This window comes from Salvelinus alpinus, chromosome 15 (assembly GCF_045679555.1).
Source record: "Salvelinus alpinus chromosome 15, SLU_Salpinus.1, whole genome shotgun sequence".
NCBI lineage: Eukaryota > Metazoa > Chordata > Actinopteri > Salmoniformes > Salmonidae > Salvelinus > Salvelinus alpinus.
The window spans coordinates 35,340,635-35,484,727 of NC_092100.1; the positions used below are offsets into that span (position 1 = coordinate 35,340,635).

General features: G+C 45.3%; 3 protein-coding genes across 7 annotated transcripts; all 3 read left to right on the forward strand.

Annotated features, from left to right (window-relative positions):
• The first annotated feature begins 2,571 nt into the window (after nt 1-2,571).
• On the forward strand, nt 2,572-121,656 carry LOC139539969 (protein piccolo-like). Of its 5 annotated transcripts, XM_071343422.1 has the most exons (35): nt 2,572-2,767; nt 6,312-7,482; nt 8,051-9,007; nt 18,089-19,735; nt 25,838-26,755; nt 26,902-28,533; nt 29,012-30,124; nt 62,850-63,641; nt 63,886-70,318; nt 70,701-71,296; nt 71,413-72,480; nt 72,661-72,926; nt 73,105-73,906; nt 74,082-75,159; nt 77,124-77,192; nt 77,704-77,730; nt 83,503-83,594; nt 87,864-87,939; nt 88,310-88,435; nt 97,147-97,255; nt 97,371-97,438; nt 97,570-97,823; nt 98,984-99,043; nt 100,350-100,480; nt 102,609-102,635; nt 104,942-105,035; nt 105,978-106,049; nt 106,580-106,831; nt 109,574-109,652; nt 110,013-110,207; nt 113,925-114,063; nt 114,614-114,681; nt 116,487-116,630; nt 117,097-117,242; nt 117,761-121,656. In XM_071343422.1, exons 2-35 carry the CDS (start codon nt 6,520-6,522, stop codon nt 117,902-117,904), a joined length of 20,637 nt encoding a protein of 6,878 aa, XP_071199523.1. In that variant the 5' UTR covers nt 2,572-2,767; nt 6,312-6,519; the 3' UTR covers nt 117,905-121,656. The 5 variants fall into 5 exon arrangements, with proteins under 5 accessions (XP_071199523.1, XP_071199524.1, XP_071199525.1 ...); XM_071343423.1 differs by lacking the exon at nt 102,609-102,635; XM_071343424.1 differs by lacking the exon at nt 77,124-77,192.
• A 3,311-nt stretch (nt 121,657-124,967) lies between these two features.
• On the forward strand, nt 124,968-132,746 carry LOC139539970 (protein piccolo-like). The gene is made up of 5 exons (XM_071343427.1): nt 124,968-125,206; nt 125,757-125,824; nt 127,630-127,773; nt 128,226-128,371; nt 128,890-132,746. The coding sequence occupies exons 1-5, from the start codon at nt 125,028-125,030 to the stop codon at nt 129,031-129,033; spliced, it is 681 nt and encodes a 226-aa protein (XP_071199528.1). The 5' UTR covers nt 124,968-125,027; the 3' UTR covers nt 129,034-132,746.
• Nucleotides 132,747-136,034: 3,288 nt separating this feature from the next.
• LOC139539971 (protein piccolo-like) lies at nt 136,035-141,305 on the forward strand. The gene is made up of 5 exons (XM_071343428.1): nt 136,035-136,296; nt 136,847-136,914; nt 138,720-138,863; nt 139,260-139,405; nt 139,924-141,305. Exons 1-5 carry the CDS (start codon nt 136,118-136,120, stop codon nt 140,065-140,067), a joined length of 681 nt encoding a protein of 226 aa, XP_071199529.1. The 5' UTR covers nt 136,035-136,117; the 3' UTR covers nt 140,068-141,305.
• Nucleotides 141,306-144,093: the final 2,788 nt, after the last annotated feature.

A 144,093-nucleotide genomic window follows, 5' to 3' on the forward strand; every position in this document is an offset into this window, starting at 1 on the left:
TCATGTGTGTGTATGTGTGTGTCTGTGTCTGTATGTGTGTCTCTTCACAGTCCTTGATGAGTGTAATAAAAAAGCTAATAGAAGACGAATGTCCTAGACTCAGCATTACTTGAGTATTTCCTCTGAGTAGCCCCACCTGAGCAGAGAGAGAGAGATAGTGGAGAAGGCAGTCTGTCATCCACAGCCCATCGTAGTGACACTGGGCCAGAGAGGATAGCCCAGCATGTCTCCTCTCATTACATCTGCACTCTGAAAGAAAAACTCATCTGGGACAGGTGCCAGTGTGCCAGCATGCCTCGGTCTGTAGAGGAGAGGAGGAGGAGTCTAGACTGGAGGAGCTCTAGTGTATGTAGTGCTGGGGCCCTGTGGTTGTTGTCTCTTCTTACTACTGAACACTATAATGCATCTTCTCCTCCTATTACAGCACGTATTTCTCTGGACTAACCACATTTACTACGCTGAAGAGCTGTGTCTCTCACCTAAGACCCAGGAGGGATTGTCTATTTTAAAAATGCAATAAATACCAGCAAATTGGTCACAGAAATAGAGGTACTGTAGATTCTAGATGAGCTGTATTGTGGGCCCCGTGGGTGTTCTACTTCACTAGTACTTGATGCCCGTGTGAATGTGATGATGGGCCCAGAGATGTCCATATCATGCTCACTGTGTAAGCAAGCCATATTAGGGGTGCTGAGGGTGTTGCAGCACCCCCTGATAAATTGACATTATTACCAAAAAAATATTAATAATAAAATACAAATATTACTCTTGTGTGAACTAGGGCTCTATTACTCCTGTATAAGCATGAAGAAAAAAAATATCGTGCCCACCACGTTGCTAAAGACAGTCAGACAGTCGCTGTTAAAATGCGTACTTAACGCCCCACACTGAAAACATGTTGTTGCGTGTTCTGCAGCATTTGTTGCCGCTAAAGTCAAGGTCAATTAGGCCTACATGTCGTGATTTTTCAAACGCCATTTGAGAATACTCAGTCAGGGACTCGTGTCCAATCAGGCTTCGATGTGGCAACACAATCCAGGCATTCTGTAACTCATTACAGTGAAGTTGTTGTCGATATTTTTCCTGGCAGGCTGGACGCTTGTCTTACCTATGACTTCAGTGTTCTCTACGGGTTGCCTACTGGGTGTGCTTGCGCCCAGGGCAGCGTGTTAATAGTATAGGAATGAGCCTATCCATTGTCACTACCGCGATGGGTGAGTTTACTTTTTAGAGAATTTGTCATTCTTGTTATTATGTCACGTTTTCTTTTCCTGATACGTAGGCCTACCAGTTGTCATTTGTCAAGCAAACATTCATGTATTGTGTCATTTTGTGCCAACAACATGGTAAATAAAGTAAGAGAAAAGTGGGGATAACATACTCAGTTACCTTATGCCACCATATATGGGGACAGTATATTTCACTAGCACGGGATTCCTGAGACAGAGGGTATTGAAATCAGTTGGAGAACAGACTCCGGCGTGGAAGGTAGATGAATTTAAGTTTAAGCCAAAAATGGTTTTGCTACAAGTGACGTGGGAAGAGACACTAAGCCAAAGTATATTTTTTGTAAAAAACATGATTTATATTTTTTTCTTCTTTGCTCTTGAGCACATGGGTGCAGTAGTCAATGATTATTCTTTGCACATGTATTCAATCAATCCTGCACCTATTGGAAATAACCCACTGGGCACAAACATCAATTCAGAATCATAAACACAACCTACTCGGTCTAGGTTTCAAAGTTCTGATATAAGAGCCCAAGCATGATATAATATTGTAATGACCTGACTAGATCATAAATGAACAATTGTCCAGACATAGGATTGAGTTTGCGAATCGACGGTTTATTAAACCAACTTTACACAGGCTACTGTTTGGCCGTAGCCCACGCCAAATAAATGACAGATAACCCACAAGCCAATCGTGACCTTCTCTTGTGAAGCCCAGACGTAAAAAGAGAGAGAACAAAGGCCAAACCGGGTCTTAACCTCCAATGCTCCATCCCCCTGCCCAACCCCCTCCACGCCACTCCGCCAACCGCCAGGATGCCCGGCATCAGAACATTCCAGGCATTCCCGTGATTGGCAGATAGCAGGTTGATTGACATGTCGGACCCCGCGAACACTGGGCACTGGTCAGTACAACACAACCACCTCCTAGCCTAACACATAACACACAGCTGTCTGTGCGGGTCGCTACAATATAATTATCTGCCTGACCAAAAGGCCAACCAATGAGCGAGATAATAATATGATGCATTTATGATTTTATTTTATTTGATTCATTAGGATCCCCATTAGCCGACGCCTAGTCATAATGGGGTCTGAAAATGTGTAAGTCGCTCTGGATAAGAGCGTCTGCTAAATGACTTAAATGTAAAATGTAAATTACAGACAAAATTGTTTACAATTTACATACATTTAAAACATTAACATTATTGATGATAAATGCAAACATATGGCGCATGCATGCGATAAATGTTTTTTTTTTTCTCGTTTAATGTGTGACTGCCGGGGATAAATCGCCGTGTGCCTTTAATTGAAATGTTCCTGCATGATGTATTGTGATTAACTGGCTGTCAAAGGGTAGCGCATGCGTATGCAGAGAGGCGGAATCAGTGGATGCTGTAGACTTGCGTTGCTCTGTGCCCGCCATCCCTCCGCAGCCAGGCAGACCGCAGAAACTGACTAGAGTAGCCGACTGAAGGAGGGCTGAGCCAAGATGGGACGATACATCTGGTACGACAGAGCCAGCACAACAACAGGTAGCATTTGCGTCTTGTTTTTCAGAGAACCGTGTGATGTACATACATCTGTTTGATAAAGTGCCCGCGGAGGGTGAGGAATGCTGGACTGAATTATCCTCGGGAATGCCTCTGGCAGGGGGTTTCTTTATGGTGTCCACAGGGATGATAGCGGTTCCGTTTTTTTTTACACTAGCTAGACTACGAGATGGGGGCGAATGCAGGTGTAGGCTAATGTCAAGGGCGCACATTTCTTCGTCCCGCAAAGGAGACATTGTTTACACATGGCTCGTTGCGGAAGCTTCCGTATCCTGGCGTCCTTTGGCTCGCTGCGGAACAAGCAAGGGCGCACCGAGCGAAAAACGGCTGAGCGAGGGGGTTCCTCCATCTCACTGCCGGGAGGATCGTGGTTTCAGAGCTGTCATATTTAAGGTCTGGTAGCCTACTGGTAGCTTACTCCAGTATGCGGATTGCATCGTGTATACGCAAGTAGAGTTGCAGCTAATACAGCCTGTCTGTTTGACTTACCGACTGATGCTAAATCACGACCAGGTGCGGAGGAGATAATAGGTTAGACCATCAGTGTATCTATTTAAACTCGCATTGGCGACTGCCATGTCATTACTATAATGTTTTAATCTGATATCTAGGCAAATTATATAAATATGTATTTCCATATCAGAGTTTAGTTCTCATTCATCATTTGTTGTCTCCTGTCCGTATGTGCCTGCGGTTTCTCCAGAGAGCACCTGATTGTGTGTGTATGTGTGTTTTTTCTCGGGTTTCCGCTTTAAACCAGACTTTGGATTTAATTTCCTCTACAGTAATACTGGCTGTTGGGTGAAAGCATTCATTCGCCATTTAATGGGGCTACAGAGGTCACATGTTTTATAGTGGTAACAAGCCTATGGGGAACGTGATATATTCCTGTGTAAATATGAATGTGGTTATAACCTCAGTACTTGAATTTGCTATGCAGTCTCCGCCTCCCATGACTGTGTAGGACTGTGGCCTGTATTGTATTTCTGGTTGAAAGGGATCTCTCTGGCTTGATTATGTATGAAACCGTGATGGCTCTATGCTGCTGTCCATGGTGCCGAAAGCCCAACAACAGCCCTTGAGTAAATCAAACGGAGACGCAATCATTAAAGCCTCAGCTTAATGCACGCTACAATTTAACGTGCACATGATCATCGTTTTCAGCTGAGATATCGGTCGACAGTTACTTGGTTTTAATTTACATCCGTGTGCCACAGAAAGTATATTCATATCCATTATGTAATTATTTAAAATATCAGTTCATAAGACAGCACATTGTAACGGATTTCCTCTTCGTCTGAGGAGGAGTAGCAAGGATCGGACCAATGTGCAGCGTGGTAAGTGTCCATAATAGATTTTTAATAAATCAAAATGAACACAGAACAAAAATAACAAAACACGAGCAAACAACCGAAAATGGTGCAAACACTGAAACAGGAAACAACCACCCACAAAACACACTAGAAAACAGGCTACCTAAATATGGCTCCCAATCAGAGACAACGACTGACACCTGCCTCTGATTGAGAACCATACTAGGCCAAACACATAGAAATATAACAACAGAACAAAACATAGAAAAACAACATAGAATACCCACCCCAACTCACGCCCTGACCAACTAAAATAAAGACATAAAAAAGGAACTAAGGTCAGAACGTGACACACATGCTGTGATAACATGTTTGCAAAGAAACACATAGGTATACTGTCGAGATTCTTGACAAGGGTCATATTACATAATGTTTTTATTTATACCTTTCATTGCCTACATTTGTTTATTGTATTTTAGTTAGTATTTTAGTCCAATTTTAATATCCAAATGTAAGTTGTAGGGTACTCACTATTTAGCATGTTGTTGCCACATGACAAAAGATCTCTCTCTCTCTCTCTCTCTCTCTCTCTCTCTCTCTCTCTCTCTCTCTCTCTCTCTCTCTCTCTCTCTCTCTCTCTCTCTCTCTCTCTCTCTCTCTCTCTCTCTCTCTCTCTCTCTCTCTCTCTCTTTCTTCTGAAAAGGTTAACATGTTGCATCGACAATCTGTTGCCATAGCCATGCAGTAATTTATGAACATGTGTATTTTCGATGCAGGATGTGAGAACATGAGAAGAGAGAGGTGTATCAGGGTGCAGAGCAGTAATAACAAACAGACCTCAGAGACATTAATGGCATTATGTGACCTGTGTTCTCATTACTTTCCAATATATTCTGAGATGTTGTTATTTGTTTACCATCCTCAGCCTGCCTGGGGCAGCATGTTTAATCAGAATATTGTTAATGCTCTCTCTTTCCCTCACCCCACCTCCCTTCCACACTTTCTCTCTCCCTTACCCCTTCTCTCTCTCACTCATTCTCAATTCAATTCAGTATACTTTATTGACATGGAAAGTAAACACTGACATTGTAAATGTATACATATAGCGACGAAAGACAGGAATATGCTAGACTGTTTGTAATTAAGCATTAATAATGATAGTGATTGTCATATTAACAGGAATTACAACAAATAATAATAAAGAATAGGCAAATATAAGTAATCACACTATACTTCTCACTGGCTGTTCCACAGGTTGTGGCACGAGGCCACACATTTGGCTGCTAAAACACAGCATTTTGGTTTGCAGATCTGTCTCTATCACTTCCTGGGGGCAGCATGAGCACAGCCTGGCCTCTCTGGACAGCCAGGTTTGCCTGTGACGACTGGTCTCCATGGCCAGGCTGTGCTCACTGAGTCTGTACATAGTTAGTGTTTTTCCTCAGTTTTCTATCATTCACAGTGGTCAGATAGTCTGACACCTTGCACTGTCTGTTTAGAGCCAAATAGTATTTCTTTGTGGTTACTTTCCAATAGGTGATATATTTTATTTTTGCTCTGTGATAATTTGGTTGGGTCCGATGTTCTGAGTGCTGACCTGAGGCTTTGTTGGCTTGGTAGTGGTTAGTGAATTGATACTCAGGACCATCTCGCTGAAGGGACTTTTCTCTGTGGTCACCTCTTGGCAGTTGAGGACTTTGTAATGGTAGGAGTGGTGTGTCACTTGTTTATAAATTACTACAACATTTAGTGGCTATTTTTTAAATATTAATCAGAAGAGGGAATTGGCCTAATTCTGCTCTGCATGTGTTTGGGGTTTTTCTCTACTCTGAGAATGCTCTTACAGAATTACAGAATGTACGATTTCAATTGGGTGTTTGTCCCATTTGTCAAATTCTTGTTTTGTAAGCAGACCCCACATTTCGTTCCCATACAGTGCAATTGGTTCTATTATTGATTTGAATATTTTGAGTCATATTCTAATTGGTATGCCTAATTGTATAGATATTTTAATGGCCTAGAAAGCCCTCTTTGCTTTGTCTTTCAGTTCATTCATGGCCAGGTTGAAGTTCCCAATGGAGCTGATTTTTTTGTCCCATATATGTCTTTATGTGTGTGTGTGTGTTCTATAGGTGTGAATCTGTGTGTTTCTCTCTCTCACACGCCACTCCCCCCCCCCCCCCCCTCTGTCACCCTCTCTCTTGTCTCTGTAGGAAGTCTGGTGTAGAAGCTGAACCAGAAGAGAGCCTAGGCAGCAGTAGTAGCAGTGACAGCAGTGGTGGGGCGGTAGATGCTCTCCCCTCAGCCTCAGGCCCAGTTCCTCCCCAGGCCCCTGTAGGAGAGAAGAGAGAGGACAGCTCCTGCTTTGACAGCTCTGTAGACTCCAGCGAGGAAGAGGAGGACAAAGAGGAGGACCCCGCCATGTTCTCTAACTTTCTAAGCGGGGCGAACCCCCTCAACTCTGTCTCCTCTGCTGTCAGAGGAGGTCTTTTTGGGGACAATGGGGAGGTTGACAAACAGAAAGCAGGCCCTCAGCATCCTGGGTCAGTTCCTGGCCCTGGGAATGCCCCACAGCAGCATCAGGGAGGACCCCAGCTGCAGGGGAATGGTCAGGCTGGTCAAGCAGCCAAACCTAGCGGGCAGCAAGCCCTCGCTAAGGGTGGTCCACAACAGCAAGGAACTCCTAAGGGTGGTCCACAACAGCAAGGACCTCCTAACGGTGGTCCACAACAGCAAGGACCTACAAAAGGTGGTCCACAACAACAAGCCCCCCAACAGCAAACCCCTGCTAGGGGTGGTCCACAACAGCAAGCACCTGATAAAGGTGGACCGCAACCACAAGGGTCACCTAAGGTTGGCGCTCAGCCACAAGGGTCCCCTAAGGGTGGACCACAACAGCAAGGACCTGCTAAAGATGGACCCCAACAGCAAGGGTCCCCTAAGGTTGGAGCTCAGCCACAAGGGTCCCCTAAGGTTGGAGCTCAGCCACAAGGGTCACCGAAGGTTGGAGCTCAGCCACAAGGGTCCCCTAAGGTTGGAGCTCAGCCACAAGGGTCACCTAAGGTTGGCGCTCAGCCACAAGGGCCATCTAAGGTTGGAGCCCAGCCACAAGGGTCACCTAAGGTTGGCGCTCAGCCACAAGGGCCATCTAAGGTTGGCACTCAGCAGCAGGGTTCCCCCAGGACTACACCACAGCAGCAAGCCGCTGGTAAAGCTGGGCATCAGTCTAAAGCAGGACCTATGGCTGGAGCTAAACCCCTGTGTCCAGTGTGTAACACTACTGGACTCAACCTGAACACCAAGGAGCCACCCAACTATAACACCTGCACACAGTGTAAGACTGTCGTCTGCAGCTTCTGTGGCTTCAGTCCTCCTGACTCTGGTGTAAGTAGAGCCTAATTCCAGAATATACAGTATTTAATACTTTGTTATTCATTTATCATTATTAAACAGTAGGACAAATATGTATATTTTTGACCTAAGATCACCTTGTAGCATTTCTATGAATAACATTCTGTGTCAAATTTGTTTTGTATTTTTTTGTACAGTGGAGAATTGAGCATGCTTGAGCCTGGCAAGTGTGGTTTGATAAGTCAGTGTATTAACTCTAGTTACCACTTAGCAGGCTGCTTAAACAGAGTAGACTGATTTAGTGGCAGTTCATTCAGCATGAGGCATTGCCCACTGCAGTCATTAACAGAATATGAAGGTAGTGTTGTACTGTAAAGGCAGTAGCAGTAGATAAAGACACAGTGTTACTTTAATATTCACATCTTTTTTCACGATAAGTCATAACCTTCATTATTTTGTATATAGTATGTATCTAGTATGGATTAAGGATTAAGAAAAAAAAACATAGATATATTGATTGCATTAACAGTTTTTTTTTTGTTCATCTGTGAGAAAACCAAAAACCTTTATATTATGCGTAAAGCTGTGATTTCTATTGTAGGGTAAGGAGTGGCTGTGTCTGACCTGCCAGATGCAAAGAGCACTCGGAGGCTCTGACCCACCTGGAACCCCAAAGATGAAACCCCAGCCTTCACCCAACAAAGCCTCTATATCTCCTGCACCACAGAAGAAAGACACCTCTACACAAGGCTCCATCCAGAAAAACCCTGTTACATCAGCAACACAGCCACCCAAGGCAGAGACTGCTAGAGCAGCAGACCCTCAGACACCGGCTAGCCCAGTACCTGCTCAGAATGCACCACAGGAGAACCGGAGAACATCAGGGCCTCAGAAACCGCCAGAGCAGCCAGGGCTACCTGGGCATAAGCAGAGTAATGCCACCCCATGCACACAGCAGGAGCCTTTGAAGCCTCAGCAAGAGCTTCCAAAGGATGGAGCCTCTCCTGCCAAAGTTGTGCCACAGCTACAGGCTCAGGCCCCCAAGCAGGGGTCAGGGGGCTTCTTTGGCTTTGGTGGTCCTAAGTCTCAGCCTGCTGCCTCAAAGCCTGAAGAGTCAGTGTCTGGGAAGATGTTTGGCTTTGGATCCTCCATCTTCAGCTCTGCATCCACTTTGATCACCTCAGCTGTTCAGGATGAGCCCCACACCACACCGCCAGCTTCCCCCAAGTTGTCTGCACCGGCCTCTCCCAAGATGCCCCCTGCAAAGGAGACCAAACCACCTGCTGTTCAGAAAGCAGAGGAGAAGAAAGCAGAGCAACCCCAGCAGGCCAAGGTCCCCCCATCAATACAGGCCAACGTGGACAAACCCCCATCAGAACCTCCAATGGGAGCAGCATTTTCCCAACCAGCTCCCAAAGCAGGCCAGTCCACCTGTCCACTCTGCAAGGTGGAACTCAACAAGGGATCCAAGGACCCTCCCAACTACAACACCTGCACCGAATGCAAGAACACTGTCTGCAACCTCTGTGGATTTAACCCCATGACAAATGTTACTGAGGTAAAATGGCTATATCGTTTTAATTCCGCTGTCGCTGTATTTATTGATGAATATTTGAAAAATATTTTCACATCTACAGTCGTTCTATGCTCTGGTAATGCTTTATGTAGACCACTTGGTTGTGTCACTATAGGATTTACAAGATGCTAGAGGTCTTCATGGATCCACCTGTACCCGAATACCCAAGACCTGATCCAGGACCCGAGCGGGTCCGGATCCAGAATTCTAAATAATGTCACGGTTCTGGGTCAGATCTGATAGGATTGTCTCGGGTATGTGTAATTTTAACTGACTTGTCCGGAAAGACCCGTACAGATCCGAACGCAACTGCTACAGTTGAGATAATTGTATAATTTATGTTGCTGCTCTTGCTTTTCACAAGAGTGTCGCTTGTTGTTGGCCAATCAAAAGTAATCAAAGCGGCAATAGGCTACAGTCACAGAGCCTCTGTATGTGGAAAAAGTTAGGAGATATCTAATCAATGGAAGATGAAATTAAAATTATGGAATTAAAAGTTAAAGGAGAAGGATAGGGTACAACGACCAAAAGCCAACAGGTAGGCTGCTATTTAATATTCTGAATGGATTTTTTGTTGTTTGTGACTGTGTAGGACAAGGAAGCTCATGCAGCCTCAATTAGCCTAGCTAGCTAGCTTAACTAGCTTCTCCCAGTTTAATGCAGTCAAGACAGGTACTACGTAATCATATTGGATGATAAATAACCTAGCTATGGCAGCTATTAGTCTACTAAAGCGCGAGTCAGATTGGTTGGTTAGTGTCTCTCCCTCTCTCCCTCCTACCTGCACCCCATGTCACTCGCTCACATTCACAGTAGCCTACACACACAGCACGACCCATGTTAGAGTGTCATCTCTCTCTACCTCTTCTCCCACGTACTTTATCAGCTCCGGTTAATAAAGTAGCTTAAGAATTGACTTTTTTGCTGCTTTCCCCACTTGGATCGAACCGGGTCTGGATCCGACCAGGTCTATATGGAACGGGTCTAATTGTCCTCAGGTCCATTTGGAACGGGTCTCTATATTTAAAAAATATTTATGCATATCGGGTCCGGATGGGAAAGTCCCAGGTCCATTTTGTAACGGGTCCATCTTTTTGTAACGGGTCCACTGTTGAAATTTCTTCAAAATTGACTGCATCAATATAGTGCAATATATTGCTATGTAATATAAATTAACTGCCATCACTTTACTACACGCAATTAAATCTTAACATTTGATGCTGACAACGTATTAAGTTGCATTGCATTCAATGCATTGAGCTGGACACTGGGTGTCAGGAAGGATAATGTATACAGGCCCTACATCACACTAAATTCAGATTTCTACACAGTGGTCACTGCCACTCAGACTCACTCAGGTGTATATGATGGTTATAAAGTAAAGTATTTTTAGGATATTATGATCTCTATGAGAGTTGTAATGTGCTTGCTTAAAGGGGCAATCTGTGATTGCTACATCAATATTTGGAATTATAAATTCATGATATACAGTGCATTTGGAAAGTATTCAGACCCCTTTACATTTTCCAAATGTTGTTACGTTACAGCCTTATTTTAAAATGGTTTATATTGTTTTTTTCCTCATCAATCCACACACATTACCCTATAATGACAAAGCAAAATCAGGTTTTTAGAAATGATTGCAAAAAATATAAAATAAATATGACATTTACATAAGTATTCAGACCCTTTACTCAGTACTTTGTTATAGCAGCTTTGGCAGCGATTACAGCCTTGAGTCTTCTTGTGTATGACGCTAAAAGCTTGGCACACCTGTATTATGGGAGTTTCTCCCTTTCTTCTCTGCAGATCCTCTCAAGCACCGTCGGGTTGGATGGGGAGTGTCGCTGCACAGCTATTTTCAGGGCTCTCCAGAGATGTTTGATCAGGTTCAAGTACGAGCTCTGGCTGGACCACTCAAGGACATTCAAAACTTGTCCCGAAGCCACTTCTGTGTTGTCTTGGCTATATGCTTAGGGTCTGTCCTGTTGGAAGGTGAACCTTCACCCCAGTCTGAGGTCCTGAGTGCTCTGGAGCAGGTTTTCATCAAGAATCTCTCTGTACTTTGCTCCATCTTTCCCTCGATCATCCCCACAGCATGATGCTGCCACCACCATGCTTCACCGTAGGGATGGTGCTAGGTTTCCTCCTGATGTGATTCTTGGCATTCAGGCCAAAGAGTTCAATGTTGGTTTCATCAGACCAGAGAATCTTGTTTCTCATGGTCTGAGAGTCCTTGAGGTGCCTTTTGGCAAACTCCATGCGGGCTGTCATGTGCCTTTTACTGAAGAGTGGCTTCCATCTGGCCACTCTACCATAAAGGACTGATTGGTGGAGTGCTGCAGAGATGGTTGTTGTTCTGGAAGGTTTTCCCATTTCCACAGAAGAACTCTGGAGCTCTGTCAGAGTGACCATTGGGTTCTTGGTCACCTCCCTGACCAAGGCCCTTCTCCCCCGATTGCTCAGTTTGGCTGGGTGGCCAGCTCTCCATTTAAGAATGATGGAGGCCACTGTGTTCTTGTGGACCTTCGATGCTGCAGAAATGTTTTGGTACCCTTCCCCAGATCTGTGCCTCGACACAATCCTGTCTCGGAGCTCTACAGACAATTCTTTCAACCTCATGGCTTGGTTTTTGCTCTGACATGCACTGTCAACTGTGGGACCTTATGTAGACAGGTGTGCGACTTTCCAAATCATGTCTAATCAATTGAATTTACCACAGGTGGACTCCAATCAAGTTGTAGAAACATCTCAAGGATGATCAATGGAAACAGGATGCACCTGAGGTCAATTTCGAGTCTCATAGCAAAGGGGCTGAATACTTTTTTATGTTTTATACATTTGCAAACATTTCAAAAAACCTGTTTTTGCTTTGTCATTATGGGGTAATGTGTTTAGATTGATGTGGAAAAATAACAACATGTGAAGAAAAAAGGGAAGGGGTCTGAATACTTTCCGAATGCACTGTATGCTTAAATCATCAGTTATTTTTATGTGCTCTAGAGAACAATATATGCTTAGTTTTACCTACGTTCAAAATGAATTTCACGTCAATAAAGTTTTTCTATAATACGATGAAGGCAGACTAGTTCAGATAGAGCCTGGTCAACTGTGGGGGCAATAGCATACACAACAGTGTCATTGGCATACAAGTGCAGGTTACATATTGATAATGATAATGATATTGTTAATGTAACCAGTAAAAAGTACTGGACCCAGAATCGACCCCTGCGGGACACCTTTCGGAAAATCCAGGAAATCTGATTTAAGACCATCAGTAGATACACATTGAGTTCTATCTGTCAAGTAATTGTTTAACCAGTTACATGCAGCCTGGTCTAGGCCAATTGAGGAAAGCCTCTGAATTAGCAGTGAGTGATCAACAGTATCGAAAGCCTTTGGCAGGTCAATGAAGAGGGCAGCAAAATGTTGCCTTTTATACGTACAGTTAACCACATCATTTATAACTAGGGATGCATAAGAGATACTGTTATGACCTGGTCTAAAAACAGACTGATGTACATTTAGAATACATTTCAAAGACAAGAAACATATTGGCTGAGAATTAATCAAGGATTCTAATATTTTAGCTAGGCAATAAAGTTTAGAAATAAGGCGATAATTATTTAGGTCATAAGGGTCACCACCTTTGTGAAGGGAGAGTACATGGGCCGGCTTCCAAACCTTGGGGATAGTACCAGAAATAATTGTCAGGATAAAAATATGGGTTAATGATTCAGCAATCAGGGTGGCAGAGAGCTTCTGCAAAAATGGATCAAGCATATTAGCCCCAGTGTATTTCTTTTGTCAATCTTAAGCAAGGCATCTACAGTGGCTTGCGACAGTATTCACCACCCTTGGCATTTTTCTTATTTTGTTGCCTTACAACCTGGAATTAAAATATATTTTTGGGGGGTTTATATCATTTGATTTACACAACATGCCTACCACTTTGAAGATGCAAAATATGTTTTATTGTAAAACAAACAAGAAATAACACAAAAAAACTGAAAACTTGAGCGTGCATAACTGTTCACCCCCCCCCAAAGTCGATACTTTGTAGAGCCACCGTTTGCAGCAATTACAGCTGCAGGTCTCTTGGGGTATGCCCATTCTTCATGGCAAAACTGCTTCAGCTCCTTCAAGTTGGATGGGTTCTGCTGGTGTGCAACAAACTTTAAGTCATACCACAGATTCTCAATTGGATTGAGGTCTGCGCTTTGAGTAGGCCATTCCAAGACATTTAAATGTTTCCCCTTAATCCCTTAAACCACTCGAGTGTTGCTTTAGCAGTATGCTTAGGGTCATTGTCCTGCTGGAAGGTGAACCTCTGTCCCAGTCTCAAATCTCTGTAAGACTGAAACAGGCTCCACTCATGAAATTCCCTGTATTTAGCGCCATCCATCATTCCTTCAATTCGGACCAGTTTCCCAGTCCCTGCCGATGAAAAACATCCCCACTGCATGATTCTGCCACCACCATGCTTCACTGTGGGGATGATGTTCTCGGGGTGATGGAGATGTTGGGTTTGTACCAGACATAGCGTTTTCCTTGATGGCCAAAAAGCTAAATTTTAGTACCTTCTTCCATATGTTTGGGGAATATACCACATGCCTTTTGGCAAACACCAACAATGTTTGCTTATTTCTTTCTTTAAGCAATGGCTTTTTTTCTGGCCACTCTTCCGTAAAGCCCAGCTCTGTGGAGTGTATGGCTTAAAGTGGTCCTATGGACAGATACTCCAATCTCCGCTGTGGAGCTTTGCAGCTCCTTCAGGGTTATCTTTGGTTTCTTTTTTGCCTCTCTGATTAATACCCTCCTTGCCTGGTCTGTGAGTTTTGGTGGGTGGCCCTCTCTTGGCAAGTTTTTTGTGGTGCATTATTCTTTCCATTTTTTATAATGGATTTAATGGTGCTCTGTGGGATGTTCAAAGTTTCGTATATTTTTTATAGCCCAACCCTGATCTGTACTTCCCCACAAATTTGTCCCTGACCTGTTTGGAGAGTTCCTTGGTCTTCATGGTGTTGCTTGCTTGGTGGTGCCCCTTGCTTAGTGGTGTTGCAGACTCTGGGCCTCTTTCAGAACAGGTGTATATATACTGAGACCATGTGACACTTAGATTGCACACAGGTGGACTTTATTTAACTAATTATGTAACTTCTAAAGGTAATTGGTTGCACCAGATCTTATTTAGGGGCTTCATAGCAAAGGGGTGAATACATATGCACGCACCACTTTTCCGTTTTAAATATTTTTTTATTTTTTTAAACAAGTTATTTTTTTAATTCACTTCACCAATTTGGACTATTTTGTGGGGGATGAATACATTTGCAAGGCACTGTAGCACACCACAGATAGTAAATTGTTCAAATGAAAACAAATATTCACTAGAAGTTGACAGGTTAACCGTCGAGTCAGCTGGAGGCTGGCAGGGAAAGAGCAGTCAATTGACTGACCAGGGTCAATTTAACCACAGTTTCTCTCAAATAAAAAGCCTGCCGAGATAAAATGAGGATTAAATGCATCACTTATTCCTTTCTTCTCAGTTATGATGCCAGAGAGAATTTGTACTCTTCAGTTAATTTACTGTTTTGCAAAATTTAGAAGGATCACCAGCAGAGTCAGCTATAGAGCTTAAAAAATAGCTTGGTTTAGCTTTCTATTTTTTGAGATAGTACATTTGTTTCTCAATTCACTGAAAGATTGCCAGTACACTACAGAGTGCTAAGATTTCCTTGCTTTGGCCCAGGCCTGATTTCTCATCTGAATGAGCTCATCTGAAGGGCTGGATCTATCTTTGACTGTGAATTGTTTAAAAGGCGCGCGTTTATCTGCCAGGGGAATAAATATGGAAGAGAAATGTTCGAGAGCCAACTCAGGGTCAGGAATACAGGAGATAGTGGCTAAATCTGAGTAAAACATGTCATGTTAAAACCCTTGAGGAGAAAACATTTAAAAAAATGTATCTTCTTAATTAAACGAGGATTAGTATTTTGCTGTTTCGTATCTCTAATACATACTATGGGACAATGATCACTGAGATGATATGCAAATACTCCACTAGACAAATATTTATGCGGGTTATTAGTAAGAATTAAATCAATCAATGAGGAGTTACCAGGATTTTTCACATTTAGGCCGTGTGGGTTTTGAAATCACTTGAGTCAGATTCAAATCATTGCATACCACCCTGCATACCACTGCTGGCTTGCTTCTGAAGCTAAGCAGGGTTGGTCCTGGTCAGTCCCTGGATGGGAGACCAGGTGCTGCTGGAAGTGGTGTTGGAGGGCCAGTAGGAGGCACTCTTTCCTCTGGTCTAAACAAAGATCCCAATGCCCCAGGGCAGTGATTGGGGACACTGCTCTGTGTAGGGTGCCGTCTTTCGGATGGGACGTTAAACGGGTGTCCTGACTCTCTGAGGTCATTAAAGATCCCATGGCACTTATCGTAAGAGTAGGGGTGTTAACCCCGGTGTCCTGGCTAAATTCCCAATCTGGCCCTCAACCATCACGGTCACCTAATAATCCCCAGTTTACAATTGGCTCATTCATCCCCCTCCTCTCCCCTGTAACTATTCCCCAGGTCGTTGCTGCAAATGAGAACGTGTTCTCAGTCAACTTACCTGGTAAAATAACGGTAAAATAAAAAAATATAAAAAAATATACTCTGAAATTGATTTGAGGCCGTGGATAGCCTATCCAGATTCAAATCCCCTACAATGACCAACTCCGAGGACGAAAAAGGTGCTAAACACTCGGCTATAGCAACAACAGCATCCGCCATGGCAGCAGGGGGGCGGTAAATCCTAGCAACAAATACATGTGTATTTTGGTTTATGGACACATCGACAACCAGGAGCTCAAATTTCTTAGGAACATAAATATTTCAAGATTGGGACGCGATGATATTAGATTTTACATATATGGCCACTCCTCCCCCTTTCTGTAATCTGTCACATCTAAATACATTATAATCATTTACTTCAATGTATTTATCAGATACATAACAATTTAACCATGTTTCAGAAAGAACCAGAATGTCAGGACACGAGTCCTGTACCCAAATATCAATTGTGTCCATTTTTTAAATCATACTTGGCACATTTAGGTGCATTAGCCCAAGCCCTCTATGAGATTTAAAGTCATAGGAGGTATTCAGCTCATTCCCATAAGAGCTAACAGGCATTTTCAGCTATTTGTTGAGTGAGCTGAGACTTTGCCAAGGTCCTTGGCCAACCACGTGAGAGCAGAGCAGACTGAGCATTTGACAGACCTCCCTCAAGTCGCTGGATGAAGGGACTGGGGGGGAACTGGGAAAGCAGTGTTGGCAGAGCTCAGTCCACCCTGATGAAACTCCTGCCAAAGGAGTGGAGCTGCTGCAGGGGATGGGATTGTCTGCCAATGCTCCATTCTGGGTGTGCACAGGAGGCCTTGGTGTGGCTCCTGTTGCAGGGTTGTGGCTGCCATGCCATGAAACATAAACATATATAAAAATCTACCTGTAATAGAGCATGCTGGGAAATCTGATAATGATTAGCGTGGTTTTGGTTCAAAGTGATGTGCACCAGTTTCAGGCCTATGTATTTGAGTTAAACTAGACCCTCAAAATAAGGCCTTATGAAATACATACGGTATGGTGTTAAAGATTATTACATTTTGAATGATAACATATTTGCTTTTGATCTCACTTGGTGAAGTCCAGAGAACCTAAAAATAAATGAATGCAACAACCATGTCTCTGTCACTAACACATATAATTATGGGTGGTAACTCTATAATTTACTCGAAAGGCAAGGCACTCAGGGAAAAATTTGAATAAGACTTTACACTAAGCAGTAAGTGTGTTAATTTAACACTGTTCCAGTGTCTATTTAGGTCCACAAACTCAACACTTAGGTGTTGATTTAACACTCTCCATGTTTATTTTTTTTATTTTTTACACTGGATAATTTGCTGTGCATCATGATGGCCTAAACTAGGAGTCCACAGAATGGAGAGCTTGCTGTGTTCATGAGTAGAGCAGGTTGATTATATAGACCCACTTCTTTTATAGTGATTAAGATAATGTAGGTGTCCATCTGACAGTCTTTGCAGCACATAAGGGGAAGCTGGGAATAGTTTCACCTGTGACTTGGTTAACAGCACATTTCTCAGAGCTGATGAGGTCCATTAGTGTTATCATTGCATTATGCAGACCGGTGACTCCCTTACCATCACAGAGGCCTCGTATCATTGCAAGAGGCAGTGGGAGGTATGGTAAACTGTTCCACAAGCTTTACTAATGGCCTTTTGTCTGATATCCTGCATTATGTGCTTCCCTCAGGAGGACTGTATCGCTATCAGAGAGCAGATAAACAGATTAAAACACAGAGTTCATGTATGTTTGGAGACCTGATGGTCCCCTGCCCATTTACAGTAGAGGACATTTGAATTGTGAGTGCAGGCAGGGAGTTGTAGGAAACATAATTTATTTTAAGACTGGTGTTCAGCGCCCTCCTAAGTGAGAGTCCCTCACTTAGCAGGGAGTGGGAGTGTGAGTGTCTCATAATAGCACAAAGGTATAGCCTTTTACTATTGGCTAATGGCTACTGTATAATAATATCAAGCAATAATTGCTTAATAACCCAAAAAGGTGTAATTAGCGAACATGGAATAATTATGAACCATTTTTTTTACACAATGGGTGAACACTGTCCTCTTGGACAGTTAAATTCATACATACATTTCCTTGAGGACACTGACATTGAAACCGTCTTAGACTTGACACAACACAGTAGAAATATTTAGTTACTGATGTCTAGCGGCAACTTGAATTGTAAATAAGCTTGGGCTTCTCTACAAAGACCTAAAACTATCTCATGATGACAGGCACAGAACATTGTGAATATTGCTTTGTTTACTGATTATGTGGAAGTTGAAGTTCACAAGTACCCATTATCACATTTGCAAGTATCGGTTGACAAAGGCATATTTAGTGTTTCTGATTGAAATCATGGTACTAAATAATATTTAACCATGTTGGATAATGTGATTTGACCATCTTTACGCTGTCAATTTCTTTCAGGTGAAAGAGTGGCTGTGTCTGAACTGCCAGATGCAGAGAATGGAACCCACAGGACCTCCCATGAAGAAACCCCAACCTTCTCCAAACAAAGGTTCTGCACCTCAGAAGGCCACTGTCACACCCATCGCTACCCAAAAGAAAGACATTCCAACACCAGGCTCCCCCCAGAGAAAACCTGCTACATCTGCAACAGAGCCACTCAAGGCAGATGCTGCTAGAGCAGCAGACCTTCAGAAACCAGCCAGCCCAGCACCTGTTCAGAAGGCACCACAGGAGAACCGGAGAACATCAGGGCCTCAGAAACCATCAGAGCAGCCAGACCAACCTGGGCATGAGCGGAGTAATGCCACCCTGTCACAGCAGGTGCCTGGGAAGCCTCAGCAAGAGCCTCCAAAAGGTGGGACATCTCCTGCCAAAGCTGAGCCAACACTACAGGCCAAGCCCCCCAAGCAGGAGTCAGGGGGCTTCTTTGGTGGCTTTGGTGGTCCTAAATCTCAGTTTACCTCAAAGCCTGAAGAGTCAGTGTCTGGGAAGATGTTTGGCTTTGGATCCTCCATCTTCAGCTCTGCATCCACTTTGATCACCTCAGCTGTTCAGGATGAGCCCCACACCACACCGCCAGCTTCCCCCATGTTGTCTGCACCCTTTGCGCTTCAAAAGCAGGAGACTCCCACACCAACTGGTGCCCAAAAAGGTGCACCAACACCAGTGTCACCCAAAAAAGAGGCTCAAACACCAGCCATAGCCCCAAAGAAAGACACCCCAATGCCAGCCTCCCCCCAAAGAAAGCCAAACTCCCCCACAATGACTGCAAAGCAGGACCAGAAACCTGCAAGTCCTATAAAACCAGGAGACCCATCAGGGGCTAAACAGAGGAGTGCTGCACAACCACAGCAGCAGCCCCTACAGCAGAAGACTCCACAAGTCCAGCCTCAGCAGACCCCAGCAAGTGCACCGAAAGCAGAACCTGTGAAGCCTCAGCAACAGCCTCCTAAAGTTGGGACCTCTCCAGGACCTGCTCAGAAGACACCACAGGAAAACCGGAGAACATCAGAAGTTCAGAAACCACCACAGCAGCCCAGCCCTGGGCGTAGGCAGAGTAGTGCCATTCCGTCCACACAGCAACACCCCAAGCAGGAGACAGGAGGCTTCTTTGGCTTTGGTGGTCCCAAATCTCAGTCTACCCCCTCAAAGGCTGAAGAGTCAGTGTCTGGGAAGATGTTTGGCTTTGGATCCTCCATCTTCAGCTCTGCATCCACTTTGATCACCTCAGCTGTTCAGGATGAGCCCCACACCACACCGCCAGCTTCCCCCAAGTTGTCTGCACCGGCCTCTCCCAAGATGCCCCCTGAAAAAGAGACCAAACCACCTGCTGCTCAGAGAGCAGAGGAGAAAAAAGCAGAGCAACCCCAACAGGCCAAGGTCCCCACATTATTACAGGCCAATGTGGACAAACCCCCATCAGAGCCTCCAAAGGGAGCAGCATCTTCCCAACCAGCTCCCAAAGCAGGCCAGTCCACCTGTCCACTATGTAAGGTGGAACTCAACAAGGGATCCAAGGACCCTCCCAACTACAACACCTGCACCGAATGCAAGAACACTGTCTGCAACCTCTGTGGATTTAACCCTATGCCAAGCGTTACTGAGGTAAGAAATTACTGTTCTGGGAATTAATTTAAACATAATACAATTATGGCTACTCTGTCAAATTGCCTTTGCCTGCCAATGTTTTATTCAGTTGAAATTTTCAATAATAGGGACATTTAAGGTACTTGTATTGAGTGCTTTAGTTACACAAATTGTAACATATCTATTCAACTTAACTACTGTATAATATTCAAGCAAGATACTTAGAGCAACGATGGTGTATGCAGACTGAATATTCAGATGGAAATATTCAGCATTATAAACTGGGTGGTTCGAGCCCTGAATGCTGATTGGCTGACAGCCGTGGTATATCATACCGTATACCACTGGTATGACAAAACATTTATTTTTACTGGTCTAATTGCATTGGTAACCAATTTATAATAGCAATAAGGGCCAATATACCACACCCCCTTGTGCCTTATTGCTTAAATATACAGTGCCTTCGGAAAGTATTCAGACCCCTTGACTTTTTCCACATTTTGTTACGTTACAGCCATATTCTAAAATTGATTAAAATGTTTATTTTCCTCATCAATCTACACACAATATCATATGACAAGGCAAAAACAGGTTTTGGCAGCAATTACAGCATCAAGTATTCTTGTGTATGACTCTACAAGCTTGGCACACCTGTATTTGGGGAGTTTCTCCCATTCTTCTCTGCAGATCCTTTCATGCTCTGTCAGGTTGGATGGGGAGCATTGTTGCATAGCTATTTTCAGGTCTCTCAAGATATGTTAGATCAGGTTCAAGTCCGGGCTCTGGCTGGGCAACTCAAGGACATTCAGAGACTTGTCCCGAAGCCACACCTGCATTTTCTTGGCTGTGTGCTTAGGGTCGTTGTCCTGTTGGAAGGTGAACCTTCGCCGCAGTCTGAGGTCCTGAGTGCTCTGGAGCAGGTTTTCATCATGGATCTCTCTCTGTACTTTGCTCCGTTCATCTTTGTCTCGATCCTGACTGGTCTCCCAGTTCCTGCCACTGAAAAACATCTTCACTGTAGGGATGGTGCCAGGTTTCCTCCAGACGTGACGCTTTTCATTCAGGCCAAAGAGTTCAATCTTGGTTTCATCACACCAGAGAATCTTGTTTCTCATAGTCTGAGAGTCTTTAGGTGCCTTTTGGCAAACTCCATGCGGGCTGTCAGAGGTGGTTGTCCTTCTGGAAGGTTCTCCCATCTCCACAGAGGAACTCTAGAGCTCAGTCAGAGTGACCATCAGGTTCTTGGTCACCTCCCTGACCATTGCCCTTGTATCCTGACTGCTCAGTGTGGTCGGGCGGCCAGCTCTAGGAAGAGTCTTGGTGTTTCCAAACATCTTCAATTTAAGAATGATGGAGGTCACTGTGTTCTTGTGTATCTTCAATGCTGCAGAATTGTTTTGGTGCCCTTACCCAGATCTATTCCTCGACACGATCCTGTCTCTGAGCTCTACAGGCAATTCCTTAGACCTGATGGCTTGGTTTTTTGCTCTGACATGCACTGTCAACTGTGGGATCTTATATAGACAGGTTTGTGCCTTTTCAAATCATGTCCAATCAATTGAATTTATCACAGGTGGACTCCAATCAAGTTGCAGAAACAGCTCAAGGATGATCAATGGAAACAGGATGCACCTGGGGTCAATTTCGAGTCATAGCAAAGGGTCTGAATACTTACAATTGAAGTCAGAAGTTTACATACAATTAGTTTGGAGTCATTAAAACTCGTTTTTCAACCACTCCACAAATTTGTTGTTAACAAACTATAGTTTTGGCAAGACGGTTAGGACATCTACTTTGTGCATGACACAAGTCATTTTTCCAACAACTGTTTACAGACAGATTATTTCACTTATAATTCACTGTATCACAATTCCAGTGGGTCAGAAGTTTACATACACTAAGTTGACTGTGCCTTTAAAAAGCTTGGAACATTCCAGAAAATTATGTCATGGCTTTAGAAGCTTCTGATAGGCTAATTGACATAATTTGAGTCAATTGGAGTTTTACCTGTGTATGTATTTCAAGTCCTACCTTCAAACTCAGTCCCTCTTTGCTTGACATCATGGGAAAATCAAAAGAAATCAGCCAAGACCTCAGATTTTTGTTTTTTGACCTCCACAAGTCTGGTTCATTCTTAAGAGCAATTTCCAAATGCCTGAAGGGCCCACGTTCATCTGTACAAACAGTAGTACGCAAGTATAAACACCATGGGACCACGCAGCCGTCATATTACTCAGGAAGGAGACGTGTTCTGTCTCCTAGAGATGAACATACTTTGGTGCGAAAAGTGCAAATCAATCCCAAAACAACAGCAAAAGACCTTGTGAAGTCGCTGGAGGACACAGGTACAAAAGTATCTATATCCACAGTAAAACGAGTCCTATATCGACATAACCTGAAAGGCCGCTCAGCAAGGAAGAAGCCACTGCTCCAAAACCGCCATAAAAAAGCCAGACTACGGTTTGCAACTGCACATGGGGACAAAGATCTTACTTTTTGGATAAATGTCCTCTGGTCTGATGAAACAAAAATAGAACTGTTTGGCCATAATGACAATTGTCATGTTTGGTGGAAAAGGGGGAGGCTTGCAAGCCGAAGAACACCAACCCAACCTTGAAGCATGGGAGTAGCAGCATCATGTTGTGGGGGTGCTTTGCTGCAGGAGGGACTGGTGCACTTCACAAAATAGGTGGAATCATGAGGAGGGAAAATCATGTGGGTATATTGAAGCAACATCTCAAGACATCAGTCAGGAAGTTAAAGCTTGGTTGCAATTTTATTTTTATTTTTTCACCTTTATTTAACCAGGTAGGCTAGTTGAGAACAAGTTCTCATTTGCAACTGTGACCTGGCCAAGATAAAGCAAAGCAGTTTGACACATACAACAACACAGAGTTACACATGGAATAAGTAGAAAAATCTATATACAGCATGTGCAAATGAGATAGGATAAGAGAGGTAAGATAATACATAGGCCATGGTGGCGAAGTAATTACAATATAGCAATTAAACACTGGAGTAGTAGAATGTGCAGAAGATGAATGTGCAAGTAGAGATACTCTGTGCAAAGGTGCAAGATAAATAAATAAATACAGTATGGGGATGAGGTAGATAGGATGGGCTATTTACAGATTAGCTATGTACAGGTGCAGTGATCTGTGAGCTGCTCTGACAGCTGGTGCTTAAAGCTAATGAGGGAGGTAAGAGTCTCCAGAGTCTCTAGTCGCAAATACATACTTCCAAATTGGCAAAATGGCTTAAGGACAACAATGTCAAGGTATTGGAGTGTCCATCACAAAGCCCTGACCTCAATCCTATAGAAAATTTGTGGGCAGCACTGAAAAAGCGTGTGCTAGCAAGGAGGCCTACATACCTGACTCAGTTACACCAGCTCTGTCAGGAGGAATGCGCCAAAATTCACCCAACTTATTGTGGGAAGCTTGTGGAAGGTTACCCGAAATGTTTGACCCAAGTTAACCAATTTAAATGCAATGCTACCAAATACTAATTGAGTGTATGTAAACTTCTGTCCCACTGGGAATGTGATGAAAGAAATAAAAGCTGAAATAAATCATTCTCTCTACTATTATTCTGACATTTCACATTCTTAAAATAAAGTGGTGATCCTAACTGACCTAAGACGGAATTTTTACTAGAATTAAATGTCAGGAATTGTGAAAAACTGAGTATAAATGTATTTGGCTAAGGTATATATAAATTTCCGACTTCAACTGTATCTAAGTAAGGTATTTCTGTTTTTTGTTTTTTATAAATTTGCAAACATTTCTAAAAACCTGTTTTCGCTTTGACATTCTCGGGTATTGTTTGAAGATTAATGAGGATTTTATTTTATCCATTTTAGAATTAGACTGTAACGTAACAAAATGTGGGAAAAGTCAAGGGGTCTGAACACTTTCCGAAGGCAATGTTTATATATTTTTTTACAAATCGATACTTGGAATCAAATATCAATATATTATTGTTAAAAAATAATGTTGTGATATGTAACTGTACATAACGGTTTATTCCCCCATCACTAGTATACAGTGTTAGGTTCTAATTCTCAGAGTAAAAAATTCTACGGACACTATGAAAGCTTAACCAAGTTTATTCTGCCCAGAGGATCAATACAGCTGCAAAGCATGTTTCCACCACCACAAGTATATATAGTGCCTTGCAAAAGTATTCATCCCCCTTGGCGTTTGTCCTATTTTGTTGCATTACAACCTGTAAATTGATTTTTATTTGGATTTCATGTAATGGACATACACAAAATAGTCCAAATTGGTGAAGTAAAATAAAAAAAAACAGAAAAGTGGTGAGTGCTTGTGTATTCACCCCTTTGCTATGAAGCACCTAAATAAGATCTGGTGCAACCAATTACCTTCAGAAGTCACATAATTAGTTAAATAAAGTCCACCTGTGTGCTTTATCTAAGTGTCACATGATCTGTCACATGATCTCAGTTTATATACACCTGTTCTGTAAAGCAACAGAGTCCGCAACACCACTAAGCAACGGGCACCACCAAGCAAGCGGCACCATGAAGACCAAGGACCTCTCCACACAGGTCAGGGGCAAAGTTGTGGAGAAGTACAGATCAGGGTTGGGTTATAATTATTTATTTTTTTACTTTGAACATCCCACAGAGCACCGTTAAATCCATTATTAAAAATGGAAATAATATGGCACCACAACAAACCTGCCAAGAGAGGGCCACCCACCAAAACTCACAGACCAGGCAAGGAGGGCATTAATCAGAGAGGCAACAAAGAAACCAAAGATAACCATGAAGGAGCTGCAAAGCTCCACAGCGGAGATTGGAGTATCTCTCCATAGGACCACTTTAAGCCATACACTCCACAGAGCTGGGCTTTACGGAAGAGTGGCCAGAAAAAAAGCCATTACTTAAAGAACAAAATAAGCAAACATGTTTGGTGTTTGCCAAAAGTCATATGGGAGACTCCCCAAACATATGGAAGAAGGTACTCTGGTCAGATGAGACTAAAATTTAGCTTTTTGGCCATCAAGGAAAACGCTATGTCTGGTGCAAATCCAACATCTCTCATCACCCCGAGAACATCATCCCCACAGTGAAGCATGGTGGTGGCAGCATCATGCTGTGGGGATGTTTTTCATCGGCAGGGACTGGGAAACTGGTCCGAATTGAAGGAATGATGGATGGCGCTAAATACAGGGAAATTCTTCAGGGAAACCTGTTTCAGTCTTCCAGAGATTTGAGACTGGGACGGAGGTTCACCTTCCAGCAGGACAATGACCCTAAGCGTAATGCTAAAGCAACACTTGAGTGGTTTAAGGGGAAACATTTAATGTCTTGGAATGGCCTAGTCAAAGCCCAGACCTCAATCCAATTGAGAATCTGTGGTATGACTTAAAGATTGCTGGACACCAGCGGAACCCATCCAACTTGAAGGAGCTGGAGCAGTTTTGCCTTGAAGAATGGGCAAAAATCCCAGTGGCTAGATGTGCCAAGCTTATAGAGACATACCCCAAGAGACTTACTGCTGTAATTGCTGCAAATGGTGGCTCCAGAAAGTATTGACTTTGGGGGCGATGAATAGTTGTGCACGCTCAAGTTTTCTTTTTTTTTTTGTCTTATTTCTTGTTTTTTTCACAAGATGAAATATTTTGCATCTTCAAAGTGGAAGGCATGTTGTGTAAATCAAATGATACAAACCCCCAAAACATACATTTTAATTCCAGGATGTAAGGCAACAAGGTAGGAAAAATGCCAAGGGGGTGAATACTTTCGCAAGCCACTGTATACTCCAATTTAGGTACTCCTCCTTCTCTCGAATCCTTACATAAATTATGGTTCGACAGGAAGAGGAAGTAATGGGGTAATAAACCATAATTCCTCCCTTAAGGGGATCTGACCTGACCTCAACCCCTCATTTGCCCAATTCACAGATGTCCATCCGTATCCCCAATAGCAATCCTGTGTCTTCCTCCTGTCCACCCAGCACATTCCAAAGCCATCTGGCTCCTACAGATAACCATTAACTTCTGATGTAAAAATCAGTCTCTAGGATAGCAATGTCCCAAGTTTAACCCAGAATCCAACAACAGTATGTATCTAACACAACACTGCTCTTTCAGATGAAGGAGTGGCTGTGTCTGAACTGCCAGATGCAGAGAGCTCTTGGAGGAATTGAACCCCCAGAACCCCTCATGATGAAACTGTATCCCAACAAAGTTTTTGCACCTCAAACAGTCACTGTCACACCTATTGTAGCCCAAAAGGACATTGCAACACCTGCCGCATCTGTGAAGACAGACAGTCCAATCCCAAGCTCCCCTCAAAGGAAACCAGTTCCCCCTGCAGCTGAAGTATCAAAAGCTGAAGCTACTAAAGCAGCAGGCACTCAAAAGCCGGCAAGCCCAGCTCAGATGGCATCACAGGTGAACCGGAGAGCTTCAGAACCTCAGAAACAACCACAGCAGCCCAGCCAGCCTGGGCGTAGGCAGAGTAGTGCCATCCCAGACACACAGCAACACCCCAAGCAGGAGTCAGGGGGCTTCTTTGGTGGCTTTGGTGGTCCTAAATCTCAGTTTACCTCAAAGCCTGAAGAGTCAGTGTCTGGGAAGATGTTTGGCTTTGGATCCTCCATCTTCAGCTCTGCATCCACTTTGATCACCTCAGCTGTTCAGGATGAGCCCCACACCACACCGCCAGCTTCCCCCAAGTTGTCTGCACCGGCCTCTCCCAAGATGCCCCCTGCAAAGGAGACCAAACCACCTGCTACTGAGAGAGCAGAGGAGAAAAAAGCAGAGCAACCCCAACAGGCCAAGGTCCCCCCATCAGTACAGGCTAAAGTGGACCAACCCCCATCAGAGCCTCCAAAAGGAGTAGCATCCTCCCAACCAGCACCCAAAGCAGGCCAGTCCACCTGTCCACTCTGCAAGGTGGACTTTAACATTGACTCCAAGGACCCTCGCAACTACAACACCTGTACCGAATGCAAGAACACTGTCTGCAACCTCTGTGGATTTAACCCAATGCCACATGTTACTGAGGTAAATGAAATTGCAAGCATGTGGTATTTTATGTTCTTGTTTGTTTAAATATTTTTTCGGAAAATCCATTGAACACAGTCTGTTATTTTCAGTTTGATTATCATAGTTTACTCTTAAATTAAATGTGACTGAATATTTCTTTTCAGGTGAAGGAATGGCTGTGTCTGAACTGCCAGATGCACAGAGCTCTTGGGGGAATGGAACCCCCAGAACCCCGCATGATGAAACCCCAAGCCTTACTCAACAAAGTTTCTACACCTGTTGCACCTCAAAAGGAGACTCCGGCATCTCAAAAAGAAAAGGAGACAGCCATACCTGCTGTCGATCAGAAGAAGGCCGCCTCCACACTACAAAAAGAGGAGAGAACCACACTTGCTGCACCACAAAAAGAGACTCCATTACCAGACTCATCCAAAATGGGGGAGACACCAGTTACAGCTTTAAAGCAGGACACTCCAACACCAGATTCACCACAAAATAAAAAATATCCTACACCACCAGGTGTGTCTGTAACAGATGAGGTCCCAACCACAGCTTTGCCTGTCAAGAAGGAAGTTTTTTCCTCAGCCCTTATCAAGGAGGAACCAACTTCTGCCTCCCCTCTCATCAAGGAGGTCACTGGTTCACCTCTCACTAAGGAGGCACCAGCCCCAGCCTCACCTCAAAAGAATAAGGAACCTATACTACCAGGGTCACAAAACAGAAAGGTGTCCCCAACACTAGGTTCAATCCAAGATAACTATGCTGTACAATCAGGTTTACCTCTGAAGAAGGAAGCACCATTTTCGACAGCAGTAGAGACTAAAGAGGTCCAACTTCCAGCTGCAGTTCAAAGCAATGAGGCACCTGTTCCAGATTCACTCAAAACAAAAGAGACTACAACAGTTGGCTCCGCACTGAAAAAAGAGGCTTCATCTACTGAGATCTCAATTGACAACCAGAAACCTGCAAATGTTCAAAAGTCGAAGGAGCGACCAGCCACACCTACAAACAAGCAGAATGAGGTTGTTCAACCCTTACAGCAGCCAGAAAAGCAAATGCCTGCACAGGAACAGCCAGCTGCACAGCCTCTGGCACAAGTACAGTCCCTGGAAGCTCCAAAGCCAGACCCCAAAATCACTCCCCCAAAGCAGGGGCTTGGGAAACCAGCCAGTTCAGCACCTGCTCAGAAGGCACTAGAGATCCGGAGAACATCAGAACCTCAGACACCACCACAGCAGCCCAGCCAGAGTAGTGCCATCCCATCCACACAGCAACCCCCCAAGCAGGAGTCAGGAGGCTTATTTGGCTTTGGTGGTCCCAAATCTCAGTCTATCCCCTCAAAGCCTGAAGAGTCAGTGTCTGGGAAGATGTTTGGCTTTGGCTCCTCCATCTTCAGCTCTGCATCCACTTTGATCACCTCAGCTGTTCAGGATGAGCCCCACACCACACCGCCAGCTTCCCCCAAGTTGTCTGCACCGGCCTCTCCCAAGATGCCCCCTGCAAAGGAGACCAAACCACCTGCTGTTCAGAAAGCAGAGGAGAAGAAAGCAGAGCAACCCCAGCAGGCCAAGGTCCCCCCATCAGTACAGGCCAACGTGGACAAACCCCCATCAGAGCCTCGAAAGGGAGCAGCATCTTCCCAACCATCTCCCAAAGCAGGCCAGTCCACCTGTCCACTATGTAAGGTGGAACTCAACAAGGGCTCCAAGGACCCTCCCAACTACAACACCTGCACCGAATGCAAGAACACTGTCTGCAACCTCTGTGGATTCAACCCCAGGCCACATGAAACAGAGGTAATTAAACAGTCTATGTTTCATCAAAGTCATTTGGCTTCTCTAACATAAATGTTGTGCTTTATTTTACAACAGTTATTTAAGAATACTAACTATGCATTGACAGTGTCTATAGTTGGCAGTCATCTCTTTCATCGGAGTTGTAAGATAGGAATACAAGATGCTATGATGGAGCTCTTGTTATTACTATTGCCTTTTCTCCAAATAGTCTAATATTTGTTCATGATCTTCCTGGAAGCAAATTGTAATCTGGAAGAATTGTATTAATACAGTCTGACATAAATTATTCATTTGATTTAGCATCTTCAGATTTAGAGCATTATGGCAGTAGTTTTACTACATGTTTGTAACATCTAGTATGAAGCATTTAAATAGCAACTAAGATAAGAGCATCTCTAAGTCCTCAGACTGCAATACAATTCTACAAGATTGTTTGTTGAAAAAAATGTTCAACACCGTTATTTTATTTCATGTGAAGGAATGGCTGTGTCTGAACTGCCAGATGCAGAGAGCTCTTGGGGGAATGGAACCCCCAGGACCGCCGATGATTAAATCCCAACCCTTGCCAAGCAAAGTCTCCACACCTGCTGCATCTCAAAAGCTGACCCCAGCACCAGCTAAACCCCAAAAGGAGGAGATTCCAGTACCTGCGGCTGCCCAAAAAGAGATTCCTCCACCCACTGTACCTCAGGAGACATTAATATCGGCAGGAACCCCATCAACAGCTGCAGTCAAAAAGGAGGAGACCCCAGCACCAGGATCCCCACAAAACAAACATGCTCCACCTGCTGTGGCTGCAAAGGACAAACAGGAACCTATAATTGTTCAGAAACCAGTGGGCCAAACAACTCCAGTGACACCCATACCCAGTGGTGCTGCTACACCTGCACAGCAGCCAGAAAAGCAAACTCCTCCACTGCAACAGCCTGATGCAAAGCCCCCACCACAACTACAGCCCCAGCAAGTTCCAAAGATAGACCCCAAAACTGATCCCCTAAAGCAGAAACCTCAACAACAGCTTCCAATAGGTGGGACTTCTCCTGCCAAAGCTGTATCACAACCACAGGCCAAGCCCCCAAAGCAGTCAGGAGGCTTCTTTGGCTTTGGTGGTCCTAAGTCTCAGCCTGCTGCCTCAAAGCCTGAAGAGTCAGTGTCTGGGAAGATGTTTGGCTTTGGATCCTCCATCTTCAGCTCTGCATCCACTTTGATCACCTCAGCTGTTCAGGATGAGCCCCACACCACACCGCCAGCTTCCCCCAAGTTGTCTGCACCGGCCTCTCCCAAGATGCCCCCTGCAAAGGAGACCAAACCACCTGCTACTGAGAGAGCAGAGGAAACAAAAGCAGAGCAACCCCAGCAGGCCAAGGTCCCCTCATCAGTACAGGCCAACGTGGACAAACCCCCATTAGAACCTCCAAAGGGAGCAGCATCTTCCCAACCATCTCCCAAAGCAGGCCAGTCCACCTGTCCACTCTGCAAGGTGGAACTCAACAAGGGCTCCAAGGACCCTCCCAACTACAACACCTGCACCGAATGCAAGAACACTGTCTGCAACCTCTGTGGATTTAACCCCATGCCACATGAAACAGAGGTAAGACTGTGAAAATATGTTAATTCCATTTGATTATGTGTATAACTTAAACATACCTCTCAGAGTTGCTATGGATGTTTCAAGGCCTCTGTAATCCCCAATGCCACGTTGAGCATGTGTAATTTCTCGTGCACTGTTCAGAAAATGCTAACCCCATAGGCACATGGCAGAGGTTGATATACTCACTAAACTGTTTTATTATCCAGCATTAGACTAGTTATGTTGCTTCTAGAGGAGCCAGGTCTTATAGTTTTGCATTGGTTGTAGCTCAAATCCAGGTCCAGACCATGCAGACCAATTTTGGATTTACATTTGCTACAGAGTTCTTCTTATTGTCTTACATTGGATGAAAATGTGTCAGTAGGAAAGCACCAGTGTTTGATATATCTCCCTTTGCTTGTGCTGTGATACGTGGTTTTGGAGGCTGTAGTCTACACAATCAAATGTTTTCTGATACAGTGACTCAGTAACAGTGTAGGTCATTACAGGGTACTGGTGATTTTACCTGCTGATGACTAATAATAACAGGCCTTGGCTTCCTGCTCAGACAGCTCACAGCAGGTCACCCAGCTGCTGGGGACGGTTTGTGGGATGGAGGATGACAGGGCTAGGGCTGGCAACATGGATCCTCTCTGCTATATGCAGTTAACCTCCATTATCACAGCCCGGTTTTCAGTGCTGTTGTGTTTCGCTCAAGACTTTCTAAAGGCTTAGTGGGTAAAGAGCCAATAAAAACATTAGTGGCCAGCAGGGACTAGTGGTGCAGCTTTCAAGAACCTTGAAATTCTAAGTGATTGGCACCCATTCCAGCCAAACAGACTTGTGTTTAAAAAAACACTGGCAATAGAATTAAATGTGCTGACGAGTTCATTCTTCCTTGGGGCAGAGCAGTTTATATTTGACAAAATATAGCATTTTCTCCACCATGTTTTGAGAGTGAGATGGATTTCAAAGTATGAGACCTCTACAGATGAGAGACTGATCCCTGCATTGGAAATGTGTGGAAAAGGATTGCCTGGAGAGCTGCCCAGACAATGCATTAGCACTGAGGTCTAAGTACAGTGGCTCTATGTAATCTTTTGAGGGGCCTCAAACAGTATTAAAACCATAGTCTAATGCACTCTGTGTCGGTGATGGCTGCCTGCCTCTTCCTGGGACATCCCTCTCATGGTTAGGTCTCAGTGGATGTGACATTACATAACGGCTCATGCGAGGCAATGCCTCAGCCTCGGCGGTCCGGCATCACTGAAACTGTATTATTAAAGTGATTAAGAGTTGTGCAACAGCATTAGCGAGAGGGATCTGCCGCTGGCTGGGGACTCCAGCCCCCGTGAGAGATGGCAGGGCCCTGTGATATGCTAATAGGCAGAGGTGAGCTGGATTCATTCCAACACAGCATCAGTACAGCAGCAGTATGTTTCTCCATCTGCTCCCCTCAGATCACTGGCTCCCTGCACTTCAACAGTTTCCTTTCAATTATACTGCACACGTTTGTTTGCTGCTAATAGTGGTGCACGTGTGTGTTGAATTTTTGTCACCAACACATTGACGCGCGCTGGCATGTTGTGTGCTGCTCTCGCCTCTCGGTCACCTCTGGGTTAACTAAAGTAGGCTAGTGTTAATTAAGGAACACCCTATTTCCAGGCTGGCAATGAAGAGTACTTCCCTTACAGCTAGCATTACAGTCTTTCCCATTGGTTGTTCACTCGCAGGTGTGTGAGCATGCGATAGCATATGTGATTGAATGACTGAGTCCAAGCCCGGCACTCATCCATGAGTACGTCCTAAAGGTTAATGAGATGCATTATTATTATTATTATTGTTGTTGGTTCCTCAAATTATAGCCATATCATATCAATATGCAGTATTATTATTGTTCCTCATATTATCATTTCGATAGCGTAAACTCTCCACATGGGACGCAAATGGCACCACTCTGATGTCAGTGTTCATACAGTGGGCTAGCTAGCCAATACACCAGCGTTCCAATGTAATAACATCTCTTAGTCACACAACTGGACACCTTTTCTTAAGGTCATCTTTTGATGCTAATGCCTTTGTAATAAAAGGGTGGGTTATTTTGCACTAGCCTCCACAGGCAGGACCAAAATACCACCAGATTAAACCTGAAAGCAGCTAGCATTGAATGGAAACTCAAAGATTTATGTCACCCGCTTAATAGATTTTTTTGGTTGCATTCTAGGTAATATATGATTATCAGTATTTGTTGCCGGTGACATACTGCATTTGTCACATTCAGCTTTTTTATTTGTGTACTAGTTGAAAAGCCTGTTCCTTCATATGCCCCTGGATGTTGAAGCTCACTAACAGGGCTATGAGAGTAGACCTCTCTGCCGTGTCTCCCAGAGACAGGTTTTCAACAAGGCTCAGCCTAGCTCATACAACATTATGGCAGAATAATGCTCCATTTTATGAGGCTCTTACATAATCGACTCTCGTCCTTGTGTCTTTCATGGAGAGCACACAATGCAGCCTGAGGTGTGGGTTGTGGGATACAGGGGGACACTGGCTACTACTGTATGTACACCACTCAACACATGCCTGTGTAACACTGAAGGACGATGGCTGGGAATGTGTAACTGCAGGGGCAGCTGACCTCCACATTGTCATACTGCATTGTGCTTTTCTTTAACCTTTTTTTCAGATTGCCAGACATGCTGCCAAAGCCGTTTTAGTCTCTACAGAATAATAAAAAGCAGTGGTTTGGTTAGAGGACAGGAGAGAGGGAGGAGCGTTAGAACTAGATGGGCAAACGCCAGTAGCAAGTCTGTTCATTTCCCCTCTCTCTCTTTCTACTCTAGCTGATCTTATCAAAAAGGCTGAGTGTATGTTTTCTGTTATCTAGGACACCCGTGTTCCCTCCCTGGGTCTGTTTACAGCTGTTTGCAATTGGACCACTATACTGGCTGCTTGGTTATAATGTTCCATACAGGGTAATAGTGAGAAAAGCATTATTGCTGGTTGGCAGCCTGATAGTATAGATGTACCACCAATAGCCTTTGTATAAAATGACAGTGCTATAACTTGTTATTTTCTCAAATAAAAAGGACTCCCGAAAGATGTAAACAACAAAAAAAGCTGCAAGTCGTGGTCCACGTCTGCCTCATAATCTTTAGGCCTAGCTGTAGGCAGCAATCATCACACCCACCTCCACATCAAATGAAATGTTATTTGTCACATGCTTCAGAACAGGTGTAGACTCACAGTGAAATGCTCCAAGGTTATTAACCAAGGTCAGTAGCTTAATCTGTGGTACATTTGCTGTACTCTCAGCTAGGAATTTCTAAATGTTGAGATGTTCCACTGTAGGCCCTGCCCTGGCCCAGGCTGTTGCTGCTGTGATAAGGAGAAACCCCTTGGTGCATCCTTTCAACTCTTCTTCACAGACTGTATGTTTCACAAGGTTCTAGCCAAGCTCTTTCATGTAGGGTTTATAACCATAGCACTTTATTTTTCACTGTGTTTGTCTCAAAGCTCAAGTCACATTAATTTTGACTTCTGAGGCTGTATGTTTGAAAGGATTCTGCAGAGCCAATCTGATTTAAATGTGCGACCTTGAGCTGTCTTGGACCTGGTCTTCCTTAAATGATAGTAACCTTGATACAATTAGGGCTATGTAGAATGCCACTGCTGTAGCCTACTTCCCAGCTCAACTGTAGTAATATCTCTGTTATTTTAGGGCAGTTGATCAGTGTGTTGTGCATAGGAGCAGTTCCTAACTGTGATGTGCATCCTTTAAGCTAAAATATCCCTTCAAAATGGGAAAGTAGCGCTGCTTGCTATTTTGACGTCGGTCTTGGCTGTCAGTTGAAGGAGAGAGAATAGAATCTCCCCCTAGAGACCTGTCCCCTCTTTCTTTCTTTCTATTTACTCCTCTCTCTCCATATCCTCTTCCCTTCTCTCCCTCTCTCCCCTCCCTCAATCTTTCCCTTCTCTCTGCCTGTCTTCAAAGGAAAATATGTTGACTTGTCATTCATCAGATTTGAGAGAGAGAGCAGGGCCTGGACTCATCGTCTTTAGAATGAAGCACTCTGCTTATTGCAGATTAGTGGGTCAACACGCTCTATAATCAGAGGGACAGATTGATGAGAAGTGTGAGCACTTCAGGGGCTGCTAAAAGAACACTATATTAGCCAGCTACAGCCGTTGCCAAAGGCAGCTGCCAGGAAATCAATAAGGAACCTACCAGCACGAGCTTCTATAAGAATAGAGTTTCTCTGATGGCCTGAAATATACAGCGACTAACACAACCCACTGAACTTTTATTCAATTCACCTCTCGGATGGGATGATATCAGATGTAAATCTCCAGTATTTCTGTACGCCAGCTGCTAGGGGCCTTGGCTGGCGCACTGGGTGCTTGTGAATAGAGCAATGCAGCCAAGCTATTGGTGTTGTTGTGTTTATGTTGACATGTGGACAAATTGTTCATGCTTGCTTACAGCAGCAGTGTGTTGGACCTAGAGGCTCTCTGGTTTCACATTTGTTTTAAAGAGCATTCTATGCTGAGTTGCACACCTGTGTTATTTGATATCGATGCCTATGTTGTAGCTGAATAAGATGAATGCCTCTTGTCGCTCAAGCCACTGTAAATGCTGTAAAGATTGTCACACAATGTAAAATATGCAGAGGGGGCAAAACGTCATTGTTTCAGCTGGTTGATTGATGGTCCAATGCATTAAAGAGAATGTGTGATTTAGTGTAGAGCTCAGCAGATGCACAGTGGTGGTGTTATAGCTCTAGCTGGTATTGGGTCCCTGTGTGTCAACATAGCAGCTTCCTGAGAGCTGTCACTGTGAAGGCCTTGTTAATCCAGCTCTGAGACTAATCACAATTGACGACTGCACAGCTCCCCTGCTCCCCCTACTCTCAGCACAGAGCTCCTGCTCAAACGTATTTAATTAAAGGAAGGGATGATGGTAGGCCCAGGAGTCAGGAGTCTCTACTGGAGTGGAAACCTAGTAACAGCCATATCATTGCAAGGTTCACCTCTCGAAACATTGTGTCTTCGACTCTGGCAAACACATGTATCTTGATCCTTCTAGACTCCCATTACTTGTATGTGTTGACATGATGTACTGCCGATGTGTTGGTGAAATAGTAGTTGCTAAGCATTACAACTTTACCTCATCTTACGGATACATACAAGTCATCTATAATATATTGGATGCTTCAGCTTGGACTGAGGCCAGTATCCCAGCTGGAGAGGTGTGAGAGACTAGTCCATATTTAGCCAAGGAGAGAGGAGAAGTACTTGGGGACAGGGTAGTGTAGAGAGGAAAGGGACTTGGGGACAGGGTAGTGTAGAGAGGAAAGGGACTGGGGGGACAGGGTAGTGTAGAGAGGAAAGGGACTGGGGGGACAGGGTAGTGTAGAGAGGAAAGGGACTGGGGGGACAGGGTAGTGTAGAGAGAGGAGAGGGACTGGGGGGACAGGGTAGTGTAGAGAGAGGAGAGGGACTGGGGGGACAGGGTACTGTAGAGAGAGGAAAGGGACTGGGGGGACAGGGTAGTGTAGAGAGAGGAGAGGGACTGGGGGGACAGGGTAGTGTAGAGAGAGGAAAGGGACTGGGGGGACAGGGTAGTGTAGAGAGAGGAGAGGGACTGGGGGGACAGGGTAGTGTAGAGAGAGGAGAGGGACTGGGGGGACAGGGTAGTGTAGAGAGGAGATGGACTTGGGGGACAGTGTACTGTAGAGAGGAAAGGGACTGGGGGGACAGGGTAGTGTAGAGAGGAAAGGGACTGGGGGGACAGGGTAGTGTAGAGAGGAAAGGGACTGGGGGGACAGGGTAGTGTAGAGAGGAAAGGGACTGGGGGGACAGGGTAGTGTAGAGAGAGGAAAGGGACTGGGGGGACAGGGTAGTGTAGAGAGAGGAGATGGACTGGGGGGACAGGGTAGTGTAGAGAGGAAAGGGACTGGGGGGACAGGGTAGTGTAGAGAGGAAAGGGACTGGGGGGACAGGGTAGTGTAGAGAGAGGAGAGGGACTGGGGGGACAGGGTAGTGTAGAGAGAGGAGAGGGACTGGGGGGACAGGGTAGTGTAGAGAGGAAAGGGACTGGGGGGACAGGGTAGTGTAGAGAGAGGAGAGGGACTGGGGGGACAGGGTACTGTAGAGAGAGGAGAGGGACTGGGGGACAGGGTACTGTAGAGAGAGGAGAGGGACTGGGGGACAGGGTAGTGTAGAGAGAGGAGAGGGACTGGGGGGACAGGGTAGTGTAGAGAGGAAAGGGACTGGGGGGACAGGGTAGTGTAGAGAGAGGAGAGGGACTGGGGGGACAGGGTACTGTAGAGAGAGGAGAGGGACTGGGGGGACAGGGTAGTGTAGAGAGGAGATGGACTTGGGGGACAGGGTAGTGTAGAGAGGAGATGGACTTGGGGGACAGGGTAGTGTAGAGAGGAGATGGACTTGGGGGACAGGGTAGTGTAGAGAGGAGATGGACTTGGGGGACAGGGTAGTGTAGAGAGGAGAGGGACTGGGGGGACAGGGTAGTGTAGAGCGGAAAGGGACTGGGGGACAGGGTAGTGTAGAGAGAGGAGAGGGACTGGGGGGACAGGGTAGTGTAGAGAGGAGAGGGACTGGGGGGACAGGGTAGTGTAGAGAGAGGAGAGGGACTGGGGGGACAGGGTAGTGTAGAGAGAGGAGAGGGACTGGGGGGACAGGGTAGTGTAGAGAGGAGAGGGACTGGGGGGACAGGGTAGTGTAGATAGGAGAGGGACTGGGGGGACAGGGTAGTGTAGAGAGGAGAGGGACTGGGGGACAGGGTAGTGTAGAGAGAGGAGAGGGACTGGGGGGACAGGGTAGTGTAGAGAGAGGAGAGGGACTGGGGGGACAGGGTAGTGTAGAGAGGAGAGGGACTGGGGGGACAGGGTAGTGTAGAGAGGAAAGGGACTGGGGGGACAGAGTAGTGTAGAGAGGAAAGGGACTGGGGGGACAGGGTAGTGTAGAGAGGAAAGGGACTGGGGGGACAGGGTAGTGTAGAGAGGAAAGGGACTGGGGGGACAGGGTAGTGTAGAGAGAGGAAAGGGACTGGGGGGACAGGGTAGTGTAGAGAGAGGAGAGGGACTGGGGGGACAGGGTAGTGTAGAGAGGAAAGGGACTGGGGGGACAGGGTAGTGTAGAGAGGAAAGGGACTGGGGGGACACGGTAGTGTAGAGAGAGGAGAGGGACTGGGGGGACAGGGTAGTGTAGAGAGAGGAGAGGGACTGGGGGGACAGGGTAGTGTAGAGAGGAAAGGGACTGGGGGGACAGGGTAGTGTAGAGAGAGGAGAGGGACTGGGGGGACAGGGTACTGTAGAGAGAGGAGAGGGACTGGGGGACAGGGTACTGTAGAGAGAGGAGAGGGACTGGGGGACAGGGTAGTGTAGAGAGAGGAGAGGGACTGGGGGGACAGGGTAGTGTAGAGAGGAGAGGGACTGGGGGGACAGGGTAGTGTAGAGAGAGGAGAGGGACTGGGGGGACAGGGTACTGTAGAGAGAGGAGAGGGACTGGGGGGACAGGGTAGTGTAGAGAGGAGATGGACTTGGGGGACAGGGTAGTGTAGAGAGGAGATGGACTTGGGGGACAGGGTAGTGTAGAGAGGAGATGGACTTGGGGGACAGGGTAGTGTAGAGAGGAGAGGGACTGGGGGGACAGGGTAGTGTAGAGAGGAAAGGGACTGGGGGACAGGGTAGTGTAGAGAGAGGAGAGGGACTGGGGGGACAGGGTAGTGTAGAGAGGAGAGGGACTGGGGGGACAGGGTAATGTAGAGAGAGGAGAGGGACTGGGGGGACAGGGTAGTGTAGAGAGAGGAGAGGGACTGGGGGGACAGGGTAGTATAGAGAGGAGAGGGACTGGGGGGACAGGGTAGTGTAGATAGGAGAGGGACTGGGGGGACAGGGTAGTGTAGAGAGGAGAGGGACTGGGGGACAGGGTAGTGTAGAGAGAGGAGAGGGACTGGGGGGACAGGGTAGTGTAGAGAGAGGAGAGGGACTGGGGGGACAGGGTAGTGTAGAGAGGAGAGGGACTGGGGGGACAGGGTAGTGTAGAGAGGAGAGGGACTGGGGGGACAGGGTAGTGTAGAGAGGAGAGGGACTGGGGGGACAGGGTAGTGTAGAGAGGAGAGGGACTGGGGGGACAGGGTAGTGTAGAGAGGAGAGGGACTGGGGGGACAGGGTAGTGTAGAGAGGAGAGGGACTGGGGGAACAGGGTAGTGTAGAGAGGAGAGGGACTGGGGGGACAGGGTAGTGTAGAGAGAGGAGAGGGACTGGGGGGACAGGGTAGTGTAGAAAGAGGAGATGCACTGGGGGACAGGGTAGTGTAGAGAGGAAAGGGACTGGGGGGACAGGGTAGTGTAGAGAGGAGAGGGACTGGGGGGACAGGGTAGTGTAGAGAGGAGAGGGACTGGGGGGACAGGGTAGTGTAGAGAGGAGAGGGACTGGGGGGACAGGGTAGTGTAGAGAGGAGATGGACTGGGGGGACAGGGTAGTGTAGAGAGGAAAGGGACTGGGGGACAGGGTAGTGTAGAGAGAGGAGAGGGACTGGGGGGACAGGGTAGTGTAGAGAGAGGAGAGGGACTGGGGGGACAGGGTAGTGTAGAGAGAGGAGAGGGACTGGGGGACAGGGTAGTGTAGAGAGAGGAGAGGGACTGGGGGGACAGGGTAGTGTAGAAAGAGGAGATGCACTGGGGGACAGGGTAGTGTAGAGAGGAAAGGGACTGGGGGGACAGGGTAGTGTAGAGAGAGGAGAGGGACTGGGGGGACAGGGTAGTGTAGAGAGGAAAGGGACTGGGGGGACAGGGTAGTGTAGAGAGAGGAGAGGGACTGGGGGGACAGGGTAGTGTAGAGAGAGGAGAGGGACTGGGGGGACAGGGTAGTGTAGAGAGGAAAGGGACTGGGGGGACAGGGTAGTGTAGAGAGAGGAGAGGGACTGGGGGGACAGGGTAGTGTAGAGAGGAAAGGGACTGGGGGGACAGGGTAGTGTAGAGAGAGGAGAGGGACTGGGGGGACAGGGTAGTGTAGAGAGAGGAGAGGGACTGGGGGGACAGGGTACTGTAGAGAGAGGAGAGGGACTGGGGGACAGGGTAGTGTAGAGAGAGGAGAGGGACTGGGGGGACAGGGTAGTGTAGAGAGAGGAGAGGGACTGGGGGGACAGGGTAGTGTAGAGAGGAGATGGACTTGGGGGACAGTGTACTGTAGAGAGGAAAGGGACTGGGGGGACAGGGTAGTGTAGAGAGGAAAGGGACTGGGGGGACAGGGTAGTGTAGAGAGGAAAGGGACTGGGGGGACAGGGTAGTGTAGAGAGGAAAGGGACTGGGGGGACAGGGTAGTGTAGAGAGAGGAAAGGGACTGGGGGGACAGGGTAGTGTAGAGAGGAAAGGGACTGGGGGGACAGGGTAGTGTAGAGAGAGGAGAGGGACTGGGGGGACAGGGTAGTGTAGAGAGAGGAGAGGGACTGGGGGGACAGGGTAGTGTAGAGAGGAGATGGACTTGGGGGACAGGGTACTGTAGAGAGGAAAGGGACTGGGGGGACAGGGTACTGTAGAGAGAGGAGAGGGACTGGGGGGACAGGGTAGTGTAGAGAGGAGAGGGACTGGGGGGACAGGGTAGTGTAGAGAGGAGATGGACTTGGGGGACAGGGTAGTGTAGAGAGGGGAGAGGGACTGGGGGGACAGGGTAGTGTAGAGAGGAGATGGACTTGGGGGACAGGGTAGTGTAGAGAGGAGATGGACTGGGGGGACAGGGTAGTGTAGAGAGAGGAGATGGACTGGGGGGACAGGGTAGTGTAGAGAGAGGAGATGGACTGGGGGGACAGGGTAGTGTAGAGAGGGGAGAGGGACTGGGGGGACAGGGTAGTGTAGAGAGGAGATGGACTTGGGGGACAGGGTAGTGTAGAGAGAGGAGAGGGACTGGGGGGACAGGGTAGTGTAGAGAGGAGATGGACTTGGGGGACAGGGTAGTGTAGAGAGGAAAGGGACTGGGGGACAGGGTAGTGTAGAGAGAGGAGAGGGACTGGGGGGACAGGGTAGTGGAGAGAGGAGAGGGACTGGGGGGACAGGGTAGTGTAGAGAGAGGAGATGGACTGGGGGGACAGGGTAGTGTAGAGAGAGGAGAGGGACTGGGGGGACAGGGTAGTGTAGAGAGAGGAGAGGGACTGGGGGGACAGGGTAGTGTAGAAAGAGGAGATGCACTGGGGGACAGGGTAGTGTAGAGAGGAAAGGGACTGGGGGACAGGGTAGTGTAGAGAGGAGATGGACTTGGGGGACAGGGTCGTGTAGAGAGGAGAGGGACTGGGGGGACAGGGTAGTGTAGAGAGGAAAGGGACTGGGGGACAGGGTAGTGTAGAGAGAGGAGAGGGACTGGGGGGACAGGGTAGTGTAGAGAGGAGAGGGACTGGGGGGACAGGGTAGTGTAGAGAGAGGAGAGGGACTGGGGGGACAGGGTAGTGTAGAGAGAGGAGAGGGACTGGGGGGACAGGGTAGTGTAGAGAGAGGAGAGGGACTGGGGGGACAGGGTAGTGTAGAGAGGAGAGGGACTGGGGGGACAGGGTAGTGTAGAGAGGAGAGGGACTGGGAGGACAGGGTTGTGTAGAGAGGAGAGGGACTGGGGGAACAGGGTAGTGTAGAGAGGAGAGGGACTGGGGGGACAGGGTAGTGTAGAGAGAGGAGAGGGACTGAGGGGACAGGGTAGTGTAGAAAGAGGAGATGCACTGGGGGACAGAGTAGTGTAGAGAGGAAAGGGACTGGGGGGACAGGGTAGTGTAGAGAGGAGAGGGACTGGGGGGACAGGGTAGTGTAGAGAGGAGAGGGACTGGGGGGACAGGGTAGTGTAGAGAGAGGAGAGGGACTGGGGGGACAGGGTAGTGTAGAGAGGAGATGGACTGGGGGGACAGGGTAGTGTAGAGAGGAAAGGGACTGGGGTACAGGGTAGTGTAGAGAGAGGAGAGGGACTGGGGGGACAGGGTAGTGTAGAGAGGAGAGGGACTGGGGGGACAGGGTAGTGTAGAGAGAGGAGAGGGACTGGGGGACAGGGTAGTGTAGAGAGAGGAGAGGGACTGGGGGGACAGGGTAGTGTAGAGAGGAGAGGGACTGGGGGGACAGGGTAGTGTAGAGAGGAGAGGGACTGGGGGACAGGGTAGTGTAGAGAGAGGAGAGGGACTGGGGGGACAGGGTAGTGTAGAGAGAGGAGAGGGACTGGGGGGACAGGGTAGTGTAGAGAGGAGAGGGACTGGGGGGACAGGGTAGTGTAGAGAGAGGAGAGGGACTGGGGGGACAGGGTAGTGTAGAGAGGAAAGGGACTGGGGGGACAGGGTAGTGTAGAGAGAGGAGAGGGACTGGGGGGACAGGGTAGTGTAGAGAGGAAAGGGACTGGGGGGACAGGGTAGTGTAGAGAGAGGAGAGGGACTGGGGGGACAGGGTAGTGTAGAGAGAGGAGAGGGACTGGGGGGACAGGGTACTGTAGAGAGAGGAGAGGGACTGGGGGACAGGGTAGTGTAGAGAGAGGAGAGGGACTGGGGGGACAGGGTCCTGTAGAGAGGAGAGGGACTGGGGGGACAGGGTAGTGTAGAGAGGAGATGGACTGGGGGGACAGGGTAGTGTAGAGAGGAAAGGGACTGGGGGTACAGGGTAGTGTAGAGAGAGGAGAGGGACTGGGGGGACAGGGTAGTGTAGAGAGAGGAGAGGGACTGGGGGGACAGGGTAGTGTAGAGAGAGGAGAGGGACTGGGGGACAGGGTAGTGTAGAGAGAGGAGAGGGACTGGGGGGACAGGGTAGTGTAGAAAGAGGAGATGCACTGGGGGACAGGGTAGTGTAGAGAGGAAAGGGACTGGGGGGACAGGGTAGTGTAGAGAGAGGAGAGGGACTGGGGGGACAGGGTAGTGTAGAGAGGAAAGGGACTGGGGGGACAGGGTAGTGTAGAGAGAGGAGAGGGACTGGGGGGACAGGGTAGTGTAGAGAGAGGAGAGGGACTGGGGGGACAGGGTAGTGTAGAGAGGAAAGGGACTGGGGGGACAGGGTAGTGTAGAGAGAGGAGAGGGACTGGGGGGACAGGGTAGTGTAGAGAGGAAAGGGACTGGGGGGACAGGGTAGTGTAGAGAGAGGAGAGGGACTGGGGGGACAGGGTAGTGTAGAGAGAGGAGAGGGACTGGGGGGACAGGGTACTGTAGAGAGAGGAGAGGGACTGGGGGACAGGGTAGTGTAGAGAGAGGAGAGGGACTGGGGGGACAGGGTCCTGTAGAGAGGAGAGGGACTGGGGGGACAGGGTAGTGTAGAGAGAGGAGAGGGACTGGGGGACAGGGTAGTGTAGAGAGGAGAGGGACTGGGGGACAGGGTAGTGTAGAGAGAGGAGAGGGACTGGGGGGACAGGGTAGTGTAGAGAGAGGAGAGGGACTGGGGGGACAGGGTACTGTAGAGAGGAAAGGGACTGGGGGGACAGGGTAGTGTAGAGAGAGGAGAGGGACTGGGGGGACAGGGTAGTGTAGAGAGGAGATGGACTGGGGGGACAGGGTAGTGTAGAGAGAGGAGAGGGACTGGGGGGACAGGGTAGTGTAGAGAGAGGAGAGGGACTGGGGGGACAGGGTAGTGTAGAGAGAGGAGAGGGACTGGGGGGACAGGGTAGTGTAGAGAGAGGAGAGGGACTGGGGGGACAGGGTAGTGTAGAGAGAGGAGAGGGACTGGGGGGACAGGGTACTGTAGAGAGAGGAGATGGACTGGGGGACAGGGTAGTGTAGAGAGAGGAGAGGGACTGGGGGGACAGGGTAGTGTAGAGAGAGGAGAGGGACTGGGGGGACAGGGTAGTGTAGAGAGAGGAGAGGGACTGGGGGGACAGGGTACTGTAGAGAGAGGAGAGGGACTGGGGGACAGGGTACTGTAGAGAGAGGAGAGGGACTGGGGGACAGGGTAGTGTAGAGAGAGGAGATGGACTTGGGGGACAGGGTAGTGTAGAGAGGAGATGGACTTGGGGGACAGGGTAGTGTAGAGAGGAGATGGACTTGGGGGACAGGGTAGTGTAGAGAGGAGAGGGACTGGGGGGACAGGGTAGTGTAGAGAGGAAAGGGACTGGGGGACAGGGTAGTGTAGAGAGGAGAGGGACTGGGGGGACAGGGTAGTGTAGAGAGAGGAGAGGGACTGGGGGGACAGGGTAGTGTAGAGAGGAGAGGGACTGGGGGGACAGGGTAGTGTAGAGAGAGGAGAGGGACTGGGGGGACAGGGTAGTGTAGAGAGAGGAGAGGGACTGGGGGGACAGGGTAGTGTAGAGAGAGGAGAGGGACTGGGGGGACAGGGTAGTGTAGAGAGAGGAGAGGGACTGGGGGGACAGGGTAGTGTAGAGAGAGGAGAGGGACTGGGGGGACAGGGTAGTGTAGAGAGGAGAGGGACTGGGGGGACAGGGTAGTGTAGAGAGGAGAGGGACTGGGGGGACAGGGTAGTGTAGAGAGAGGAGAGGGACTGGGGGGACAGGGTAGTGTAGAGAGGAGAGGGACTGGGGGGACAGGGTAGTGTAGAGAGGAGATGGACTGGGGGGACAGGGTACTGTAGAGAGAGGAGAGGGACTGGGGGGACAGGGTACTGTAGAGAGAGGAGAGGGACTGGGGGGACAGGGTAGTGTAGAGAGGAGATGGACTTGGGGGACAGGGTAGTGTAGAGAGGAGATGGACTTGGGGGACAGGGTAGTTTAGAGAGAGGAGAGGGACTGGGGGACAGGGTAGTGTAGAGAGGAGAGGGACTGGGGGACAGGGTAGTGTAGAGAGAGGAGAGGGACTGGGGGGACGGTGGTAGTAGAGAGGGTAGAGGGACTGGGGGGACAGGGTACTGTAGAGAGAGGAGAGGGACTGGGGGGACATGGTAGTGTAGAGTGGAGAGGGACTGGGGGACAGGGTACTGTAGAGAGAGGAAAGGGACTGGGGTGACAGGGTAGTGTAGAGAGAGGAGAGGGACTGGGGGGACAGGGTAGTGTAGAGAGGAGAGGGACTGGGGGGACAGGGTAGTGTAGAGAGAGGAGAGGGACTGGGGGGACAGGGTAGTGTAGAGAGAGGAGAGGGACTGGGGGGACAGGGTAGTGTAGAGAGGAGAGGGACTGGGGGTACAGGGTAGTGTAGAGAGGAGAGGGACTGGGGGACAGGGTAGTGTAGAGAGAGGAGAGGGACTGGGGGACAGGGTAGTGTAGAGAGAGGAGAGGGACTGGGGGGACAGGGTAGTGTAGAAAGAGGAGATGCACTGGGGGACAGGGTAGTGTAGAGAGGAAAGGGACTGGGGGGACAGGGTAGTGTAGAGAGAGGAGAGGGACTGGGGGGACAGGGTAGTGTAGAGAGGAAAGGGACTGGGGGGACAGGGTAGTGTAGAGAGAGGAGAGGGACTGGGGGGACAGGGTAGTGTAGAGAGAGGAGAGGGACTGGGGGGACAGGGTAGTGTAGAGAGGAAAGGGACTGGGGGGACAGGGTAGTGTAGAGAGAGGAGAGGGACTGGGGGGACAGGGTAGTGTAGAGAGAGGAGAGGGACTGGGGGGACAGGGTACTGTAGAGAGAGGAGATGGACTGGGGGACAGGGTAGTGTAGAGAGAGGAGAGGGACTGGGGGGACAGGGTAGTGTAGAGAGAGGAGAGGGACTGGGGGGACAGGGTAGTGTAGAGAGAGGAGAGGGACTGGGGGGACAGGGTACTGTAGAGAGAGGAGAGGGACTGGGGGACAGGGTACTGTAGAGAGAGGAGAGGGACTGGGGGACAGGGTAGTGTAGAGAGAGGAGATGGACTTGGGGGACAGGGTAGTGTAGAGAGGAGATGGACTTGGGGGACAGGGTAGTGTAGAGAGGAGATGGACTTGGGGGACAGGGTAGTGTAGAGAGGAGAGGGACTGGGGGGACAGGGTAGTGTAGAGAGGAAAGGGACTGGGGGACAGGGTAGTGTAGAGAGGAGAGGGACTGGGGGGACAGGGTAGTGTAGAGAGAGGAGAGGGACTGGGGGGACAGGGTAGTGTAGAGAGGAGAGGGACTGGGGGGACAGGGTAGTGTAGAGAGAGGAGAGGGACTGGGGGGACAGGGTAGTGTAGAGAGAGGAGAGGGACTGGGGGGACAGGGTAGTGTAGAGAGAGGAGAGGGACTGGGGGGACAGGGTAGTGTAGAGAGAGGAGAGGGACTGGGGGGACAGGGTAGTGTAGAGAGAGGAGAGGGACTGGGGGGACAGGGTAGTGTAGAGAGGAGAGGGACTGGGGGGACAGGGTAGTGTAGAGAGGAGAGGGACTGGGGGGACAGGGTAGTGTAGAGAGAGGAGAGGGACTGGGGGGACAGGGTAGTGTAGAGAGGAGAGGGACTGGGGGGACAGGGTAGTGTAGAGAGGAGATGGACTGGGGGGACAGGGTACTGTAGAGAGAGGAGAGGGACTGGGGGGACAGGGTACTGTAGAGAGAGGAGAGGGACTGGGGGGACAGGGTAGTGTAGAGAGGAGATGGACTTGGGGGACAGGGTAGTGTAGAGAGGAGATGGACTTGGGGGACAGGGTAGTTTAGAGAGAGGAGAGGGACTGGGGGACAGGGTAGTGTAGAGAGGAGAGGGACTGGGGGACAGGGTAGTGTAGAGAGAGGAGAGGGACTGGGGGGACGGTGGTAGTAGAGAGGGTAGAGGGACTGGGGGGACAGGGTACTGTAGAGAGAGGAGAGGGACTGGGGGGACATGGTAGTGTAGAGTGGAGAGGGACTGGGGGACAGGGTACTGTAGAGAGAGGAAAGGGACTGGGGTGACAGGGTAGTGTAGAGAGAGGAGAGGGACTGGGGGGACAGGGTAGTGTAGAGAGGAGAGGGACTGGGGGGACAGGGTAGTGTAGAGAGAGGAGAGGGACTGGGGGGACAGGGTAGTGTAGAGAGAGGAGAGGGACTGGGGGGACAGGGTAGTGTAGAGAGGAGAGGGACTGGGGGTACAGGGTAGTGTAGAGAGGAGAGGGACTGGGGGACAGGGTAGTGTAGAGAGAGGAGAGGGACTGGGGGACAGGGTAGTGTAGAGAGAGGAGAGGGACTGGGGGGACAGGGTAGTGTAGAAAGAGGAGATGCACTGGGGGACAGGGTAGTGTAGAGAGGAAAGGGACTGGGGGGACAGGGTAGTGTAGAGAGAGGAGAGGGACTGGGGGACAGGGTAGTGTAGAGAGGAAAGGGACTGGGGGGACAGGGTAGTGTAGAGAGAGGAGAGGGACTGGGGGGACAGGGTAGTGTAGAGAGAGGAGAGGGACTGGGGGGACAGGGTAGTGTAGAGAGGAAAGGGACTGGGGGGACAGGGTAGTGTAGAGAGAGGAGAGGGACTGGGGGGACAGGGTAGTGTAGAGAGGAAAGGGACTGGGGGGACAGGGTAGTGTAGAGAGAGGAGAGGGACTGGGGGGACAGGGTAGTGTAGAGAGAGGAGAGGGACTGGGGGGACAGGGTACTGTAGAGAGAGGAGAGGGACTGGGGGACAGGGTAGTGTAGAGAGAGGAGAGGGACTGGGGGGACAGGGTACTGTAGAGAGGAGAGGGACTGGGGGGACAGGGTAGTGTAGAGAGAGGAGAGGGACTGGGGGACAGGGTAGTGTAGAGAGGAGAGGGACTGGGGGGACAGGGTACTGTAGAGAGGAGAGGGACTGGGGGGACAGGGTAGTGTAGAGAGAGGAGAGGGACTGGGGGGACAGGGTACTGTAGGGACAGGGTAGTGTAGAGAGAGGAGAGGGACTGGGGGGACAGGGTAGTGTAGAGAGGAGATGGACTGGGGGGACAGGGTAGTGTAGAGAGAGGAGAGGGACTGGGGGGACAGGGTAGTGTAGAGAGAGGAGAGGGACTGGGGGGACAGGGTAGTGTAGAGAGAGGAGAGGGACTGGGGGACAGGGTACTGTAGAGAGAGGAGAGGGACTGGGGGACAGGGTAGTGTAGAGAGAGGAGAGGGACTGGGGGGACAGGGTAGTGTAGAGAGGAGATGGACTTGGGGGACAGGGTAGTGTAGAGAGGAGATGGACTTGGGGGACAGGGTAGTGTAGAGAGGAGATGGACTTGGGGGACAGGGTAGTGTAGAGAGGAGATGGACTTGGGGGACAGGGTAGTGTAGAGAGGAGAGGGACTGGGGGGACAGGGTAGTGTAGAGAGGAAAGGGACTGGGGGACAGGGTAGTGTAGAGAGAGGAGAGGGACTGGGGGGACAGGGTAGTGTAGAGAGGAAAGGGACTGGGGGGACAGGGTAGTGTAGAGAGAGGAGAGGGACTGGGGGGACAGGGTAGTGTAGAGAGAGGAGAGGGACAGGGTACTGTAGAAAGGAAAGGGACTAAGGGACAGGGTAGTGTAGAGAGAGGAAAGGGACTTGGGGGACAGGTAGTATTGAGAGAGGACCTGGGGGGACAGGTACTGTAGAAAGGACATCCCACGGAGCACCATTAAATCCATTATTAAAAAATTGTATAACTCGTTAAAATGGAAAAGGTTCCATGTGACAGAGCACACTTGGTAGGGGTAGTGTGGAGAGAGGAGAGGGACTGGGTAGCCGGGTACTGTAGATATGCTGTTCAGGGTACACAGAGGCTTTCCTCAGCCCTCTCAGTGAGCTGTTGTTTCACCTTCCTCCACAACCCCTGCCAAGTGTGCTCTGTCACATGGAACCTTGTCCATTTTAATGAGTTATGCAAATGACGTTGTGTTGTAGTTCATTGACAATCCAAGGACATCTCAATCTAAGATGTAATGGTGGGAATAAAATAAATATAATAAGGAAGCATAATAAAATAAGTAAGCATAAACATGATGATTTCGCCTTCATCCACAACATGATTGAGAGTGCTGAGGTACAGTGCCTTGCAAAAGTATTCATTCCCCTTTTGTTGCATTACAACCTGTAATTTAAATGGATTTTAAATGGACATCATTTGTTAAATAAAGTCAACCTGTGTGCAATTTAAGTGTCACATGATCTGTCACATGATCTCAGTATATACAGTTGAAGTCAAAAGTTTACATACAATTAGTTTGGAGTCATTAAAATGTGTTTTTCAACCACTCCACAAATTTGTTGTTAACAAACTATAGTGTTGGCAAGATGGTAAAGACATCTACTTTGTGCATGACACAAGTAATTTTTCCAACAATTGTTTACAGACAGATTATTTCACTTATAATTCACTGTATCACAATGCCAGTGGGTCAGAAGTTTGCATACACTAAGTTGACTGTGCCTTTAAACAGCTTGGAAAATTCCAGAAAATTATGTCATGGCTTTAGAAACTTCTGATAGGCTAATTGACATAATTTGAGTCAATTGGAGGTGTACCTGTGGATGTATTTCAAGTCCTACCTTAAAATTCTGTGCCTCTTTGCTTGACATCATGGGAAAATCAAAAGAAATCAGCCAAGACCTCAGAAAAAAAATTGTAGACCTCCACAAGTCTGGTTCATCCTTGGGAGCAATTTCAAATGCCTGAAGGTACCACATTCATCTGTACAAACAATAGTATGCAAGTATAAACACCATGGGACCACGCAGCCATCATACTGCTCAGTAAGGAGACACGTTCTGTCTCCTAGAGATGAACGTAATTTGGTGCAAAATGTGCAAATCAATCCCAGAACAACAGCAAAGGACCTTGTGAAGATGCTGGAGGAAACAGGTACAAAAGTATATACAGTGGGGAGAACAAGTATTTGATACACTGCCGATTTTGCAGGTTTTCCTACTTACAAAGCATGTAGAGGTCTGTAATTTTTATCATAGGTACACTTCAACTGTGAGAGGCGGAATCTAAAACAAAAATCCAGAAAATCACATTGTATGATTTTTAAGTAATTAATTTGCATTTTATTGCATGACATAAGTATTTGAACACCTACCAACCAGTAAGAATTCCGGCTCTCACAGACCTGTTAGTTTTACTTTAAGAAGCCCTCCTGTTCTCCACTCATTACCTGTATTAACTGCACCTGTTTGAACTCATTACCTGTATAAAAGACACCTGTCCACACACTCAATCAAACAGACTCCAACCTCTCCACAATGGCCAAGACCAGAAAGCTGTGTAAGGACATCAGGGATAAAATTGTAGACCTGCACAAGGCTGGGATGGGCTACAGGACAATAGGCAAGCAGCTTGGTGAGAAGGCAACAACTGTTGGCGCAATTATTAGAAAATGGAAGAAGTTCAAGATGACGGTCAATCACCCTCGGTCTGGGGCTCCATGCAAGATCTCACCTCGTGGGGCATCAATGATCATGAGGAAGGTGAGGGATAAGCCCAGAACTACACGGCAGGACCTGGTCAATGACCTGAAGAGAGCTGGGACCACAGTCTCAAAGAAAACCATTAGTAACACATTACGCCGTCATGGATTAAAATACTGCAGCGCACGCAAGGTCCCCCTGCTCAAGCCAGCGCATGTCCAGGCCCGTCTGAAGTTTGCCAATGACCATCTGGATGATCCAGAGGAGGAATGGGTGAAGGTCATGTGGTCTGATGAGACAAAAATAGAGCTTTTTGGTCTAAACTCCACTCGCCGTGTTTGGAGGAAGAAGAAGGATGAGTACAGCCCCAAGAACACCATCCCAATCGTGAAGCATGGAGGTGGAAACATCATTCTTTGGGGATGCTTTTCTGCAAAGGGGACAGGACGACTGCACCGTATTGAGGGGAGGATGGATGGGGCCATGTATCGCGAGATCTTGGCCAACAACCTCCTTCCCTCAGTAAGAGCATTGAAGATGGGTCGTGGCTGGGTCTTCCAGCATGACAACGACCCGCAACACACAGCCAGGGCAACTAAGGAGTGGCTCCGTAAGAAGCATCTCAAGGTCCCGGAGTGGCCTAGCCAGTCTCCAGACCTGAACCCAATAGAAAATCTTTGGAGGGAGCTGAAAGTCCGTATTGCCCAGCGACAGCCCCGAAACCTGAAGGATCTGGAGAAGGTCTGTATGGAGGAGTGGGCCAAAATCCCTGCTGCAGTGTGTGCAAACCTGGTCAAGAACTACAGGAAACGTATGATCTCTGTAATTGCAAACAAAGGTTTCTGTACTAAATATTAAGTTCTGCTTTTCTGATGTATCAAATACTTATGTCATGCAATAAAATGCTAATTAATTACTTAAAAATCATACAATGTGATTTTCTGGATTTTTGTTTTAGATTCCGTCTCTCACAGTTGAAGTGTACCTATGATAAAAATGACAGACCTCTACATGCTTTGTAAGTAGGAAAACCTGCAAAATCGGCAGTGTATCAAATACTTGTTCTCCCCACTGTATATCCACAGTAAAACGAGTCCTATATCGACATAACCTGAAAGGCCACTCAGCAAGGAAGAAGCCACTGCTCCAAAACCGGCATAAAAAAGCCAGACTACGGTTTGCAACTGCACATGGGGACAAAGATTGTACTTTTTGGAGAAATGTCCTCTGGTCTGATGAAACAAAAATAGAACTGTTTGGCCATAATGACCATCGTTATGTTTGGAGGAAAAAGGGGAGGCTTGCAGCCGAAGAACACCATCCCAACAGTGAAGCACGGGGGTGGCAGCATCATATTGTGGGGGTGCTTTGCTGCAGGAGGGACTGGTGTGCTTCACAAAATAGATGGCGTCATAAGGAATGAAAATTATGTGGATATATTGAAGCAACATCTCAAGACATCAGTCAGGAAGTTAAAGCTTGGTCGCAAATGGCTCTTCCGAATGGAAAATGACCCCAAGCATACTTCCAAAGTTGTGGCAAAATGGCTTAAGGACAACAAAGTCAAGGTATTGGAGTGGCCATCACAAAGCCCTGACCTCAATCCTATAGAAAATGTGTAGGGAGAACTGAAAAGCGTGTGAAAGCAAGGAGGCCTACAAACCTGACTGAGTTACACCAGCTCTGTCAGGAGGAATGGGCCAAAATTCACCCAACTTATTTTGGGAAGCTTGTGGCTACCCGAAATGTTTGACCCAAGTTAAACAATTTAAATGCATTGCTACCAAATACTAATTGAGTGTATGTAAACTTCTGACCCACTGGGAATGTGATGAAGGAAATAAAATTTGAAATAAATCACTCTCTCTACTATTATTCTGACATTTCAAATTCTTAAAATAAAGTGGTGATCCTAATTGACCTAAGACAGGGAATTTTTACTCGGATTAAATGTCAGGAATTGTGAAAAACTGAGTTTAAATGTATTTGGCTAAGGACTTTTCAAAATTATTAAAGCTCTTTCAAGTTGGTTGTTAATCATTGCTAGACAGCCATTTTCAAGTCTTGCCATATATTTTCAAGCCCATTTAAGTCAAAACTGTAACTTGGCCACTCAGGAACATTCAATGGTCTTGGTAAGCAACTCGAGTGTATATATTGTCCTGCTGAAGGCGTCTGGTGGAAAGCAGACTGAACCAGGTTTTCCTCTAGGATTTTGCCAGTGCTTAGCTATATTCCGTTTCTTTTTATCCCCAAAAAAACTCCATAGTCCTTGCCAAGGAATAGCTTATCCATTACATGATGCAGCCACCGCTATGCTTGAAAAGATGAAGAGTGGTACTCAGTGATGTGTTGTGTTAGATTTGCCCCAAACATAACACTTTGAATTCAGGACAAAAATTAAGTATCTTTTCCACATTTTTTGCTTTTTTACTTTAGTGCTTCATTGCAAACTGGATGCATGTTTTGGAATATTTTTATTCTGTATGTAAAAGTGTTGCTTCCATCCCTCTCCTCACCCCTATCTGGGCTCAAACCAGGGACCCTCTGCACACATCAACAACTGCCTCCCACGAAGCAGTGTTACCTATCGTTCCACAAAAGCCACAAACAACTACTTCAAGGTCTCAAAGCGAGTGACATCACCGATTGAAACGCTATTAGCGCACATCCCGCTAACTAGCTAGCCATTTCACATCGGTTACACTCACCCCCCTTTTGAACTCCTCCTTTTCCGCAGCAACCAGTGATCCAGGTCAGCAGCATCAATGTTACAGTTTAGCTTCCGTCCCTCTCCTCGCCCCTATCTGGGCTCGAACCAGAGACCCTCTGCACACATCAACATCTGCCTCCCACGAAGCATTGTTACCTATCGCTAGGTAACAATGCTTCGAGGGTGACTGTTGTTGATGTCTGCAGAGGGTCCCTGGTTCATACCCCTTAACTATCTCATATTTTGATAATATGAATAAGAATGTAGTCAATTGAGTTTGGAAATCAGTATTTTTCAATTTCTCCCATAGTTCCCATTTTAAATACAAAAAATATGCATAGAGATTCACAAGACTATAACATTTGAATGTTGTAAAATGCTGCCCTGCCTGGACACTCACATTCAAATCATGTTCACCTTTCATCGCTCCCATTGTTCCCATTTTCAATCAAAAAAATATAAATGAGAGATTCACAAGACTAACATTTGAATATTGTAAAGTGCTGCCCTATCCTGGCTGGCAAGGACTCTCAGGTGAAGCCATTGAATAAAATTAATTACAAGGAAATAACATTTTAAGCTTTTGAACCTATTTAAAAATGCTATTGGCCTACATTTTTACCCTGTATAGTTTGGACTATCCTTTTCGAAACGTATGAGACATCACAACATTCTAGAAAACCTTGCTATCACAACAGCTGTTCACTTTACTGTGATTCTGAAAATGATTTTCTGAATCAACTGATGATTGTTGAAACGTTATAGGCTACAGCCTATACGCAAAAGCCTATACGCAAAAGCCTATACGCAAAAGCCTATACGCAAAAGCCTATACGCAAAAGCCTATACGCAAAAGGTATAACGGTGCAACATAGACACATGTTTATTATAGTCATACTGAGTCAGTGATGTAATTATTCGCTACCCTGACTAGATCCTCCAGAGACTCACAGGGCCTGTTGCATTTATTCACATAATAATGGAGTCAGATTGATGAATGCAGTTTATTATATATTCAACATAATGGTTGGATCATTTCCATCCAACTATAAATGGTGTGTAACGGCAGTCCTCCTCCTCTTCATCTGAAGAGGAGGAGTATTGAGGGAACCAAGGCGCAGCGTAGTGAAATGACATACTTTATTAACGAAAACACGAACTTGACTAAACTAACAAAACAATAAACGGTGTAGACAAACCTAGACGACGAACTTACATAAAACAAGAAGAACGCACGAATAGGAAACATAGGCTACACAAAACGAACAAACCGTAAACAGTCCCGCGTGGTGTACAGACACAGACACGGAAGACAACCACCCACAAACAAACACTGTGAACAGCCTACCTAAATATGACTCTCAATTAGAGGAACGCCAAACACCTGCCTCCAATTGAGAGCCATACCAGGCAACCCTAAACCAACATAGAAACAGATAACATAGAATGCCCACCCAAACTCACGTCCTGACCAACTAACACACAAAACTAAACAGAAAACAGGTCAGGAACGTGACATAACCCCCCCCTCAAGATGCGTACTCCGAACGCATCACCAAAAAGTCCAGGGGAGGGTCTGGGTGGGCATCTGACCACGGTGGTGGCTTAGGCTCCGGGCGTGGTTCCCACCCCACCATAATCAATCCCCGCTTCCTTAGCCTCCCCACAATGACCACCCTCCAAATAACCCCACCTAAATTTAGGGGCAACACCAGAATCAAGGACAGCTCTGGGACAAGGTAGCTCAGGACATAGGGATAGCTCAGGACAGAGGGAGAGCTTAGGAGAGAGAGGTAGCTCAGGAGAGAGAGGTAGCTCAGGATAGAGGGGCAACTCCGGACTGAAGGGCAGCTCCGGACAGAGAGACAGCTCTGGACTGAGGGGCAGTTCAGGATTACTAGCCGCTTCTGGCTGAGGGACAGCTCATGGCTGACTGACGGCTCTGGACGCTCATGGCAGGCTGACGGCTCTGGACGCTCATGGCAGGCTGACGGCTCTGGACGCTCATGGCAGGCTGACGGCTCTGGACGCTCATGGCAGGCTGACGGCTCTGGACGCTCATGGCAGGCTGACGGCTCTGGACGCTCATGGCAGGCTGACGGCTCTGGACGCTCATGGCAGGCTGACGGCGCTGGCTGCTCATGGCTCTCTGACGGCTCTGGCTGCTCATGGCTCTCTGACGGCTCTGGCTGCTCATGGCTCTCTGACGGCTCTGGCTGCTCATGGCTCTCTGACGGCTCTGGCTGCTCATGGCTCTCTGACGGCTCTGGCTGCTCATGGCTCGCTGACGGCTCTGGCAGATCCTGTCTGGCTGGCGGCTCTGGCAGATCCTGTCTGGCTGGCGGCTCTGGCAGATCCTGTCTGATTGGCGGCTCTGGCAGATCCTGTCTGATTGGCGGCTCTGGCAGATCCTGTCTGGTTGGCGGCTCTGGCAGATCCTGTCTGACGGGCGGCTCTAGCGGCTCCTGTCTGGCGGACGGCTCTAGCGGCTCCTGTCTGGCGGACGGCTCTGTAGGCTCATGGCAGACGGGCGGCTTTGCAGGCTCATGGCAGACGGGCGGCTTTGCAGGCTCATGGCAGACGGATGGCTCAGACGGCGCTGGGGAGACGGATGGCTCAGATGGCGCTGGGGAGACGGATGGCTCTGGCCGGATAAGGCGCACTGTAGACCTGGTGCGTGGTGCCGGAACTGGAGGCACCGGGCTAAGGACACGCACCTTCATACTAGTGCGGGGAGCAGGGACAGGACACACTGGACTCTCAAAGCATACTCTATACCTGGTGCGTGGTACCGGCACTGGTGGCACCGGGCTGAGGGCACGCACCTCAGGACTAGTACGGGGAGAAGTGACAGTGTGTACAGGACTTAGGAGACGCACAGGTGGCTTAGTGCGTGGGGCCGGAACTGGAGGCACCGAACTGGATACACGCACTATAGGGAGAGTGCGTGGAGGAGGAACAGGGCTCTGGAAATGCCCTGGTAGCCTAGTGCGTAGTGTAGGCACTGTAGGTACTAGGCTGGGGCGGGGAGGTGGCACCGGAAATACCGGACCGTGCAGGCGTACTGGCTCTCTTGAGCATTGAGCCTGCCCAACCTTACCTGGTTGAATGCTCCCGGTCGCCCGCCCAGTGCGGGGAGGTGGAATAACCCGCACCGGGCTGTGTAGGCGAACCGGGGAAACCATGCGTAAGGCAGGTGCCATGTATGCCGGCCCGAGGAGACGCACTGGAGACCAGACGCGTTGAGCCGGCCTCATGACACCTGGCTCAATGCCCAATCTAGCCCTACCAGTGCGGGGAGGTGGAATAACCCGCACCGGGCTATGCACACGTACAGGAGACACCGTGCGCTCTACTGCGTAACACGGTGTCTGCCCGTACTCCCGCTCTCCACGGTTAGCCTGGGAAGTGGGCGCAGGTCTCCTACCTGCCCTAGGCCCACTACCCCTTAGCCCCCCCCCAAGAAATTTTTGGGAGTTACTCACGGGCTTTTCGGGCTTCCGTGCAAGACGCGTCCCCTCATAACGCCGGTTCCTCTCTCTATTTTCCTCCGCTCTCCGAGCTGCCTCCAGCCGTTCCCATGGACGGTGATTTACTTTAGCCCATGGTCCTTCTCCGTTAAATATTTGCTCCCAACTCCACAAGTCCTGTATACTTGCCCGTTGCTCCAAATTACGCTGCTTGGCTCTGGATTGGTGGGTGGTTCTGTAACGGCAGTCCTCCTCCTCTTCATCTGAAGAGGAGGAGTATTGAGGGAACCAAGGCGCAGCGTAGTGAAATGACATACTTTATTAACGAAAACACGAACTTGACTAAACTAACAAAACAATAAACGGTGTAGACAAACCTAGACGACGAACTTACATAAAACAAGAAGAACGCACGAATAGGAAACATAGGCTACACAAAACGAACAAACCGTAAACAGTCCCGCGTGGTGTACAGACACAGACACGGAAGACAACCACCCACAAACAAACACTGTGAACAGCCTACCTAAATATGACTCTCAATTAGAGGAACGCCAAACACCTGCCTCCAATTGAGAGCCATACCAGGCAACCCTAAACCAACATAGAAACAGATAACATAGAATGCCCACCCAAACTCACGTCCTGACCAACTAACACACAAAACTAAACAGAAAACAGGTCAGGAACGTGACATGGTGACCTCTCCTCAGTTGAGGAACCAACTACAAACATACATAAAATCAACTATACAGCAATCATAGGAACAATAATGTAACGTGTACGCTGGTACAGGGAGTGAATTTAATAAAAAAATGAACCAAAACAAGTACCACGAGTAGTGTACAGACATGAAACACAGGAACTGGATCAATAAAGCCTGGGGAATGAACCAAAGGGAGTGACAGATATAAGGGGGGTAATCAGGAAGGTGATGGAGTCCAGGTGAGTCTCGTGAAGCACAGGTGCGCGTTACGATGGGGACATGTGTGCGTAATGATGAGTACACTGTTGACATTGAGTGCCAGAGAGGAGGAGCGGGAGTAAACGTGACAAATAACAGGGAACATAAAACAGTTAGGCTACATCCTCAGTGTTAATAAATGGGAATTCCATTTACCGTGGGTGCTTTTTAAAATATAGTTTTATTTTGTATGGTTTCAGTATAGCCAAGTGGTGGGTGGTGTGTGATAGTGCAGTACACCTGAGCTATTGTCTTGCAGTGAAGCTGGCCTAAATGTGAGGTCAGAAAGAGAGCATTTCCATTTCAGTATCTGACAAAAGCACCTAATGGATCTGCTGCTATCATAATTAACTTATTTTTTATTCTGTGCTGACCTTGCACTGTGACCACATGCTTTCTGAAGTATTAAATCACTTTGTCCCCCCTGTTGAGAGATGTTATGGGAACACTTATAAACCTTTTCTAAAGATATTGGAAATCAGAGTGCATATGGAGATATTTGACTGTTTTGTGTCTATTCTAAGCATTAGGCTATGTAGCAAAGGCTTTTTTGTTAGTTCTGACCCCTGACCACAAATGTCCACACGGCAAGGGCGTGGTAGTGGAGGTATTTTGGGCTTGTTTCTGGGAACACACACGGGATCCCTGGCACATCTGGGTGTGGTTTGGACTACATTGCCTAAGCTTGGCCATGACAGAAGGTGGGTTACATCACTCGCTAAAGCTCCCATCAGCACGTGACATCCCCATGAACTATTATTAATATACGTCACTGGTCTCTGAGCCAGCACTAATCCCCTTGAGAAAGTGTGTGTGTGTCACCATTGACTTTCTTGAATAAGCCGTACATATTCTTCAACTAGTCATGATCTAGGAAGCACACTGAATCATCTTTGTCATCCTCATCAAAAGGCAATGGAGAAAAACACACAATCAAAGTTGGATCCAACTACAGGCTTATGTAGCTAAACAAATGTTGCATGCATGCATTTGGGTTCATGCAGTTAGCTGTCTTTATTTCTGCAAATATATACATCTTTGAATACGTACACTAATGTTTACAGTAGAACATGTGTTTATAAGTATCATTTAAGTGTTGTGTGTGCATGTGGGTTTATCTGTGCAAGCGTATGGTATATCCTAATATCTCACACACACATGGTGATAGAATTGTGTGATTCTGTGTGATCGTGCACCACTGGCGCTCTGCTCTAGGCAGAGTTTACTGATCATGCTTTTTTTCTCAACTGGCCCAAAATAAATGGAGCAAAAGGTCAATGCTGATGTGTTGAGTGATTTCATGTAAATATCAATAAGATTCCCTGTAAGATATGATTTGTTTTCTGACAAGGTAAGAAATGTGTATGTAGTGACATCAAGACAGTTTGCTGCTTTTGTATCGCTGATGAATGCTGTTCAAAAATCACTATTATGAAGGGTGAATGCTGTTTCCTCTGTTTCTCCATTCCACTACTAACCACTGTGTGTTGTCCCCTCTATTGACAGAAGTAATAGATGATCTGACTACTAACCACTGTGTGTTGTCCCCTCTATTGACAGAAGTAATAGATGATCTGACTACTAACCACTGTGTGTTGTCCCCTCTATTGACAGAAGTAATAGATGATCTGACTACTAACCACTGTGTGTTGTCCCCTCTATTGACAGAAGTAATAGATGATCTGACTACTAACCACTGTGTGTTGTCCCCTCTATTGACAGAAGTAATAGATGATCTGACTACTAACCACTGTGTGTTGTCCCCTCTATTGACAGAAGTAATAGATGATCTGACTACTAACCACTGTGTGTTGTCCCCTCTATTGACAGAAGTAATAGATGATCTGACTACTAACCACTGTGTGTTGTCCCCTCTATTGACAGAAGTAATAGATGATCTGACTACTAACCACTGTGTGTTGTCCCCTCTATTGACAGAAGTAATAGATGATCTGACTACTAACCACTGTGTGTTGTCCCCTCTATTGACAGAAGTAATAGATGATCTGACTACTAACCACTGTGTGTTGTCCCCTCTATTGACAGAAGTAATAGATGATCTGACTACTAACCACTGTGTGTTGTCCCCTCTATTGACAGAAGTAATAGATGATCTGACTACTAACCACTGTGTGTTGTCCCCTCTATTGACAGAAGTAATAGATGATCTGACTACTAACCACTGTGTGTTGTCCCCTCTATTGACAGAAGTAATAAATCAAATCAATTTTATTTTATATAGCCCTTCGTACATCAGCTAATATCTCGAAGTGCTGTACAGACACCCAGCCTAAAACCCCAAACAGCTAGTAATGCAGGTGTAGAAGCACGGTGGCTAGGAAAAACTCCCTAGAAAGGCCAAAACCTAGGAAGAAACCTAGAGAGGAACCAGGCTATGAGGGGTGGCCAGTCCTCTTCTGGCTGTGCCGGGTGGAGATTATAACAGAACTATGCCAAGATGTTCAAAAATGTTCATAAGTGACAAGCATGGTCAAATAATAATCATGAATAATTTTCAGTTGGCTTTTCATAGCCGATCATCAAGAGTTGAAAAACAACAGGTCTGGGACAGGTGGCGGTTCCATAACCGCAGGCAGAACAGCTGAAACTGGAATAGCAGCAAGGCCAGGCGGACTGGGGACAGCAAGGAGTCACCACGGCCGGTAGTCCCGACGTATGGTCCTAGGGCTCAGGTCCTCCGAGAGAAAGAAAGAGAGAAGGAGAAAATTAGAGAGCGCCAAGATTTTCAAAATGTTCATAAATGACAAGCATGGTCAAATAATAATCAGGAATAAATCTCAGTTGGCTTTTCATAGCCGATCATTAAGAGTTGAAAACAGCAGGTCTGGGACAGGTAGGGGTTCCGTAACCGCAGGCAGAACAGTTGAAACTGGAATAGCAGCAAGGCCAGGCGGACTGGGGACAGCAAGGTGTCATCATGCCCGGTAGTCCTGACGTATGGTCCTAGGGCTCAGGTTCTCAGAGAGAAAGAGAGAACGAGAGAATTAGAGAGAGCATACTTAAATTCATACAGGACACTGGATAAGACAGGAGAAGTACTCCAGGTAACCAACTGACCCTAGCCCCCCGACACAAACTACTGCAGCATAAATACTGGAGGCTGAGACAGGAGCGGTCAGGAGACACTGTGGCCCCATCCGAAGAAACCCCCAGACAGGGCCAAACAGGAAGGATATAACCCCACCCACTTTGCCAAAGCACAGCCCCCGCACCACTAGAGGGAAATCCTCAACCACCAACTTACAATCCTGAGACAAGGCCGAGTATAGCCCACAAAGGTCTCCACCACAGCACAAACCAAGGGGGGGCGCCAACCCAGACAGGAAGATCACGTCAGTAACTCAACCCACTCAAGTGACGCACCCCTCCTAGGGACGGCATGAAAGAGCACCAGCAAGCCAGTGACTCAGCCCCTGTAACAGGGTTAGAGGCAGAGAATCCCAGTGGAGAGAGGGGAACCGGCCTGGCAGAGACAGCAAGGGCGGTTCGTTGCTCCAGAGCCTTTCCGTTCACCTTCACACTCCTGGGCCAGACTACACTCAATCATATGACCTACTGAAGAGCTAAGTCTTCAGTAAAGACTTAAAGGTTGAGACCGAGTCTGCGTCTCTCACATGGGTAGGCAGACTGTTCCATAAAAATGGAGATCTATAGGAGAAAGCCCTGCCTCCCGCTGTTTGCTTAGAAATTCTAGGGACAATTAGGAGGCCTGCGTCTTGTGACCGTAGCGTACGTATTGGTATGTACGGCAGGACCAACTCGGAAAGATAGGTAGGAGCAAGCCCATGTAACGCTTTATAGGTTAACAGTAAAACCTTGAAATCAGCCCTTGCCTTAACAGGAAGCCAGTGTAGGGAAGCTAGCACTGGAGTAATATGATCAAATTTCTTGGTTCTAGTCAGGATTCTAGCAGCCGTATTTAGCACTAACTGAAGTTTATTTAGTGCTTTATCCGGGTAGCCGGAAAGTAGAGCATTGCAGTAGTCTAACCTAGAAGTAACAAATGCATGGATTAATTTTTCTGCATCCTTTTTGGACAGAAAATTTCTGATTTTTGCAATGTTACGTAGATGGAAAAAAGCTGTCCTTGAAACAGTCTTGATATGTTCGTCAAAAGAGAGATCAGGGTCAAGAGTAACGCCGAGGTCCTTCACAGTTTTATTTGAGACGACTTTACAACCATCAAGATGAATTGTCAGATTTAACAGAAGATCTCTTTGTTTCTTGGGACCTAGAACAAGCATCTCTGTTTTGTCCGAGTTTAAAAGTAGAAAGTTTTCAGCCATCCACTTCCTTATGTCTGAAACACAGGCTTCTAGCGAGGGCAATTTTGGGGCTTCACCATGTTTCATTGAAATGTACAGCTGTGTGTCATCCGCATAGCAGTGAAAGTTAACATTATGTTTTCGAATAACATCCCCAAGAGGTAAAATATATAGTGAAAACAATAGTGGTCCTAAAACGGAACCTTGAGGAACACCGAAATGTACAGTTGATTTGTCAGAGGACAGACCATTCACAGAGACAAACTGATATCTTTCCGACAGGTAAGATCTAAACCAGGCCAGAACTTGTCCGTGTAGACCAATTTGGGTTTCCAGTCTCTCCAAAAGAATATGGTGATCGATGGTGTCAAAGGCAGCACTAAGGTCTAGTAGCACGAGGACAGATGCAGAGCCTCGGTCTGACGCCATTAAAAGGTCATTTACCACCTTCACAAGTGCAGTCTCAGTGCTATGATGGGGTCTAAAACCAGACTGAAGCATTTCGTATACATTGTTTGTCTTCAGAAAGGCAGTGAGTTGCTGCGCAACAGCTTTTTCTAAATTTTTTGAGAGGAATGGAAGATTCGATATAGGCCGATAGTTTTTTATATTTTCCGGGTCAAGGTTTGGCTTTTTCAAGAGAGGCTTTATCACTGCCACTTTTAGTGAGTTTGGTACACATCCGGTGGATAGAGAGCTGTTTATTATGTTCAACATAGGAGGGCCAAGCACAGGAAGCAGCTCCTTCAGCAGTTTAGTAGGAATAGGATCCAGTATGCAGCTTGAAGGTTTAGAGGCCATGATTATTTTCATCATTGTGTCAAGAGATATAGTACTAAAACACTTAAGTGTCTCTCCCGATCCCAGGCCCTCGCAGAGCTGTGCAGATCCAGGACAGCTAAGCCCTGGAGGAATACGCAGATTCAAAGAGGAGTCCGTAATTTGCTTTCTAATGGTCATGATCTTTTCCTCAAAGAAGTTCATGAATTTATTACTGCTGAAGTGAAAGCCATCCTCTCTTGGGGAATGCTGCTTTTTAGTTAGTTTCGCAACAGTATCAAAAATAAATTTTGGATTGTTCTTATTTTCCTCGATTAAGTTGGAAAAGTAGGATGATCGAGCAGCAGTGAGGGCTTTTCGGTACTGCACGGTACTGTCTTTCCAAGCTAGTCGGAAGACTTCCAGTTTGGTGTGGCGCCATTTCCGTTCCAATTTCCTGGAAGCTTGCTTCAAAGCTCGGGTATTTTCTGTATACCAGGGAGCTAGTTTCTTATGACAAATGTTTTTCGTTTTTAGGGGTGCAACTGCATCTAGGGTATTGCGCAAGGTTAAATTGAGTTCCTCAGTTAGGTGGTTAACTGATTTTTGTCCTCTGACGTCCTTGGGTAGGCAGAAGGAGTCTGGAAGGGCATCAAGGAATTTTTGTGTTGTCTGAGAATTTATAGCACGACTTTTGATGCTCCTTGGTTGGGGTCTGAGCAGATTATTTGTTGCGATTGCAAACGTAATAAAATGGTGGTCCGATAGTCCAGGATTATGTGGAAAAACATTAAGATCTACAACATTTATTCCATGGGACAAAACTAGGTCCAGAGTATGACTGTGGCAGTGAGTAGGTCCAGAGACATGTTGGACAAAACCCACTGAGTCGATGATGGCTCCGAAAGACTTTTGGAGTGGGTCTGTGGACTTCTCCATGTGAATATTAAAATCACCAAAAATTAGAATATGATCTGCTATGACTACAAGGTCTGATAGGAATTCAGGAAACTCAGAGAGGAACGCTGTATATGGCCCAGGAGGCCTGTAAACAGTAGCTATAAAAAGTGATTGAGTAGGCTGCATAGATTTCATGACTAGAAGCTCAAAAGACGAAAACGCCATATTTTTTTTTGTAAATTGAAATTTGCTATCGTAAATGTTAGCAACACCTCCGCCTTTGCGGGATGATCTGACTACTAACCACTGTGTGTTGTCCCCTCTATTGACAGAAGTAATAGATGATCTGACTACTAACCACTGTGTGTTGTCCCCTCTATTGACAGAAGTAATAGATGATCTGACTACTAACCACTGTGTGTTGTCCCCTCTATTGACAGAAGTAATAGATGATCTGACTACTAACCACTGTGTGTTGTTTTCTGTGTTGATAAAAGGAATGGCTGTGTCTGAACTGCCAGACACAGAGAGCTCTGTCTGGTCAGCTGGGAGACATGGGGATGATGGCCGAGGCACAACTCACTAAGACTGGTGCCCAGCCCACACCACAGCCTGAAGCCACATCCACCAAGACAGAGCCCCAGTTTCCAGCAGCAACCACAACCAAGGCCCAGGCTGTTCCTCTCACATCAGAGCCCATTCCACCTACACTAACACCTGCTCTTGCACAAAAGGAGCTGGAGCCAAAGGTGAAAGTCCCTGAGGCTGAAGCTCCCAATGCGGTCACAAAGGCTGAGGCTCCAAAGACAGAAGTTCTCAAGGTGGAGATCGCCCAGACAGAGGCACCAAAAATGGAGTCTTCTGTGGTAGAAGTTCCTACAAATGAGCTGCCCAAACCTGTACCACCTAAATCTGAACCACCCAAGACTCCAGTGGTAGCTGCTCCTGTTGTCTCTGTCCCAATGACTGAGGCCATGACTGCTCCTGCTCCTCTACCCACCACAGTCGCTACTGCCATTGCTGTCACTCCAGCCACTGTGGAGGCTAAGGCTCAACCAGCAGAGCTACCTAAACCAGCAGAGGAGAAGGTTGAGAAGCCAGCAGAGGAGAAGGTTGAGAAGCAACTGAAGCAACAGAAACCAGTACCTGTCACAGTGGCTGAGAGGGTAACTCCACAACCAGTCCCAACAGCTGATACTATCAAGAAAGTGGCCGCTCCATTGGTTGAAAAGGTGGATGATGTCCTTCCTGAACCTCAGCAGATTCTTACTGAGAAGGAGACTGTGGAGGCAAGTATTTGTTCAACAGTTTGAATTCATGTATTGTTGGTAACATAATTCCTATAATCTTTAGTCAAGATTGTGATTCCATACAAATATAGATTGCTGCCATAGTTCTTAACTGTTCACACAAATATAATTTGCTCCAGGAGCCATAAACTAAAACAGATAGCAAAGTGTGTGAGACATATGTTTTTATTTGTCCATGCATAGGACAAGCACATTTTAATGTGATGCTTTTTTTCATTTTCAGGAGGAGAAAGAGCCAACTGCAGACTCCCTCCTAGCAGACCAGGTAGTAGTTGAGGTACCGTCCAGCCCAGCCAGTCCATTTGAGGCTGATACCAAGACTGAGGACCATAGTATCAAGTCCCAGGATGAACCAGATATACTTCCTATCTCACAGGGCTCCTACAGCTCAGAGGAAGAGCTGAAGGAGTTGCAGACAGACAGAAATGTCCCTATGATTGACAAGACCGCTGACACAGCCATGCCTTCCAAGGATGAGGTGAATGTGGAAAGGAGGCGTCTGAATTACGTGCAGATGGAGGAGAGCAGTGGGAGCGAACCCTCGCCCCAGGTCCAGAGACAGAGGTTAAGTGCGATAGCAGTCAGCACGGCAGCCTCATCCAGCAGTGAGGACTACAAAGCAGACAGCCCAGCAGTCAGCCCAGACTCATCTGTGGATGAGGAGGAGTTCATCCGCAGGCAGATCATGGGGATGACAGGAGAGGAGGAGATGTTTCTCTCAGAGGAGGAAAAAGATGAGAAAGAGAGCAGAGAGGAGGAGACCAAGGAGGCCGAGGTGGATAACGAATCAGGCAAATCCAAACTTCTGCTAAAGAAAGGCATTATGGATAATGAAGACAGCCCAGCCAGGAGACCATCTCTTCCAGGATTTGAGGCTAAAACCACTGCAGATAGGTCTGAGCTCACCACCACTGTGTTTAAGAAAGACATGACGTTACAGCGAACAAAGAGCACGGGTGATGGAGATGCTGAGGTGGAGAGCATCACAGAGTCTCTGGAGGACAAGTCCAAAGGTGAGGGGTCATCCAGTGTCCAGGTGTCCAGCTTCACCCCTGGAACCTCTCCCACCTCAGCCTCTTCTCTGGAGGAGGACAGCGACAGCAGCCCCAGCCACAAGAGGAGCGGGGAGGGGAAACAGCACCGCAAGGCCAAGCACAGACAGGCTGGCCAGTCCCTTCCCACCATCGAGGACTCGTCAGAAGAGGAGGAACTCAGGGAGGAAGAAGATCACCGCAGGGAGCAGGAGAAACAGAAAGAGTCAGACCAGCAGCAGGGGAAGAGGAGCTCCAAGAAGTCCAAGAGGGATAAAGACGAACTACAGACTCAGAGGAAATGGGATAAGCCTGTAACCTCGCCCAGTAACCCGTCTCCTATTGAAAACGCCTCGCCCACTGTGGAGGTGAGGCAGGCTAGAGAGATGGAAGTGTTTCACAAGTCCTCAGGCTCTGACTATTCTCCTAGCATGGAGTCTGATTCAGAGGCGTTTCACACGGAGGCCAAGATAGCTGTCCCAAAAGGACTGAAGTTCAGTACTGCAGAGCCACTAAAGAGTGCAGAGGAGGTATATGAGGAGTTGCTTCAGAAAGCTAGATCTCCTAAAGGAGAGACAGAGCCAGTCCCTGAGATAGAGCCACTCTACGGAGGCATGGCCATAGAGGACTACCTCTATGAGTCCCTAGTGGAGGAGCCTGAAGCTAAACCTAGTTCAGCCCGACCGGAGCAGCCCAGTAAAGACCATGCTAAAGAGCCGGGGAAGAAAAGTTTAAGGTCTCCTGAAGAGGTGTATGAGGAGATGATGCAGAAAAAGAAGGAACTGATGTTGATAGAGCAGGAGTTTCAGAGGGCTCAGTCAGCGATGGACACTCCAAATCCAGAAATACATGTGACTGCACCATCCAGTGCTGCAGCTGAGAGCTGCAAAGTTGGTGAGGCAGAGGGAGAAAAGCCTATGTTAGATGCTGATTCTACCTACGTTAAGAGGAAGAAACGTCCTGCTCCACCACGACCCTCTGAACCTCCTAAACGGCCTGAGGTCAACGTTGCCAAGCCAACAGTTCCTCAGGATATGACTATGAGGAGGGCTCTTTTCCCCATACCGGATTTGAAGATCACCCAGTGTTCCTCTGGAGAGGATGAGACAGATGATAGTATAATAGAGGAGTATGGAGTGGGAGTGTCCTCTGATATTACCCCTAGCGATGAGTCTGAGACTAAAGAACAGGTAGAGTCCTCTCCAGTTTCAGAACATACACCAATAACAGAGGCAGCTGAGATTGAACCCATCACTGTAGTGTGTGAGGTTCCCCAGACGAAAGCTACACCAGCTCCTGCCCCTGAGACAATTCTAGCCACCAGTACAACCACCACAACATCACCAATTTCTCCAGTATCACCGCCCACCTCACCAGCAACTCCAGACTCAAGTCTAGCCTCCAATGCTACTTCCTCCTCCTCTTTCCAAGCTCCAAGTCCTCTCTCCTCTGACTCTACTCCAGTGTCCACTCCAACACCAGACCTGGCCAAAGCTGCAGCTCCCTTCGCAGCTCAGCTGCCTGCAGATATCTCCCCTCCTTCTATTGCTCCCATTATGGCTGTTTCTCCAACCACAGTTTTGGTCACAATTCCAGATGTGGTGACAGATCCAACCCAAGCACCAACACCAGCTACAACTACAGTCCATGCTTCTGCTCCACTAGCCCAACCCCAAGCCTCAGTCCCTGCCTCAGTGGTGGTGCACATACCTGATCCGGTTGTAATCCAAATGCCAGACCTGGTTACATCTCCATCCCAGATGTCTGTTCAGGGTCCACCTTCTGTGCAGGTCACAGCACCAACTCCAGTACCAAGCCCAGTACCTTTTGAAGCCACATCTCCAGTCCCAGCTGCTCCCAGTGCAATGTCAACTTCGGCTCCAGTCTCTGCTCCAACTCCAGCCCCAGCTCCAGTTGTAGTCCAAATGCCAGACCTGGTTACCATCACCTCTTCAGTTTCACCCCAAGCCCCACTACCTGTGACATCCTCGGCTCCTACCCAGGCTACAGTGGTGCATTCAGTCCCTGACCAGACTGCTGCCCCACCTCCAACCCCAGTAGTAGTCCCAGCCATAGGGACACGCCGAATTCAGAGACAAGCCTCCACCAAAAAAGCCCCACCTCCCCCTCCACCTAGGTCTACATCAGTCTCCCTGCCCCAAACCTCAGCAGAGCCTACCTCTATCAGGGCCATCCATAATGTCTCCCCGACCGTGACTACCACTATAGCCATGGGAGCAGCTCTGCCTGTGGTGGTGAATGTACAGTCGCTAGTGGAGGATGTCCGGCCAGAAGGTGTTGCTGGCTCTCAGGTTATGATGAAACCGACCAGACAGGGGCATGTGGTCATCATAGTCCCCAATGTGGAGAACATGTCGGTGCTCAGCCAGATAACCCAAGACCTTGTGGCAAACTCAGTGGCAATAACTACCACCTCTGCTGTGGTTGAAGGCAGTAGTCAGATAGCAGCAAGGCCTGTGGTTGTCAGTGTTGCTCCTTTCTATACTGCTCCCTCTGTTCCTGCTGTACACAGCTCAGACACATATATACCTTTGGCAGATACCCCAACACCTCCTTTGCCTCCTCCACCACCCCCTGCCACCTTACTAAAGCCAGCTGTTTATCCCAAAAAGCCTTCCATTTCCATCCCACCTTCAGTCCCAACATCAGTGCCGGTCTCAGCTGCTTTGACAATGGCACAGGCAACTGTAACAACCCCAGGCCCCACTCCAGTACACAAGGCCCCTGCACCCCCTCCAGTCCCCCCCAAGCCTGTGTCCATCCCTGCAGGGCTGGTGTTCAGCCACCGACCAGGGGAGAGTGTCAAACCTCCAGTGTATCCCACTGCCAGCCACACACTTCCCACAACCAGAGAAGTGGTCCCGAAAGCCAGCTCAGCAGAGCCATTCACAGCCACAACACTGCCCAGGACCAGAGAACCTCCCAATGCCCTGTCTCTGAGTCTGACCACCCCAGTGGAATCCAAGATGAGTGCTACCTCACCCAGGTCCCCACTTTCTCCAAGGAACGCCAAGTGTCTGGAGACGTATGTTGTGATAACTCTGCCCTCAGAGCCTGGCACACCCACAGAGGGTATCACTGTCCAAGCCCCCATCAGAAGAGGGTCCATCATCCCCTCTAAGCAGACAGGCCCAGGGGTTTGGACCACACCGTCAGAACAGCAGTCACCCATTGAGGCCTTCTCAGCCCAGGACAATGTCAGGAGAGCATCAGTTTCCTCATTGAGGCAGCCGCCACCACCACCAGCAGCAATAGGACCAGTCGAAGTAGCAGCACCCCTAGAGGTAGTCACTGTTCTAGCAACAGCAAGGCGGCCTTCCAAACCATCAGCTATGCAGCTTCCATACGGTATGGCTGAGGTGGTGACAGTTTCAGCTGGGTCTGAGATGCCTATTCAGGTACACAATGTCCCAGCTCCAATCAAGAAACCGTATAAACCTCCAACAGCCAAGCCACCGCAGACAGTGTCTGTGGTTATGACGATGCCATCAGAGCCACAGGTTCCTGTAGAAGTGTCTGCAACTCAAGCCTCTGGTAGAAGGGCATCAATACCTGCTGTACCTCAGCAGCCACAATATGTGGCTGAAGTAATGGCTTTACCAGCAGAGCTGGACATACCTACAGAGGTGGTTTCAATTGAGGCCACGTCTGGAAGAGCAACAATACCATCAGAAATGCAGCAACCACAAACCATGGCAGATGCAATGCCATTACAGCAGGAAATACCAACGGGAGCTATGGCCACCCAAATCCATATTGAAGCTACACCCTCAACCATGCATCAGTCACCATCTCTGATAGAGGTGGTTTCAACTGAGGCTATCTTTAGAAGAGCATCAATACCATTGGAAATGCAGCAACCACAAACCATGGCAGAGGTAATGCCATTACAGTACACACCATCAATTCGATCATCTGCATCTGAAGTAATGACTTTTCCTTCAGAGTATGAAATGCCTACGGAGGTTATAACAACTGAGGCCACTACCACTAGAAGGACATCCATATCCTCTGTAGCACAACAACCATACACATTGGCTGAAGTGATGACTTACCCATCAGAATATGAAACACCCACCCAGGTGGTTACAACTGAGGCTACTTCCACTACAAAAAGAGCGTCTATAACCATGCAGCAGCTTCTAACTATGGCCCAGGTTATCACAATGCCTGCAGAGGCAGAGGTACCTCTAGATGCATATGCTGCCCAAGTTCAATACAGGAGAGAATCCATCCCCTCAGCAGTGCAACCGCCACAGGCAGTATCAGAGGTCCTGAGTTACTCATCAGAGTATGAGACCCCCATGGAGGTCATTACAACTGAAGCCTACACCAGGAGAATGTCAGTTCCCTCTGGGCAGGAGGTTCCCCAGACTGTCCCCGTGGCTCCAGTCACCATCACCAGGAAGTTCCACCAGGAGTCGATAGAGAGCCAGGAAATCCGTGGGCCTGAGAAGGTGGTGTCCAGCCTGAGCCACGTGTACTCCTCCTCTATCTCCACCTCAGCCCAGCCCCCGGAGAGTCTGCCCAGCCTGGTCACTCAGGTGGTCACCACCGAGGTTCAGAGAACCACTGTATCTGTGGTTCATGAGAGGCTGCCCCAAGCTCCTGCGTCAGACGCATTGGCCATCCCTATCCAGCCAGACCTGGCTAAAGTCCAGCCCTCTCCCAAACAGAACGGGAAGATCTATTCCGGTGATGCCATTGACCTCCGCACCATTAAGGTCGGTGTAAAGATGACTGATTCAGGGATGGACTTGACGCCTCGGGAATCGAGTCGCCAGTCCGTCTGTAGCAACTCTAGTGGCCGACATACGGCAGTGCAGCCAGAGATAGTGAACCTGAGTGCTGAGATCACCCCTTCCACCACGTTGGCTGTTGTAACTGATAGCATCACTATTGTCACCTGTTCAGCCACCATTGCCTCCTACACCAGCGAGCCAGCAGAAAAGCCTTTAGATCTGCAGGGTTATGTTGCCTCCATGCCTCTCCCTCTTACCACATACAAACCATTCGAGCCTCTGGCACAGATAGTGTATAGGCGGGTAGACTCTCCACCTATCGTCAGCACGGTGACAGTCAGAGACACAGAGACACCAATTAACCTGTCCTATGGAGCTTCCACAGTAGATAGCAGGCTTCCAGTGACCATGGCCCCAGCTATCAGCAATGGGGGGAACATGCTCTCTGAGCTGGCTGGGGCCGTGGACCTGTCCACCTCCAGACCCCTTAGGGCCATGGTGGCTCTGTCCGGCACCAGCCCAGGTGTGGTGACCACGGTTGTAAAGGATGATGGGACGCCCATAGATCTGACAGCTGGGAAAAATGTGTGCTGTGACGTCATCTACAAGCTACCCTTCACAGGGAGCTGTGGGACCCAGCCACCAGTTATTACCCAGCCTGACAACCACTTCGGCTACAGAGACGACCACTACCAGTATGATCATGCTGGGGTCTATGGATTCAAGGTCTTGAACGGCAAGGCCATGTCTGAGACCAATCTGGCTGATGCAGGACTCGTCCTCTATAATGGAAAGACCGGATATGACTATAACAGAGTCTTGGACAGTGCAGTAGACCTGACAGCTGGTAATATATCCGCAGGTTGGTGTGTTCTTTTTTGACCTGCTTGAATTTGATTTCTGAATGGAAAATTATTTCAGTTATCATTGTTTTCCATTATGATTTTAATGAGCATTTACTGTACTTTTGCATGATTTATGAAATGATCTAGATTTCCATCAATGTTCTGTTCCTTTTGTCTTTTCTTTCTTTTTACACAGATGCATGCGTATGCCTGCGTGTTCTCCCACAATATTTTGGCTTTGCATCGTGCTAGCTGGACAGACTGGAGATGCTTGCATGCTTAGTGCTATGATCTCCCCAAATCAAATCTGCATGGCCTTTATTTTGTACAGAACATGTATATACAGTATGATGTTTTACTCATTGACTTAAACCTACATTTCTGGACCCGTCATGACAGGTGAAGCTCTAGACTACACTAGTAAAGCTGCTGGGTCCTATACTGGGATATCCACTGCTCCATATTCCCAGGTCCCTGCTTATAGTGTCCTTAGATCCTCAGACGGAATGGTATACTCCTCCATAGCAGCCCCTGTTCCTTCTACATATGCCATTACCACCCAGCCAGGGTCCATCTTTAGCACCACCCTACCCCCTACCACCACCCTCCAGGAGCAGCCAACCCAAGCCCCATACCCCTATGGCTTCATCCCCACCACCGACCCTGGCCACCAGATCATCAGCCTGGGCACTGGCCTGCCCAAGGACCTGCTGCCCAGCGCTCTGGCTGACATCATGACTGGCTTCCCTGCCCTGTACTCTGACCAAACCCTGGAGGCCATTGCAGCCTCTCTGGAGGCCCTAGCCTCGTTGCCCATGTTCCCCGGCCTGGATGACAGCAAGATCACCCAGTATCAGATGGAGAGGGAGTTCCTGCAGCTGGAGAAGCTGAAGCAGTTGTGTCTGGCAGAGGAGCTGGAGTGGGAGAGGCAGGAGATCCAGCGCTACCGCGAGCAGGAGCAGATCATGGTGCAGAGGGAGCTGGAGGAGCTGCAGGTATGAATGTGTGTGTATATGTCTCTTGTGCTAATGTATCTGTTACTGTAAGCAGATGGACAATTGGCTGGACAACAATGTTATTCTTATCTATTCTAGTCTATTCTATTCTACAGGCTCTGAAACAGAAGTTGTTAGTGCAACAGGAAGAGGAGCACCAGGCACACCTTGTAGCACAGCAGGAGACCTACAACCAGCAGAGGGAACAGCTAGAGCAGATCCAACAGCTCCAGGTGCAGCTACAGCACCAGCTAGAGGAGCACTACGGTACCACAGGAACCTCAGATAACCTGCTAGAGGCACAGTATGCAGGGGTGGGGGATAACGGTCAGTACTGGCCTGTTAGGGATGAGTCCACCACCTCATCCACTGTCATCCAGCTAGAGGGTGGGGTGCAGTATGTGACCGGTGAGGGTCAGAGAGAGGTTGGAGGTCAGGACCAGCTGCAATTCAGTAGGAAACAGTCGGCAGGGTCTAAGCAGCCTGGTGATCAAGGGTATGGTACAGGGGTGGTAGGGAAGAGGATAGTGGACAGTGGGGTCCAGACAGACGATGAGGACTCGGTAGACAGAACATATGTGGGGAGGAGGAAGAGGAACAACAGGAGGGGTGTAGACAGCAGTGTTCAGACTGATGATGAGGAGGACCAAGAGGATGAGTGGGACATGCCAACCAGGTCGCGGCGGCGCTCCCGCTCCAGCAAGCACAGCGGCGAGGGAAAACACGGTGGCTCTAAGGTCTCCAGCATCGCCATCCAGACTGTGGCAGAGATCTCTGTCCAGACCGACCACTCTGGCAGCATCAAATGCCCCAGCATCCAGATGGACACTAAGGTGGAGATCATCAAACACATCTCAGCCCCAGAGAACTCTCAGAGAGGAGGCAGCCTCAGCTGCCAGACAGACACAGACCGCAGGCGCCACTTGCCCGTAGAGGTGGGCTACAGCGCCCACCTGAAGGCAGACCTCGCCCCCAAGTCCCCCAAAGTGCTTTACTCTCCCGTGTCTCCCCTCTCCCCGAGTAAGGCCATGGAGGAAGGGCAGAAGAGGCTGACCACTGACCCGTCCAGGTTTTCCTCCGGCCCTAGGATGCTGAAGCCTGGACCGAAGTCTCTGCCTGACCCCAAGTCTCTCAGCCCCACCATCGAGGACAGGATAGGCTACCACTACACAGAAACCTACTCTGTAAGTCACTGTAGTAAGAATACTGGTAACATAAGATAGTGTTAAACATGACCACGTTCAAGTTTGCATAGTTAAGCACTTTCTTCGCACATTGTTGACATTTTTGTTGAAAATAAACCTGGCAATAGTATTAAGTACTCTATCTTATCTCGTATCTTATTGCTTTTCCCTCTGTCCTAGGGCCAGGGCTCTCCGTCAGGCACTGGAAAGAAGGTGAAGAGGACCCTACCCAACCCTCCCCCGGAGGATGACCCTCTGACTGGCCCGTCAGGCTACAGCACCAACTCAGCGCGCCGACGGCTCGGCCGTCACACCACCATGGCCCGGGCCAAGATCTTGCAGGACATCGACAAGGAGCTGGACCTGGTGGAGAGAGAGTCATCCAAGCTCCGCAGAAAACAGGCCGAGCTAGACGAGGAGGAGAAAGAGATTGATGCCAAGCTGAGGTAATTTATTAATTTAACAATTTGTGAACCAGGCAAGTCAATATAGAACCAGTTCTGATTTACAATACAATACCATGCTTTAGATGAGTAGAACACATTGGTGTGTATGCAGTGATTCCACATTTTTAGCACTTGGAAAGCACTGTATAAATCCAGTCCCATCTTCTCCTTCTAACAGGTACCTGGAGATGGGCATCAACCGTCGTAAGGATGCCCTGCTGCAGGAGAGGGAGAAGAGGGAGAGGGCCTACCTGCAGGGTGTGGCTGAGGAAAGAGACTACATGTCAGACAGTGAGGTCAGCAACATCAGGGAGACCAGAGGGAACAGCCACGGCCTGGAGAGACCCAGGACAGCTCCCCAGTCAGAGTTCGACCAGTTCATTCCCCCTGAAACTGAGGCTGACTCCCAGTACTCCACTCTTACCAGTCCCTACTCCCACTACACCCAGTATGTCCCCCAGACCCAGGCCATCAGCAACTACCCCCAGCAGACCCTGTACCAGCAGCAGGCCCTCTACCAGCAGCACCCCTATCAGAGTCAGTCAGTCTACTCCTCTGTGCCCAGCCTGTCCTACCCCCAGGCCTCCCACTCCCACCAGCAGGCCCAGTCCTCAGGCTACCAGTCCAAGAACAACACCAACTACGAGGTGATCCGGAACCAGCCCATGATCATCGTACCCTCCTCCAGCGAGGGGGGGTATGGGGTGGGGAAGTACGGTAGCCTGGAACTGAGGATGGGCCTGGAGGAGAGGAGCATGGCCTCCAGCCCCATGTCTAGTATATCTGCTGAGTCTTTCTACGCTGACATCGACCACCACAATGCCAGGAACTATGTTCTGATAGAGGACATAGAGCAGCTGACTAAAGGCTCTACAGTGCTGGGCTCTGCTGGACTGGGGTCAGGGTTCAGTCTGCCTGATAAGGACCTGTCTAAGGCTGACAGGCTGCTCCGGGCCGCTGAGGCCAGGCGCACTGCAGAGGTAACTGATATGTAAACAGTAGATGTTCTTTTGTGGAATGGGGATGTTGTTACAAATTGTATGTCAGTGTGTTTTGCTCTGTTTTTTGGGTTGGTATTTTGCTATACCGCATTTGCCTGTTCACTTGGGTGTTGGGATGATGATGATGATAAATTATTGTATTGTGTTTGTTTAGGTTGCAGAGTTCCTTGGTAACTCGCGTTTGCACAGCTACGGTAAAGGAGAGGAGGACTCTATGGAGGAGCCTTATGAGCTGAAGCTCCTGAAGCAACAGATAAAGCAGGAGTTTAGACGAGGGACGGAGGGTCTGGAGCACCTCTCAGGCCTGGGCATGCCTCAGTACCTCCCCACTGACCCCAGCTACAGACACTTCCCTAAGGCTGACAAGTACAGCATCAGCCGGCTGACTCTGGAGAAACAGGCTGCCAAGCAGCTCCCTGCCGCCGTGCTCTACCAGAAACAGATCAAGAACCAAAAGAAGGCAGCCCTGTTGGACCCCAAGATAACCAAGTTCTCCTCCATCCAGGAGAGCAGAGACCTGGAGCCAGACTACAGCAGCTTCCTGGGTTCTGGAGCCTCGTCTGTCACCAACCTGTCCACGCGAGCCAGACTGCTCCAGGATGAGATCACCTTTGGACTGAGGAAGAACCTGTCTGAGCAGCAGAAGTACCTGGACTCCTCCCTGGGATCTAACCTGGCTGGCTCTCTGGGCCAGAACCTGGGCCAGTCCCTTGGCCTGGGGGGACCCACCATGAGGACTACCCTACAGGACGACACCACCTACCCCAGCGGCTCGCGCTCTCGCCCCTCCTCCCGCCCCAACTCCCGTCCCACTTCCGTCTATGGCCTGGATCTGTCCATCAAACGGGACCTTTCCAGCCCCTCTCTCAGGCTGAAGATTGAGGGAGAAGCATTGGACGCAGCGTTCGGCACGGGGGTGGCCAGGACCAAGCCCACCAGCCTGCCTATAAGCCAGAGCCGCGGGCGCATCCCCATCGTGGCTCAGAACTCAGAGGAGGAGAGCCCTCTGAGTCCTGTGGGAGAGCCCATGGGCATGGCCAGAGCCTCAGCCGGCCCTCTACCACCCATCTCAGCTGACTCCAGAGACCAGTTTGGCTCTAGCCACTCCCTGCCGGAGGTCCAGCAGCACATGAGGGAGGAGTCCAGGGCTACACTGGGACATAGTGGGGTCTACGGCAAAGACATAGCCTTCATCATGGACGACCTGGGGGGAGCTATGTCTGACAGCGAAGGTAAATGGCTCCTGAGGCTGTCACAGCACCCTGACTCTCTGGACATGCAGCTACCGCATGCTCCTGACTGTGTTTATGTCTGCCTGAGAAGGCTCCTGATCACCTATTATTTCTCATATTTTGTGGCTTTTGTCACGTAACTGTGTTTGTGTTTTGTTCTGGTTGCTGTTTCTGTTTTGTTTGATGTCTGCATGCAACACTATTTATTTTCTTCACTGATACATAATACTGTTGATGTTATGTATGAGACAGCATGTCGGTGTTGTTAACTCTATCTGTGATGTTATTAGCATGCTCCAGTTCTCTTCTTTTACATGTTGCTTTTCTGCTTTCATCACTGACCAAATGTGTATTATGGGACACAGGGCTTCTTTAAACCATACAGAACAGTGAAATATCAATAGTGGATAATAGGTGATCATAAATAACACACACTTTAAGTGCCTCTGAGTACTGCTTTTGAAGAGAAAGAAAAGAGAGTGATAATATATTTGAATGAGTGGGAGACTATTGAATATCTAACAGTATGTCACTGCCATCTGGGTGCTGTCTATAACCTATAGGCACCTTCGTCTACACCACTCTTTCCCTCCTTTTTCTTCTCCTTTCCCCTCTTCTTCTCCATACATAACATGTTATCTGGCTCTTGCAGGAAGTATATCAGGCCTTTAGATAGACATACAGTATATTTACTTTTCCAAGCACCCTTGGAGCTATTGTGGAGCTTGGCCCCCTGGCAGCAGCCATTTTAAAGGCCTAATGCTGAATCACTATGTGTGGGTCTGGGTCTACTTACTGTAATTGTTCAGACGATGCAGACAGCCATTTATATAGAGCACCTGCCTCCCTCACTTTGTCTCCTGGCCAGCAATACACACATTTACTATTACAGCAGTAATAATAGAGAGCATTATACTCACATTCATATTGCAATGCAATGACATTTTTTCCCTAAGGATTATGGAGTTATAGATTATTTGTTTGTGTATTTGAGTTTTAGATTTGAACCCATGTTGATAGTAGACATACAGTATATTTTATGATACTCACACCATACATAGTTATTTATAGCATATTCATCCCTGTCCATCTTGGGTATTTTCCATTTTGTATTCATGCATGTTGCTCTGAGATTAAAAGTGTTTGAGTTTCCATTTCAATAAAGCTTTAAAGCATCTTTTGCATGACGATGGTTGCTGTGAATGTTGGTTGCTGTGAATGTTTCTAAGGGACTGTAAATGTGCATGCTCTCTTCTGATTGGCAGCATATGAATGTGTTCTCTCCCCATCTCCTCCTGGGGAGTAAGTGTGAAATTACAGCTGTCCTTGCTTCTATTTTAAAGGGATACTTTGGGATTTTGACAATGAAGCCCTTTAACAACTTCCCTAGAGTCTCAGCATCCAGTATGAAATTAGATGTTGTTTCGCAAGCCAATGCTAGCTAGCGTTAGCACAATGACTGGAAACATGCTAGCAGTTACCATAGACTTCCAGTCATTGCGCTAACGCTAGTTAGCAACTTCCTTAAATCTGCATGAAAATACATAAAAATGGTATCCACGAGTTCATATGACTCTGAGGTAGTAGATAAAGGGCCTCATTGCCAAAATCCTGAAGTATCCATTTTAGTGTTTACTAACCAGGACAACACTCCTAAATATGTCTCTATGCTTCTGTTCCTATGTTTCTATCGGCCCGGCATAGTGTAGTCAGTTTCAGAGTGACCACCATTTAATTTACATATATAAAAAAAAAAATAATCATTAACAAGCAGAAACACAAACCAATAAACATTTATATTCAAGTGGATTCATTTTAGATAGCATTTTTCTTAGACATGCATATAGTACCGTTTTAAATGTACTTTAAAACTGACTCCAATGACAGACTGGTGAGTAGTTGATCAGCAGCAGACATAAATATGACCCCACATAAATAAGAGTGTCTATCTGCCTTGGTTCCAGCCCTAACTGACTCCATGCTGACACTGAACAGAGATGATCCCAGAATCTTTCATGAGAGTATCAGACACGGTAGAGTATTCTAGTTTAGAATGCTGCCTGCCCTCCACTAATACAGCAGCACCATGTTAAAGGGACACTCCGCAATATGATACCCAGCCATGCGTCTAGGAAAGGCGCCAATTGGCAAGAGCAAATACGTCGCCACACTGTGATGTCATATAGCTGAGTTTACCTTTAATATTTAGACTGCTTTAGTCCCCATGTGACTTTACAGTATCTAACGCGATGATATATTCGTAAATACCCATGTATTTGTGATAGATAGTTTTACAATTAATCTACAATTGCTCTATTATGACATACATCTTTCATGCACTTCGCTTCAGAAATGCAAACTCCCTGAAAGACTATAACGTTATAAAATGTATTTATTTGCTTACAGAGCATGTGCTGACTTAGATTTAGTCCAGTGCATGTGATATACAGTGTAAGTGGATGGAGACATAGCCCACTGAATAAGTCTTAGATTCATTGACGTTGTGTTGTAGCCGTTTCTAAAACATCTAACTTTACACCCCAGCCGGAGGTCCCAACTGGAACATAGAAGGTGAGAGCTGCAGTGTGAACGGTCTAGTCCAGACCACATCCCAACCCCATGTAGCTTAGACAATGTCTGCCTCCACCCCACAACACCCCACGCCCCATGGTGCTCAATGACCAGATGTAGATGGTATCATACACACAAACATATCAAACCCATTTCTGGAATGACCCATATTTGGATGGTACTTTACACATATCAAACTCATCATGGAATGACCCATATGTCGATGGCAATGTACTGTAAATGTATCATATACTGTAGTGGTTAAGCAATCCATATCTGGAATGAGCCACATTTAAATGGTTCTGTACATACACTACTTAATCAAAAGTATGTGGACACCTACTCGTTGACAATCTAATCCAAAATCATGGGCATTAATGTGGACTTGGTCCCCCCTTTCCGGCTATAACAGCCTCCACTCTTCTGGGAAGGCTTTCCACTAAATCAAATCAAATTAAATGTATTTATATAGCCCTTCTTACATCAGCTGATGTCTCAAAGTGCTGTACAGAAACCCAGCCTAAGACCCCAAACAGCAAGCAATGCAGGTGTAGAAGCACTAGATGTTGGAACATTGCTGCGAGGACTTGCTTCCATTCAGCCACAAAAGCATTAGTGAGGTTGTGCACTGATCAAATCAAATCAAATTGTATTTGTCACATGCGCCGAATAGAACATGTGTAGACCTTACAGTGAAATGCTTCCTGACAAGCCCTTAACCAACAATGCAGTTCAAGAAATAGAGTTAAGAAAAGATTTACTAAATGAACAAAAGTAAATAATGTAAAATAATTACATAACAATAGCAAGACTATATACAGGGGGTACCGGTACCGAGTCAATATGCGGGGGTACAGGCTAGTCGAGGTAATTTGTAAAGTGACTATGCATAGATAATAAACAGGGAGTGGCAGGAGTGTAAAAACAAAGGGGGGTATCAATGTAAACAGTCTGGGAGGCCATTTGATTAATTGTTCAGCAGTCTAATGGATTGGGGTAGAAGCTGTTAAGGAGCCTTTTGGTCCTAGACTTGGCGCTCCTGTACCGCTTGTCGTGCGGTAGCAGAGAGAACAATCTATGACTTGGGTGACTGGAGTCTTTGACATTTTTTGGGCCTTCCTGTCACTGCCGTTAAAAAAACTGGACAAAAGCGCAGCGTGGTGAGCGTACATATTCCTTTTTATTAGAAATGACGCCAAAAAAAAACAATAAACAACACAAAACAACCGTGAAGCTTAAGGGTATGTGCCACAAACAAAGTTAACTTCCCACACTGAAAGGAGGGAAAGGGCTACCTAAGTATGGTTCCCATTCAGAGACAACGATAGACAGCTGTCCCTGATTGAGAACCATACCTGGCCAAAACATAGAAATACAAAATCATAGAAAAGAAAAACATAGAATCCCCACCCCAAATCACACCCTGACGAAACCAAATAGAGACATAAAAAGGCTCTCTAAGATCAGGGCGTGACACTTCCTCTGACAGCACCTAGTATATAGGTCCTGGATGTCAGGAAGCTTGGCCCCAGTGATTTACTGGGCCGTACGCACTACCCTCTGTAGCGCCTTACCGTCAGATGCCGAGCAGTTGGCCTACCAGGTGGTGATGTAACCTGTCAGGATGCTCTCGATGGTGCAGATGTTGAACGTTCTGAGGATCTGGGGACCCATGACAAATCTTTTCAGTCTCCTGAGAGGAAAAAGGTGTTGTCATGCCCTCTTCACAACTGTCTTGGTGTGTTTGGACCATGATAGTTCGTTGGTGAAGTGGACACCAAGGAACATGAAACTCTCAAACCGCTCCACTTCGGCCCCGTCGATGTTAATGGGGGCCTGTTCGACCCTCCTTTTCCTATAATCTAAGATCAGCTCATTTGTCTTGCTCACGTTGAGGGAGAGGTTGTTGTCCTGGCACCACACTGCCAGGTCTCTGACCTCCCTATAGGCTGTCTCATCAATGACGGTGATCAGGCCTACCACTGTTATGTCGTCAGCAAACTTAATGATGTTGTTGGAGTCGTGCTTGGCCACGCAGTCGTGGGGTGAACAGGGAGTACAGGAGGGGACTAAGCACGCACCCCTGAGGGGCCCCAGTGTTGAGGATCAGTGTGGCAGATGTGTTGTTGCCTACCCTTACTACCTGGGGGCGGCCCGCCTTTCTTGGGCACAGGGACTATGGTGGTCTGTTTGAAACCTGTAGGTGTTACAGACTTGGTCAGGGAGAGGTTGAAAATGTCAGTGAAAACGCTTGCCAGTTCGTCCGTTTAAGTACAGGTCCTGGTAATCCATCTGGCCCCGCGGCTTTGTGAATGTTGACCTGTTTAAAGGCCTTGCTCACATCGGCTATGGAGAGCGTGATCACACAGTCGTCCGGAACAGCTGGTGCTCTCATGCATGCTTCAGTGTTGCTTGCCGCGAAGCTAGCATAAAAGGCATTTAGCTCATCTCATAGGCTCGCGTCACTGGGCAGCTTACGGCTGGGTTTCCCTTTGTAGTCCATAATCGTTTTCAAGCCCTGCCACATCCGACGAGTGTAGTAGAATTCAACCTTAGTCCTGTATTGATGCTTTGCCTGTTTGACGGTTCGTCTGAAGTCATAGCGGGATTTCTTATAAGCGTTTGGATTAGTGTCCCGCTCCTTGAAAGCGGCAGCTCTAGCCTTTAGCTCGTTGCGGATGTTGCCTGTAATACATGGTTTCTGGTTGGGATATGTACGTACGGTCACTGTGGGGTCGACGTCGTCGATGCACTTATTGATGAAGCCAGTGACTGAGGTGGTATACTCCTCAATGCCATTGGACATATTCCAGTCTGTGCTAGCAAAATAGTTCTGCGGCGTAGCATCCTTGTCATCTGAATACTTCCGTATTGAGCGAGTCACTGGTACTTCCTGCTTTAGTTTTTGCTTGTAAGCAGGAATCAGGAGGATAGAATTATGGTCAGATTTGTTCAATGGAGGGCGAGGGTGAGCTTTGTATACGTCTCTGTGTGTGGAGTAAAGGTGGTCTAGAGTTTTTTTTCTCCTCTGGTTGCACATGTGACATGCTGGTAGAAATTAGGTAAAATGGATTTAAGTTTGCCTGCATTAAAGTCCCCGGCCACTAGGAGCTCTGCTTCTGGCTGAGCATTTTCTTGTTTGCTTATGGCCTCTTACAGCTCGTTGAGTGCGGTCTTAGTGCCAGCATCGGTTTGTGGTGGTAAATAGACGGCTGCGAATAATATAGATGAGAACTCTCTTGGTAGATAGTGTGGTCTACAGCTTATCATAAGGTATTCTACCTCAGGTGAGCAATACCTCAAGGCTTCTTTAATATTAGACATCACGCATCAGCAATTATTGACAAATAGACACACCCCCCCCCCACCCCTCGTCTTACCAGACATATCTCCTCTGTCCTGCCGATGCATGGAGAAGCCAGCCAGCACAATATTATCCGTGTCGTCATTTAGCCACATCTCGGTGAAAGATAAGGTATTACAGTTTTTAATGTCCCGCTGGCAGGATAGTCTTAATCGTAGATCGTCTAATTTGTTTTCCAATGATTGCACATTGGCCAATAATACGGAGGGTTGTGGTGGTTTACCTACTCGACTAATTATTTTAAGGCACCCCGCTCTCCTTCCCCTTTTTCTCCATATTTTCTTCATGCGGATGACGGTATTTGGGCCTTGTCTCGACAAAGCAGTATATTCTTCTCGTCAGACTCATTAAATAAAAATAATTTGTCCAGTTCGAGGTGAGTAATCGTTGTTTTGATGTCCAGAAGCTCTTTTCGGTCAAAAGAGACGGTAACAGCAACATCATGAAAAATGTGTTACAAACAATGAGAAAAAACAAACAAAATAGCAATTAGGCGATTAGGCCTGGCTTGCAATCGGCATTCCAATTCATCCCAAAACTGTTCAATGGGGTTGAGGTCAGGGCTCTGTGCAGACCAGTCAAGTTCTTCCACACCGATCTCGACAAACCATTTATGTATGGACCTCGCTTTGTGCACGGGTGCATTGTCATGCTGAAACAGGAAAGGGTCTTCCCCAAACTGTTGCCACAAAGTTCACAGAATTGTCTGGAATATGATTGTATGCTGTAGCGTTAAGATTTATCTTCGTTGGAACTAAGGGGCCTAGCCCGAACAATGAAAAACAGCCCCAGACCATTATTCCTTCTCCACCAAACTTTACAGTTGGCACTATGCATTGGGGCAGGTAGCGTTCTCCTGGCATCTGCTAAACCCAGATGTGTCTATCGGAATGCCAGATGGTGAAATATGATTCATCGCTCCAGAGAACGCGTTTCCAATGCTCCAGAGTCCAACAACAGTGAGGTTTACACCACTCGAGGAGACGCTTGGCATTGCGCATGGTGATCTTAGGCTTGTGTGCGGCTGCTCAGCCATGGAAACCCATTTCATGAAGCTCCCGAAGAACAGTTCTTGTGCTGACGTTGCTTCCAATGGCAGTTTGGAACTTGGTAGTGTGTGTTGCAACTGCAGACAGACGAGTTTTACGCGCTACGTGCTTCAGCACTCATTCTGTGAGCTTGAGTGGACTATGACTTCGCGGCTGAGCCGTTGTTGCTCCTAGACGTTTCCACTTAACAATATCAGCACTTACAGTTGACTGGGGCAGCTTTAGCAGAGGAGAAATTTTACGAACTGACTTGTTAGAAAGGTGGCATCCTATGACGGTGCCACATTGAAAGCCACTGAGCTCTTCAGTAAGGCCATTCTACTGCCAATGTTTGTCTATGGCGATTGCATGGCTGTGTGCTCGAAACAGCCAAATCCACTAATTTGAAGGGGTGTCCATATACTTTTGTATATATAGTGTATATCAATGCCATTTCTGGAATTCATGTTCATGCACTATTGCAAGGTCGCTCAGATACGGCTCACATTTGCATTACATACATGTGTTACCACAACAGTGGTATGTCTGAATACTAGGTAAGTATGTGTTGAGGGTCTCTCACACAATTATAGATGTAACTCTGATCATGCTGTTGGATCACCCTAATAACACCATGTACTACCTCACTGTCTCAGGGCAAAGGGAACTGTACTGTGACTGTGGAAGACACTCCTCCACTTCCACCTAAAGTCTGTTTACTGTGTCCCTGACCCACTGTGGAGATGTTTCACTCTCTCTATGCATGACCTGTTAATCTGCACACACATATACACACACACACACGCACACACACACACATACAAACACACACACACGCACACACACACACCGAGGACCTCTGCATGCCAATGTGCACATGACATACCTAGTTCAAATATATCCATCCCCATCCAGTCTCTTAAATGTTCACTGATCTGATAGTACTGGGGATGGAACAGTAGCTGGTTATCTACCATGCTGCCTTCACCTCTCCAGACAGCTCTGATCACTGATCACTTACGAGCAGTAAACATGGAGCAAAGGATGTGTTTGTAAAGTATTGTAAGGGGGTGAAACTTATACCCAATTTCACATTGCCATCTAGCTCCCACCCCAAGACACTTGCGTAGATCTGATCATCCACATCACGTAGACTCCGCCAAGCCTACCAGAGAGTGATTTGGAGTTATTAAAATATTGCAAATACCTTTAGATCTACATTAAGTGCATATATGGTCCGTGGCTGGAGGCTAGTGGTTGATTTGGAGTTGGGCATCCATCCTGCTAATATTGTGTTTGACAATTGAGTATCCCCTCTCTGTCTGTGTCTCTGTCCCCTCCACCCCTGTGTCCCCCTGCCCCGTCTTTGTCCCTGTGTAGCGTACCACCTGAGGAGGGAGGACACTGACTGGTTTGATAAGCCTGCAGAGAGACAACATCAGGAAAATGGACAGCCTCTGGACAGGAGACAGGTGAGAGGAGCTGGATAGGATAAGTCTAAATTAGTGAACTATATTTAATAAATAAACTGCTATATCCATCTTCCCCCTCATTAAATATACATTGATAGTGCCTGTTTTGTTCATGTTGTCTTTAGCAGAGTTGTACTCAAACTGTAACCAGCAAGGTCGCTGGTTACAGTCAATCTACCAGGTTAGTTACAAACAGCACAGGAATGAAATCATCGACATGTATTGATTTGACTAATGTTGCAAAAATGTGCTTTAAAGCAGTATCCAAATCCATAGGATGTAGCGATCACAATATAGTAGCCATATCTAGGAAAACCAAAGTTCCAAAGGCTGGGACTAATATAGTGTAGAAGAGGTCATACAATAAGTTGTATAGGGATTTTTATGTTGATGATGTAAAGAATATTTGTTGGTCTGTGGTGTGTAATGAGGAGCAACCAGACGCTGCACTTGACGCATTTATGAAATTGCTTATTCCAGTTACTAATAACCACGCACCCATTAATATTAAGAAAATGACTGTTAAAACTGTTGAATCGCCTTGGATTGATGAGAAATTGAAAAATGTTATAGTTGAGAGGGATGAGACAAAAGGTATGGCAAATACGTCTGGCAGCACAACCGATTGGCATATGTACTGCAAATTGAGAAATCATGTGAATAAACTAAATAAAAATAAAAATAAACAATACTATGAAACAAAAATAAATCATTCAAAGAATGCCAGTAATAAGCTTTGGAGCACCTTAAATGAAATTTGGGGGAAAAAAGTTAAACTCGGCTCCATTATTCATTGAATCAGATGGCTCTGATTCATCACAAAACCCACTGATATTGCCAACTACTTTAATGATGTTTTCATTGGCAAGATTAGTACACGTAGGCATGACATGCCAGCAACAAACGCTGACACTACACATCAAAGTATATCTGACCAAATTATGAAAGAAAGGCATTGTACTTTTGAATTCTGTAATGTGAGTGTGGAGGAGGTGAAAACATTATTGTTGTCTATCAACAATGACAAGCCATCAGGGTCTGACAACCTAGATGGAAAATTACTGAGGATAATAGCGGACAATATTGCCACTCCTATTTGCCATATCATCAATTTAAGCCTACTGAAAGGGTATGCCCTCTGGCCAGGAGGGAAGCAAAAGTAATTCCGATACTCAAGAATAGTAAAGCCCCCTTTACTGGCTCAAATGTGATGACCGCCTTGATTCGGTCTTATGTATCAAAATTTGAAATTGTGTTTTTTACATTGGTTAAAAGCAGAGATACAGAGCTACACAATGGTATATCATACACTGCATTTGAGGAACAGTGCGAAAGTACTTCTGCTTTGACAGTTTATAAACTTTTGAGAAAATGGCCCTTGAATGTTTTGGTACACCTACTGGAGAGCTTTTCTTTGTCTACACCCATTCAAAATTGTTCACACCCTTTTAAGCCAGCCCCACCCATCTCTTTAAGGATTCACATGTGAGGTCATGTGCTAAACAGTGAGTAGTGTAGTAAAGATTTAGACAAAAAGTGGTAAAAGTTGTAGCCAACAATAAGTAAAAATTCCAGGTAAACAGAAAGTGTCCAAATATAATATAAATATTCGATGACGCTTACCCAGACACACTTGTCTAAATTGATGGGTCATGTGAAAGAAATGCTATAACCCCCAGCCACATCTTACCAAGTGTATGGGACTCTACAGAAGGTGTAAACGGTACAGCGAAGTGGTTACTTGTATAGTAGCAATATCAAAAATAGATAGTAAAATAAATATTAAGAAAAAAAGAACAAGTGTCAATGACAGTAGAGAAAGAACAAAATAATATACATTATGTTCAAGAACAATATCAATAAGGATATCAGTGAAAGATGAGGTAGGTATATGCCATCAATCAGGGGTAAAGTGGCTGAGCAGCAGGATATGTGACTAGAGGCACTGCAGATAGTGCTGATGGCTGGGATCTCGCCCCCAGTGATTAACTGGTCCGTCCGAACCACGCATGAACAAGGGAATCTATATTCCGGGAGCCTGTTTCTGTTCTGCCCTTGACTTTGGTGCAGGGCATGTGATGTCCATAGCCTCTTCCTCGCAAAACTCCCTGTTCTTTTCAAAAAGATAAGTTTGTCTAGCTGTGTCCAGTCCAGGTGCTGCTGGTACAGGCAGACCATCTATGGGAGGAAAGATGTTAGCTTTGCGCAGCAGCTGAAACCTGGTCCCGACTGAGTACTAACGCTCCTTGGCGACAACAACACCAGACTCCAGAGCATCGAAGCTGTAAAACAGGAATAAACTACAAAATTGAGAAGACATTACAACTTTGCATAACATCAATTCACCTCTCAAGTTTAGATAATAAGAATGACCTCGATATCCTCGTGTCAAGTCACAAAAACTGCAGTAGAAAGGATTATCTACACATAACGAGCAGCTCATTTTATAGACAGAAGATGCTACAGGGCAGACCAATCCGAACTCATCTCTCGGCATGTCCAGCCCATTCATTATTTCAGTCAATCATGGCTAGCGGAAAGGTTCCTGGCTTTTTCTGTGGTTAAACCAACTAGGTTTGTAATTTAACTATGTATTTCATATTTACAGATGGCATACAAGTTTGTTATTAAGGCACATGAAAGTTCAAATGTTCCAGAAGGCATTTCTGCCCAAAAATTTATAAAAGATAAAATATAAACGTTCAAATGCCTCTCCTGTGAAGTCGTGACTTGCGACATACGCCTAGTTTCCTGAAACGGGTCACAAATAGCCGACCAATCAGCCTGTTACCAAACCTTAGTAAACTTTTTGAAAAAAATTGTGTACGACCAGATACAATGTTATTTTACAGTAAACGAATTGACAACAGACTTTCAGCACGCTTATAGGGAAGGACATTCAGCAACCACAGCACTTACACAAATGACTGATGATTGGCTGAGAGAAAATGATGCTAAAAATATTGTGGGGGCTGTTTTGTTAGACTTTAGTGTGGCTTTTGACATTCTTGTTCATTTTCTGCTGTTGGAAAAATGTATGTGTTATGGCTTTACACCCCCTGCTTTATTGTGGATAAAGAGTTACCTGTCTAACAGAACACAGATGGGGTTCTTTAATGGAAGCCCCTCCAACATAATCCAGGTAGAATCAGGAATTTCCCAGGGCAGCTGTTTAGGCCCCTTACTTTTTTCAATGTTTACTAACGACATACACTGGCTTTGAGTAAAGCCAGTGTGTCCATGTGTGTCTCAATGCTATACACGTCAGCTACTACAGCGACTGAAATTACTGCAACACTTAACAACGAGTTGCAGTTAGTTTCAGAATGGATGGCAAGGAATAAGTTAGTCCAAAATATTTAAAAAAAACTAAAAGCATTATATTTGTGACGAATCATCCCTAAACCACAACTATTGAATAATAAGTTGAGGTGATTAAACTGCTTGGAGTAACCCTGGATTGTGAACTGTCTTGGTCAAAACATACTGATATAACAGTAGCTAAGATGGGGAGAAGTCTGCCCATAATAAAGCGCTGCTCTCCCTTCTTAACAAGCAGGTCCTACGGGCCCTAGTTTTGTCGCACCTACTGTTCAGTAATGTGATCAGGTGTCAAATAGAGCACAGCTCTAGCTGGCCCTTAAAAGTACTCGGGGTGTGCATGTCAATAATATGCATGTCAATCTCTCCTGGCTCAAAGTGGAGGAGAGATTGACTTCATCACTACTTGTTTTTGTAAGAAGTGTTGATAAACTGAATGTACTGAGCTGTTTGTTTAAACTACTAGCACACAGCTCAGAAACTCATGCATAACTCACAAGACATGCCACCAGAGATCTCTTCATAATCTCCAAGTCCAGAACAGACTATGGGAGGTGCAAAGTACTACATAGAGCCATGACTACATGGAACTCTATTCCACATCAGGTAACTGAATCAAGTAGAATCCGATTTAAAAAACTAGTAAAAATACACCTTATGGAACAACAGGGGCTGTGAAGAGACAAACACACAGGTACAGACACACATACGCACACAAGCACTAGCATACGCACTCTACACACACGTACATTGTAATATTGTTGAATGGTGGTATTATACATTTTGTATTGTGGATGTGTAGCGGTGTAATAATGTTATATGATGTACTGTTTTATCTTTTGCTTCACATGTAATGTAAGTGCCTTAATGTGTTTGGACCCCAGGAAGAGTAGCTGCTGCCTTGGCAAAAAAAATACAAATACTCCATGCACTGTGTGCCTCCCCCAGATTAAGCTGATTCCCTATGTGTTCCCTCACACCCGGCTCAAACTACAGAGGGACCCCAAGGACACCAGTGTCTCAGGTAGAGCAGAACACAGTAAACATTCTCAACAGTTTTCAGTTGTGCTAACATAATTGCAAAAGTGTTTTTTGATGATCAGTTAGCCTTTTAATATGATAAACTTGGATTAGCAATCACAACGTGTCATTGGAACACAGGAGTGATGGTTGCTGATAATGGGCCTCTGTACACCTATGTAGATATTCCATTAAATATCTGCTGTTTCCAGCTACAATATTAATTTACACCGTTAACAATGTTTACACTGTATTTCTGATTATTTTGATGTTATTTCAATGGACAAAAAATTTGCTTTTCTTTCAAAAACAAGGACATTTCTAAGTGACCCCAAACTTTTGAACAATTGTGCACATATGTGTGTTCCCTGCAGGGAATGGCCTGGGGATCCGTGTGGTGGGAGGAAAGGAGATTCCTGGTTGTCATGGTGAGATAGGAGCCTACATCGCCAAGGTTACACCCGGAGGAGTGGCCGAACAGACAGGGAAAGTGGTGGAAGGTAAGTGTTTGTGCACATGTACTTGTGTAAGGTATAAATGGAGCAAGAGAAGGAGGAGAGAACAAGAGATTAGTCATGTCTGTTCATACAGGGACACAGTCTGATTTAAGGTTGAGAAAATACTGTGGGCTATAGCCGATGGGATCGTCATTATAGTGGGATTTTAATCCGTGCGGAAAGAAAATGAAAGTGACATTTGGAAAAAAAACTATGATTAACATTCTTATACAGCAATATCATAACTCATAAGCGCATGTTGTATGCATTTCAATTTGTCTGAGTTAAGCTGGATGAGGTATATTGATTATTTCACACGTGTTCTGGACGAGATAGACTTCTCAATGTCAGATTTCAGCTCAGAGCAGATTAGCTACTGGTTTAAGCAGAAATCTATTATTATATTAATCATTTCAGGCCACTGTCAGCTCACTGTGAATGTCTTTGCCAAGCTCTCTGAGCACCATAGAGAGATGAGAGGGTGTTTGTGTGTGTACAGTATGTTTGTGTTTGCGTGTGTGTCTGTCATGTCTCATTCTCTGAGACATCAGAAAAAAAGTTCTGTCTCTTTGCACTCTGCCCCTTTGCAATGCCACAAAGACTAGCCATTATGCTGTATTTAGCACACACACAGTCATTCAAACTCTCTCCCTTTATCTCTATCCCTTTCTCTCTCTGTCTCCCTCTCTCTCAATCTATCTCTGTTTCTCTCTCTGTCTCCCTCTCTCTCAATCTATCTCTCTTTCTGTCTCTCTCTCTCTCTCTCTCTGTCTCACTTTCTCTCTCTGACAAACATACATGTTCACACAAACACTGACACACACACCAAATCAAATTGCATTTGTCACATGCTTCGTAAACAACAAGTGTAGACTAACAGTGAAATGCTTACTTACGGGCCCTTCCCAACAATGTAGAGAGAAAGAAAATACAAAAAGAATAGAAAAGTAAAACACGTAATAATAAAAATACACAATTAGTAACGATAACTTGGCTATATACACGGGGTACCAGTACCGAGTCGATGTGCATGGGTACGAGGTAATTGAGGTAGCTACACTATGTACATATAACTAGGAATAAAGTGAATGATAATCAACAGAAGCAGCAGCGTATGTGATGAGTCAAAAAAGGGTCAATACAGATAGTCCAGGAAGCTATTTGGTTAACTATTTAACTAACTATTTAGCATTTTAATGACTTGGGGGTAGAAGCTGTTCAGAGTCCTGTACACACACACACACACACGCATACACACACTGAAACACACACACACACAGTATTTAGCACCCTCCCCCTCTTTCTGCTTCCGTTCATCATATTACTGTAAAACCCTCCTTTCTGAAGCACATACAGTGGGGAGAACAAGTATTTGATACACTGCCGATTTTGCAGGTTTTCCTACTTACAAAGCATGTAGAGGTCTGTAATTTTTATCATAGGTACACTTCAACTGTGAGAGACGGAATCTAAAACAAAAATCCTGAAAATCACATTGTATGATTTTTAAGTAATTAATTTGCATTTTATTGCATGACATAAGTATTTGATACATCAGAAAAGCAGAACTTAATATTTGGTACAGAAACCTTTGTTTGCAATTACAGAGATCATACGTTTCCTGTAGTTCTTGACCAGGTTTGCACACACTGCAGCAGGGATTTTGGCCCACTCCTCCATACAGACCTTCTCCAGATCCTTCAGGTTTCGGGGCTGTCGCTGGGCAATACGGACTTTCAGCTCCCTCCAAAGATTTTCTATTGGGTTCAGGTCTGGAGACTGGCTAGGCCACTCCAGGACCTTGAGATGCTTCTTACGGAGCCACTCCTTAGTTGCCCTGGCTGTGTGTTTCGGGTCGTTGTCATGCTGGAAGACCCAGCCACGACCCATCTACAATGCTCTTACTGAGGGAAGGAGGTTGTTGGCCAAGATCTCGCGATACATTGCCCCATCCATCCTCCCCTCAATACGGTGCAGTCGTCCTGTCCCCTTTGCAGAAAAGCATCCCCAAAGAATGATGTTTCCACCTCCATGCTTCACGGTTGGGATGGTGTTCTTGGGGTTGTACTCATCCTTCTTTTTCCTCCAAACACGGCGAGTGGAGTTTAGACCAAAAAGCTCTATTTTTGTCTCATCAGATCACATGACCTTCTCCCATTCCTCCTCTGGATCATCCAGATGGTCATTGGCAAACTTCAGACGGGCCTGGACATGCGCTGGCTTGAGCAGGGGGACCTTGCGTGCGCTGCAGGATTTTAATCCATGACGGCGTAGTGTGTTACTAATGGTTTTCTTTGAGACTGTGGTCCCAGCTCTCTTCAGGTCATTGACCAGGTCCTGCCGTGTAGTTCTGGGCTGATCCCTCACCTTCCTCATGATCATTGATGCCCCACGAGGTGAGATCTTGCATGGAGCCCCAGAACGAGGGTGATTGACCGTCATCTTGAACTTCTTCCATTTTCTAATAATTGCGCCAACAGTTGTTGCCTTCTCACCAAGCTGCTTGCCTATTGTCCTGTAGCCCATCCCAGCCTTGTGCAGGTCTACAATTGTATCCCTGATGTCCTTACACAGCTCTCTGGTCTTGGCTATTGTGGAGAGGTTGGAGTCTGTTTGATTGAATGTGTGGACAGGTGTCTTTTATACAGGTAACGAGTTCAAACAGGTGCAGTTAATACAGGTAATGAGTGGAGAACAGGAGGGCTTCTTAAAGAAAAACTAACAGGTCTGTGAGAGCCGGAATTCTTACTGGTTGGTAGGTGATCAAATACTTATGTCATGCAATAAAATGCAAATTAATTACTTAAAAATCATACAATGTGATTTTCAGGATTTTTGTTTTAGATTCCGTCTCTCACAGTTGAAGTGTACCTATGATAATAATTACAGACCTCTACATGCTTTGTAAGTAGGAAAACCTGCAAAATCGGCAGTGTATCAAATACTTGTTCTCCCCACTGTAGATTAGTACAGGCTACAGGCAGAATATAACAAAGTAGAAGAGACTTCAGAACACACCACTGTAATTACCAGACATCCTGAACAATGTGTAGGACATTAGCTTTCTCCTACTGCTATATTTCAGGGATTTACTATCACATGTGGGACGTGTCTCTGCATCCAGCCCTCTTGGGTTAAACCAGAAGGAAAGCCTGGTTCTTTATAGTTCTATAGTGTAATCCACTCTGCAGTTAGGGATGTTTCTGGGGATGAGATAGTGTTCATCTACTCCCTCTTGCTATCCTACTCAGTTCAGACGCTGTGACGTCACACCCTGGCGGTGACACTTGCGACATGGGACAGCCTTGACTTTTCTGAGAGAGGAGTTTGAAGGACAAATACACACATACACTTTCTCTCTCTGCATATGCCATCTCCCTAAAATCCCCTGCAGTTTATAATTATATTAAGCTTTATACAGATTGTGGAAATGATTATGTAGCTAGAGTAAGTATCTCAGTGTATTGTAATTTTGACAGAATGTTTAGGTGTTTGTGTTTCTCTAACATATACAGTACCAGTCAAACCTTTGGACACACCTACTCATTCTTTATTTTCTTTATTTTTACTATTTTCTACATTGTAGAATAATAGTGAAGACATCAAAATTATGAAATAACACATATGGAATCATGTAGTAACCAAAAAGGTGTTAAACAAATCAAAATATATTTTAGATTTTAGTTTCTTCAAAGTAGCCACCCTTTGAATTCATGACAGCTTTGCACACTCTTGGCATTCTCTCAACCAGCTTCATGAGGTGGAATGCATTTCAATTAACAGGTGTGCCTTGTTAAAAGTTAATTTGTGGAATTTGTGTCTTTCCTTCTTAATACAGTGGGGCAAAAAAGTATTTAGTCAGCCACCAATTGTGCAAGTTCTCCCACTTAAAAAGATGAGAGAGGCCTGTAATTTTCATCATTGGTACACTTCAACTATGACAGACAAAATGAGAAAAAAAAATCCAGAAAATCACATTGTAGGATTTTTAATGAATTTATTTGCAAAGGATGGTGGAAAATAAGTATTTGGTCAATAACAAAAGTTTATCTCAATACTTTGTTATATACCCTTTGTTGGCAATGACAGAGGTCAAACGTTTTCTGTAAGTCTTCACAAGGTTTTCACACACTGTTGCTGGTATTTTGGCCCATTCCTCCATTCAGATCTCCTCTAGAGCAGTGATGTTTTGGGGCTGTTGCTGGGCAACACGGACTTTCAACTCCCTCCAAAGATTTTCTATGGGGTTGAGATCTGGAGACTGGCTAGGCCACTCCAGGACCTTGAAATGCTTCTTACGAAGCCACTCCTTCGTTGCCCGGGCGGTGTGTTTGGGATCATTGTCATGCTGAAAGACCCAGCCACGTTTCATCTTCAATGCCCTTGCTGATGGAAGGAGGTTTTCACTCAAAATCTCATGATACATGGCCCCATTCATTCTTTCCTTTACACGGATCAGTCGTCCTGGTCCCTTTGCAGAAAAACAGCCCCAAAGCATGATGTTTCCACCCCCATGCTTCACAATAGGTATGGTGTTCTTTGGATGCAACTCAGCATTCTTTGTCCTCCAAACACGACGAGTTGAGTTTTTACCAAAAAGTTATATTTTGGTTTCATCTTTCATCTGACATTCTCCCAATCTTCTTCTGGATCATCCAAATGCTCTCTAGCAAACTTCAGACGGGCCTGGACATGTACTGGCTTAAGCAGGGGGACACATCTGGCACTGCAGGATTTGAGTCCCTGGCGGCGTAGTGTGTTACTGATGGTAGGCTTTGTTACTTTGGTCCCAGCTCTCTGCAGGTCATTCACTAGGTCCCCCCGTGTGGTTCTGGGATTTTTGCTCACCGTTCTTGTGATCATTTTGACCCCACGGGGTGGGATCTTGCGTGGAGCCCCAGATCGAGGGAGATTACCAGTGGTCTTGTATGTCTTCCATTTCCTAATAATTGCTCCCACAGTTGATTTCTTCAAACTGTGGGGGGTCACTCTCTTTTCAATGGGTTTTCTATGGGGATCTGGATTTCTAAGGCACTTGCTTGCAGTTCCTATCACTTCCACTGGATGTCAACAGTCTTAAGAAATTGGTTGATGTTTTTCTTTTGTGTAATGAAGAAGTAGCCCTGTTCAGAACGAGGGTCGAGTGAAGTGTACTGTTTGTTAGAGGCGTGTGACCTGAAAGCACGCTCCACTTTGTTTTCCTCCGGTATTGAACACAGTTTATCCCGTCTTAAATTTTATCAATTCTTTATGTAAAAAAATACCTAAAGTTGTATTTGGAAAGTTGTTTGAAATGTTTGGACAAAGATTACAGGTAATTTATGAGATATTTTGTAGTCATGTTGCGCTAGTTGGAACCGGTGCTTTTCTGGATCAAACACACCAAATAAATGGACATTTTGGATATATAACGACGGAATAAATCGAACAAAAGGAGCATTTGTGATGTTTATGGGACATATTGGAGTGCCAACAGAAAAAGCTCATCAAAGGTAAGGTATGAATTATATCTTTATTTCTGAGTTTCGTGTCGCGCCTGGCGGGTTGAAATATGATTGTCTGTGTTTGTTTGATGGGGTGCTATCCTCAGATAATAGCATGGTTCCTAAATGACTACAGACCCGTAGCACTCACGTCCGTAGCCATGAAGTGCTTTGAAAGGCTGGTAATGGCTCACATCAACACCATTATCCCAAAAACCCTAGACCCACTCCAATTTGCATACCGCCCAAACAGATCCACAGGTGATGCAATCTCTATTGCACTCCATACTGCCCTTTCCCACCTGGACAAAAGGAACACTTATGTGAGAATGCAATTCATTGACTACAGCTCAGCGTTCAAACCCATAGTACCCTCAAAGCTCATCACTAAGCTAAGGATCCTGGGACTAAACACCTTCCTCTACAACTGGATCCTGGACTTCCTGACGTGCCTCCCCCCCAGGTGGTGAGGGTAGGTAGCAACACATCTGCCACGCTGATCCTCAACACTGGAGCCCCCCCAGGGGTGCGTGCTCAATCCCCTCCTGTACTCCCTGTTCACCCATGACTGCGTGGCCAGACACGACTCCAACACCTTCATTAAGTTTGCAGACGGCACAACAGTGGTAGGCCTGATCACCGACAACGATAAGACAACCTATAGGGAGGTCAGACACCTGGCCGGGTGGTGCCAGAATAACAACCTATCCCTCAAAGTAACCAAGACTAAGGAGATGATTGTGGACTACAGGAAAAGGAGGACCGAGCACGTCCCTATTCTCATCGACGGGGCTGTAGTGGACTAGGTTGAGAGCTTCAAGTTCTTTGGTGTCCACATCACCAACAAATTACAATGGTCCAAACACACCAAGACAGTCGTGAAGAGGGCACGACAAAGCCTATTCCACCTCAGGAAACTAAAAAAATTTGGCATGGGTCCTGAGATCCTCAAAATGTTCTACAGCTGCAACATCGAGAGCATCCTGACTGGTTGCATCAATGCCTGGTACGCCAATTGCTCGGCCTCCGACCACAAGGCACTACAGAGGGTAGTGCGTACGGCCTAGTACATCACTGGGGCTAAGCTGCCTGCCATCCAGGACCTCTACACCAGGCGGTGTCAGAGGAAGGCCCTAAAAATTGTCAAAGAACCCAGCCACCCCAGTCATAGACTGTTCTTTCTATTACCGCATGGCAAGTGGTACCAGAGTGCCAAGTCTAGGACAAAAAGGCGTCTCAACAGTTTTTACCCCCAAGCCATAAGACTCCTGAACAGGTAATCATTTGGCTACCCGGACTATTTGCATTGTGTGCCCCCCCAACCCGTCTTTTACGCTGCTGCTACTCTCTGTTCATCATATATGCATAGTCACTTTAACTATACATTCATGTACATACTACCTCAACTGGCCCGACCAACCAGTGCTCCAGCACATTGGCTAACCGGGCTATCTGCATTGTGTCCCACCACCCACCACCACCCGCCAACCACTCTTTTACGCTACTGCTACTCTCTGTTCATCATATATTCATAGTCACTTTAACCATATCTACATGTACATATTACCTCAATCAGCTTGACTAACCGGTGTCTGTATGTAGCCTCGCTATTTTTATAGCCTCGCTACTGTATATAGCCTCGCTACTGTTTTTCACTGTCTTTTTACTGTTGTTTTTATTTCTTTACTTACCTATTGTTCACCTAATACCTTTTTGCACTATTGGTTAGAGCCTGTAAGTAAACATTTCACTGTAACGTCTACACCTGTTGTATTCTGGGCACGTGACAAATAAACTTTGATTTGATTTGATTTGAAGCTGTCATCAAGGCAAAAGGTGGCTACTTTGAAGAATCTCAAATATAAAATATATTTTGATTTGCTTACTACATTATCCTATATGTGTTTTTTCATAATGTTGATGTCTTCACTATTTTTCTACATTGTAGAAAAATAGTAAAAAATGATGAGGTGTGAGTAGGTGTGTCCAAACTTTTGACTGGTACTGTATATATATGTTTTATTGTCACATACACCAGATAGGTGCAGTGAAATGTGTTGTTTTACAGGGTCAGCCTTGTAGTCCGGCACCCCTGGAGCAAATGAGGGTTAAATGTCTTGCTCAAGGGCACAGATTTTCACCTTGTCGGCTCGAGTATTCGAAGGAGCAACCTTTCGGTTGATGGCCCAACACTCTAACCACTAGGCAACCAGCCACCCTATTACACAGTAACCCTCCTAGGAATGGAAGCAGTCATAGGACCATTGTGTTGTTGTGGTCTTATGGTGTGCGTTTGGGGCGGGTGATGAGAGACAGAGAGGAGAGATAGAGAGAGACAGAGATAAATAGAGAAAGAGAGGGAGAGATGAGGAGTGGGGAATGAGAGACGGAGAGAGAGAGAGAGAGAGCGTATCCTAAATGTTGCTGTGGCCTTGACTCTCTAACATACAGAGAGAGAGATATGTTAATAAAATCTTTTGTTGTCACAGCAGCTGGCGAGTTACTTCGTAAGCAAAAGTCTTATCTGAAGACGAGGTTTCATTTGTGTAAGTGCAGCCACAGCACCGATGCTGGCATGGGTTTGAGTTTACTGTGCACTTTCTCCCTTTCAATATCCATCATACAGCTCTTACTGCTATATACTCTGTCATGCTCTCTGAGTCTTGTCTGCTGTGTGAACCTGAACCTGAAAAAGATATACTCTAGTCTAGTGGTTCCCAACAAGGGGTACTAGGGCCCCCTGGGGGTACTTGGCCTATCCACAGGGGGTACTTAAGAAAACCCATGAGACCATACATTTACTGGTAAAAATGCACTATGGGGGTACTTATTAGGTACTCCGGGCTGAGCCAAATTCAGTAGTCGGTACAGTAAACAAAAAACGTTGGGAACCACTGTTCTAGTCAATGAAATGAAAGGCAGTGGTGTTTTTAAAAGACGTAGAGCCTACTCTTGAGAAGGAGTAAGACATTTCTCCCTGAGCTAAACTTGTTTGGGTTGTGTTTTGTGTTCTGAGATGCATTGAGACCAAGGTGTCTGTAGTCTGAGCTTGTCTCAAGACCCTGACTGCAGGATCGAGAATCGATCTGTGGTGCCATAGCAGTTTGAATCATGTGTCATAAACATACATAAACCAAACAGAGATAAGCGTGATATTATGAAGGGTTAAGTGTTGTTACGTTATCTTACTGCCGTGAAAAGTGCTCTCTCGCTCTCTGTCTCTCTCTGTAGGAATGCAGGTGTTGGAGTTGAACGGGGTTCCTCTGATGGGGAAGACTTACGAGGAGGTGCAGTGCATTATGGGTCAGCCGTCTGCAGAGACTGAGCTCTGTGTGAGACTGTGAGTCAAATATCTTACTCCTCATCGCTCTCTATCCTTTCTCATCCCTCTCTCTTCTTATCCCCACTTAATTTAGATGAGAACAACATTTGACCTTCCTGTCTGTCTCTCTCAGTGACCTGAACATGCTGTCTGACCCTGAGCGCCCCCAGGCCCTGGAGAACCATGACCAGCTGAAACCTGGTACACCGCTACATTGTTATAATGCTTCATCATGACTTTTGCACTTTGTTGTTATAATGTATCATAATGTTTATGTAACTTTACAATGCTTCATTGTGAATGTTACTGTGTGTGCGTCTATGTGTGTGTAGGTGACAGGCAGTCTTCTCCAGGAGTGGACCCAAAGCAGCTGGCTGCAGAGCTGCAGAAGGTTTCCCAACAGCAGGCCCCTGGGATGGGGGTAGGAATGGGGGTGGGGGGGCCAGGAGGAGTAGGGGTCCTCTCTGCCCTTGACCGCTCAGCTCTGTTACACTCAGGCAATGCATCGGCCAGCTCTAGTGCCGTCCCCAGCCCTGGTCATCCTGCCTCCCCAGCCATCAACAAGAAACAACGCCACAGCGCCAAGGTACTGCCTTCATAGTAGTACATTATGATATTGAGAGCCCGTAGCTACCTGTAGAGTATGTTATTACAGCCATATGGCTGGTGAGTTCATAATTAATAATTCACAAATGCTGTGCATGTGTACGTGCGTTTGTGTGGTAGAGGTCAAGGTCAACTGCTGTGGCTGCATTGTGGATCACAGAAACATGACTAGCTAATTATAGAGAAACATGCATGGTATATGTGTGTAGGGTATCAGGAATCAAGCTAAGACCCATATGCGGACACGTCGAATTAACAATGGTTTAATAATCCAACAGGGGCAGGCAATAGACAGGTCAAGGCAGGCAGGGGTCAGTGGGGCAAAGGTACAGATCGGCAGGCAGGCTCAGGGTCAGGCAGAGTGGTCAGGCAGGCGGGCTCAGTGTCAGGACAGGCAAGGGTCAAAACCAGGAGCGCGAGAAAAACAGAGACTGGGAAAAGCAGGAGCTGAGAACAAAAACGCTGGTTGACTTGACAAAAAAGACGAACTGGCAACGAATAAACAGAGAACACAGGTATAAATACACAGGGGATAATGGGGAAGATGGGCGACACCTAGTGGGGGGTGGAGACAATCACAAGGGCAGGTGAAACAGATCAGGGTGTGACATAGGGAGATAGAGAGAGAGAGAGAGAGAGAGAGAGAGAGAGAGAGAGAGAGATGCATGCATGCATGGGTGTGAGTGTGAGTGTGTAAATACACATTGTATTAACTACTTTCTATGGTAGGTAGATTATGTAATATACTGCATCTCAATTAACTGAATTAACTTTCTCTGACTGTACAGAATGATTTTTTCCGGTTTGTTAATCCTCTTCTAGTAAGACCAGAGACCACACTACAAGCAGAGCTTCTCATGGCAGTGTGTATGCTAGTGTGTGTGTGTGTGTGTGTGTGTGTGTGTGTGTGTGTGTGTGTGTGTGTGTGTGTGTGTGTGTGTGTGTGTGTGTGTGTGTGTGTGTGTGTGTGTGTGTGTGTGTGTGTGTGTGTGTGTGTGTGTGTGTGTGTGTGTGTGTGTGTGTGTGTGTGTGTGTGTGTGTGTGTGTGTGTGTGTTAATGTAGAGTGTGTGAACATGTATCAGTGAGACTGGTATCGGTATAAACAGAGTGTATAATCGATGCTTGTGTTTGTTTTTCAGTCGGCAGCGGATGTGCAGGTGCTAAAGCCTCAGCCTCACCCTATAACAGGAGAAATACAGGTAGGCCTGCTCAGGGGTGGCACCAGCTACACCTCAAATATGATTGGCCACCCTTAGTGCCCCCCTATTCTCACTGTCACCTATTGGATCAGAGAGCTGTCAATATGGCTCAGATTGGAGAGAAAAGACAATGCTTTTGTTCAGGCAATTCATTTTGGCTGGCTTTAGGACCATGCGGATACCTTGGAGTGGGCGCAAAGGCTGTGATTGGCTGGCTGGCTTTAGGATTATGGAGAGCATAGCTACAGTTAGGGAACACTGAACAGTGCAATCTCTCTCAATTGATATGTGGAAAGCAGAGCAGGAAGGTGGCTAAGGAACTGCTGGTTGAGTTGACAGGAAACTCAACTAGAATTTTTAATCCCGGTGTTTAGCTAGTGTGTACCAGCTATCAGGCCGACAGCCTCATAGCATCAATACTGCGTAATAAATTCTGCAGTCAAACTTTTTTCATTATGTAATCCAACATTTTAGTGGATATGTGTGCAACAAAAGTTCAACATTCACCTTTTGCTACTATTTCTGTCAAGTCTATGCATACAGTTTGATGCATACATTTCATAAATCCAATGTATGCGGAACACAGAACGCACTGCAACTGCCTCTGCAATGTAATGCTGCAAGGCAAACGCAGCGTTCCATTGGAAATGAATGTACTTCTGGTGTACCAAAACGCAGTGACGCTGTCGGTCTGATCGAGGTGTAATTGCTGTATGGGATGTGTTTGTCCTTTATCGACTAAGGTGAAATGAAGCTACAGCAGCCAAGGTGAGAACAGCTGAAGTCAATTTTGCTTCTTTTTTTGATGTTCTCCAAATATAATTTTAGAGCTTTTAAATTGTGTAGAAATAGAGTAGACCTAAATCAGCTTTAAAAAATGTATATATTCCTTGTAGGGGGTTACCACTAAACTTGTATCTAACGTGAATATTTTCCCAATGTTAATATTCAAATAGATGTATTTAAATAAATGAGGGCAGTTACAAATAAACAGTTATTCAATACAATGCATCTAAGTTTAAGCCAATTTGCAATGCTATTTGTGGTACAATTTGACTGGTTCTTGGTACCCCCTTGGCAAACCCCAGTCTCACACCTACTCTGTTTGCTACTGACTCCCCCCAGTCTGGAGTCTGTGGAGTGTGCCTTATATTCCTCAATTCCTCCACTTGATTGATCCACCTGTCAAGAGTTTGATGATTAGTCAGAATCAGGTTGTCCAGTGTTGAGAAACACTGGTCTACATGCCTGTAGAACCTAGTTGAACATACTGCATGTCTCTCTCTGTCCGCTCGGTCTCCTCCAGCTCCAAATCAGCTATGACAGGAACCTGGGGAATCTGATAGTGCATGTGCTCCAGGCCAGGAACCTGGCTCAGAGAGACCCCAACAGATACTCTGACCCCTTTGTCAAGGTCTACCTCCTACCAGGGAGAGGGTGAGCCACTTTCACAATGCTTGCTACTCCTTCTGGACTGCTTTTTTTTTCTCTCTCTCTCTCTCTCTCTCTCTCTCTCTCTCTCTCTCTCTCTCTCTCTCTCTCTCTCTCTCTCTTTCTGTACTCTAATGAGTATTGACTGTTATTATGATGTGCCTTTATTAATCTGTTAGATTTACTGTGAGCTCTCTGCGAAAGATTGATTGTAAGTAGAAGCCTAGGAGTTCATAAAACATGATAGTGACACATCCAACTGTGGGCTACTTTCATTTCTTATCTCCATGGCTTCTAACTGGCCTCATTTGGCATATTGCGTGTACCTGTCTGGTTATTGTGGCTAGTCAGATTAATATAATACTTTGATTCAAATGTTTGCATGCTTTGCAAGAAGAAGGATTTCCCTAATAACCCTGTTTACATCAGGCTAGCTGATGGCTCTCTGATAACTGCTGAAAATCGGCAATCAAAATAAATGTTCAACCACAGTGACCAAGTTATTTTTGGGAAGCATATTTGATTCTGAGTTGGGACATATGAAGTCTGTTTGTGAAAACTACTTCTAAGACACATACATTCAGTTGATTCAAATTCACTTCACTCACGCTAAAGAGGGAGGCTCTCGGCAGGTGCTAACACACGCGCAGAACAAATACACCACTGGAACGCCGATTAAGGTGTTTACATATCATAATAATTCACAAGATTGCTCCGAAAACCAGGTGTTTTAATCGGTGTATGTTTACTTAGATTTTGACCTTACGCCGATTAAGATAAGCAGAGTAAGGTGTTTACATGACTATTGCATAATCTGACTACTGCCATGGCCTAGTGGTTAGAGCGTTGGGCCAGTAACCGCAAAGGTTGCTAGATCAAATCCCTGAGCTGACAAGTTAAATATATGTTTTTCTGCCCCTGAGCAAGGCAGTTAACACACTGTTCCCTGGGCGCTGTGGATGTCGATTAAGGCAGCCCCCCGCACCTCTCTGATTCAGAGGGGTTGGGTTAAATGCGGAAGACACATTTCAGTTGAATGCATTCAGTTGTACAACTGACTAGGTATCCCCCTTTCCCTAATCAATTTAATATCAAAGTATTAACCTTTATTTAACTCGGAAAGTCAGTTAAGAACAAATTCTTATTTACAATGGTGGCCTACCCCGGCCAAACCCGGACGATGCTGGGCCAATTGTGCGCCGCCCTATGGGACTCCCAATCACGGCCGGATGTGATACAGCCTTGATTCGAACCTGGTGCATGTAAACGTACTCATGGACATATACTACAACTTCATATGAAACACTATTTGGTCAGTGTATCAAAGCATTCTATATTTACTCTAAGATATTTTCTAGAATGCTGATATTGTGTGTGTGTGTGTGTGTGTATGTGTATGTGTGTGTGTGTGTGTGTGTGTGTGTGTGTGTGTGTGTGTGTGTGTGTGTGTGTGTGTGTGTGTGTGTGTGTGTGTGTGTGTGTGTGTGTGTGTGTGTGTGTGTGTGTGTGTGTGTGTGTGCGTGTACGTGCGTGCGTGTGCGTGTGCGTGTGTGTGTGTGTGTGTATGTGTGGTCTCTAGATCGGCTGCAGTGTTCTCTTTCTGAGTGCTCTGATGTGATAGTGTAGTAAGGTTCAACCCTCCCACGGGACAGCGATTATCAGTTTATCAGCATCAGCTTAGCAAATCCCTCTCTCCTTCCTTGCCCCATCATTGTCTCCATCCCTCTCTTCCTGTGAAAACGCAGAGAGATCGATAGTCTTTATCTGACCTATAACACTATCTGCGTTCTACTAATGGCTCTATCAGCCATGTTCATGGGATTTTACAGTACGGTGCCAGAACTCTACCCTGATTTCGGATTGGATCAAAGATTCAGAGACTGTACCCGAATTGGATAGAAACTGCCAGCACAGACACACACACACACTCCTTTAGCTCAGTATATAGGGACTGCTTGATATGTGTTTAAACAGTAGACAGTAGTAAATAAACCATGTCTTTATGTTTCTATGTTGTCGTTCTTTATCTCCTTCCCTTTATGTCTCTGTTTCTCTGACGATTTCTTTCTTTTTGCTGTTCTTGTTGTTTGTTGTCTGTTGTCTCTACCCTCCTCTCCCTCCCCTGGACACTCAGACAAGTCATGGTAGTCCAGAACGCAAGGTAGTGTAGTGCTTCTCTGCTTCTCTCCTTCTCTTCTTCTCTCCATCTCTGCTTCTCTTCTTCTCTCCTTCGCTGCTCTCTTCTTCTTTGATTCGGTTCTTATCTGTTTCTATCCTTCCCTAATATTTTACTTCTCTGCTTCTCTTTTTCTCTGCTCTTTTCCTTCTCTCCTTCTCTGCTGCTATCCTTCTCTGCTCTCTTCCTGCTATCCTTCGCTGCTCTCCTCCTTCTCTGCTGCTATCCTCTGCTCTCTTCCTTCTCTGCTGCTATCCTCTGCTCTCCTCCTTCTCTGCTGCTATCCTCTGCTCTCTTCCTTCTCTGCTGCTATCCTCTGCTCTCTTCCTTCTCTGCTGCTATCCTCTGCTCTCTTCCTTCTCTGCTGCTATCCTTCGCTGCTCTCTTCCTTCTCTGCTGCTATCCTTCGCTGCTCTCTTCCTTCTCTGCTGCTATCCTCTGCTCTCTTCCTTCTCTGCTGCTATCCTTCGCTGCTCTCTTCCTTCTCTGCTGCTATCCTTCTCTGCTGATATCCTTCGCTGCTTTCTTCATTCTCTCCTTCTCCGCTCTTCTCCTTCTCTGCCTCTCCTTCTTTGCATTCTGTCTCTGTTTCTCTGCCCCTCTGTCTCCTACTTTCCTTCCCTCCCTCTTTTTCTCTCATTCTTGCCTTCTCTGGCTCTCTAATTATCTGCCTCTCTGCTTTCAGTCTGTTTTTTCCCCCTGCGTCAATGTGCAATGTGATTATCTGATTGTGCAGATGTAGCCAAGAACATTGCTGGGTTGAAATCAAAGTTGAAATGTGAAATCATTTCATGAGTCAGATGTGTTTTTCACCTCACCTTTATGCTCTCTGCTACTGGAGTGGAGCTGTGCCTTACAGTCAAATATTGATTCAACAAGACAAACATGCATACATCACTATTTCTTTGACTTTATTCTTGTTTCATGTTGTTATCCTGTCTAGCCAGGTGTCTATACACTACCGTTCAAAAGTTTGGGGTCACTTAGAAATGTCCTTGTTTTTGAAAAAAAAGCAAATTTTTTGTCCATTAACATAGTATCAAATTTATCAGAAATACAGTGTAGACATTGTTAATGCTGTAAATGACAATTGTAGCTGGAAACGGCAGATTTTTTTATGGAATACATTAGAGTGTCTAGTTTGAGAAACGGACTCCTCACAAGTCCTCAACTGGCAGGTTCATTAAATAGTACGCGCAAAACACCAGTCACAACGTCAACAGTGAAGAGGCGACTCCGGGATCCTGGCCTTCTAGACAGAGTCGTAAAGAAAATCCATATCTCAGACTGGCCAATAACAATAAAAGATTAAGATGGGAAAAAGAACACAGACACTGGACAGAGGAACTTTGCCTAGAAGGCCAGCATCCCGGAGTCGCCTCTTCACTGTTGACGTTGAGACTGGTGTTTTGCGGGTACTATTTAATGAACCTGCCAGTTGAGGACTTGTGAAGCGTCTGTTTCTCAAACTAGACACTCGAATGTACTTGTCCTCTTGCTCTGTTGTGCACCAGGGCCTCCCACTCCTCTTTTTTTGTTCTCTGAAGGGAGTAGTACACACCGTTCTTCAGTTTCTTAGCAATTTCTCGCATGGAATAGCTTTCATTTCTCAGAACAATAATAGACTGACGAGTTTCAGAAGAAAGTTATTTGTTTCTGGCCATTTTGAGCCCTTTAATCGAGCCCACAAATGCTGATGCTCCAGATACTCAACTAGTCTAAAGAATGCCAGTTTTATTGCTTCTTAAATTAGCACAACAATTTTCAGCTGTGCTATCATAATTGCAAAAGGGTTTTCTAAAGATCAATTAGCCTTTTAAAATGATAAACTTGGATTAGCTAACACAGCGTGCCATTGGAACACAGGAGTAATGGTTGCTGATTATGGGCCTCTGTACGCCTATGTAGATATTCCATCAACAATCTGCCATTTCCAGCTACAACAGTCATTTACAACATTAACAATGTCTACACTGTATTTCAGATCAATTTGATGATATTTTAATGGACAAGAAATGTGCTATTCTTTCAAAAACAAGGACATTTCCATGTGACCTCAAACTTTTGAATGGTGGTGTACATTTGACCCTCATCCAACATTTGCAAGACATCATGTACAATATATGATGATATAATTATATTGAATCAGATATTCAATTATCGACATCCTGCCATATCATCTTTATATCTATCATCAAATGTAATTTGGCAAAATCTACAATAAGGTGGACATATTAACATACAAAGACCACATCTGAGACTAAATGTGTTCCTTTGTTATGACATCATAGTGGTGAGAACAAGAGGAGGACCAAGTACGTTCAAAGGAGTCTGAACCCAGAGTGGAACCAGACCGTCATCTACAAGAACATACACCTGGAACAGGTAGGAACACACACACACACACACACGCACACGCGCGCACACGCACGCACACACAAAGCACCTACTAACGCATCCGTCACACACAAATCCACACACATCCACATTGAACATTATTTTGAATTAATTAATTTAGTTAGTCTTATTTCAAGTTGAATTGGTAGTTCTGAATCCTTGTGGATGTTCTGACTGTCTCTCTGCAGCCTCAGTACCCATTACCAATCCCTTGAAGCCCATAACACCACTCTCCTGGCTAGGTTTAACAACCCTCTCCACCCCTCATTCTGAGCCCTTACAGAATACTAATCACCAGCAAGAGAAAGAGAGAGACAGAGACTTCTTCATTCAACCTAACAGTAGCCCTTGGCTGCAATTTGAACCACTTAGGATGAGTGAAGTCTATCCTTACAGCGCTCTCTCTCAGTGGACAGTAGCATCTCAAGTCTAGTGGTTCTTCTGAGACTCTTCTCTCTATTCTGCCCAGTGAGGTTGTAACGCTGCAATATCACCCACTCACTCACTCACCCACTTCTCTGCCAAGCGTGCACACACACACACACACACACACACACACACACACACACACACACACACACACACACACACACACACACACACACACACACACACACACACACACACACACACACACACACACACACACACACACACACACACACACACACACAAACACACACACACAAACACACAAACACACAATCACAGAGTCCTCTGACAGGCTGGTGGAATGAGATTGGTCTGTGTGGGTGTTGTACTTGGCATAACTTGTTTAAATGCATTTGTTAATTTAATTATACTGTATATATCTCTCTCTGTCTCTATGTCTCTCTCTCTCTATCATTCTCTCCCATTCCCTATTTTCTCCCATCCATCTCACTCTCTCCCTCTCTCCTCCCTCCTCCCTCCTATCCCACTCTCTCTCAGCTGAAGAAGAAGACGCTGGAGGTGACAGTGTGGGATTATGACAAATCTTCCTCCAATGACTTCCTGGGAGAAGTGAGTGTCTCCAGAATCAGACACACTCTGGTTGGACCGTCACATACATTCACTTGAGTCGTCCCTTTACCCTAATGTCTCCTGATGTTTTTAAGTGTTCTCCAGCCAACAGAGGCTTATCATTTCAGCCTACCCTTCCCAATAAGACTTTATTCACTGGTAATTTGACGTTTTATCAGTCTGTAGAATGAATCCCATTGATCCTCTGCTAAATGGACAAGGAGCCTAATTATTTATAAAGCAGTATGATGGTATGTTTCAACATCACAGAACCCCATGTCTGAAAACGATTTACTCTGATTCCACGTATCTACAGTATATGTATTTGCTTACACATGCCTACTCTCTACCTCTCTCTCTCTCTCTCTCTCTCTCTCTCTCTCTCTCTCTCTCTCTCTCTCTCTTTCTGTCTGTCTCTGTCTGTCTTTCTCAATCTTTATCTCTCTCTCTCTCTCTCTCTCTCTCTCTCTCTCTCTCTCTCTCTCTCTCTCTCTCTCTCTCTCTCTCTCTCTCTCTCTCTCTCTCTCCAGGTGTTGATAGATCTGTCTAACACATCTCAGCTGGACAACACTCCTCGCTGGCTGCCTCTGAAGGAGCAGAGTGAGAGCATTGAGCATAGCAGAGCACACCACACCGCCCAGGGGCCTGGGGGGCCAGGAGCAGGGGCAGGGCCGGGACAGGAGCCCATAGCGGGGCAAGGACCAGGCAAGGACATGGGGCCAGGATTAGGACAAGGACAAGGCCTAATGCATGGACAGGGACAGAGACAGGGGCAGGGGCAGGTACTGTACAGTATTAACTGTCTACCATCTATCCTTTTCATAATGGATTGTATGTTTTATACACTCTTCGAAAAAATGGTTCCAAAAGGTTTATTTGCAGAGGGATAGTGTTCGACCAAGAACCATTTTGATTAGAAGAACCCTTTTTGGAAGACAAGGATTCTTTGTAAGGCAAAGGGTTCTTCTTAGAACGTCTTATTAGAACTGTTTTGGGAAGAAAGAGTTCTTTGATGATTTTTTGGAAGACAAGAAGGCCGTCAGGTCCATGTATTTGGACAGTGACACAATTTGTATCATTTTGGCTCTGTACGCCACCACAATGGATTTGAAAGGAAACAATCAAGATGTGCTTTAAGTGTAGACTTTAATCTTTAATTTAAGGGTTTTGTCAAAATTGTATGAACCGTGTAAGAATTACAACCCTATTTTAGGGGCTCAAAAGTAATTGGACAAGCTAACATAATCATAAATTAAATTGTGAGTTGAAATCCTTTGCAGTCAATGATTGCCTGAAGTCTGGAAGCCATAGACCTCACCAGATGCTGTGTTTCCTCCCTGGTGATGCTCTGCCATGCCTTTACTGCAGCTGTCTCCAGTTCCTGCTTGTTCATTGGGCGTTTTGCCTTCAGTTTTGACTTCAGCAAGTGAAATGCATGCTCAATTGGATTCAGGTCAGGTGATTGACTTGGCAAATGCAGAACATTCCACTTCTTTGCCTTAAAAAAGTATTGGGTTGCTTTCGCAGTATGCTTCGGCTCATTGTCCATCTGCACTGTGAAGCGCCGTCCAAGGAGTTTTGAAGCATTTGCCTGAATATGAGCAGATAATATAGCCCTAAACACTTCATAATTCATCCTGCTGCTTTTGTCAGCAGTCACATCATCAATAAATACAGGGAACCAGTTCCATTGGCAGCCATACATGCCCATGCCATAACACTATCTCCACCATGCTTCACAGATGAGGTGGTATGCTTCGGATCATGAGCAGTTCCTTCCCTTCTCCATACTCTTCTCTTCCCATCATTCTGGTACAAGTTGATCTTTGTCTCATCTGTCCATAGGATGTTGTTCCAGAACTGTACAGGCTTTTTAGATATTTTCTGGCAAACTCTAATCTGGTCTTCCTGTTTTTGAGGCTTACCAATGGTTTACATCTTGTGATAAACCCTCTGTATTTACTCTGGTGAAGTCTTCTCTTGACTGTTGAATTTGACACAGATACGCCTACCTCCTGGAGGGTGTTATTGATCTGGCCAACTGTTGTGAAGGGCTTTTTCTTCACCAGTGAGATAATTATTCTGTCATCCACCACAGTTAACCCACTGTTCCCCGGTAGGCCGTCATTGTAAATAATAATTTGTTCTTAATTGACTTGCCTAGTTAAATAAAGGTCAAATAAAATTAAAGTTGTTTTCCGTGGTCTTCCGGGCCTTTTGGTGTTCCTGAACTCACCAGTGGGTTCTTTCTTTTTAAGAATGTACCAAATAGTTGACTTGGCCACACCTAATGTTTTTGCTACCTCTCTGATGGGTTTGTTTTGATTTTTCAGCCTAATGATGGCTCGTTTTACTGGCAGTTACAGCTCTTTGGACTTCATATTGAGGGTTAACAGCAACAGATTCCAAATGAAAATGCCGCATTTGAAATCAACTCTAGACCTTTTATCTACTTACTTGTAAATTAACTAATGAGGGAATAACACACATCTGGCCATGGAACAGCTGAGCAGCTAATTGTCCAATTACTTTTAGTCCCTTAAAAAGGGGGGGACCACATATACAAAGTGCTGTAATTCCTACACCGTTCACATGACTTGGATGTAAATACCCTCAAATTAAAACTCTGCACTTTCAGCTTTTATTAATTATTTCATTTAAACTCCAATATGCTGTGGTAGACAGCTAAAATAATAATAACTTGGTCAATGTACAAATATTTATGGAACTGACTGTAGTACCATATACAGTATAATATTTCCCAGCATGCTCTATTGCAGGGAGACTTTAAGAAATAGTTTGTTTTACTTTAATATCTGTGTTTTTGCATGTACATTGATTGGTTGATTAATTTAATGCTACAGAAAGATAAATAACAGTTTTGTAACCTAATCCAATCTGTTATAAATGCATTTATTGCACCTGTTACTGAGATGGTTGTTCCTGTTTACTGTATGTGAGTGAGGTAGTCACAGTTAATGTTGTCTTCCCTACCCTGGCAGTCATTCTGAATGCAGGTTGCAGGTATCCTAACTCTGGCTTCCAATAGGAATTACACATCACTTTGCAAGTCAGCATAATGTGACTTGAATGCCTGATGTGGCCTGTAAACTAGGAGATTCCTGCCCTCAGAGAATGGCCTTGTGATATATGTAATGTAATGTCATGAATAATTTAATTTTAAAGGCTAATAAGGCTGGTGGAACTCTTCAAAGATAAAATGGTTCTCAGTAGAACCCCATTATTAACGGTTCTAAGAAGAACCTTTAGATAAAATGCTTCTTGGTAGAACCATATACAGGGGGTTCTTTGAAGAAACCTACATAGAGGGTTCTAGATAGAACCCTCTGTAAAGGGTTCGATCCAGCACCAAAAAGAGTTTCCCTATGGGGACAAACCGAAGAACCCTGTATGGTTCTACTTAGCACCTTTTCTTCTAAGAGTGTATGTTTGCCTTAATGATGTAAGATGATATATTATAATGCATATAAAGCACATTGAATTAAATGTAAACCTATTGACAGATGGAGGAGTGCCTTGAGTCCCCCAAGAATTCTGTGATAAAGAGCAGAAGCCACGGGATCTTCCCTGACCCAGCAAAAGGTAAGAGCCTCTTCCAGCTGCTTAATTGTGTGGTTTAGCCACCCTGTTACTTTACTGTTTTTCTTCTTGTCTGTTTTGCTGATTGCCACTCTGTTGTCATAGTGATATAACATGTAGTCATGGTGACAGTTTTACGAATGGCTACTCAGCTGTCACAATTATACTTTTAGTGCCAGTCACTTCTTTGGCTCAGTGCCATCCATATTGTGGGGTCCTGACCCATAGACTAGAGGCACAGTACAAATGTCTAACTACTACATGGTGCATTTATTGAATTTTACAGTAAAGACACTTTAAAGACATTCCCTTTCTTTCCTCTATCCATCTACTCTCTCTCCCTTCCTCCCCCCTCCCTCCCAGACATGCAGATGGTGACTCTAGAGAAGTCCCACAGTAGTCCCGGCAGCTCTAAGTCATCGTCAGATGGCCAGCTTCGTTCCCACGGTCCGTCCCGCAGCCAGAGCAAGAGCAGTGTCACGCAGGCCCACCTGGAGGATGCTGGGATAGCTATTGCTGCCGCAGAGGCCGCTGTGCAACAAGCCCGCCTCCAACCGAGTAATCTACACCCCTTCCTGTGACACACTTCCTCTCTGTTCCACAACGCATGCTAGCTCATCTTCTCTCCATTTATCTCTCCTCCTGTTCTATTACTCTGTTCTAGCCTTCTGATTGGTTCTTTTAAGCAAATAGTGGGTTCCTATAATTAGGCGAACAGTTCTATGTTGTTAGGTTTTCTTGTTTGCTCCAGTGGTGCAACAGCCACTGATCGCCAGAGTTCATCACTAAAGCATTGCTGGGGAAAGTTGGCCAAAACACAATTTCCTTTACATCATACATACATCAGAGACACTCACAGCAGCCCAGAGTATGCACAGAAAGAATACAGGACAGAGAAGGTAACAGACACAGTTCAGCCACTCCTGTCTCTTCTCTAGAGTGAAGATATATGTCTAGATATATGAGTGGTTTTTACTCTCCCCCAGTGTGATCCCCTGTCCGTCCTCCACGTCTATAAACCATGCTAAGGATAGCAAACACTCATTATTCAATCTATGGGCCCTTCAGTCACTTCTGGACAGAGCTTGACTCCAAGTTGTGGCATACAGTCCCCCCCTCCTGGTGTTTGTTTGGTTCTCTGGACCACTCCCCCCAACAACTAACCTAGAAGAGGTCAAGCACCCGTGTGTGTGTGTGTGTGTGTGTGTGTGTGTGTGTGTGTGTGTGTGTGTGTGTGTGTGTGTGTGTGTGTGTGTGTGTGTGTGTGTGTGTGTGTGTGTGTGTGTGTGTGTGTGTGTGTGTGTGTGTGTGTGTGTGTGTGTGTGTGTGTGTGTGTGACCCCTGACCCCTAAGCTGGTTCAATGTAACAATACACACACCCTGAGATGTACAGTCTACCACTACCCCTTGATGAGATTTAAAAACGCCACCTGACACTGACCAAACACACCAGCAAGTACAGACACAGCAGCACGGGGGTCAAAGGGCAACAGGAAACTGACTCTGCACTCACTGCCCAATTAGAGTACAGACAGGAGTCAGCTGACCTTCAGGGGAACGGCAGTGTCTAGGGAAGGTGAGACAACAGGCCAGGAGTGTAGATATTTTTAATCAAAAGAAGTACATATGACCTCACTAATCAAACTAAATGCCATTCTCTCCTCTAGAGAACCATGCTCTCAGTAAGGACCATAATACAACTTCATGATGATGTAAACCATTGAGAGCTCAGATAAATATGTGTAAATAGTCAAAAACTTCTCAATAGCTGCTTTGGTATTTGTACCCTTGCATTGAAGAACCATACTGTATGTGCATTTTTACCACACTACACTGTCAAATATTTTGTTTATACGACATCAAGAGATATCATCACACTTCTCTCTCTGCTTGTGTTTTATCTCATACTTCTTTTCCATACTTTTTTATAATGAGTCATGAAGTCAATCAAATGTTTTTCAAAATGCACATATATGGTTCTTCGTCTGCAGGATGAATTCATTTAAATTCATAGTAAATGTACAAATCTATTCAAGTAATTACCATAACTATTATTTTATCACCACTCTTCTCTGTTTCTGAATTAGTATTATATTTCCGTTACCCGTACTTTGCTTTTACATCAATGTTTATTCCTTGGTTTCCATGTTTCAATGTTTCATCTAGGTATAATGCTTTATTAGCATGTATGAGCCTTTATAATGTCTTATAGAACGCCTATATGTTTTTTCTCTCTATGCATAACATTTTCAACCGTCTCAAACTGGCTGTTTTTTAGTTGGGATCATTATGAGATTGTTAAAAGACATTATAAAGGGGCCATACATGCTCATGACAAGGTATTATAGCTACAGTGCCTGTAGAAAATGTACACCCCTTAAATGTACACCCCATTTTGTTGTGTCAGTGCCTTTCATGCATTTAAATAAGGATCCCCCCCCATGTATCTACACACCATATTTTTTGTGTGTTTGAAAAAAAGTGTATATTAAACATGCAAAACTGAAATATCATAATTGGATTAGTCTCCACCCACTGAGGTAATACTTGGTGGAAGCACCTTTCGCAGCAATTACAGCTGTGAGTCTGTTGGGATAGGCCTCTACCAACTTTGCACACTTAGATTTGATAATATTTTACCATTCTTCTTTACAAAACTGTTCAGGCGCTGTCAAGTTCATGCCACAAATTATTGATTGGATTTAGGTCAGAGCTCTGACTGGGCCACTCAAGGACGTTTACCTTTTTTTCCTTAGCCACTCCACTGTAGCTTTGGCTGTGTGCTTTAGGTTATTGTCATGCTGAAAGATAAACTTCAATCCCAGTTTCAGCTTTCTTGCAGAGGGCAGCAGGTTTTCTTCAATTACTTTTCTTTTTGTTTTGTCAGATCACACAACTTTTTGCCACATGGATACAGAATGTACTTGCTCTGTCATCCAGTTTGGATGGATGTCCTGATCTAGGCAGGGTCTTGGTGGTGCCATACACCTTCCACTTCTGATGAATCATCTAGACCATGCTCCAAGGGATCTTCAAGGCCTTTGGAAATATTTTCATACCCATACCTAAATCTGTGCCTTTCCACAACTTTGTCACATAATTATTTTGAAAGCTCCTTGGTGCTCATGGTTGAGTGTTTGCTTTGCAATTCACTACCCAGAAGAGGGAAGAGAGAGTAGAGTATAGCAGAGTATTACTTTAGAAATCTAAACTTGGTCAATTGTTTTATCACAGCATGCATCATCAATGATTTACAACGACAGGACATGCAGCAATGACCAACACATGATAAACGAAACATATTATGACACATAAAGACACATGCACCCTACTGTCCCTCAAAGAATAGTCAGATTCCAGTGCTGTTTTCTATCCTACTCTGGGGAAAAACAGGCAACATTTTCCAATAGGAAGATCTCAGTTACACTCAATCAATCTGTGGAACATCTGGGCAGGATTAACCTGCTACTAAAGCTGCTCCTGTGTTGCATTAGAGTGCTGTGGAGTGGGTGTGTGTCATTGTACATGACCATATGTGTTTTTACTTGCAGCCTTTTTATGAACATGTCCTGCATTGATTCCAGGCTGCAGCCAATTGTAGCACTGGCTTTGTTAATGATTTTGTCATGCTTGTTAAAGTCTTCCTTAGCTAAACTGTTGAATTTATCCTGAAATCACGTTATTCACTACAATTTAACACAGGTGGAGAACAATTAACTTGGTGTGTGATTTTGAAGGTGATTGGTTACACCTGAGCTAATTTAGGATCGCTATTACAAGGGCGGTGGACACTTATCCAAACAAGGTATTTCAGTTTCTTCATTCTTTTTTAAAACTGGGAAGTTGTTTAGATCAATGGGGGGGAAAGCGATATTAATTACAGGCTATAAGGCAACAAAAGGTGAAAGGGAATGTAGAGTTTCTATAGGCACTATAATAATGGATTCTAATATATGTTATAACCGCTAACGGGGAACCAAAAATACACTTTGACCCCCAGGTGTAGCTGCAAAATTTGCATATACATCTAGTAATAACAGTGTTTTATACTATAGTAAAATGGATCTCACTTTCTCTCCCTCGTACACACACACACACACACACACACACACACACACACACACACACACACACACACACACACACACACACACACACACACACACACACACACACACACACACACACACACACACACACACACACACACACACACACACACACACAGTCATTCTATGCTCTCTCACTCTGTCTCTTTCCCCCACCCCTCTGTAGGACCAGGCCACAGGTTGGGGGATGTGTCGGGGCCGGTGGTGTCCTCAGCCCCCAATCTGCTGGAGGGGTATGGGGGTCTGGATGGAGAAGAGGGGGCTGGCACAGGGGTCGACAGCGCCATTTTCCAGGTCCCACGCATGTGAGTAAATAGCCTGTTTGTGGGGTGTGTGTGTCTGTTCCCCAGTCTGCCCTGTACGGAGATTGTGCGCGCCTGGTATCCAAACATATATGGCTTGAGATGCGGACACTGGTTGAATGTGTGTAGCAAGCTACCTAGTTTAAATATCAATAGTAGTGACACAGCAGCTGCAGTATAACATTTGATTTACATCATCATCAATATGATTGGTTGGATAATAGCCTGTGCGTAGCAGAGAGGCAGAAAGACATAGAGAGGAGCGGCTGCATCTACGACCCTCCAATCCAACTCCCTTCTGTAGTCGGGAGTTGCACATGTTTTTCAGGGCACCAGCAACGCAGGTAGTTTAGACTGTAGTTAACCACTGTATACTGAAATATCCACACAAGCCCCGAGCCAGCCAGCCACATACTGTATCATTAGAAGAGGGTCTTTTCTCATTTTGAGCACCTGCCCCCTGAAAGGTCTGTGGCACGGCCCTGGTGTAGATGATCTATCACATACCACTTTGTCGTCTGTGTTTCTAAGTGAAATATGTGTTTACCAACAGAGGGAAGACCATCCCCAACGGCATTGACAAGTCTAGAGGACTGCCACTCTCGCTATCAGACAATGAGGGTAAGACTGTGTGTGTTTGTGTGTGTGTGTACTTGTTTTCCTACCTTATCAGGACCCCAATGTCACAACAATTCACCCAAATGTCCTGACAAAGAATTAAAAACAATAACCTTTTTTCTCAATTTGTTCAAATGCTATTTTAAGCTTAAGGTTTAGGGTTTTGCTGTTAAGGTTAAGTTTAGTGTTAGGATTTTTGGGGTTAAGGTTAGGGTTAGGTTAAGGGTAGAGTTAGGTTTAGGGGTTAGGGAAAATAGGATTTTTAATAGTAAAAATAGGTTACTACCACAAAAATAAAGTTGTGTATGTGTGTGACTCCTTATAAGCTTTGTCTTCATATGTATGCCATCTACTGGCCTGAACACGACATAACACCAACAGGCATAATAGGCCTACCTCTAAATGCAAACCTGGTCCCCTGGACAGAAAGTAACTATATATCTCTCTGTGTGTCATAACTATATCTAGGATTCAGATAGCTCAGCTGTCATGGTTGCTCCTCTCTCCAGTAGAAACTGGAGAGAGGAGAGTCCTGCCATGGGTCTATTTTGGTGCAGGCAGTGTGTCAGTGTTGAATAATTTACAGCAACAGAGAGGAAGGGTGTGTGTATCTCACCATTACTATGTCTGTCTGTCTTTCTCTCTCAATTCAATTCAATTTTAGGGGCTTTATTTGCATGGGAAACATATGTTTACAATGCCAAAGAAACTGAAAAAGATAATAAACAAAAGTGAAATAAACAATAAAAAATGAACAGTAAACATTACACTTACAAAAGTATATACAGTGTTGTAATGATGTGCAAATAGTTAAAGTACAAATGGGACAATATATAAATATAGGTTGTATTTACAATGGTGTTTGTTCTTCATTGGTTGCCCTTTTCTTCTGGCAGCAGGTCACAAATCTTGCTGCTGTGTAGCACACTGTGCTATTTCACCCAATAGATATGGGAGTTTATCAAAATTTGAATATTTTTTAAAATTCGTTGTGGGTCTGTGTAATCTGAGTGAAATATGTGTCTCTAATATGGTCTATTACGTATAATAATACACTTGGCAGGAGGTTAGAAAGTGCAGCTCAGTTTCCACCTCATTTTGTGTCTTTCTTGAGAGCCAGGTCTGCTTTCGGCGGCCTTTCTCAATAGCAAGGCTATGCTCACTGAGTCTTTACATAGTCAAACATTTCCTTTTCTGGGGCAGTCACAGTGCTTTTCTGCCACTGTGTACTCTCTGTTTAGTGCCAAATAGCATTCTAGTTTGCTCAGTTTTTTTGGTAAATTCTTTCCAACGAGTCAAGTAATTATCTTTTTGTTTTCTCATGATTTGGTTGGGTCTAAATGTGTTGCTGTCCTGGGGCTCTGTGGTGTCTGTTTGTAAACAGAGTCCCAGGACCAGCTAGCTTAGGGGGCTCTTCTCAAGGTTCATCTCTCTGTAGGTGATGGCTTTGTTATTGAAGGGTTGGGAATTGCTTCCTTTTAGGTGATTGTAGAATTTAACAGCTCTTTTCTAGATTTTGGTAATTAGTGGGTATCAGCCTAATTCTGCTCTGCATGCATTATTTGGTGTTTTACGTTGTACACTGAGGATATTTTTGCAGAATTCTGCATGCATAGTCTTAACTTGGTGTTTGTCCCATTTTGTGAATATTTGGTTGGTGAGCAGACACCAGACCTCATAACCATAAATGGCAATGGGTTCTATAACCAATTCAAGTATCTCTCTCTCTCTCTCTCTCTGCCTCGCCTCCCCCTCCTGCCCTTCTCTCCTCTCCTCCCCTCCTCCTACCTCTCCCCCTTCTCCCCCAGGGGGTGGGGGTAAGACCCAGATGATGGGGGAGATCAAGGTGGCTTTGAAGAAGGAGGTGAAACAAGAGGGAGACCAGCTGGTCCTGGAGGTTCTACAGTGTAGAAACATCACTTACAAGTTCAAGAGCCCAGACCACCTACCAGGTGTGTGTGTGTGTGTGTGTGTGTGTGTGTGTGTGTGTGTGTGTGTGTGTGTGTGTGTGTGTGTGTGTGTGTGTGTGTGTGTGTGTGTGTGTGTGTGTGTGTGTGTGTGTGTGTGTGTGTGTGTGTGTGTGTGTGTGTGTGTGTGTGTGTGTGTGTGTGTGTGGCCAGGAATATTAAACAAACAAACATTTTACCGATAGGGGCCATTTTTGTTAGTCACCACGAGGTCAAATGCTATTTTTAGGGGGTTTAGGGTTAAGGTTAGAATTCGTCTCAGGGTTAGAATTACGTTAAAGGTTGAGGTTAGGGTTAGGGTTAGTACGGGCTAGGGTTAGGGGTTAGGGAAAATAGGATTTTGAATGGGACTGAATTGTGTGTCCCCACAAGGTTAGCTGTACAAGACTGTGCACCTGTGCTTGTCTGTCTGTCTGCCTCACTGACTGTCTGACTGTGTGTCTCTCTGTAGATCTCTATGTGAAGCTGTACGTTGTTAATGTGGCGACTCAGAAGAGGATCATCAAGAAGAAGACAAGAGTGTGTCGACACGACAGAGAACCCTCCTTCAACGAGACCTTTAGGTTTAGCCTCAACCCCACCGGACACTCCCTGCAGGTAACAAACATATGTCTAATATACCCTTTTACTCTGGTTTCCTGCTTCATTCAGACTGTTAATTGTTCTAATAGGCTCGTGTGTGTGTGTCTGTGTGTGTTTAATACTTGTAATTCTTGTACTTTTCACACACACACACATTAAATTGTTGTTTTACTATCCCTGAGGAGACCAAACAATTGATTCCCATTCAAAATCTTAACCCTAACCTTATCCCTAAACCCCTTACCCTAAACCTAACTTTTAAACTCTAACCCTAATTGTAACCCTAATCCTAATTGTAACCCTAAACCAAACCCCTAAACCTTTTTTCTTGTGGGGACTGGCGAAATGTCCCCATTTGTCTGAGTGTTCCTTGTTTTGCTATCCTTGGAAGGACTTCTGGTCCCCACAAGGATAGTAAAACCAAACACATGCTCGCACACACAGAAACAAACAAACAAACAAACAAACATAAACACACACCACACACACTGGATACCCACTACAAGTATGTGTATGTTCTCTCCTGTCCCCAGTTGTTCCTGGTGTCTAACGGAGGTAAGTTTATGAAGAAGACCCTGATAGGAGAGGCCTACATCTGGCTGGACAAGGTGGACATGAGGAAGAGGGTGGTCAGCTGGCACAAGCTGCTGGTCAATTCCACACACAACCAGTCCTGAGAGTTCAACTTAAGGTCACAGAGAGGTCAACCAGAGGTCAGTGAAGGTCAATGAATAGTATTGGTCAGTGCTTGCTCGTAGAGGACGAAAAAGAGGAAAAGGGATATGAGTTGCGTTACAGAGTACCCTGCATCTCCTTTGTGTTATTTTATATGGAAAGAAGAGAGCGAGGAAGGAAGGAAGGAAGGAAGGAAGGAAGGAAGGAAGGAAGGAAGGAAGGAAGGAAGGAAGGAAGGAAGGAAGGAAGGAAGGAAGGAAGGAAGGAAGGAAGGAAGGAAGGAAGGAAGGAAGGAAGGAAGGAAGGAAGGAAGGAAGGAAGATGGCCTATCCCCTCACACTGCCATAAATGGACTGTACCCTGATTCTTTATTGGATAGTAACAGCCAGAGACTCAACCCTGATTTCTGAATGGACCAAATATTCAGAGACTGTACCCGGATTGGATAGAGACTGCCAGCACACACACACACACACACACACACGCACGCACGCACACATACACATACACACACACACACACACACACACACACACACACACACACACACACACACACGCACGCACGCACGCACACACACACACACACACACACACACACACACACACACACACAGAGGAATGAAGAAGTCCCCTTATCTGCTGTAAGAGGATACACACATCTCACAATCTCCCAGCTCTCTGCTGGACATGTCGGATGCAAAACCTGACGTCAATCAGGACTGTGCAGCAATACCACAGAGTAATTCCCATGCCAGAACTACTCCTTTCTGTTTTGTCTGGATCTGATGCTGCTGTCTATGGTTTATCATAGCCTCCACGTTAAGATCTTTGTGATCTGTGAATCTGTCAGTCAGTCAGTCAGTGGGGTGCAAATTAATGTATTTGTTTTTTGTCCTGGGCTGCTTGACAAAGTATGGAATGTTTGTTGTATGATACTATTCGTGTAATGTAAAAAAAAAAAAAGGTTTATGTACATTGAAAATCTATGGTTGATATTGCAGTAACTGAAGCTGACATTATCTGAACACTTCAGTCCAGTAGGTGGCGGTAATCCCCATTACAGTTAGTTGTCAACCGCCATAAAACTAAAGTGTTAATGTACATTCAGATGTAGATAGATATATGTCTGAATATGAATCATATCAAAGACACAGTGTACAGAGAAATGTTATTTATGAACATAGAGTTTATAACAATAAAACATACAGATATTGCAGATGATGCGAGGGGTCTCCTCATGTGCAGTTTATTCTAAAGACTAAATGTATTCTGTACAGAAGAAGGTATGTATGGAAGGAGCACAGACAATCCAATCACTTTAGCTCTGATGTTATGCAGTTATACTGGGTGTTAGTCATTGGAAAAAATAGGAAAATGCAGTTCAACTGGGGAATGTGGAACTCATTTTACAACTGAGACATTAGAGAGGAGAACTACTACATGGATATCCCTCCTCTTACAGGTGGTGAGAAGAGAACAGATAGAAAGGGGATGTCAGGTCCCTTCCTCTTCAAACTATCCCCTATTATGTCCTGAATGTTACTCACTGAGGAAGATCATATGATTTTACTGGACCCATCTGACTTGATATTTTTGTGTTGTCTTTCACACACGTGACTGGAGGCTTAAACAATAGCTTTGGTTTGAGAGAGAAACCTGGATTGCTGGCCACTTTGCCCGACCTGCAATCGGACAGAGGGATGTGTAGCGTCTCTCTGGTGAAGTGCTCTGCTCACCTGTCTGGGCCGCTCACCTGTTCTATGTCAAAGCAACAGGTAAACACACCTGTCCTCTCGGTGTGTGCCATCACAGTCTGGTTCTCTATGCTGTGTGTGTGTGTGTTAATGTCATCACATCACACAATGTGTGGTTTGTTTAATAACAGAACATCCAACCTCATGCTGTACACAGTACACTGTAAATTGTACACTGTGCAGTCGGTGTCCGTGTAAGTGGAGGTAATGCAACAACACAGTGAACCAGCCTGTGGCACTGCCTCTGCTCAATGCTCTAAGTCATTACCTATGGCCCAGTCATCACATATGGCCGGGACATGCTGATACACACTTATATACAGTATAGGTCAATGTTACTGTCAGTCATCACTATAGTAGCCTGGTTTTCATCTCGGTTCAGCTATTACATTCCATTCCTTGTACTCTGTGTCTTTGGTAAATGACAGTAGTGGCAGGGAGTGGAATATTAGCTAAAAAGATTGGTACCCAGACTATGAATATGGTGCATCATAGTAAACAACATCACCAGGTGACCCAAGAGACCTACTACCCTCAACCCGACTGCTAGTGACTAGGCATATCACTGAGGAACTAGGGGTGACAGATGCAATTTCCTAATACATAAAGTCCATATCAGAGGCTCGAAATGCAGACACTGAGTCAAGATGTCAGAATGTTCATAAAACAAAAAATAAACATGATTTTAAAGAAAGGTAAAAAGGTTTTACAAAAATTATATTGTTGTGCCAACCTTATTTTGTAAGCAAACCCATTGGTTCTGTTGAAGTAATTCTATGCAACATAGACTTTGTGTTTGAATGCATTTTCTTAACAAGTAATATCAGTGAACATTGCGTCTGAAAATATGTATCTTATGAAGAGAATTTTGATTTATATATTATTAAAGAAAAATATAAAAAAATATAGATACATTTTTTTACTACCTGTATACAATCATATACATCAAGCTTGTGCACTTTAGTATTACATTGTTGACTGATTTCCTTGTTCCGTGTAAAGTGTCATAACATGCAAGTTGAAGTGGCTGTTCCAATTAGTGTCTTTATGTTGAGATGATTTTGAGTTTGTGATGTATGAAGGAGTTCATACAAAACTGTTTTTGATTTACATGGCAAAAGAAAAACTCAAACTAAATCTACAATCACAGACAATTTAAGGTACATATTGCTTCATATCTGAGGAGACACCATCAAACCGTATGGTTGATATAACCACCAACACATGTATGTATAAATCCATGATGATCAGTCCGAGAAGAATTATGAGGTCATTTTCAAAGCCCAACTCCAGGTTTGTCCCCCATTCATGTTCTCCTCAGATTACACTCAGCTAGATTGTCAATATCCATTGTCGCTCAGTCCGTTCCTAGTAACCATGAAACCAATCAAACGTGTGTATCTGTGAGGGGTGTGAATGTGGCGTACTCATCTGATCTATGTAAATATAAAGTGTTTTTATTTTCTACAGAGATTGATTGTTCGTATTGTCTGAGGTTTGAGCATGTGAGTGTAAAACAAAAATACAAAAAACTTAAAACCTGTCTGTCTGTCTGTCTGTCTCTAGTGGTGTGTGTGAGAAGGTGATTATGTGATCTGACCGTGCGTTGTCAACCCATGGGTGTCTGACTGTAAAACTATGTCAAAGATGCCCAGCCAACCAGAGGGGACAAATCTACTCCATTTCAGTTGTCTGAGACTTCCTGTTATCACACTGGATGTTGCATGTCTGTCAATATTTTGCTTCCAGATATGTTCAAAAAGAGGGAGATAATATGTATAGATTTATCGGAAGTTGTATGCCGACTGTATAAAGATTATGCTTGTAAAATGGTCTTGTTTTTCACTCAGTGTAAAAATGGGGAATCTATCGTTCTGGTTTTGTGGTTGTACACAGGATGTGTTAAGATATTATTATGCAAATTGTGCTGTAAAAAACGGCTGTTTCCCTAAAATCTAAAGAATAAATATAAAAAGAGATTTATTCCACAACCTAAAAGGAGTTTTGGTTACATCTTTGAGTGTGTTCTGTATTATGCATCTATAGTATTTGCCTTCTGCTCTCTTACAGCTATACTGTACATCCATGTATTATTATAGCTATACTATCATTCCTGTATGTACACTGTATGTACACCATGGGAAAGCAGCCTCTCGGTGATGGCTCGTTATGGACCATAGCACAGACATACCGCTTCTGGACACTACACATGTTGTACACTCACATGCACGCTCTCATGCATGCAGGCACAGACACACACACACACACACACACATACAGTCCCCCCCTCCTGGTGTTTGTTTGGTTCTCTGGACCACTCCCCCCAACAACTAACCTAGAAGAGGTCAAGCACCCGTGTGTGTGTGTGTGTGTGTGTGTGTGTGTGTGTGTGTGTGTGTGTGTGTGTGTGTGTGTGTGTGTGTGTGTGTGTGTGTGTGTGTGTGTGTGTGTGTGTGTGTGTGTGTGTGTGACCCCTGACCCCTAAGCTGGTTCAATGTAACAATACACACACCCTGAGATGTACAGTCTACCACTACCCCTTGATGAGATTTAAAAACGCCACCTGACACTGACCAAACACACCAGCAAGTACAGACACAGCAGCACGGGGGTCAAAGGGCAACAGGAAACTGACTCTGCACTCACTGCCCAATTAGAGTACAGACAGGAGTCAGCTGACCTTCAGGGGAACGGCAGTGTCTAGGGAAGGTGAGACAACAGGCCAGGAGTGTAGATATTTTTAATCAAAAGAAGTACATATGACCTCACTAATCAAACTAAATGCCATTCTCTCCTCTAGAGAACCATGCTCTCAGTAAGGACCATAATACAACTTCATGATGATGTAAACCATTGAGAGCTCAGATAAATATGTGTAAATAGTCAAAAACTTCTCAATAGCTGCTTTGGTATTTGTACCCTTGCATTGAAGAACCATACTGTATGTGCATTTTTACCACACTACACTGTCAAATATTTTGTTTATACGACATCAAGAGATATCATCACACTTCTCTCTCTGCTTGTGTTTTATCTCATACTTCTTTTCCATACTTTTTTATAATGAGTCATGAAGTCAATCAAATGTTTTTCAAAATGCACATATATGGTTCTTCGTCTGCAGGATGAATTCATTTAAATTCATAGTAAATGTACAAATCTATTCAAGTAATTACCATAACTATTATTTTATCACCACTCTTCTCTGTTTCTGAATTAGTATTATATTTCCGTTACCCGTACTTTGCTTTTACATCAATGTTTATTCCTTGGTTTCCATGTTTCAATGTTTCATCTAGGTATAATGCTTTATTAGCATGTATGAGCCTTTATAATGTCTTATAGAACGCCTATATGTTTTTTCTCTCTATGCATAACATTTTCAACCGTCTCAAACTGGCTGTTTTTTAGTTGGGATCATTATGAGATTGTTAAAAGACATTATAAAGGGGCCATACATGCTCATGACAAGGTATTATAGCTACAGTGCCTGTAGAAAATGTACACCCCTTAAATGTACACCCCATTTTGTTGTGTCAGTGCCTTTCATGCATTTAAATAAGGATCCCCCCCCCATGTATCTACACACCATATTTTTTGTGTGTTTGAAAAAAAGTGTATATTAAACATGCAAAACTGAAATATCATAATTGGATTAGTCTCCACCCACTGAGGTAATACTTGGTGGAAGCACCTTTCGCAGCAATTACAGCTGTGAGTCTGTTGGGATAGGCCTCTACCAACTTTGCACACTTAGATTTGATAATATTTTACCATTCTTCTTTACAAAACTGTTCAGGCGCTGTCAAGTTCATGCCACAAATTATTGATTGGATTTAGGTCAGAGCTCTGACTGGGCCACTCAAGGACGTTTACCTTTTTTTCCTTAGCCACTCCACTGTAGCTTTGGCTGTGTGCTTTAGGTTATTGTCATGCTGAAAGATAAACTTCAATCCCAGTTTCAGCTTTCTTGCAGAGGGCAGCAGGTTTTCTTCAATTACTTTTCTTTTTGTTTTGTCAGATCACACAACTTTTTGCCACATGGATACAGAATGTACTTGCTCTGTCATCCAGTTTGGATGGATGTCCTGATCTAGGCAGGGTCTTGGTGGTGCCATACACCTTCCACTTCTGATGAATCATCTAGACCATGCTCCAAGGGATCTTCAAGGCCTTTGGAAATATTTTCATACCCATACCTAAATCTGTGCCTTTCCACAACTTTGTCACATAATTATTTTGAAAGCTCCTTGGTGCTCATGGTTGAGTGTTTGCTTTGCAATTCACTACCCAGAAGAGGGAAGAGAGAGTAGAGTATAGCAGAGTATTACTTTAGAAATCTAAACTTGGTCAATTGTTTTATCACAGCATGCATCATCAATGATTTACAACGACAGGACATGCAGCAATGACCAACACATGATAAACGAAACATATTATGACACATAAAGACACATGCACCCTACTGTCCCTCAAAGAATAGTCAGATTCCAGTGCTGTTTTCTATCCTACTCTGGGGAAAAACAGGCAACATTTTCCAATAGGAAGATCTCAGTTACACTCAATCAATCTGTGGAACATCTGGGCAGGATTAACCTGCTACTAAAGCTGCTCCTGTGTTGCATTAGAGTGCTGTGGAGTGGGTGTGTGTCATTGTACATGACCATATGTGTTTTTACTTGCAGCCTTTTTATGAACATGTCCTGCATTGATTCCAGGCTGCAGCCAATTGTAGCACTGGCTTTGTTAATGATTTTGTCATGCTTGTTAAAGTCTTCCTTAGCTAAACTGTTGAATTTATCCTGAAATCACGTTATTCACTACAATTTAACACAGGTGGAGAACAATTAACTTGGTGTGTGATTTTGAAGGTGATTGGTTACACCTGAGCTAATTTAGGATCGCTATTACAAGGGCGGTGGACACTTATCCAAACAAGGTATTTCAGTTTCTTCATTCTTTTTTAAAACTGGGAAGTTGTTTAGATCAATGGGGGGGAAAGCGATATTAATTACAGGCTATAAGGCAACAAAAGGTGAAAGGGAATGTAGAGTTTCTATAGGCACTATAATAATGGATTCTAATATATGTTATAACCGCTAACGGGGAACCAAAAATACACTTTGACCCCCAGGTGTAGCTGCAAAATTTGCATATACATCTAGTAATAACAGTGTTTTATACTATAGTAAAATGGATCTCACTTTCTCTCCCTCGTACACACACACACACACACACACACACACACACACACACACACACACACACACACACACACACACACACACACACACACACACACACACACACACACACACACACACACACACACACACACACACACACACACACACACACACAGTCATTCTATGCTCTCTCACTCTGTCTCTTTCCCCCACCCCTCTGTAGGACCAGGCCACAGGTTGGGGGATGTGTCGGGGCCGGTGGTGTCCTCAGCCCCCAATCTGCTGGAGGGGTATGGGGGTCTGGATGGAGAAGAGGGGGCTGGCACAGGGGTCGACAGCGCCATTTTCCAGGTCCCACGCATGTGAGTAAATAGCCTGTTTGTGGGGTGTGTGTGTCTGTTCCCCAGTCTGCCCTGTACGGAGATTGTGCGCGCCTGGTATCCAAACATATATGGCTTGAGATGCGGACACTGGTTGAATGTGTGTAGCAAGCTACCTAGTTTAAATATCAATAGTAGTGACACAGCAGCTGCAGTATAACATTTGATTTACATCATCATCAATATGATTGGTTGGATAATAGCCTGTGCGTAGCAGAGAGGCAGAAAGACATAGAGAGGAGCGGCTGCATCTACGACCCTCCAATCCAACTCCCTTCTGTAGTCGGGAGTTGCACATGTTTTTCAGGGCACCAGCAACGCAGGTAGTTTAGACTGTAGTTAACCACTGTATACTGAAATATCCACACAAGCCCCGAGCCAGCCAGCCACATACTGTATCATTAGAAGAGGGTCTTTTCTCATTTTGAGCACCTGCCCCCTGAAAGGTCTGTGGCACGGCCCTGGTGTAGATGATCTATCACATACCACTTTGTCGTCTGTGTTTCTAAGTGAAATATGTGTTTACCAACAGAGGGAAGACCATCCCCAACGGCATTGACAAGTCTAGAGGACTGCCACTCTCGCTATCAGACAATGAGGGTAAGACTGTGTGTGTTTGTGTGTGTGTGTACTTGTTTTCCTACCTTATCAGGACCCCAATGTCACAACAATTCACCCAAATGTCCTGACAAAGAATTAAAAACAATAACCTTTTTTCTCAATTTGTTCAAATGCTATTTTAAGCTTAAGGTTTAGGGTTTTGCTGTTAAGGTTAAGTTTAGTGTTAGGATTTTTGGGGTTAAGGTTAGGGTTAGGTTAAGGGTAGAGTTAGGTTTAGGGGTTAGGGAAAATAGGATTTTTAATAGTAAAAATAGGTTACTACCACAAAAATAAAGTTGTGTATGTGTGTGACTCCTTATAAGCTTTGTCTTCATATGTATGCCATCTACTGGCCTGAACACGACATAACACCAACAGGCATAATAGGCCTACCTCTAAATGCAAACCTGGTCCCCTGGACAGAAAGTAACTATATATCTCTCTGTGTGTCATAACTATATCTAGGATTCAGATAGCTCAGCTGTCATGGTTGCTCCTCTCTCCAGTAGAAACTGGAGAGAGGAGAGTCCTGCCATGGGTCTATTTTGGTGCAGGCAGTGTGTCAGTGTTGAATAATTTACAGCAACAGAGAGGAAGGGTGTGTGTATCTCACCATTACTATGTCTGTCTGTCTTTCTCTCTCAATTCAATTCAATTTTAGGGGCTTTATTTGCATGGGAAACATATGTTTACAATGCCAAAGAAACTGAAAAAGATAATAAACAAAAGTGAAATAAACAATAAAAAATGAACAGTAAACATTACACTTACAAAAGTATATACAGTGTTGTAATGATGTGCAAATAGTTAAAGTACAAATGGGACAATATATAAATATAGGTTGTATTTACAATGGTGTTTGTTCTTCATTGGTTGCCCTTTTCTTCTGGCAGCAGGTCACAAATCTTGCTGCTGTGTAGCACACTGTGCTATTTCACCCAATAGATATGGGAGTTTATCAAAATTTGAATATTTTTTAAAATTCGTTGTGGGTCTGTGTAATCTGAGTGAAATATGTGTCTCTAATATGGTCTATTACGTATAATAATACACTTGGCAGGAGGTTAGAAAGTGCAGCTCAGTTTCCACCTCATTTTGTGTCTTTCTTGAGAGCCAGGTCTGCTTTCGGCGGCCTTTCTCAATAGCAAGGCTATGCTCACTGAGTCTTTACATAGTCAAACATTTCCTTTTCTGGGGCAGTCACAGTGCTTTTCTGCCACTGTGTACTCTCTGTTTAGTGCCAAATAGCATTCTAGTTTGCTCAGTTTTTTTGGTAAATTCTTTCCAACGAGTCAAGTAATTATCTTTTTGTTTTCTCATGATTTGGTTGGGTCTAAATGTGTTGCTGTCCTGGGGCTCTGTGGTGTCTGTTTGTAAACAGAGTCCCAGGACCAGCTAGCTTAGGGGGCTCTTCTCAAGGTTCATCTCTCTGTAGGTGATGGCTTTGTTATTGAAGGGTTGGGAATTGCTTCCTTTTAGGTGATTGTAGAATTTAACAGCTCTTTTCTAGATTTTGGTAATTAGTGGGTATCAGCCTAATTCTGCTCTGCATGCATTATTTGGTGTTTTACGTTGTACACTGAGGATATTTTTGCAGAATTCTGCATGCATAGTCTTAACTTGGTGTTTGTCCCATTTTGTGAATATTTGGTTGGTGAGCAGACACCAGACCTCATAACCATAAATGGCAATGGGTTCTATAACCAATTCAAGTATCTCTCTCTCTCTCTCTCTCTGCCTCGCCTCCCCCTCCTGCCCTTCTCTCCTCTCCTCCCCTCCTCCTACCTCTCCCCCTTCTCCCCCAGGGGGTGGGGGTAAGACCCAGATGATGGGGGAGATCAAGGTGGCTTTGAAGAAGGAGGTGAAACAAGAGGGAGACCAGCTGGTCCTGGAGGTTCTACAGTGTAGAAACATCACTTACAAGTTCAAGAGCCCAGACCACCTACCAGGTGTGTGTGTGTGTGTGTGTGTGTGTGTGTGTGTGTGTGTGTGTGTGTGTGTGTGTGTGTGTGTGTGTGTGTGTGTGTGTGTGTGTGTGTGTGTGTGTGTGTGTGTGTGTGTGTGTGTGTGTGTGTGTGTGTGTGTGTGTGTGTGTGTGGCCAGGAATATTAAACAAACAAACATTTTACCGATAGGGGCCATTTTTGTTAGTCACCACGAGGTCAAATGCTATTTTTAGGGGGTTTAGGGTTAAGGTTAGAATTCGTCTCAGGGTTAGAATTACGTTAAAGGTTGAGGTTAGGGTTAGGGTTAGTACGGGCTAGGGTTAGGGGTTAGGGAAAATAGGATTTTGAATGGGACTGAATTGTGTGTCCCCACAAGGTTAGCTGTACAAGACTGTGCACCTGTGCTTGTCTGTCTGTCTGCCTCACTGACTGTCTGACTGTGTGTCTCTCTGTAGATCTCTATGTGAAGCTGTACGTTGTTAATGTGGCGACTCAGAAGAGGATCATCAAGAAGAAGACAAGAGTGTGTCGACACGACAGAGAACCCTCCTTCAACGAGACCTTTAGGTTTAGCCTCAACCCCACCGGACACTCCCTGCAGGTAACAAACATATGTCTAATATACCCTTTTACTCTGGTTTCCTGCTTCATTCAGACTGTTAATTGTTCTAATAGGCTCGTGTGTGTGTGTCTGTGTGTGTTTAATACTTGTAATTCTTGTACTTTTCACACACACACACATTAAATTGTTGTTTTACTATCCCTGAGGAGACCAAACAATTGATTCCCATTCAAAATCTTAACCCTAACCTTATCCCTAAACCCCTTACCCTAAACCTAACTTTTAAACTCTAACCCTAATTGTAACCCTAATCCTAATTGTAACCCTAAACCAAACCCCTAAACCTTTTTTCTTGTGGGGACTGGCGAAATGTCCCCATTTGTCTGAGTGTTCCTTGTTTTGCTATCCTTGGAAGGACTTCTGGTCCCCACAAGGATAGTAAAACCAAACACATGCTCGCACACACAGAAACAAACAAACAAACAAACAAACATAAACACACACCACACACACTGGATACCCACTACAAGTATGTGTATGTTCTCTCCTGTCCCCAGTTGTTCCTGGTGTCTAACGGAGGTAAGTTTATGAAGAAGACCCTGATAGGAGAGGCCTACATCTGGCTGGACAAGGTGGACATGAGGAAGAGGGTGGTCAGCTGGCACAAGCTGCTGGTCAATTCCACACACAACCAGTCCTGAGAGTTCAACTTAAGGTCACAGAGAGGTCAACCAGAGGTCAGTGAAGGTCAATGAATAGTATTGGTCAGTGCTTGCTCGTAGAGGACGAAAAAGAGGAAAAGGGATATGAGTTGCGTTACAGAGTACCCTGCATCTCCTTTGTGTTATTTTATATGGAAAGAAGAGAGCGAGGAAGGAAGGAAGGAAGGAAGGAAGGAAGGAAGGAAGGAAGGAAGGAAGGAAGGAAGGAAGGAAGGAAGGAAGGAAGGAAGGAAGGAAGGAAGGAAGGAAGATGGCCTATCCCCTCACACTGCCATAAATGGACTGTACCCTGATTCTTTATTGGATAGTAACAGCCAGAGACTCAACCCTGATTTCTGAATGGACCAAATATTCAGAGACTGTACCCGGATTGGATAGAGACTGCCAGCACACACACACACACACACACACACGCACGCACGCACGCACACATACACATACACACACACACACACACACACACACACACACACACACACACACACACACACACGCACGCACACACACACACACACACACACACACACACACACACACACACACACACACACAGAGGAATGAAGAAGTCCCCTTATCTGCTGTAAGAGGATACACACATCTCACAATCTCCCAGCTCTCTGCTGGACATGTCGGATGCAAAACCTGACGTCAATCAGGACTGTGCAGCAATACCACAGAGTAATTCCCATGCCAGAACTACTCCTTTCTGTTTTGTCTGGATCTGATGCTGCTGTCTATGGTTTATCATAGCCTCCACGTTAAGATCTTTGTGATCTGTGAATCTGTCAGTCAGTCAGTCAGTGGGGTGCAAATTAATGTATTTGTTTTTTGTCCTGGGCTGCTTGACAAAGTATGGAATGTTTGTTGTATGATACTATTCGTGTAATGTAAAAAAAAAAAAAAGGTTTATGTACATTGAAAATCTATGGTTGATATTGCAGTAACTGAAGCTGACATTATCTGAACACTTCAGTCCAGTAGGTGGCGGTAATCCCCATTACAGTTAGTTGTCAACCGCCATAAAACTAAAGTGTTAATGTACATTCAGATGTAGATAGATATATGTCTGAATATGAATCATATCAAAGACACAGTGTACAGAGAAATGTTATTTATGAACATAGAGTTTATAACAATAAAACATACAGATATTGCAGATGATGCGAGGGGTCTCCTCATGTGCAGTTTATTCTAAAGACTAAATGTATTCTGTACAGAAGAAGGTATGTATGGAAGGAGCACAGACAATCCAATCACTTTAGCTCTGATGTTATGCAGTTATACTGGGTGTTAGTCATTGGAAAAAATAGGAAAATGCAGTTCAACTGGGGAATGTGGAACTCATTTTACAACTGAGACATTAGAGAGGAGAACTACTACATGGATATCCCTCCTCTTACAGGTGGTGAGAAGAGAACAGATAGAAAGGGGATGTCAGGTCCCTTCCTCTTCAAACTATCCCCTATTATGTCCTGAATGTTACTCACTGAGGAAGATCATATGATTTTACTGGACCCATCTGACTTGATATTTTTGTGTTGTCTTTCACACACGTGACTGGAGGCTTAAACAATAGCTTTGGTTTGAGAGAGAAACCTGGATTGCTGGCCACTTTGCCCGACCTGCAATCGGACAGAGGGATGTGTAGCGTCTCTCTGGTGAAGTGCTCTGCTCACCTGTCTGGGCCGCTCACCTGTTCTATGTCAAAGCAACAGGTAAACACACCTGTCCTCTCGGTGTGTGCCATCACAGTCTGGTTCTCTATGCTGTGTGTGTGTGTGTTAATGTCATCACATCACACAATGTGTGGTTTGTTTAATAACAGAACATCCAACCTCATGCTGTACACAGTACACTGTAAATTGTACACTGTGCAGTCGGTGTCCGTGTAAGTGGAGGTAATGCAACAACACAGTGAACCAGCCTGTGGCACTGCCTCTGCTCAATGCTCTAAGTCATTACCTATGGCCCAGTCATCACATATGGCCGGGACATGCTGATACACACTTATATACAGTATAGGTCAATGTTACTGTCAGTCATCACTATAGTAGCCTGGTTTTCATCTCGGTTCAGCTATTACATTCCATTCCTTGTACTCTGTGTCTTTGGTAAATGACAGTAGTGGCAGGGAGTGGAATATTAGCTAAAAAGATTGGTACCCAGACTATGAATATGGTGCATCATAGTAAACAACATCACCAGGTGACCCAAGAGACCTACTACCCTCAACCCGACTGCTAGTGACTAGGCATATCACTGAGGAACTAGGGGTGACAGATGCAATTTCCTAATACATAAAGTCCATATCAGAGGCTCGAAATGCAGACACTGAGTCAAGATGTCAGAATGTTCATAAAACAAAAAATAAACATGATTTTAAAGAAAGGTAAAAAGGTTTTACAAAAATTATATTGTTGTGCCAACCTTATTTTGTAAGCAAACCCATTGGTTCTGTTGAAGTAATTCTATGCAACATAGACTTTGTGTTTGAATGCATTTTCTTAACAAGTAATATCAGTGAACATTGCGTCTGAAAATATGTATCTTATGAAGAGAATTTTGATTTATATATTATTAAAGAAAAATATAAAAAAATATAGATACATTTTTTTACTACCTGTATACAATCATATACATCAAGCTTGTGCACTTTAGTATTACATTGTTGACTGATTTCCTTGTTCCGTGTAAAGTGTCATAACATGCAAGTTGAAGTGGCTGTTCCAATTAGTGTCTTTATGTTGAGATGATTTTGAGTTTGTGATGTATGAAGGAGTTCATACAAAACTGTTTTTGATTTACATGGCAAAAGAAAAACTCAAACTAAATCTACAATCACAGACAATTTAAGGTACATATTGCTTCATATCTGAGGAGACACCATCAAACCGTATGGTTGATATAACCACCAACACATGTATGTATAAATCCATGATGATCAGTCCGAGAAGAATTATGAGGTCATTTTCAAAGCCCAACTCCAGGTTTGTCCCCCATTCATGTTCTCCTCAGATTACACTCAGCTAGATTGTCAATATCCATTGTCGCTCAGTCCGTTCCTAGTAACCATGAAACCAATCAAACGTGTGTATCTGTGAGGGGTGTGAATGTGGCGTACTCATCTGATCTATGTAAATATAAAGTGTTTTTATTTTCTACAGAGATTGATTGTTCGTATTGTCTGAGGTTTGAGCATGTGAGTGTAAAACAAAAATACAAAAAACTTAAAACCTGTCTGTCTGTCTGTCTGTCTCTAGTGGTGTGTGTGAGAAGGTGATTATGTGATCTGACCGTGCGTTGTCAACCCATGGGTGTCTGACTGTAAAACTATGTCAAAGATGCCCAGCCAACCAGAGGGGACAAATCTACTCCATTTCAGTTGTCTGAGACTTCCTGTTATCACACTGGATGTTGCATGTCTGTCAATATTTTGCTTCCAGATATGTTCAAAAAGAGGGAGATAATATGTATAGATTTATCGGAAGTTGTATGCCGACTGTATAAAGATTATGCTTGTAAAATGGTCTTGTTTTTCACTCAGTGTAAAAATGGGGAATCTATCGTTCTGGTTTTGTGGTTGTACACAGGATGTGTTAAGATATTATTATGCAAATTGTGCTGTAAAAAACGGCTGTTTCCCTAAAATCTAAAGAATAAATATAAAAAGAGATTTATTCCACAACCTAAAAGGAGTTTTGGTTACATCTTTGAGTGTGTTCTGTATTATGCATCTATAGTATTTGCCTTCTGCTCTCTTACAGCTATACTGTACATCCATGTATTATTATAGCTATACTATCATTCCTGTATGTACACTGTATGTACACCATGGGAAAGCAGCCTCTCGGTGATGGCTCGTTATGGACCATAGCACAGACATACCGCTTCTGGACACTACACATGTTGTACACTCACATGCACGCTCTCATGCATGCAGGCACAGACACACACACACACACACACACATACAGTCCCCCCCTCCTGGTGTTTGTTTGGTTCTCTGGACCACTCCCCCCAACAACTAACCTAGAAGAGGTCAAGCACCCGTGTGTGTGTGTGTGTGTGTGTGTGTGTGTGTGTGTGTGTGTGTGTGTGTGTGTGTGTGTGTGTGTGTGTGTGTGTGTGTGTGTGTGTGTGTGTGTGTGTGTGTGTGTGTGTGTGTGTGTGTGTGTGACCCCTGACCCCTAAGCTGGTTCAATGTAACAATACACACACCCTGAGATGTACAGTCTACCACTACCCCTTGATGAGATTTAAAAACGCCACCTGACACTGACCAAACACACCAGCAAGTACAGACACAGCAGCACGGGGGTCAAAGGGCAACAGGAAACTGACTCTGCACTCACTGCCCAATTAGAGTACAGACAGGAGTCAGCTGACCTTCAGGGGAACGGCAGTGTCTAGGGAAGGTGAGACAACAGGCCAGGAGTGTAGATATTTTTAATCAAAAGAAGTACATATGACCTCACTAATCAAACTAAATGCCATTCTCTCCTCTAGAGAACCATGCTCTCAGTAAGGACCATAATACAACTTCATGATGATGTAAACCATTGAGAGCTCAGATAAATATGTGTAAATAGTCAAAAACTTCTCAATAGCTGCTTTGGTATTTGTACCCTTGCATTGAAGAACCATACTGTATGTGCATTTTTACCACACTACACTGTCAAATATTTTGTTTATACGACATCAAGAGATATCATCACACTTCTCTCTCTGCTTGTGTTTTATCTCATACTTCTTTTCCATACTTTTTTATAATGAGTCATGAAGTCAATCAAATGTTTTTCAAAATGCACATATATGGTTCTTCGTCTGCAGGATGAATTCATTTAAATTCATAGTAAATGTACAAATCTATTCAAGTAATTACCATAACTATTATTTTATCACCACTCTTCTCTGTTTCTGAATTAGTATTATATTTCCGTTACCCGTACTTTGCTTTTACATCAATGTTTATTCCTTGGTTTCCATGTTTCAATGTTTCATCTAGGTATAATGCTTTATTAGCATGTATGAGCCTTTATAATGTCTTATAGAACGCCTATATGTTTTTTCTCTCTATGCATAACATTTTCAACCGTCTCAAACTGGCTGTTTTTTAGTTGGGATCATTATGAGATTGTTAAAAGACATTATAAAGGGGCCATACATGCTCATGACAAGGTATTATAGCTACAGTGCCTGTAGAAAATGTACACCCCTTAAATGTACACCCCATTTTGTTGTGTCAGTGCCTTTCATGCATTTAAATAAGGATCCCCCCCATGTATCTACACACCATATTTTTTGTGTGTTTGAAAAAAAGTGTATATTAAACATGCAAAACTGAAATATCATAATTGGATTAGTCTCCACCCACTGAGGTAATACTTGGTGGAAGCACCTTTCGCAGCAATTACAGCTGTGAGTCTGTTGGGATAGGCCTCTACCAACTTTGCACACTTAGATTTGATAATATTTTACCATTCTTCTTTACAAAACTGTTCAGGCGCTGTCAAGTTCATGCCACAAATTATTGATTGGATTTAGGTCAGAGCTCTGACTGGGCCACTCAAGGACGTTTACCTTTTTTTCCTTAGCCACTCCACTGTAGCTTTGGCTGTGTGCTTTAGGTTATTGTCATGCTGAAAGATAAACTTCAATCCCAGTTTCAGCTTTCTTGCAGAGGGCAGCAGGTTTTCTTCAATTACTTTTCTTTTTGTTTTGTCAGATCACACAACTTTTTGCCACATGGATACAGAATGTACTTGCTCTGTCATCCAGTTTGGATGGATGTCCTGATCTAGGCAGGGTCTTGGTGGTGCCATACACCTTCCACTTCTGATGAATCATCTAGACCATGCTCCAAGGGATCTTCAAGGCCTTTGGAAATATTTTCATACCCATACCTAAATCTGTGCCTTTCCACAACTTTGTCACATAATTATTTTGAAAGCTCCTTGGTGCTCATGGTTGAGTGTTTGCTTTGCAATTCACTACCCAGAAGAGGGAAGAGAGAGTAGAGTATAGCAGAGTATTACTTTAGAAATCTAAACTTGGTCAATTGTTTTATCACAGCATGCATCATCAATGATTTACAACGACAGGACATGCAGCAATGACCAACACATGATAAACGAAACATATTATGACACATAAAGACACATGCACCCTACTGTCCCTCAAAGAATAGTCAGATTCCAGTGCTGTTTTCTATCCTACTCTGGGGAAAAACAGGCAACATTTTCCAATAGGAAGATCTCAGTTACACTCAATCAATCTGTGGAACATCTGGGCAGGATTAACCTGCTACTAAAGCTGCTCCTGTGTTGCATTAGAGTGCTGTGGAGTGGGTGTGTGTCATTGTACATGACCATATGTGTTTTTACTTGCAGCCTTTTTATGAACATGTCCTGCATTGATTCCAGGCTGCAGCCAATTGTAGCACTGGCTTTGTTAATGATTTTGTCATGCTTGTTAAAGTCTTCCTTAGCTAAACTGTTGAATTTATCCTGAAATCACGTTATTCACTACAATTTAACACAGGTGGAGAACAATTAACTTGGTGTGTGATTTTGAAGGTGATTGGTTACACCTGAGCTAATTTAGGATCGCTATTACAAGGGCGGTGGACACTTATCCAAACAAGGTATTTCAGTTTCTTCATTCTTTTTTAAAACTGGGAAGTTGTTTAGATCAATGGGGGGGAAAGCGATATTAATTACAGGCTATAAGGCAACAAAAGGTGAAAGGGAATGTAGAGTTTCTATAGGCACTATAATAATGGATTCTAATATATGTTATAACCGCTAACGGGGAACCAAAAATACACTTTGACCCCCAGGTGTAGCTGCAAAATTTGCATATACATCTAGTAATAACAGTGTTTTATACTATAGTAAAATGGATCTCACTTTCTCTCCCTCGTACACACACACACACACACACACACACACACACACACACACACACACACACACACACACACACACACACACACACACACACACACACACACACACACACACACACACACACACACACACACACACACACACACAGTCATTCTATGCTCTCTCACTCTGTCTCTTTCCCCCACCCCTCTGTAGGACCAGGCCACAGGTTGGGGGATGTGTCGGGGCCGGTGGTGTCCTCAGCCCCCAATCTGCTGGAGGGGTATGGGGGTCTGGATGGAGAAGAGGGGGCTGGCACAGGGGTCGACAGCGCCATTTTCCAGGTCCCACGCATGTGAGTAAATAGCCTGTTTGTGGGGTGTGTGTGTCTGTTCCCCAGTCTGCCCTGTACGGAGATTGTGCGCGCCTGGTATCCAAACATATATGGCTTGAGATGCGGACACTGGTTGAATGTGTGTAGCAAGCTACCTAGTTTAAATATCAATAGTAGTGACACAGCAGCTGCAGTATAACATTTGATTTACATCATCATCAATATGATTGGTTGGATAATAGCCTGTGCGTAGCAGAGAGGCAGAAAGACATAGAGAGGAGCGGCTGCATCTACGACCCTCCAATCCAACTCCCTTCTGTAGTCGGGAGTTGCACATGTTTTTCAGGGCACCAGCAACGCAGGTAGTTTAGACTGTAGTTAACCACTGTATACTGAAATATCCACACAAGCCCCGAGCCAGCCAGCCACATACTGTATCATTAGAAGAGGGTCTTTTCTCATTTTGAGCACCTGCCCCCTGAAAGGTCTGTGGCACGGCCCTGGTGTAGATGATCTATCACATACCACTTTGTCGTCTGTGTTTCTAAGTGAAATATGTGTTTACCAACAGAGGGAAGACCATCCCCAACGGCATTGACAAGTCTAGAGGACTGCCACTCTCGCTATCAGACAATGAGGGTAAGACTGTGTGTGTTTGTGTGTGTGTGTACTTGTTTTCCTACCTTATCAGGACCCCAATGTCACAACAATTCACCCAAATGTCCTGACAAAGAATTAAAAACAATAACCTTTTTTCTCAATTTGTTCAAATGCTATTTTAAGCTTAAGGTTTAGGGTTTTGCTGTTAAGGTTAAGTTTAGTGTTAGGATTTTTGGGGTTAAGGTTAGGGTTAGGTTAAGGGTAGAGTTAGGTTTAGGGGTTAGGGAAAATAGGATTTTTAATAGTAAAAATAGGTTACTACCACAAAAATAAAGTTGTGTATGTGTGTGACTCCTTATAAGCTTTGTCTTCATATGTATGCCATCTACTGGCCTGAACACGACATAACACCAACAGGCATAATAGGCCTACCTCTAAATGCAAACCTGGTCCCCTGGACAGAAAGTAACTATATATCTCTCTGTGTGTCATAACTATATCTAGGATTCAGATAGCTCAGCTGTCATGGTTGCTCCTCTCTCCAGTAGAAACTGGAGAGAGGAGAGTCCTGCCATGGGTCTATTTTGGTGCAGGCAGTGTGTCAGTGTTGAATAATTTACAGCAACAGAGAGGAAGGGTGTGTGTATCTCACCATTACTATGTCTGTCTGTCTTTCTCTCTCAATTCAATTCAATTTTAGGGGCTTTATTTGCATGGGAAACATATGTTTACAATGCCAAAGAAACTGAAAAAGATAATAAACAAAAGTGAAATAAACAATAAAAAATGAACAGTAAACATTACACTTACAAAAGTATATACAGTGTTGTAATGATGTGCAAATAGTTAAAGTACAAATGGGACAATATATAAATATAGGTTGTATTTACAATGGTGTTTGTTCTTCATTGGTTGCCCTTTTCTTCTGGCAGCAGGTCACAAATCTTGCTGCTGTGTAGCACACTGTGCTATTTCACCCAATAGATATGGGAGTTTATCAAAATTTGAATATTTTTTAAAATTCGTTGTGGGTCTGTGTAATCTGAGTGAAATATGTGTCTCTAATATGGTCTATTACGTATAATAATACACTTGGCAGGAGGTTAGAAAGTGCAGCTCAGTTTCCACCTCATTTTGTGTCTTTCTTGAGAGCCAGGTCTGCTTTCGGCGGCCTTTCTCAATAGCAAGGCTATGCTCACTGAGTCTTTACATAGTCAAACATTTCCTTTTCTGGGGCAGTCACAGTGCTTTTCTGCCACTGTGTACTCTCTGTTTAGTGCCAAATAGCATTCTAGTTTGCTCAGTTTTTTTGGTAAATTCTTTCCAACGAGTCAAGTAATTATCTTTTTGTTTTCTCATGATTTGGTTGGGTCTAAATGTGTTGCTGTCCTGGGGCTCTGTGGTGTCTGTTTGTAAACAGAGTCCCAGGACCAGCTAGCTTAGGGGGCTCTTCTCAAGGTTCATCTCTCTGTAGGTGATGGCTTTGTTATTGAAGGGTTGGGAATTGCTTCCTTTTAGGTGATTGTAGAATTTAACAGCTCTTTTCTAGATTTTGGTAATTAGTGGGTATCAGCCTAATTCTGCTCTGCATGCATTATTTGGTGTTTTACGTTGTACACTGAGGATATTTTTGCAGAATTCTGCATGCATAGTCTTAACTTGGTGTTTGTCCCATTTTGTGAATATTTGGTTGGTGAGCAGACACCAGACCTCATAACCATAAATGGCAATGGGTTCTATAACCAATTCAAGTATCTCTCTCTCTCTCTCTCTCTGCCTCGCCTCCCCCTCCTGCCCTTCTCTCCTCTCCTCCCCTCCTCCTACCTCTCCCCCTTCTCCCCCAGGGGGTGGGGGTAAGACCCAGATGATGGGGGAGATCAAGGTGGCTTTGAAGAAGGAGGTGAAACAAGAGGGAGACCAGCTGGTCCTGGAGGTTCTACAGTGTAGAAACATCACTTACAAGTTCAAGAGCCCAGACCACCTACCAGGTGTGTGTGTGTGTGTGTGTGTGTGTGTGTGTGTGTGTGTGTGTGTGTGTGTGTGTGTGTGTGTGTGTGTGTGTGTGTGTGTGTGTGTGTGTGGCCAGGAATATTAAACAAACAAACATTTTACCGATAGGGGCCATTTTTGTTAGTCACCACGAGGTCAAATGCTATTTTTAGGGGGTTTAGGGTTAAGGTTAGAATTCGTCTCAGGGTTAGAATTACGTTAAAGGTTGAGGTTAGGGTTAGGGTTAGTACGGGCTAGGGTTAGGGGTTAGGGAAAATAGGATTTTGAATGGGACTGAATTGTGTGTCCCCACAAGGTTAGCTGTACAAGACTGTGCACCTGTGCTTGTCTGTCTGTCTGCCTCACTGACTGTCTGACTGTGTGTCTCTCTGTAGATCTCTATGTGAAGCTGTACGTTGTTAATGTGGCGACTCAGAAGAGGATCATCAAGAAGAAGACAAGAGTGTGTCGACACGACAGAGAACCCTCCTTCAACGAGACCTTTAGGTTTAGCCTCAACCCCACCGGACACTCCCTGCAGGTAACAAACATATGTCTAATATACCCTTTTACTCTGGTTTCCTGCTTCATTCAGACTGTTAATTGTTCTAATAGGCTCGTGTGTGTGTGTCTGTGTGTGTTTAATACTTGTAATTCTTGTACTTTTCACACACACACACATTAAATTGTTGTTTTACTATCCCTGAGGAGACCAAACAATTGATTCCCATTCAAAATCTTAACCCTAACCTTATCCCTAAACCCCTTACCCTAAACCTAACTTTTAAACTCTAACCCTAATTGTAACCCTAATCCTAATTGTAACCCTAAACCAAACCCCTAAACCTTTTTTCTTGTGGGGACTGGCGAAATGTCCCCATTTGTCTGAGTGTTCCTTGTTTTGCTATCCTTGGAAGGACTTCTGGTCCCCACAAGGATAGTAAAACCAAACACATGCTCGCACACACAGAAACAAACAAACAAACAAACAAACATAAACACACACCACACACACTGGATACCCACTACAAGTATGTGTATGTTCTCTCCTGTCCCCAGTTGTTCCTGGTGTCTAACGGAGGTAAGTTTATGAAGAAGACCCTGATAGGAGAGGCCTACATCTGGCTGGACAAGGTGGACATGAGGAAGAGGGTGGTCAGCTGGCACAAGCTGCTGGTCAATTCCACACACAACCAGTCCTGAGAGTTCAACTTAAGGTCACAGAGAGGTCAACCAGAGGTCAGTGAAGGTCAATGAATAGTATTGGTCAGTGCTTGCTCGTAGAGGACGAAAAAGAGGAAAAGGGATATGAGTTGCGTTACAGAGTACCCTGCATCTCCTTTGTGTTATTTTATATGGAAAGAAGAGAGCGAGGAAGGAAGGAAGGAAGGAAGGAAGGAAGGAAGGAAGGAAGGAAGGAAGGAAGGAAGGAAGGAAGGAAGGAAGGAAGGAAGGAAGGAAGGAAGATGGCCTATCCCCTCACACTGCCATAAATGGACTGTACCCTGATTCTTTATTGGATAGTAACAGCCAGAGACTCAACCCTGATTTCTGAATGGACCAAATATTCAGAGACTGTACCCGGATTGGATAGAGACTGCCAGCACACACACACACACACACACACACGCACGCACGCACGCGCGCGCGCACGCACGCACACATACACATACACACACACACACACCCACACACACACACACACACACACACACACACACACACACACACACACACACACACACACACACACACACACACACACACACACACACACACACACGCACGCACACACACACACACACACACACACACACACACACACACACACACACAGAGGAATGAAGAAGTCCCCTTATCTGCTGTAAGAGGATACACACATCTCACAATCTCCCAGCTCTCTGCTGGACATGTCGGATGCAAAACCTGACGTCAATCAGGACTGTGCAGCAATACCACAGAGTAATTCCCATGCCAGAACTACTCCTTTCTGTTTTGTCTGGATCTGATGCTGCTGTCTATGGTTTATCATAGCCTCCACGTTAAGATCTTTGTGATCTGTGAATCTGTCAGTCAGTCAGTCAGTGGGGTGCAAATTAATGTATTTGTTTTTTGTCCTGGGCTGCTTGACAAAGTATGGAATGTTTGTTGTATGATACTATTCGTGTAATGTAAAAAAAAAAAAAGGTTTATGTACATTGAAAATCTATGGTTGATATTGCAGTAACTGAAGCTGACATTATCTGAACACTTCAGTCCAGTAGGTGGCGGTAATCCCCATTACAGTTAGTTGTCAACCGCCATAAAACTAAAGTGTTAATGTACATTCAGATGTAGATAGATATATGTCTGAATATGAATCATATCAAAGACACAGTGTACAGAGAAATGTTATTTATGAACATAGAGTTTATAACAATAAAACATACAGATATTGCAGATGATGCGAGGGGTCTCCTCATGTGCAGTTTATTCTAAAGACTAAATGTATTCTGTACAGAAGAAGGTATGTATGGAAGGAGCACAGACAATCCAATCACTTTAGCTCTGATGTTATGCAGTTATACTGGGTGTTAGTCATTGGAAAAAATAGGAAAATGCAGTTCAACTGGGGAATGTGGAACTCATTTTACAACTGAGACATTAGAGAGGAGAACTACTACATGGATATCCCTCCTCTTACAGGTGGTGAGAAGAGAACAGATAGAAAGGGGATGTCAGGTCCCTTCCTCTTCAAACTATCCCCTATTATGTCCTGAATGTTACTCACTGAGGAAGATCATATGATTTTACTGGACCCATCTGACTTGATATTTTTGTGTTGTCTTTCACACACGTGACTGGAGGCTTAAACAATAGCTTTGGTTTGAGAGAGAAACCTGGATTGCTGGCCACTTTGCCCGACCTGCAATCGGACAGAGGGATGTGTAGCGTCTCTCTGGTGAAGTGCTCTGCTCACCTGTCTGGGCCGCTCACCTGTTCTATGTCAAAGCAACAGGTAAACACACCTGTCCTCTCGGTGTGTGCCATCACAGTCTGGTTCTCTATGCTGTGTGTGTGTGTGTTAATGTCATCACATCACACAATGTGTGGTTTGTTTAATAACAGAACATCCAACCTCATGCTGTACACAGTACACTGTAAATTGTACACTGTGCAGTCGGTGTCCGTGTAAGTGGAGGTAATGCAACAACACAGTGAACCAGCCTGTGGCACTGCCTCTGCTCAATGCTCTAAGTCATTACCTATGGCCCAGTCATCACATATGGCCGGGACATGCTGATACACACTTATATACAGTATAGGTCAATGTTACTGTCAGTCATCACTATAGTAGCCTGGTTTTCATCTCGGTTCAGCTATTACATTCCATTCCTTGTACTCTGTGTCTTTGGTAAATGACAGTAGTGGCAGGGAGTGGAATATTAGCTAAAAAGATTGGTACCCAGACTATGAATATGGTGCATCATAGTAAACAACATCACCAGGTGACCCAAGAGACCTACTACCCTCAACCCGACTGCTAGTGACTAGGCATATCACTGAGGAACTAGGGGTGACAGATGCAATTTCCTAATACATAAAGTCCATATCAGAGGCTCGAAATGCAGACACTGAGTCAAGATGTCAGAATGTTCATAAAACAAAAAATAAACATGATTTTAAAGAAAGGTAAAAAGGTTTTACAAAAATTATATTGTTGTGCCAACCTTATTTTGTAAGCAAACCCATTGGTTCTGTTGAAGTAATTCTATGCAACATAGACTTTGTGTTTGAATGCATTTTCTTAACAAGTAATATCAGTGAACATTGCGTCTGAAAATATGTATCTTATGAAGAGAATTTTGATTTATATATTATTAAAGAAAAATATAAAAAAATATAGATACATTTTTTTACTACCTGTATACAATCATATACATCAAGCTTGTGCACTTTAGTATTACATTGTTGACTGATTTCCTTGTTCCGTGTAAAGTGTCATAACATGCAAGTTGAAGTGGCTGTTCCAATTAGTGTCTTTATGTTGAGATGATTTTGAGTTTGTGATGTATGAAGGAGTTCATACAAAACTGTTTTTGATTTACATGGCAAAAGAAAAACTCAAACTAAATCTACAATCACAGACAATTTAAGGTACATATTGCTTCATATCTGAGGAGACACCATCAAACCGTATGGTTGATATAACCACCAACACATGTATGTATAAATCCATGATGATCAGTCCGAGAAGAATTATGAGGTCATTTTCAAAGCCCAACTCCAGGTTTGTCCCCCATTCATGTTCTCCTCAGATTACACTCAGCTAGATTGTCAATATCCATTGTCGCTCAGTCCGTTCCTAGTAACCATGAAACCAATCAAACGTGTGTATCTGTGAGGGGTGTGAATGTGGCGTACTCATCTGATCTATGTAAATATAAAGTGTTTTTATTTTCTACAGAGATTGATTGTTCGTATTGTCTGAGGTTTGAGCATGTGAGTGTAAAACAAAAATACAAAAAACTTAAAACCTGTCTGTCTGTCTGTCTGTCTCTAGTGGTGTGTGTGAGAAGGTGATTATGTGATCTGACCGTGCGTTGTCAACCCATGGGTGTCTGACTGTAAAACTATGTCAAAGATGCCCAGCCAACCAGAGGGGACAAATCTACTCCATTTCAGTTGTCTGAGACTTCCTGTTATCACACTGGATGTTGCATGTCTGTCAATATTTTGCTTCCAGATATGTTCAAAAAGAGGGAGATAATATGTATAGATTTATCGTAAGTTGTATGCCGACTGTATAAAGATTATGCTTGTAAAATGGTCTTGTTTTTCACTCAGTGTAAAAATGGGGAATCTATCGTTCTGGTTTTGTGGTTGTACACAGGATGTGTTAAGATATTATTATGCAAATTGTGCTGTAAAAAACGGCTGTTTCCCTAAAATCTAAAGAATAAATATAAAAAGAGATTTATTCCACAACCTAAAAGGAGTTTTGGTTACATCTTTGAGTGTGTTCTGTATTATGCATCTATAGTATTTGCCTTCTGCTCTCTTACAGCTATACTGTACATCCATGTATTATTATAGCTATACTATCATTCCTGTATGTACACTGTATGTACACCATGGGAAAGCAGCCTCTCGGTGATGGCTCGTTATGGACCATAGCACAGACATACCGCTTCTGGACACTACACATGTTGTACACTCACATGCACGCTCTCATGCATGCAGGCACAG

Coding starts and splice junctions, on each gene's coding strand:
- LOC139539969 (XM_071343422.1), top strand. CDS start 6,520: ATGTTCTCTAACTTTCTAAGCGGGGCGAACCCCCTCAACTCTGTCTCC. Junction 19,736..25,837: donor CTATGCCAAGCGTTACTGAG/GTAAGAAATTAC, acceptor CTGCTCTTTCAG/ATGAAGGAGTGGCTGTGTCT. Junction 77,731..83,502: donor TCCCAACTGGAACATAGAAG/GTGAGAGCTGCA, acceptor GTCCCTGTGTAG/CGTACCACCTGAGGAGGGAG.
- LOC139539970 (XM_071343427.1), top strand. CDS start 125,028: ATGCTCTCTCACTCTGTCTCTTTCCCCCACCCCTCTGTAGGACCAGGC. Junction 125,825..127,629: donor CTCGCTATCAGACAATGAGG/GTAAGACTGTGT, acceptor CTTCTCCCCCAG/GGGGTGGGGGTAAGACCCAG. Junction 128,372..128,889: donor CCACCGGACACTCCCTGCAG/GTAACAAACATA, acceptor TCCTGTCCCCAG/TTGTTCCTGGTGTCTAACGG.
- LOC139539971 (XM_071343428.1), top strand. CDS start 136,118: ATGCTCTCTCACTCTGTCTCTTTCCCCCACCCCTCTGTAGGACCAGGC. Junction 136,297..136,846: donor ATTTTCCAGGTCCCACGCAT/GTGAGTAAATAG, acceptor GTTTACCAACAG/AGGGAAGACCATCCCCAACG. Junction 139,406..139,923: donor CCACCGGACACTCCCTGCAG/GTAACAAACATA, acceptor TCCTGTCCCCAG/TTGTTCCTGGTGTCTAACGG.